At 39.9% G+C, this 129,796-nt stretch overlaps 5 protein-coding genes and 1 pseudogene across 11 annotated transcripts; 3 read left to right on the forward strand and 3 right to left on the reverse strand.

Moving 5' to 3' along the window:
- The first annotated feature begins 4,852 nt into the window (after nt 1-4,852).
- On the forward strand, nt 4,853-8,113 carry NXT1 (nuclear transport factor 2 like export factor 1). Of its 3 annotated transcripts, none has more exons than XM_016121974.2 (2): nt 4,853-5,222; nt 7,366-8,113. In XM_016121974.2, exon 2 carries the CDS (start codon nt 7,426-7,428, stop codon nt 7,846-7,848), a length of 423 nt encoding a protein of 140 aa, XP_015977460.1. In that variant the 5' UTR covers nt 4,853-5,222; nt 7,366-7,425; the 3' UTR covers nt 7,849-8,113. The 3 variants fall into 3 exon arrangements, with proteins under 3 accessions (XP_015977460.1, XP_015977459.1, XP_015977461.1); XM_016121973.2 differs by having other exon boundaries at nt 4,855-5,153; XM_016121975.2 differs by having other exon boundaries at nt 5,176-5,200.
- A 19,100-nt stretch (nt 8,114-27,213) lies between these two features.
- On the forward strand, nt 27,214-37,280 carry GZF1 (GDNF inducible zinc finger protein 1). 3 transcript variants are annotated; one of them, XM_016121955.2, is made up of 6 exons: nt 27,214-27,318; nt 29,505-30,880; nt 32,283-32,377; nt 33,667-33,834; nt 34,606-34,763; nt 35,120-37,280. In XM_016121955.2, exons 2-6 carry the CDS (start codon nt 29,523-29,525, stop codon nt 35,468-35,470), a joined length of 2,130 nt encoding a protein of 709 aa, XP_015977441.1. In that variant the 5' UTR covers nt 27,214-27,318; nt 29,505-29,522; the 3' UTR covers nt 35,471-37,280. The 3 variants fall into 3 exon arrangements, with proteins under 3 accessions (XP_015977441.1, XP_015977443.1, XP_015977442.1); XM_016121957.2 differs by lacking the exon at nt 27,214-27,318 and adding an exon at nt 27,340-27,496; XM_016121956.2 differs by lacking the exon at nt 27,214-27,318 and adding an exon at nt 27,516-27,710.
- Nucleotides 37,281-39,080: 1,800 nt separating this feature from the next.
- On the reverse strand, nt 39,081-73,398 carry NAPB (NSF attachment protein beta). Of its 3 annotated transcripts, XM_016121959.2 has the most exons (11): nt 73,244-73,397; nt 59,731-59,810; nt 58,006-58,122; nt 56,143-56,189; nt 55,906-55,983; nt 49,390-49,445; nt 49,139-49,223; nt 44,200-44,304; nt 43,328-43,396; nt 42,906-42,956; nt 39,081-42,029 (listed from the first exon to the last, which is right to left on the reverse strand). In XM_016121959.2, the coding sequence occupies exons 1-11, from the start codon at nt 73,339-73,341 to the stop codon at nt 41,919-41,921; spliced, it is 897 nt and encodes a 298-aa protein (XP_015977445.1). In that variant the 5' UTR covers nt 73,342-73,397; the 3' UTR covers nt 39,081-41,918. The 3 variants fall into 3 exon arrangements, with proteins under 3 accessions (XP_015977445.1, XP_015977446.1, XP_015977448.2); XM_016121960.2 differs by lacking the exon at nt 44,200-44,304 and having other exon boundaries at nt 73,244-73,398; XM_016121962.2 differs by lacking the exon at nt 56,143-56,189.
- Nucleotides 50,307-55,961, reverse strand: LOC107498628 (annotated as a pseudogene).
- Nucleotides 73,399-85,220: 11,822 nt separating the features above from the next.
- Nucleotides 85,221-89,831, forward strand: CSTL1 (cystatin like 1). The gene is made up of 3 exons (XM_016121943.1): nt 85,221-85,439; nt 88,930-89,043; nt 89,748-89,831. The coding sequence occupies exons 1-3, from the start codon at nt 85,221-85,223 to the stop codon at nt 89,829-89,831; spliced, it is 417 nt and encodes a 138-aa protein (XP_015977429.1).
- Nucleotides 89,832-108,953: 19,122 nt separating this feature from the next.
- Nucleotides 108,954-111,697, reverse strand: CST11 (cystatin 11). The gene is made up of 3 exons (XM_016121942.1): nt 111,479-111,697; nt 110,765-110,869; nt 108,954-109,037 (listed from the first exon to the last, which is right to left on the reverse strand). The coding sequence occupies exons 1-3, from the start codon at nt 111,695-111,697 to the stop codon at nt 108,954-108,956; spliced, it is 408 nt and encodes a 135-aa protein (XP_015977428.1).
- Between the last annotated feature and the right edge of the window lie 18,099 nt (nt 111,698-129,796).

Below are 129,796 nucleotides of genomic sequence, written 5' to 3' on the forward strand. Positions count from 1 at the left end.
TCAGTTTGTTCTTGTCTGTGCCCTGGAGCCACCCCTCCACCCGCCATGGTGCTATGGCTCTCACCTCACCTGCTCACACAGAGAGAATATGCTTGTTTTGCAAAGAGAAATGTTCCAGCCCCTGGAAAGCTGGTTCTGGTAGATGAACAAACTGACACCCCCCTCAAAAGCACAGTCTTGAGATTCATCCTCAGAGATCAGAAAGAAGTCAGTCTCAAGACTGAGTTGAATTCTTTGTGGTGGTATCATCTTATGAGGCCTTGGGGGGGGGGGGCTTTGATTTTAGGGTTCCTTTATTAGCAAGTGGCTGACCTAGTTCACACGGAGTTCATACAGTTCAAAGGGAGGTTTTGTTGACTGAAGGCTCTCTCCTGGAGCCTTGGGGCAGCTCTCAGTGGAGATTCCAAGGAAAGAGCTCTGGCTGGGCTGCTGCATGATCATCCACCATGAACCTTAGTGGCTTAACAGGGCAACAATCATTTATTTTGCTGATGAAAAGGCAGTTTTGGGCAGGGAATGCTCTAAGCCACACCAGCCCAGGCAGCCCAACCCAGAACTTCAGGGTCCATTTTTCCAAGGCAGCCCACTTGCATAACTGCTAAATTTCAGGATAGTTCAGCTGGTCCTTCTCCACGACGGCCTATCCAAGTGACCTGAGCTGTTCACAGCACAGTGGGGTGACCGGTTTCCAAGGACACAAGTACCAAGAGACCCCAGCAGAGGCTTTGTCACAGAAGTTACAGAGGATTGTTTCTTGTGAACTCTGTCATGGGCTGCTTCACATGATTACATAGATCTCCCTGAGCAGACAGAGGGGACCTTACACCATCTCCTCATGGGGGTGCAAGGCAAGGTTCTGGATGAGCATATGGGACTGAAATATTGTTGCGGTCATTTTTGGAAAATATAGTCTGCCATAACAAAGAATGAAAAACCACTAGGAATCAAGGCAGCCACTCTCCATAGCTTGTGTGAGTGTGTGTGTGTGTGTGTGTGTGTGTGTGTGTGTGTGTGTGTGTGTCTTACGCTAGCTGTCCCTTTCCTTCCCTCTCATTCCCTGGTCACAAGGCTTTTTGCCTCTGCTTCATTAACTGTGCTCATGGCCACATCTCAGCTTCTAAGCTTATGGGTCTCAGTTCTTCCTGCCTTCCCAGAATCTCCTCAAAAGTCAGGTCCTCAAGTGACCTCCCAAAAATGTAGCACTAGCTCACTCTGTTCCAGCTCCAGCTCAGATAATTCTTTAAGTCAGGGAAGAAAAACAATGTACATTTGTGTTTGGTTTCAATGCATTAGAGACACAATTGCTCAGCCATTGCTATAGATTGCCAGACTCCAAGCCACACAGCCTCTTGTGCCAAACAAATGCTGTTAGATCCTACACCAGAAAACTATGTTGAAAATGAGGAAAGCTCAGTCCTGTATTTACAGACTAAAACATCCAAAAGTCACCAGTCTTTAGAGCTGCTTGGCATGTGTATGACCAGATGTGGCCTTGGTCCCTGGATGGACTTCACACTGCAAATGAAGCCACTTGCTCCACTGCTGCTTAAGCCAGGCTCATCTTTCAGAAGATGCGATTTAGTGACAAATCCTACCAATCTGCCATTATGGGTGTCTCAAGTTTAAAAGTCAGTAGTTGAAGGAATTAATGGCAAATCAGGAAGTTGCTGTCGATGTAAAATGTCAAAGCATACTGACATTTTCTGGATACTTATTTTGTGCTCAGCCCTTTGTTACACAGTTGCCCCACATTGTTTTGTTTGCTTCTCAGTTCAACCCAAGGTGATGGATATTATTATAATTCCTATTCTATAGATGAGGCAGCCGAGCTTCAGGGAAGTTAACCCACTTGCCACAATCACTCTGCTAGCACACTAAGCCACAGTAGTTAACTTACAAGTACTTTTATGTTTTTGCCCAATTTTAAATAGTATTTTAAAAAGGAATGTACTGGCTCTGAAAACTGTAAAGTCCAAACTTCAGGGATTTCCTTCCCAACACAGTCATCAAAAGTTTGATTTGTCCTTACTTCTCCTGCCTGCCTCATTCCATAGGCACTCCCTCGTTAGGGGGCAAAATGGCTGCAGCAGCACCATCCACACATCACATGTCCAAGAAAAACAGAAAAGCATCTTTCCCAATATCCTCTAGCAAACTCCTTCTCCTGGCTCAGTGGCCAGAACTGGACTTCCCACCAACCCACAACTGTGATCAGAGCATACAGTGCCTGTGGTGTGCCCCTTAGAGGCAGTAGTGTCCCCAACTTTCCAAAATTAAGGACTGTAGGGGGGGTAAAAACCAGGTGTGCTTCCAAGGGTAGAGGTGTGACTGCTGGAAAGGAGTCATCACAACTAGAATGTTGTGGAGCAATGATTTGAATCCAGACCTGTCTGTTCATTCAAATAGTATTTATTGAGCCCTTGATATGGGTCAGGTACAATTTTAGATGATGGAGAGACAAACTTGAAAGGTTCCTGCCCTCCCACCCTCCTACTGTTGGCTATGCTTCCTCTCAGGATTAAAACCTTGGGTTTTTACAAGACCTTGGAGCTGGACAAATGTTCTTCTAACCAGCTTTTCTAAGTTTTAAGTGGGTCTATGACTCCAGGCTTATCACTTGTCTCTCAGCCTCCTCATCTATAACATCTATAACATCGGGAATAATGATACCTTTGCCAAAGTTTGAGAATAAAATTGTGGACCCTGAGAAGGAATATATCTGCCCAGAAAGGCTCCTCATGGGCTCAAATTCATAACGAGTCTGGCAGCCATTGCTGGTAGAGGCCCACATGCTGCATTTTAGGAAAAAGCCACAGACCAGGCTGCCAAGACTCCAACACTGTGTTCCTGACATCTGAGGCAACCCTTACAAAAAAGTTTCTGGAATCATATTTCAACGAATGAGCTGAGACCTGCCTTATTCAATCAGAACTGTGCAGCTATACTCTCATTTGCATCTTTACCAACCAGAGTGGCTCCATAATGACAAACCAAAACACACAATTCCAATCAGTCAGGAAAGTGCTATGCGGAGCAATTAAGCTGTGCAAATTTGGGTTCTTTATTTGCATAGAAATGGACAAATCAGAGACCATAGGGGTAACTTTCTCTATAAAAGCAGGCCTCCCCTTTGTGTGTGGGGAAGGAAGGTAAGGAAAGCAAACTTTATGTTTCCACTGGAGGCTTTGTTTCCTGGGTTTGCAAACTGTTCACCTAAATAAAGTCTCTCTTTTTACTGACCCCAGAATGAGGGCTCCTGTTGGCATTGGATTGGTGGCAGGAAACTTTAGTGACAAAACAAAAACAAAAACGGCTTACATGGGAAATATGAGGAAACAAAGCAGAACAATATCCAACCTAGTGGACCTTTAGTAAGTCAACTCTTATTTTCATTCCATCGACTTGGATTTTTGTACATTACATCCTAATTTCACTGCCTCAAGCTCTATAAAGACATTTTAGTGTGAATACTGCTCCATAGATGCTAGTTTCCTCTCTCTATGCAGCCTCCAACTTAATTTTTTCTAATCTAAATTTGTTGCCGATTTAAGTGAGGGGTTGCCTATATTAAAGAGCCCGCACAGTTTCTAAATCTGTCCTGAAATCTGAAAGCAAGGGTTCTCTTAGGAATGCAAGCAAAGGTATGCCATAAGGAGCTAAGGTATGAGATGAATGCACACTCTAAAGATGTGGCAACACCAGCAAACCTCACCAGGCCCAGAGGGCTTCCACAGATTTGCAAGGAATTAGTCAGTATCTCAGATTTGTGGACAGACCTGAGAATTTTGAGTTAAAGAAACCTGATTTTAAAATTTATGCTGTAAGCTTCCCAAGTTTCCCAAGTCACAAGCTAACTGGTTCCATTCTATTGAACCTGTTGTTTTAAACAAAAATTCGTTAAAAAAAAAAAAAAAAAAAGGCGGGGTTCCGGATAGGCCAAAATGTAGCTACTTGCAGGGCTGGAGAACAGAAGGTCTCACAATACCAACCAAGGTCTGAGCCAGAGCGGGAGTCAGGCAGTTTTTCTAGACGTTCAATTCAATGGGCACGAGAAGGTGTCTCTATTCAGCATACTTTTATCACTTCAAGCCTTACCCACACCCTCAACTCTTTCACTTTTAATTGAGTTTCCCACTTAACATAAATTGGTTTTCCTCTATGTATACTTTAGGATCAGCTCAGGTACTTGATCAGGTACAGTTCAAGAGAAGCTCTGCTGGCTTCCATCACCTCAGTGGAGTAATATTCCTGATGCCCTGGCAAAATATCCTGCCTCCCCAAATGCTACGCTACCTCTGACTGAAAGCCTTAGTTGGGTCACTGTCTGGTCACTGCCGCTCCTGGTTTCCCGTGATCTCATCAAGTCGTTAAGTTTCCCTAGTCTTTTAACTGGAATCACTCCAACTACCGGTGAATGGGGAACATGGGGAAGAGACCTCAGCGCGCCCCGCACATACCCCATCCTTTTCCTAAGCGACCTCCTTCAGCAGGAGAGCGGATCCATTCCCAGCTCCTGATACGCAACTTTGAGGTTTCATCCAATCAGGGAGCTCCCCTAGCCAGCTGGTCCAGATTCTATGATCCGGTTAGACCAATGAAAATTCCCTCGCGCGTTTGCAGTGGTCTTCTGGGAAAGCGCCTCTCCCGGAAGTCGCACATCCTTCCGCGACTCACCTGGCCGGAGCTAGCCTTCCGGTGCGCCGTCTCACTGGTTGGCACAGCTGCTTGTCACGGAAGGGATTGAGTAGGCGGGGCCGGGGCGCCCGCGTCTGCGCAGAGCACGGCCGGCCGCGCGCGGGAACCCGCGGAGGGCGGAGTCAGGTCCCAAGGCTCAGAGGTGCTGGCGACCGGGCGGAGCCTCTCGGGCGGAGGAGGAGGGAAAAGGAGGAGGGGCGGAGGGCCGCTCTCCCCGGCTCCCTCTGAGGCGAGCAGCGAAGGAGCGCGGAGCTCCGGCAGGCCCGCCCCGCGACCTTCAGGGGCTGGCCCTCCGTGGAACCGCGGCCGGGACTGGGGTGCCGTACTGAGGACGCCGTGACCCCCGCTAACCGAGGCTGCCACGGCCCGCACTGACCCACACGGCCTCCCGGCTGACCTAAGTCGCCGCTCTCGGTGACCCGAGGTCGCCCCATTGACCCAGGTCTTCACCGCCGCGGGTAGGTGACTCCTCCGCGTTACAGTCAAGATCACGGGGTAGGCCAAGGTACTCACAAGACATTTCCCAGGTGTGTCCTCCACGCCTTCCTTCCATTGTCAGGATTAAGCCGGGTTTTGTCCTTGTCCACGTGGCGGCGTTGCAGTTCAGTGTCAAGCTTTGGCCTCTGCGAAACGCTGGGCAGTAAATTCGCTTGGCGATTGAGTTCATGCACTGAAGCAGGTCTCAGAAGATGGCTGGGGGAGACCTTGCTTTACGTGTTTGCTTAAAAGCCACTCGCCACCAGAAATGAGGCCTGTTAACATCTTCTCTGGTCCCGCTCCGAAGACTGGACGGTGGCGATCTTAAAAGACAGCGGGCTTCACGGCTCCTGTTATTCCACCTCTTTTCACAGTCTCATTATTTTCCCTGACTTGATGGATACGGGCTGGCCGTAAATTCTGTAGGTGACTGAAACACAAGAGGTGGAGGTGGTCCTTTTATTGGGCATGGGTGCGGGGTAGGTTGTTAAACTGTGTGTGGAAAGACTGCTTTGGCAGAACCGGAAAACGTGGATCAGGAACTGAGGTGGAGAAGAAGGACGTTTCCTAGATTGAATTGAGATGGTAGAGGGACTGAAATATATCAGGGTGAGGAATGCTGTGGACCTTAGGTGGTTGGGAATTCCAGCAAGAGAGAAATGTGGGGCCTGAAAGGAAATTTTCAAATTAGCAGTTCTGGAATTGTGTTGTTATAGACTTGATTTCAAAGTGCAGTGACTTAAAAAATAAGCAAGTAAAAGGACAACATAGTCTTGACAACATTTTTAAGGGCCACACACATTCCTATAAATGATAAATAAGGAGTGTACTCACTGTCAAGCCCTTGATCCAGACCTAAGTTTCAATTTCTTATTAGTAAAGTTGTTATTATAGTAATATTCTCTCGTCCATTTGTGGTGACCATTAAATGAGTTAATGCATGTAAAGCACTTAGCAAATACCAACTCTGGTTGAGCCTTGATCTTAGGTCCATGGAGGGAGTGAAAAAACTAGCGTCTGCATCTGGCCCTGAAACTGCTCATTTCTAGGACCAAGCTCCCTCCCAGCTCCTTGCTGTTCTTTACAGGAGGCAGAGACTGCCACCTTTCTCAGCCCTTAAGAGTACTGACTCCTTCCCAATCCTGTGTAGAGTCTTTTATGTATTTCATAAGCTTTTCTTCTTTCTTTTTAAGTTCAGGTCTGCAAAATGAAAAAATTATTCAGTATTTAATTTTGTAAATTTAAACGTATCCATAATTTTAGGAATGTCTTCTAGGATATGTTTAGTGAGATATTTCAATTATGCAAAAAAGAACAAGAACCATAACGGTTTTACCATACCCTGAAAATAAGAATAAGAATAATATCTTTGTATGCTTTTGGACTCTTTTTTTTTTTTAAGGAAATGTGACATTTCAGCTAATTGAAATTCTTTTTTACCATCTCATAGAATTTCTTCAGTTTTAACTTGTCTTTCCGCTTACCTGGTAGGTATTTGTGCTCACAGATGCTAGGTGTTCTCCATTCTCGTTTCAAGTCAGCCACCAGATTTGCTTCTTATAGCTTATTATGAGGATTATGGCCACCATGTTGGTTCTATCCTTGCGGCATTTGTTCTCTTACCCTCTGAAGAAACCTGCCCCCCTTTTTTTTTTTTTGGCCATTCCATTCTTCATTGGATGAACTCATGGTAGGCTTTCCCAGACCATGACCAGCTAACTAGCAAATGCCATCTGATTGACCTTTATGGGGCACTATTCCCTTCAAAATGGTCCACTGTCTTTATCCTGGATAAACTGGTTTATCACTTCTCTAGGGACAGTCACACCTATTCTGTGCTTTCAGGAAAAAGTAGCCTTCCATAGTCAAATGTACTATATTTTATAAAAATGAGATGTTAAAATTCATAGTAATAGCTATCATTTTCTGAACATGTAGGTATCAGGCCTTCTAATTAAACATTTGGTATATATTGTCTTATTTAATTCTGACATTACAACAGTGGAAATATTCCCATTAAAATAAGCAAACTGAGGCTTAGTAAGATTAGGTGTTAGCAGCAGTTTGAGCCTAGAGTCATCTCTCTACAGCATGTAATTATTTTGCCAGCATCAGTAAAAGGATTGTTTCATTGTCAGGGTAGAACGAAGTTTGACATTCACATGGGTTCTCTTCCACCTTCCTGCCCCACAGCCCCAGCTCCCTTAGGTGCAAGAAGCACCTTGGCGGAGGCCTCCTTCAACAGAGCTGGAAATGGCATCAGTGGACTTCAAGACCTATGTGGATCAGGCCTGCAGGGCTGCTGAGGAGTTTGTCAATGTCTACTACACCACCATGGATAAGCGACGGCGTCTGCTGTCCCGCCTCTACATGGGCACAGCCACCCTGGTGTGGAATGGAAATGCTGTCTCAGGACAAGAGTCCTTGAGTGAGTTTTTTGAAATGTTGCCTTCCAGTGAATTCCAGATCAATGTAGTAGACTGCCAGCCTGTTCATGATGAAGCCACCCCAAGCCAGACCACAGTCCTTGTTGTGATCTGTGGAACAGTGAAGTTTGAAGGCAACAAACAACGGGACTTTAACCAGAACTTCCTCTTGACTGCCCAGGCCTCACCCAGCAACACGGTGTGGAAGATAGCAAGTGACTGCTTTCGGTTCCAGGACTGGGGCAGCTAATAGGGCAGGAAGGACCTCTCCTTCAGCCCCAGCTCTGGAGGGAAACTCAGACCTCAAAAAATGGGGAAACAAGTCCTTTCTATTGTTGCAGCTATACTTCCCAGGCTGAACTCCGCCTTTGCTCAAGTCCAGGGACCCCCTTTCTGCGTGTATACTGTTTGTCACAGTACCTTTTCAAAGTAGTAAAATTTTCTATTTTTCTACTTGCCTTGTAGAGACCCTGGTTCTGGAAATTCTGACAAATAAAACAATAGTACAAATGTTATTTCTTTCCCTTTGCCTGATGTGTTTGACTAAGTTCTAAAGAGAAGGAGGGTAAAAGGCAGTAAGATTAGTAGAAGACCCCTGCAGAGGTATGTGGTCCAGGGCTAAGTACCTGCCCTGGGCGCAGGTGTGCAAACAGCTGTACTAGAGCCAGGCTTCATAGGTGTCTCCACACTGGAGTTCCTTGGCACGCTTTGAAATTACCTTTGGTGAGGCCACAACTCCTAGACCAACTATACCTGAATATCAGGCTAGGCCTGGGCATTGGCATTTTCCAGAAGCACCCTAGGCGTTTTATAGTTCACTTTAGAATACATCAAAATCACCTAATGGAGGTGACTGAGCCCTACCTTAGAACCTTAGCTGAGAGTTAAATGAATGAGAATAGTGAAATACTCAAAAGCTAATAACTGCTTTTAAGTGAAACAGCTATATTAACTACTCTCTTATAAAGCAAGTGAAGAACTTTTTTAAGAGGAAGAAGTACTAAAGTTGGGGCAAGGGAGGCATCAGAATTAGCTGGTTTTTTTGACTCAAGACCAATTGTAATTGCATTTCTCCAATGTGAAAAAAGAATAGAAAACAAAGTTTGCTTTATCATTTGGACCAATAGGTGAGATCCCATGGCCATGTGGCTTCCCCAGTTAAAATTTCTTTTGACAAGTGTGCTAGTTTTGGAATGGGGTTGTGGTTTAAGATTCAGAAAGGGAGAATTTGAGAAGGAACAGTATACTGATGTGTATGGTGGCAGGGATGACAATTTCTTCTTAATATTCTTCCCCTTCTCTAGTTACTGAAGCCCAGTGTTTCATGGGACTAAGTATGTACCTGAAAGAGGACATTCCAGCTCAGTTCATAGCTAGGTTTGATAAATGATCAAGTCCCAGCCTATGACCTAGAAACAGAAGGGCTGGGCTTTTAGAATCTTGCTTCAAAAGGCCCTTCTTCCTTCCTCTGTCCTACTGCTTGGAAAGCAGCTATGATGGCTGGACCACTGGCTCTGGCTCAGTCTTGGGCAGTGAGGACAGCTCAGCTAAACCCTTGAGGTAGATTTGCCTTGAGCTGGAAGGAGCCTGGGTCTCTGGCTGCCATGTGAAACCACCAAAATAGACCCAGTTTGCCTACCCTTAGACTTCTTAAATGAGAGAAGTAAATCCTATCTTCAATCTTTTATTGGTTCAGGGCTCATGTTACCTACTGTAGCAAAACCTATTCCCAAGAGAGGTTTGCAACAGGGGCAGACATTGAGTGCTGTAAGGGAATGGCTCTGCCATGACACTCTGAGGAACCAAAGTAGGCCCAGGTGTATTCCTTGCTCTCGAGGGGTTTGTCATCTAATCAGGAGGCAAGATGTCGAAATAGTAAAAATTCAGTTTCGAAGTCACATGTAAAGAATAGTCCAACCGGTCATAGATGTGTGCATAGTAAGCCAAGACAAGCAGTTCAGCTGAGATGCTATTAAAATACATATGAGATACAAGAGTGAGGTTCCAAACCAAGATGTAGAATTATCTGAGACTGTGGAGCATTGTCCCTCAGGGAGGAGAGTGGGGTGGGGTGGAAGAATTAGTGCAGAGATTGACTTGGAATGAGATGCAGGACTTCAAATTCCAAAGGCCCCTCCTTAAGGTGTCAGGTGGAATGCTACCTTTGTTACCTCAGGCCTAGATAGAGGGCACAAGTCCCATCAGGCCCTCAGAGAGCTTGACATGAACTCCAGGATCCCAAATCACATTGGCCTGAGAAGCTTCAAGACAACAGCTGTTGTCTCCATTGAACAACAGGTTTGAGAAAAAGTACAGGTAGAATTCTGAAGAATGCTAAGGTAGGCCTCTAATGGCCTCCCAGTTTTCATTCTCCTGTCCTTCAGGAACAGGGAAAATGGGTTTTTGGTTGAGAAAGCACTCAGATGAAAGACCAGACCTCCCTAGATGACCCAGTTAGGGCAAGTGAGGTGTATGAGGACAGGTTGTGGGATAGTTTAGGGAATTCTTAACAGATTGGGGCAGCCAACTTTTCTTTCCTCTCCCTCTTTCTTTCCTCCTTCCCGACCGTTCTCTATCTTGCTGTTTGGAAAGGGGGTGTGAAGGTTGATGTTCTAGAAGCTCTAGGGGGCTATAAGACCCAATCCAGGCACATGAAAAGGATGAAGGAATGGAAATCAGGCCCTGGGGTACCGGTCAACCTCATGGAGCCCCCCACTAGCTTTGAATGCCCCCCATCTAGCTTCTCAGGGAAGCAAGAACTACACTTCCATCTTACTGAAGCCACTGTTTGGGGCCTTTTTATTCACAATCATCAGTGACAACCTGGAGAAGAAAGTGCAACAAAGGACAAGACATTTCTTTACTACATAAGAACTCTTACAAATTAGTTTTTTAAAAAGGAAGAAATAACAAGTAAAGAATTAGACAAATCACAAGAGAATTAGCTAAGGTCTGCAATGGACACTGGTAGTGTCCCCACATCTATCCCCTCCCCATTGTGTAGCAGCCACCTAAGTGGTGGCAGGTGGTCACCCCCTGCCCCCATCAGACTAACAACAGCCAGGAAACCCCCAACTCCTTGCCAGGATGGGACCTGGGGGTACCAGTGTCCATCGTTTCATAAGAAGGTGGGGAGAGTGGGGGGTGGAGTGTTTTGGGCAGAGATTTCCTAGGAGAAAACTTCCTCCCTGTTCTAAGACCCTTCTTCTCTCCCCCCGACAGGGAAGAATGGTGAGATGCCATCTCCCTTGTTTCTAGCACAAACAGAAAGGGCTTTTGACAGGACTTGCTGAGCTTGGCAGAAACAGGCTAAAAAATCTGAGACCCCACTGGACACAGCCTGAAGGGATGTCAAGCCCAGGGCCACCTGGGACAGCTGGGCTAGGGCGGGTGCTGCTGCCATGTTGGGAAGGACCTCACTCTAACAAAGAGCCAAGAGGCCCGAACCCTGGGAACTGGATGGAGAGCCTGCAGGACTAAGGGACAGGGTAGGAAGAGGGACAGTAATGGCTGCTTTGGGGTAAGCTTGTCCTCAGGAGCAACCCTGGGTTACTTTCCTGCCCTGAGATGGGCCTGAGCAGGAATCCCACCCAGGGGATGTTTCAGGTGTTGGGTGATTAGGCCCCTGGGAGAGGCCAAGAGGAAGGTGGAGGTGGTCCTCAGTGTTCCTCAGAGTCACTAGGGAAGCAAGAGGCCCACAGGATAGGGAGTACGTTTCCCAAGGCCAGAAGACCCCAGCAATTTTGGAGGCCTCAGAAAATCCACTCAAGTGCCCTAGGATAGAAAAAAATCCTAAGTTCAGAGAGAGCAAACTCCTCTTACCAGAGTACTCACCTCCCATCTGAGGGGTGATGGAGGTCGGTGCAGAGGGGTGCCTCTGCCTTTTGCAAGATGGTGGCTGGCACAGCTGAGAAAGGGACAAGGTACAAGGCCTCCTGTGAACGCTTGAGGCTTTGCAGGGAATTTAAGTGAATATGGGACTGTTTCATCCAAGATTGAGTACAAGGCGTCATCAAGGTGATGGGGAAAGTGCTCCCACTGAAGGGGGCACATCATCCCACAGCTCAGTCAGGTATCATTTGCTCTGTGGATCTCAGCTGGGTGCATGGACCACCCCAGTTTGCCCAACTGAGGGGGCTCCTGGACGTGAACAGGAGGGGAGTGGGGCAGGCCGTTAGTGCTGGGACCAGGGAGTACATCAGGCTGTCCAGTGAAGCTCTCAACAGTGGACATGTCCCACCAGCCATGTGGGACTCCTGAGCACTTGACATGTGGCTGTGTGATCAAGGAACTAGGTTCTTAAATTTTATTTTAACTAATTTAAATCTGAATTGCCACGTGTGGTTAGTTCCTACTGTATTGGTACATACCAAAAGCCAAATTGCTGGTCCTGAGATAGGCAGCTGGGAAACTGGGAAATGTCATGTCACCACCTTGGGGGCCTGAGTGTTCAGAGGGAACTGCAAGTTCCTTCTTAGCTGGACTGTCTCAGAACGAGATGGGGTTCCACAGTCCCTGCTGGGCACAGAACATGAAATGCAAACACCCTGCTACTGTCTCCTAAGGAGAGAATTTCTCCTGTCCTCATGGATCCACTGAAGCAAGGCTGGAAAGACCTTGTTCCTTGACTTCTCAAGAACATCAAGAGCCTTACCTGCTTCCTCCTTGAGGTGAGGCATAAGATGGGCTTGAAACTACTCTGGAAAAAGCTGCTTAATGTAAATGTAGATGTAATTTAGGTCTAGCTATGAAGACATCTGGCTGAGCTACCCTTGGTTAAAGCCAAGGCCACACCCCCTGCCAATGTTCTGGCACCACCTTGCTAAGTCTGTACAATTACTATTTAGTTGTCATCTCCCAGTTCAGCAAGGAAGGTGAGCCAGATAATCACTGACGAGCATGAAAGTGTATAAGGGGACCTTATTCCCATAACATGCTGTCTTGTAACAGGATCAAGTGGAGCAGAAAAGATAAAGCTTTGGCCTGAATCTCCTGCTTAAGGCTGAAGATGAGCTATTTAATTTTCTAAGGATGATGTGCATGTGTGTGAGTGTGCATGCATGTGTTTGCAGAACTTCTGTGCATGCGGGCTCCGTCAAAACAACTCAGCCCCTCCCATCCCCCACAGGTGTCTCTCCCCTCAAACACCCCTCCAACCACCCCTATGCCCAAACACACAAAGCTGGCAACATTTTGATTGCATTTTTATTTTTCAGATTTTCAGAACTTGGGCTTTTTATAGCGCAAGGAAAAAAATAGATCGGTAAAGGGAACTAAACATAACTTAAGTAGAAAAGCTGTTGGTATTCATGTTGTGAACCTCAGTACAGCATAGGTCCACAGCAGCCCCACCCACCACAAAGAAACATGGCCTCCATATTAGAGACCACAGGGAGGGCCTTCTGATGCCTACCACCCCCTCAATCTGGAGCAACTCTATGAAACCGCCTATCCATGTGGTCAGACTATGGAGCAATTTCAAAATGTCTGGTAGGAGTTGTGTTATGGGCGGACCTCAAACTTCACTGTCCCATAGACCACAACGAGGACCCTCATCTGGCCATCTATTTCTGGGTGCTTCACAGGCTGGCAGTGGACCGTGCTGACATGGAATGAGTTGGAAATCTGTAAGTTGAAAAACTCACCCAGCACCTTCTGCCTGGAACACAGGGCTTCCATCCTGGATCAGGGTGGCCTCCTCCACCTTAGGCAGGGACAACTACACCGGCTTATTCATGCCGGTGTATTACATTGACAAGCTCAGTGACCGCCTTGCACACTGGCTTGTGGCATTTCTTGAAATACAGTGAGGAGATCACAATCTTAGGCACTGGACAAGGCAGCCTCAGAAAAGCTTCCTTCTTGAGACATCAGAAGCAACAAGCCTGGAAGGACCACAAGGTGGTAGTCTTCAAAGCCTGGTCTCTATTTCCAGATGCACTCTAGATACCTTCTAGAGCAGTGCTTCTCTGGTCTATTACTTGGGCACTTGCTAAGGATGTAGGTTCTTGGGCCCTACCACCAACCATACAAACTATGCATGATGGTTCTGATGCTCACTAAGGCTAGAAGACCACTGATTTAGTGGAATATGCCTCCTTTTCTCTTACTGGTAAACTATGATCTGTCATAGAAGTGTGAAGTTTAAAAAATGAGCATCACAGAGACATGAACTGGGCTCAAATTTTAGCTGCTGCTCAGTATCTGCCATCCTCAGTTTCCTCACCTGAACAAGGGATAGTATTCATACCTGGCATAAATGAAAGTGGAGGCTCTTAGGATAGAGACTGCTACACGGATCATGGTCAACAAAAGTGACCAGGATGAGTGTGCACCCGATGGGCTTGGAACAGACAACATTAAGAAGTTTCTTGATTTCCTGGCTTTTCCTAAATATCTAACCTGAGTTAAAATGGTCCACCAGTGCCCCCTCAGCTTTGCTCACTGTTCATTTCACAACCCACCCCCCATTTCACTTCTACCACAATGCTCCAAGCCACTCTTCCCTTAACCTCCTCCCCTCCCGAGGCCCAACTCCTGTCCCTCCCACCTCTGCCCAGTCAGGGTCTCACCACTCCTCCCTCAGACCACTCGCCACTTCCCTCTGCTCCCCTTGCCCACCCCACTGCTCTGTCACTGTGCCCTTCTTTAACCCATTTCCCAAGAATACTCGCCAGCAGCACTTGGGGCTGCAGCAGTTACCCTGAGATAACTCCCGGATTATAATCCTCACCTTACCCCTGAAATTTGCCACGTACTATCTCACTTTTATTATTATTTTCATATTGCTCTAGTATATTGATAGTCTTTGAAAACAAATGATGTCATTCTATTTATAGCATTCTGTTTTTAGTAGTGGTATTTCCACTTACAAAACATATAATTCTTGATTGCTGAAAATGTCGAATCCTAGATAGAAAATGTAGCATTCCTATGTGAGATATTAAATTAACACTGGAAGCAGCAGCAGAGCTGCACTTTTTTTTTTGTTTCTAAGCAAAAAGTTAAACTAAAACCAGACTGCTCTGTCACAGTTTTTCAACTGCAGTTATTACCGTAGAGCCAACCTGCCTCTGTCACCTGGAAATAACCGTGAGCAGGAGAGGGTGAAATACAGAGAAAGTGGAATACCTTCCCTTCCCTTCCCTCTCCTCTCCTGTTCACCATAAAGTGTGTGGATTTGGGCCAGGAAAAAAAAAAAAAAACCCACACAAGGATTAACATCACTCTTCAGCACAGTTAATTTTTTAAACTTCAGTATTAGAATAATTTAAAATTTACAAGTAGTTGCAAAAATTAGATAAATAGTAACCTCTTCACCTGGATTTGCCTTATAATTAATTTTATAAACCAGATTTATAAAGTCGCGTCCCTATTCATCTGTTTTCACAATGAATATAATTTTCTTTGTTTATATATGTAAATATAAACATTTTAGACAGCATATGTTTCAAGGTTCCACTGCTGGGATGAAGACAATGGTTAGGGATGGGTGAAAAAACATTTAAAATTCAGACCTTCATTCCCAACTTTGTGAAAATTTTTGCCTGATTGTCCTATAATCTCAGGAATGATGGAGGTGGGACAGAACTGGGCCCCTAATTGTAAAAGTGGAAAATTCTCCAGTAAGCTAGTCACAAAGACAAGACAGGAAGTGATATCTTCAAGCGCCAGCTCCCAAAGAAAAAAAATATATATCACCGCCAGGATGCAGATAACGGAACTGTCTACCAGGCCTTGTTTGCTAGAAGATTTAAGAGTCCCCCCAAAACAACATATCTTTGTACCAGATGATAACAGCCAACTTCTGCATCTATAACCTGCTTGCTTGTTTAATATTTAACCAGGGTGTAGTTCTAGGAGATGTCCTGTTCAAAGATATACTAATGGCTAACTTCTGCTTCTGTAAACCTGCTTGTTTGATGTGGTTTTAGGCTTTATAAGCTGCTTCCTCTGGAAGCTCAGGGCTGATTCTCTGACCCTGCGTGGTGGAGAGAGTCGGTCGCCAGCCGGCTAATAAAGGCTCATAATTAATCTCAATTGGCTCCGTGGGTCTCAGATTTGAATGCGCCACAACATTAATCTGGGTTCCTTTCCCATCCCACCTGCCCTGCTCCCATCGTGAGATGAGGGAAGGCCTTCCCAGCCTCCCACCAGCTTCCTTCAAAACTCACTCCAGAAAGACTGTGAGGCAAGAGGCTCTGGTGAGACCAAAGGCTGGACCTTATGGGCAGAGCGCTGTGTGGATGGCACACACCAAAAGCCTCCTCCAGGTGGGCACCCTTGTCCAGCATTATCTGCTCCATCAGCCACTAGGTATTCTGTCTGGGTGCATCCGAGGACTGTGGGTAGAGTGGGCCCGGAGCAGTGTCTGTCCTGCCTGCTGGGTGGCTGGGGCTTGGCAAGGGCTGAGCATCCCGCTGCTGAGCATCCCGCTGCACCCTGCCTGCTTTTTGCATATCCGGCCAAGTGGGGAGCTGGGACCACCTGGGATGGCGTCTGAGTCAGACTCCCCTGTCCTTCCCCATCAGGCCTCTGCACCAATGTTCCCTCTGCTATGAGCTCCTCCCCCAGGCTCCTGGGGTTTTTGCTTCAAGTTGACCTCCTCAGGGTTGCCTCCCTGAGCTCTATTTAGAATACGCCCGAGGGCAGCCCCAGACTTCACAGGCATCACCTTGTAAAATAAAAATCTTAACTTTCAAGGTTGAAAGTCCTCTTAAAGCATTTATTGGGCCATTGCTAGCAAGAAAAACAATCAGGTCCTGGGCTATGATGTCCAAACCACCAGCAGCAGCACTAGGTGGAAAAAGTGACACGACATGTTCCCCATCCTGGAGCTGACAAATACTTTTATACATTCTGTTTTAGGGGAGAAATTTTAAATTGTTTTGAAAGAATTTACATTGGCTACAGGTAAGGGGTTGCGAAAAGTGGAGTGGGTGCAGTTCTGTGATAGAAGCACAGTCTGTGAGAGAAATATTTATCATTTTTGAAAAGTTACAGGCAACAATCCTGAATGTTCATGTATATGAAGGATGCAGTGACCATCTCATGGTCAGTTAATACAGTGATCCCAAACCTTTTTGGCACCAGGAACCAGTGCTCCTACGAGAATCTAATGCCTGATGACCTGAGGTGGAGCTGAGGCAGTGATGCTAATGCTAGAGAGCGCCTGCAAATGCAGATGAAGCTTTGCTTGCTCACTGGCTGCTTACCTCCTGCTGTGCGGCCCAGTTCCTAACAGGTCACTGACCCATACTGGTCCACTGCCTGGAGGTTGGGGACCCCTGAGTTAATAGACTCCAACATACAAACAGGCATGTGCGCAGTCTTTTATCAGCTGGCCCAGAGCTACTAACTGGTTAATTATTCCTGTCTCTTTCTCTCACTTTCTGGCCACTGTAATTTAATTTAGAATATCTCAGAATTTTTTTTTTCTTTTTGCCTTTCTAGCCTTGTCTACACACATTGTTGTATTCCTCATGCCGTAGTCACCAGGATCAGAAGGTGACCGTGAGGGCTAAGAACATGTCGAGTGTTTTGTTCTTGTGGCAGGCATCCGATAGGCCTATTGGGAGTTGTGGGTGCAGGAACTCTGCCCAGCAGATGCCAGGGGCTTTGAACTGTGCCCACTGTGTGTTCAGAGCCCAAGCTGAGAACACTGATCCCTGCTGCAGGCTACAAGTACCTCACACCACAACAGCAGTGACTGGATAGTGCCCACCCAAGTGCAGGTGGTCAGCCAAGCTCAGTGCCAGGTTCCGCAGGGACATAGCCAGGATAGAACCCAGCTTTTTGAGGAACCCTGCATTTGTTTTTAAGATTTTGTCCTGTGGATGGGAATTCTTGCGACAATCTGCCTCTGAGTATGGGGGAGGGGCATGCGAGCCCACTTGTGACCAGGGATTTGTCCCCAAATCCCTGCCTAGGTTCTTCCCAGGAAAGAAATCCCACCCAACATTGAGGTGGGGTGGGGTAGCAAGATGGGCCAGAGAGGGGTCCTTGGGTGTCCTGGGGGGTTCTAGAGGCCTGCATATGAGTCCACGTTTTTGTCCTTAATTTGTTCCCCGTCATTCCTGAGATTAAAGACCAGGCAAAGTATTAATTAGTTTTACTCTCACTATTAAAGGTAAACTTAATGTTTTTACCATTTTTTCAAAAAAGCAGCAGAGCTATAGTTTAAAATAGCTTTTGTTTGTGCTAAAGTAAAATACAGGTTACTGAGCAGAATAAACATTTGTGAATTTGGCTAAGATGATATCAGTACATTGTGCTAGATTTGAAAATACACATTTCTGTAAAGCAAGATCTGTGTGCTAGTAGTTTATTTTCTGAAGTTGGGGATCAACATGTAAATATAGATGGAAAGAAGACTGCACATGTTCCTGCAGGGTTTTAAGTGTGAGTTAACTATGGCTTCAATAATGTTGAGTAACAAATATTCCCCAAACCTCAGCAGCATATAGAAGATGCTTTTATTTAGCTTAAGTAACATAAGGCTGAGGCTTTCATTTGTGTTTGTAGGTTGCCTGAATGCCCTTCTAGCCTGGGTTGAGCTGGTTCACCTTAGCTGGTAAATCTCTGCTCCATATGCTGTCATCTTCCTTCTGGGATCAGTGGCTTCCCCGGGGTGGTCTTATGGTGATGGCAGAGGTGCAAGAATGTAAGCAGGAACAAGCCTGACCTCTTAAGGCCAAGGTTTGGAACTGGCACAATCACTTCTGCATGTTCCACTGATCCAATCAAGTCATATGGCTGAGTTCAGCGTTAATGGGTATGGAAATAGATGCTGTCCCTTACAGGAGAAGCTAAACTACATGGGAAAGAGAGTAGACACATATGGGTGAGGAATGGAGTCCATCAATCATCAATACAATCAATCCAAGCCCTAACGCAGCGAGTGCAAGATGGAGTTTTTTTCTTCAGGCCGCTGACCCTGCAGCTGAGACCCAACAGGGCAACAGGACTAAAGAATCCTAAACACCCCCAAATCACTTGTAAATGAGTTTACGCTCAGATAAGGAAGAAGAATCTGGTAGGAGCTGCTTTTAGAGCACATAGCCTTGAGGTCTTCGGGGGAATATCAGAGATTAGATGCCGCTTTGGTTGACCTTAAACACCAGCCCTATCTCTCTCACAACCTTGCCTAACTCAGGCAAAATTGAAAACTACAGAAGGTTGCTTTGTCCTTTAGACACGAGCTGGAGCTAGGTGAGACCATGAGCCAATTAAGGTGCAAAATTTAAGGAGGTGATGCTTTCAGGGCCATATAGGTGTAAGATCAGCACTTGAACAAGCCTGAGAGTGAGCCCTTCCTTTCTGTGTGCCTTAGGTACCCACTTGCCTCACCCTAGTCTCTGCCCAGTTTAGACATCCAACAGAAACAATCTCTTGGCCAACTTTTCTACTGCCATTTCCACATGATGAACAGGGGTCAAATTAGGGGTGGGAGTGATAGTAGAGGGAAGCTTGTGAAGAGATGTTCATAGCATCCTGAAGGATGCCAGTGAATTGGGGAAAATATTTGCTACATGAGACAAAGATAATTTACCATTTAAAGAGTTTCTATAAATCAGTAAACCTTAGCAAAATGAAAAATGTGGAAAAGGACTCATGCATGCAGATCACAGAAATACAGATGGCCTATTGATATCAGACAAAGTGCTCACTCAAACTCAATTTTTAAATGAACATTCTGAAAGAGGACTATAGCGATGTGGGCAATTTCCCTGGAATCCCACTTTGTAACAACTGAACCCTGATCATTTCTGAGTAGACCTCCTAATGGGTCTCAGGCAGAGTAATTCTATTGTCCTTGCAAGTGTGGTAGGTTCAGGGACCTGGGCCCAGCAAAGAGAAGTGAAGGCACAGTAAAAAGAAATTGGGTTATCGATAGCTTTTATCCACTGTGGGACTAATCCAACCCCAAAGCCCATGTGCTTCAGCTCTAGGTCTTTTGGGAGTCAATCTCTTTTAACCTGTTAAGACAATTTGAGGGGTCTTTCTGCAACTTGCAGTCAAAGTTGTCCAACTGATATGTATCATCACTTTTCATTCATCATAGTAATAATGGACCAAAACATTTTGCTGTACCCTATGTTGGCCAGGGTCTACAAAAAGGAGCATTCCTGCTCAGCTGGGGGTGTTGATTGGTGCAAGCTCTTCTGAGGGCAAGTGACATTTAAAACTCTCACACATATCCCTATAGTTCCATTCCTATGCATATGTATTTTACAAATGGAATTGCCCATACACACCCATCTTTATACAAGATAATTTGTATGGCAGTCTTTGTAATAATAGTGAAAGCATCCTAAATTCCCACCAATATGAGATTAAACAGGTTATACTATTTCCATAGGATGGATTATTATATGGCTTTGAAAACAAGAAGGAGACCTGACCATGATATGAGAGATATAAAACAATCTTTAAGATTTATTGGTAGTCAGAAAAGCAAAATTCAAACTCTTTTTAGAATACTAACAAGAGTTGTCACAGGCAGTAAGAACAACATTCCAAGAACTGTTCGAGGTATTCTGCACACTTTCAACCACACTTTACAGATGAGGAAATTGATTTGTGTTTTTTTAAAAAGGGAGGGATATGATTTCATATATTATGGGCTTGCTCTGTATGCTTGGACTTTCTGGAAAAACTGGCAGAAACTTAATAATGGCCAAACTTATGGATTGGATTTTAGGGTTTTAATGTGGGGATAAGGCATTTGATACTGTATGTCCACTCAGATTCTTCATTTTGTATACAGTGTGCATGTCTTGCTTTTTAAATTATTCAAGAATTAAGGAGGGAGACTGGGCAAAATGGCACAGATGATAGAAGCTTCGCTCTAGTGACTACATCAAAGTTGAGACAGAAACATGGAGCAAACAGCAAACAAAGTTGCCTGAGGGTCTAGGGAGAGAAATCAGAAATCACCCTGCAATGGGTAGAAGGTAGGATAGGGCGAAAATATGAGGCTGCCCAGTCTGGAACGGCTGAGTGGGACAGAGGCTATGGCAGCAGCAGCCAGCAGATACAGACATATCTTAAAGGGGCCGTGTCCACAACTGGACTTCTGTGGTGACAGACCTGCTCACTCTGAGTACCAGTGCCTGGTTGGCTGCCCAGGCACCAGAAGCTTATAGGGGGACACTGAGTTGTAGGAGCGAGGGCCAGAGGTGAGGTTTTCTCCCAGGCAGAAGTGCATTATTCCTCTGAGGAGCCCTCCTCACCTCCCAGTGTGCGGACACAGTGCCGCCATAGCTGAGATGTCACTAAACTGGATAACAGCTGTCTCTCTGCCCAAAGGATTCCCTGAAACTCCATCTCCCTCAACTCAGGCCCTACCCGAGCCACATCCAGTTGTGTCTTTGGCAAGTCCTGTGCCACCTACTGAGCAGCGCCAAGACTCACACTGGTGGCAGCTGATTTCGGTTTCTGGCACGGCTTCTTGAGGCAACTATAAGAACGTCTATGGATTACTTGCTGAATCTTAACAGGTGGCCCTTGAGGGTCACAGGCTGGGGCTAAATTTGTCCTGCAGCTGAACCCCTCTCAGGACTGTGCCACTGGATGCCTACTAAAAGCCATGCTAATAAGACGGGAAGACTTAGGAGCTTTGCTTAGTACGTAAAAACAGACAGAGAAAGGCAGCCAAAATGGGAAGACAAAGAAATAGAAACCATGTGAGAGAACAGAACAGAGATCTAGGAATAATGGAGTCAAGTAATCTAACAGATGCAGAGTTCTAAAAGACTGTCTATAAAGATGCTCAATGAAATTGAGGTAATATATAGCTGAACTCAGTGAGAACTTTAACAAAGAGATAACAAACTTAAAAATGGAAATGGAAATTTAAAAAGGGAATGAGTCAGAAAGGGAAAACACATTATCTGAGATGAATATATTAGAGGGAATCAATCAAGTGGATAAAGAGGATTAATCAGTGATATAGAGGATGGGGAAGCCAAGGACAACATCTGCTGGATACAGCCTCTGCCTGTAGCATCTGGCCAAGGCCTCCCTCTCCTCCCTCCCTGGGAGAGTGCACAGCCTCTCTGGAAAAGCCAAGGTTATCAAGAATCTAGAAAGGAGTTACAAAGTAACAGCTCATTTGCAAGGGAAAAGTGAGGGGCCTCAGCTCAAGACTGAAAGATGGTACAGTAGATGAAATATGGCTTGAAAATCTTTGTTAGTCCCTTCATTGAAAATGGAATCTAACTCTCTCTTCCTGAGTGTGGGCTGGCTTTGCTGGGGCTGTCAACCAGAAAGCTTATCCAGAAAGCTCACACTGGAGAGGTCACCTGTAAGAGCTGTGGTGGACAGACCCAGCTGAGCTCAGCCTTGCAGATTCTCTCTAGGCCTCTAAGAGCACTCTGGGGTAAGTCAGCTGGGGGTACTAGATGTATGAGTGACGCATCTTAGACATTCCAGTGCAACACTTTCACCTGAGGACTACTGAGTGGCTTTAATCAATATATAAGGAGCAACAGGATCATCTAGCTGAGCCCTGTCCAAATTCCTGACCCGTGAAATTGTGATATAATAATAATAAATAAAAAAATTAAGGAGTGCATTTTCACAGCCAGAAGTGAAGGGCATTCAAGTTGTGGATATATGCAAGGAGTGGTCTCCCTTCTTCCCATAAAATAGAGCAACCGGAGCCTAACCTGAGCAAGTCTCCAAAGATATTTCATTGAAACACTAGAGGTCTCTCAAATATATATATATACATTCTAAATATTTAAAAATCACAACTAACCTCTTGAAAAATAAAGTTCTGCCCAAATTTAACGCACATGAAAACGTGCTAAAACGCAAACAAGATCTTGATTGACCCCCCTCCCCTCAAACTTCCATAAATACACTTAATTTGATCTACTGGGCTAAAACTTAATGTGTAGCATTTTAGTCTTGGAATCTGCACATTAGGAAAATTACCGACTAGGAGGCGACGTCCCTCTGCCATTTTAGAGTGAACACTACGCCAGGGATACAGGTGACCACGACCTTGGCCCCCCAGAAAGTATGTTCTCCCCTCGAGGATGCACGGAAGCCACGCACTACCCAGATGTCGTGCCCGTGGTGGCCCTGTGTACCCACGGCACCGCGCCCACCGGCTCCCTGCGTCTCCGCCTAACAGTGGCAGACGGTGGTGCTGCTTGGCCAACAGGAAACATCTGTGACTGAGGGCAGCTCTCCGGGGGAGAAAACTGGTCCAGAACCCTAGAACCGCCGGCCATAAACTCAAGGTCATGAGGCCGAAGCTTTTCCCGCCCGCGCCTGCAGGCTCCTAACTTTACTTGGGGTCTCACGGATGACTGCTACCTCATCACTCTGCAGTGTAACCACTTGGAATGTTGCCCGACAGCCGATAGGCAGCGAGTGCCGCGTAGTCTGAGCCGCCTTCAACGGCCCTATTTGCGATGGTCTCGCGAGCCCATGAGGGGAGTGGCCCAGCCTGCTGGCCCAATGGTGGCAGAGCAGAAAGAGCGGTGGGATGGGGTCGCAGTGGGCGGGGCGGGTGCAGGCCGGCGGGGCAGCGGAGCTGGAAAGGTTTCTTTTGCACTCGCCTTAGTGCACTTTAGAATTTGGAATAGTTCCTTCCAGTCCACTTCTATAGATTTGTTTTTAAATTAGATCATTCCCTATGTAAAATAGTGTAGCCTGCATTACTCATTATAATATGGTGAGAAGTTCCCCAAATCATGAAACATTTTTTCCAGGTTTAGTGAAATTGACAAAATGGTATCTTTAAAATGTGTAATTTGATAAACATTGTGAAATGATTGTTTCAAGTTACACTGAACATTTTTTAAACGTTATGTTAGTGACCACATAATAAATCAGTGCATGGATGTATAATCAATTGATCTCCTTGTGGATGAGTAGGTTGTTTCCAAATTTTCACTAGTATTAAGTACACTGCAGTGAATGGCCTTACCGGAAAATCATTCATGCCCACTTACATTTTCGGTATGGCTTAAAGATAGTTTCATATATATATTGAATTCATATATAAACTTTCTCCCTAAACTGACCGTTAGCTAGCATTTCCCACGCAAACTTCTGCTGCATCAAACATTATGTTTAGCTTTAGGTTTACTAGTTTTAATAGTACAGGCACACCTTTTATTGTGCTTCATGTGCTTTTTCATTTTATTGGGCTTCATGTGCTTTTTATAAATTGAAGGCAACACCCTCTACCGGCAAATATTGTGATTTGCTTTATTACAATACTTGATTTCAGTGGTCTGGAACCAAACATAAACTATCTGTGAGATATGTATTCTATTTTCTCTGTCACGTGTACTCTTACATGAATTGTCTGTTTGTATTCTTTGCTAGTTTTGTATTGGCTTTGGTGTTTTTTTTTTTCCTTATTGATTTCCAAAGGTTCTCTGAATATGCTTGATGTAATTTCTACCTTGGAACCTGAGCATGTAATATTTCTAAAGGAAACTGAATATAAAATATATAATAATCACATCTGGTTTCTTCACTTGGTCAGGCACTAAAGCTATTATGACACTAAACTAAAAAAGTCCTTTTAACACTGAATAGTACCTTGGTCCACAGAAGTATGGCTTTTTTCCATTTATCTTGCTTTTATGTCTAATTATACTTCTAACACATTCTAAATACTTTATATGCTCTTTTAAACATTTAGATACAATTCTTGATACTGAAAAAGATTGCAGCAGTGTTGCAAAAAAATTTTATATGAAGTTGTTCTATAAAATCTGGTACATCAGCTATTTTGACATTCTGTATTAAAGCAAAATTGATTTAAAAGCATTTGCGGCTGGACTAAATTTATCCAACTTCAATGCTCACAATGGGAGGATATGTGTATTTTTAAGTTTTAATGGAATCTGAACTATTTCCTAAATAAGGTATCATTTGTTCGTATGTTTCCCACTTCCTATAAACTGTCATATAGGCTTTTCTTAGAGACATTTTATTTGGGCTCAAATCCTGAAGACTAAGGACTTTTTGAAACTACGGAGAGTTTGGATAAATATGCTGAAGACACTGTGTATTTGTAAAAAATCCCTTGCTTAAATATTACTCAGTACTGGCGAGGATGTGGAGAAATTGGAACCCTTGTGCAATAGGAATGTAATATGGTGCAGCCACTGTAGAAATTTTGGTGGTTCCTCAAAATGTTAAGCATAAAATTGCTGTATGATCCAGCAATTCTACTTCTAGATATATACTCAAAAGAAGTGAGAGCAGGGACTCAGATACTTGTACACCAGTATTCACAGCAGGATCAATAGCAAAAAGATGAAACAACTCAAATGTTCAATAGATAAATTAATAAACAAGATGTGGTATACACATACAATGGAATATCAGACTTAAAAAAGAATAAATTCTGTTATTTAATGAACCATGAATGAACCCTGAAAGCATGCTAAGTGAAGTAAGTTAGACACAAAAGGCCAGAGTTTGTGTAATTCCACTTATGTAAGGTATCCAGAGTAGTCAGATTCATAGATACAGAAAATATAATGGTGGCTGCCAGGGGCTGAGTGGAACAGGGAATGAAAGTTATTGTTTAATGGGTAGAGTTTCTGTTTAGAATGAAAAAGTTATGGAGATGGATAGTGGTGAAGGTTGTAGAACAGTGTATGTACTTAATGCCACTGAATTATACACTTAAAAAGTTAAACTAGTAAGTTTTGTTATTTATATTTTATCACAATAAAAAAGATTCAGTCCATAAATATTGCCAGATTTAAAAAAATCTTTAAGGAACTGTCTGTAGTTTTTAAACAATTTTTAAAAGGCAAATGACCTTTTCCCAACTCTTTCATCTTTAGTGCTTAGAGCTCTTGTCACCTATTTCCTAAACGCTTCTAGTTACATGGAAGTCATGCAGTTATTGAAGGCAAAACTGAAAATATCTGTGAGCTTATGCTATTGAGCTCTGTCTGTCCTGGTCAGGGAGCTGGGGTTCACTTTTTCCAGGAGGAGACAATAGCATGGGAACTGAGGTGCTGTGTAGGAATAAGCTGGGGGAAGAGAGAAGACAGAACATTATGTGCAAATGGCATGTGTTGAGGGGCTCATAGTCATTGCCAGACTTGTGCCAAGGCCCGTGTGGCTAGGAGAGTGAGGGTGTGAGAGATGGAGGTAATGTAGTTAAGCAGGTAAGGGCTGGGTCCTTTGGGCTTTTCCAAGGAGCTGCCATTGACCCCCCCACCTCAGTATCTTACAAACCACACTTCTCAGTGTTCACTTTTGGATTCATGCAAACCAGGGAAATGGAACTATTAGGATATTATTTAATCATACCCTCTCTAATTCCTTTCAGGAAGGATAAACTACAGTCATACACCAGTTACCCACCAGGATATAGTCTGCAAAATGCTAGTTACGCAATTTCCATCATTTTTTTTTTTTTGAGGTTCTTCTAACATCATAGAGTGAACTCATACAAACTTAGATGGTAGAGTCTGCTACACATCTAGGCTACATGGTATACCACTGTCCTATGTATGGTCCATTCAACCTTCATTATTCAGCACGATTGTATTTATAATGACCATTTTTCTAAAGTACACGCTCAAAGAAAAAAAAGAGGAAAATGTCTTTCCTTATTTTCAACAGGAGCATTAAGCCTCTTAGTTTTAATGTTTGCCTTAACACTCCCAACCATTACCAACACAACCCGTAGATAAAATAAAGCTAAGTGCAAGGCTAGCAACAGTAAGAGAGAACATGACTTGGCAAAGCTTTAGCAATGGTTGGGGGTGGGGCGCCAAGGTCAGAATTAACTTAATAGTTTGATTCCAGCAGAGTCTCATAAAGCGGGGTTTTGACTAGAGCTGCATAAGGATAGGTGGAAGCGGCATGGTTATTAGCAGAAGAATTCAAAGACTCCTAGGACATAAGATGTTTTCCACTGAGGAGCTGATGGGTCTCTAGGGGAAAAGTTCCATAATGACCCATTAAGCCATTTGCATGGCTGGGAATTCCCGAAACAATCACCATGCAATGGAAGGTAAGAGGATGCCTACTGCCAGGTAGGCATCTGCCCGAACACCGGATCTGGCCGGCTAGCGTCCTGTAGCACGTGGAAACTCTTCGTTCGCCGCCCTCCAGCCAGAGGACGTCCCCGGGGCTCTAATCTCTTCCCAGTACCTTGCCCAGGTGTTACCGTTACAGCAATTGGATTTCCAGTAACACCGATACGGAGGCAGCGACCTGCAACGCAGACCAACCGCACCTCTAGTGGTGGACCCCGGCTTAAAACGTGTGCAGCGCGCAGGTCGCCGGCGCCGAAGGAGAGCAGCTGCGATAGACGCGAACGTGTTCACGAGCGCCTCCGCTCACGTGACCTTCTGAGGCTGCTAGCCCCACTTGAGCCGCGCCACGGATCGTCGCAGTGCGGCCGTCGCAGCCTCCTGCGCATGCGCATACTGTGGCTCGCGGCCCGTGACGCAATCTTGCACCGCCGACCAGACGCGTGGACCCTGTTTACGTGAGACCACGTAACTCTGGCTGAACGGTCTCCGCAGCCGGACGTGCGCGCGTAGTTCCTTCCGCACCCCAGCTAGGGGGCGGGGCCAGATGGGGGCGGGGCGGGGCGCAGGCGGCCAATCGTCAGTGCCCGCGCTGGTGCCGCGCCTCGCCCAGCGGGCCGGCCAACCCCACGGCCCTGGTCCAGCGGACGCTCGGCGGCAGCGGCGGCGGCTGCGGCTGGGAGGTGAGTGAGTGTTCGGCTCACGGCCCGGCCGCTTTCCCCGGGCGCTGCCTCCCGGCTGTCCGCACAGGCCCGTCCCGGAAGCGCGACTGGCCTCAGTGGTGCGGGAGCCGGGGTTCGGGCGCGGCCAGGCCGGAGAGCCAGGCCCGATCACGTGGGCGCCGTGGATCCTCGCGGCAAGGCAGGTACCCGGTTCCGCCTGCAGCGGGGACCGTGTGTCCTTGGTGATTGTGTGGGTTAGAAGGGCCGAGGCCTGTTGTCCCCGGGCGGTGAGCTCGCATTGGGGGTTCAGGGGCGGGGGCTGTTGCCGTCGGGCGCGATGCATACTTAGGCTCAGACTCGGCAGAAGCGCCGCACCCTCCCCACTGTGGAGAGACGACGGAGAGAGGCTGAAGGTAGGGCGATGATCGGGGACCGAGGTCCTGCCAAGGTGCTAGCCATTTACAGTGAGAGATGCCACTGTCACCCAGGCCGGAATATTCCAGTTGCCGCGATCACTCCTTCCCCTACCGTGCTCGGAAAAATGGGAAATCGTGTTCAGAAACCACTTTATTGACTCAAAAGTCACTATCAGGCCGCCCTGTAAGTTCGAACGCCTGCCCAAGGGCCGGGTCAGCCGAAGCTTGGGGAAGTGCAAGGCCGCTTGAGTATGGAATCGGGCTAAGAGCCATCCTCAGCCATTTCTCCCAAGGCTGAGGCTGGAATCAGTAGCAGTTCTTGGACCAGTATTCCGGTGCTCCTTCACACCCCCATAGCCTTGACTTACGTTTGGTCAATATTTTCAGTTTACTGTGGAGTCTCCTTTAGGTGACACTGCACAGGCCTTGTAGATGTCGTTTTTAAAGTTAATTCTCAAAAGGCCGTCGTTTCTCATGTTGGGGGTGGGGTGGTTGTGGAGAGCCAGTTGTAGCCTCAGGTATCCTGGATGAGGACTGGAGAAATGAGAAGAAGTGAGACTGGTTTTCAAGGAAGATGAAGAAAGTTCTCTAGACAGTTGAGTCTGAGGTGACATCTAAGATCTGGGTAACGGATGTTGTAAGGAAGGTGGGCACTTTGGATGGATGAGTGGAGATTTAGGAAGAGGAAGGGAGATTTCAAGAGTAGAAGCTCTGTGTCGAATCTTAGGAGAAAGCACATATTCAGGGAGTCTGAGGTGAGAGGAGAGCCAGCAAAGTAGAAGAAATGACCCAAGATGGTATGGGGTACCATGGAAAACAAGGAGAGGAGAACTTAAGGTGGGGTGAGGGTGAAATCTGCAGTGGCCACCAGCTATGGACAGATTTAGGGAGTAAAAGCAGCTCTTTGCCTTTGGCAAGGCTGAGGTAAGAGGTGTGCTGAGCATTTTCAGTGTAAGTCCAGAGCCCCATCATGCCCAGGTTCAAGTCCTAGCTCAACCACTTACAGTTACCTTGTTTGTTCCTTTCTCATCTGTGAAATGAGTTAATAACAGCACCCAGTTGCATGAGAAGCTGATAACAATTAGCTAACAAGTCTCAGGTATGGCTGTAAGCCTTTATTATGTTTATAGTCACTGAAGCCTCACAACAGCCTTCCAGCCTTCTACAAAGGAGCAAAACTAAGGTTCAAAGAAGTTACTTGCTCAAGGTAACACAGGTTTTAAAAGCTGTAGAACTTGCATTACTTCAATAGATTAACAGTAATTCAAATTATGAGGTATTTAGGGGTTTGGAAATGGCCATGTATTTTAAACTACTTTTCCATGAAGTTTTTTCTATGGTAAGTAGTTACTTATTATTTGGTTTTCAAAGGCAGACATGATTCTCTAAGGTTTGCTTCCAGATAGTGGTGGCCATGTGTTTTAATTATTTTGTTTCTGGATCAAAAACTAGACGTTACAGCCATAAATTATTATAGTTTGGGTCTATATCTATAAGCAAATTAGAAAATGACCTAGATAAATAAATTACTGCTTTAATGTATTTCATTAATCATAATTTTAATCATTTATGTTTATCCTTGGGGAAAATCTTAGCAAGGCTATTTTTCATGCAAATATTTTCTAATTAATGTACATCAAGACTTCAGAAAACTGCTAATAAGTGACATGTGATTTGAATCTTTATGTAAGAAAAGTTAGGTTTAGGTTGTTAATCAGTAATCCTCATACTTTTTAAGTCTTTTACTTTATTAGTTGCTCATGCACAAAATAATTCTTTTTGTTTTCAAAGCTTCTGGAAAGAAGAAACATGGAAAGTGGTGCAGTTCTGCTGGAATCTAAATCCTCACCAGTTAACCTTTTGCATGAAATGCATCAACTGCGCCTTCTGGGTCACTTGTGTGATGTGACTGTCAGTGTGGAATACCAGGGTGTCCGTGAAGAATTTATGGCCCATAAGGCAGTGCTGGCAGCCACCAGCAAGTTTTTTAAGGAAATGTTCCTTAATGAGAAGACTATGGATGGTACTAGGACTAATGTCTACTTAAATGAAGTGCAAGTTGTTGACTTTGCTTCATTTCTTGAGTTTGTCTACACTGCAAAGGTACAGGTGGAAGAAGATCGGGTGCAGCGAATGCTGGAAATGGCTGAAAAGCTAAAATGTTTGGACTTATCGGAAACTTGTTTTCAATTAAAGAAACAGATGTTAGAGTCAGTACTTTTGGAGTTGCAAAATTTCTCTGAATCTCAGGAGGCAGAAGGGAGCAATGATTCTCCAGTAGGGGTTGCTCCTGATGCTAGGGCAAGTACAGCTGTGGACTGTCCTCTCACCAATGGCCTTAGGGGCTCCTCAGATCCCCCAGTGCGGAGAATCAGCAATGGCACATTGCCAGGTATGCCCTCAAGGAAGTCCAAGGAGAAATCAGACAAAAAGAAAGATGTAGTGAAGGCTCCCTACCCTAAAATCAGAAGAGCTAGTGGAAGACTGGCTGGCAGAAAGGTATTTGTGGAAATTCCTAAAAAGAAATACACAAGAAGACTCCGAGAGCAGCAGAAAAGTGCTGAGGATGATGCGGGGGACTACAGGTGTCTCCAGGATCCCAGCCGGGGCACTGTGGGAACAGAGATGGAGCCAGTGACAAAAAATGAGGATTGCAGTGCTGAGGTGGAGGTGGAGGAGGTGCTGCAGAAGTCAGGGCTGGGCGAGGACGAGGATGAAGAGGATGAGGAGGGGGAGAAGAGGAAGAGCAACTTTAAGTGCACTACCTGTGAAAAGGCCTTTCTGTATGAGAAGAGCTTCCTGAAGCACATCAGGCACCACCACGGAGTGGCCACTGAGGTGGTTCACCGCTGTGACACCTGCGGACAGACCTTCGCTAACCGTTGCAACTTAAAGAGCCACCAGCGCCACGTGCACAGTAGCGAGCGCCACTTCCCATGTGAGCTTTGTGGGAAGAAGTTCAAGAGGAAGAAGGATGTCAAGCGGCATGTGGTGCAGGTCCATGAAGGGGGTGGTGAGCGGCACCAGTGCCAGCAATGTGGCAAGGGTCTGAGCTCCAAGACAGCCCTGCGGCTCCACGAGCGGACACACACAGGCCATAAGCCCTACGGCTGCACCGAGTGTGAAGCCAAGTTCTCACAACCCTCGGCACTGAAGACCCATATGAGGTATGTGTACTTGTCTCCAGCTTACTGGTGTGGGAAACAGCAGAGACCTTCTGAAAATATTTTTTCAAGGATGTGGCTTATTAATTTTCTTGAAATGCATGTCAGAAATTGAGGTAGTTCTAGGATTTGGATTAGTATAGCTACATCTCTAGATATTTCACTTCATAACTTGTTCTAAAAGTTGGGGACCTATTTTGAGACATCTTGAATTCTTTCCGGGTAGAGATGCTATGAGATGGTCTTGTTCTATACTACAGAAATCCTTTAGTGTTGCTACAGGCCTCAATCCAATGAAGACCTCCTAGCTCCTGCTGTCCACAGTTGCAGCACCCAAGCCTGGATACAGAACCAGGGCGGTAGAGGGCTGCTGAACATGCCAGGTCCCACAGGTCTTATCTGAGGTGGACTACAGGTCAGGTCTCTCCTACTACCAGAGAAGCCTTTGGTGCATACACTTCCTGCCACACCTGAAGCTTATTACCTTTATTTTTCCTTTTCTGACTTTGTTTAGCTCCTGGGCCCATTACCCTCTAAATCCCACAGAATCATTAAAGACCTCAATGAGATGTCATTTAGGGCTTTAGGACACTTCTCTGGTCATCTTTTCATTTTCTGGGCTTGGAAACTGTGTCATTGGTTAGTCTATACTCTAGCATTAGCATGGACACTGTTTTAAGTAGGTGGGTGACATTGTTTTTAAATGTTTCCTTATAGTGCTCAGTATTTATGCTTCAAATCCAGACAGTTTTCTACCCTATTCTAGATCTGCACTCAAACTTGGACCAGTCTTTGGGGTGGTAGCTTGATATTCATCTTTTTACCCTATATAACAAGTTTGAAAACTTGGCTTAGAAAGTGCTTAGTAAATCACTGTTGGTAGCTACTTCATACTAGTTGTGAAATTAAAATGCTTATGCCTTTTATGCATTTTCAGAAACCAGGTTTCTTCAGCATTTTGAGAGCAGTTCTTTCTAGACTGGTTATGTCATACGTATTAGGAAATGACAGTAAAATATTTCTTCATGTGGCTTTTCATCAGTAATAGTTCCTAAGGTGTTTGTGGTTGATCAGTCTGAATAAGGAAACTTTACAGATATTACACAGTGCTGTTTAGTGTTTTAAAAAATATGTAAGTGTGGTCTCTGGCTGCACAGGCCATACAGCATAAACCCTGTGGCAAGTGTGGGTGGACATTGAGTCTAAATGGGGAAATCTAATAGTCTGTTGGCCTTGTACAGACACAGATTTGAGGATGGAGATTATGTGCCTCTTCACCTTTCACTCCAGTCATTCTCATTAAGTCTCATGGAATAAATTATCTTTGCAGCCTAGAGTGGAAATTGTATTGCAAAGTGAGGTTTGAAATACATCCTAAGTTATCATCTGAATGTTGTACTTTCAGAATTCATACAGGGGAAAAACCTTTTGTCTGTGATGAATGTGGTGCAAGATTCACTCAGAACCACATGCTGATTTATCATAAAAGGTGTCACACAGGTAAATACTGCTGCTGTTGTGATTCAATGTCTTTCCTAGCTGTGAAAGGAAACTGCAATTTATTAATTTAGAAGTTGGCATCTACCAAAGTGGTGCAGGTTAAGCCATGACTTACCTTTCCCATCTAGAAGGTGAGCAGAAATGAATAAATAAAATCTGCCCACTGCTTCCAGTACCGATGTGCTTGGGGTGATAGCCTCTTGCATGCTAGGGAGTAGGAACTGGCACGTGGGCTTTATGTATGAAAAGGTATGAAACAGTTCCTATTGCTTTAGCCTCAAATTCAATTTTCAGGAATCTGTCCTAAATTATTCAGAATATGGGAAAAGCTATGTTCTATTTTCCTTCTTGCTATTTCTAACAACACACAAGAACACGTGATTGTCTAACAATAACCATTCGGTAAACTGGAAATTCTTCTTGGCTTACTCCTTGGCCATTTGGGATGAGGGCTCTGAATGTTATGAGAAACACCTGTTCTTGGATATTGACTTGAAAAGTGCACAGTTAAACTTACAGATAATCCCAACTATACTGAACACCTGCACAGAAGGCTAGAAAATAAATTGTCATGTGATGTATTAAGGTGGTAGAATTCTCATGTTTTCCAAAATTGTTGCGATATTATATGAGAGAGAAAATTTAAGTTCGCTTTATTCTGATACAACACAGTAACAGAAAACCCTGTTGTTTATGACAGGTATAGAGAATTCATATACTGTAGTTATGCTAAGCCAGTTCCTTATTTGCTTGTACTTTTAAATTTTTGCTTCTGAGTAGTCATATGATCCTCAAGTTCACATTTAATGATGTGAATTACCAGATTACAAAATGAACAGAATTGGTGTCTAATGGATGCTTGGGGGTGTAGGTGAAGTCAGGTCACACTAAAGGAGTAAGTTAGAATCCATCATTTGATGAAATAGTAATCTATTCAGATTTTGTTAAAGCTAGTATTTTAATTTTGATGTTTGTAAAATCAGAGGTACACCTAATAAATAATCAGATGAGTCTTGATTTGTGAAATTGAAAGGTTCAAACTACACAATATGAAGGTGTTATTTAAACATTTTTTTCTTGTCCTGTAATCCAATCCAAATTGCAGGTGTTGCCACTTTAGAATAGCTATGCACATATAGCCAATGTAAACGTCTTCTTTCAAAAATGTAATATGCTACTCACCAAGGCACTTTTGAGTTCGTATGGATGAGTTTTAGCGTGTGGACCCCCTCTTTGTGTGTTCTAGTGCTTGTATCATTTTTAACTTTTTGTTTCATCTTTTTATGTAGGTGAAAGACCTTTTATGTGTGAAACATGTGGCAAGAGTTTTGCTTCTAAGGAGTATTTAAAACATCACAATAGAATCCATACTGGATCCAAACCCTTTAAATGCGAAGTTTGTTTTAGGACTTTTGCCCAGCGGAATTCACTTTACCAGCATATTAAAGTCCATACAGGTATGGCTGGAATGTCACCAGAGAAAGGAGTTCAGTGTGGCAAGAAAAATATCCCAAAGGTTTTTGACTTATTGGAAAATTTGGATTTTAGCTTTAAGAAAAACCTTTAGCCAAACTTTGTATGTCTTAATAGCGTTAAAAAAAATTTTGAGTTTCTAGTTTCTGGCTCTGAGAAACTTTCTAAATAGGTATGGATGAGTGAACATTTTATCATTTTCAGATTAGCATTAGGGATTATCTATACATATTAGCGTATATACACATTGATGCAAATTCAGTTGTGATACTTGGAATTTTCTATTACTATGGAAAATAGGTGAAACTTCTATAGATGTAATACCAGCTGCAGGTATAGATTTTGGCTTTTTTTTTTTTGGTGTAAGCCATGAGCTCTTAGTATTAGTGTATTCCTGCTTTCTAAAAATTCATGTTAAGCCAGTTCAGTTTTATGAGATACCTACATGAGTACCTGTCTTCACTAACTGAAAAAAGCATAACATGAACTTTTCAGAAAGTGGTGGGGACATTCTTCACTTCATGCCATTTTGGCTTATGAAGGGTTTCATGGGAACACTCTTAGATCAGGAAAACCTGTATAGAGATAGTAGATTTGTACCTATCAGTTGACCCTTGACTCATTCCCAGCAAAAACCTCCCTATGGTGGGATGCTGACACTTTCCAGTGGTTTACAAATAGCATTATTCCAGATTGTATTCAGAAATAAATACAGCAGGCTAAAGAGATCAACCAGTTCTCTCCTCTTGTCTCAGGAGAACGTCCCTATTGTTGTGACCAGTGTGGCAAGCAGTTCACCCAGCTCAACGCTCTCCAGCGCCACCATCGGATCCACACGGGAGAGAAGCCGTTCATGTGTAATGCATGTGGACGGACATTTACTGACAAGTCCACTCTCCGGCGGCATACCTCAGTAAGCAACAGTATGGCATAAGAATGACAAATTGCTGGTCTCTACGTATGCATAACCCTAGACAGTCAGAAATGCCTGTCATTCTATAAGGTGGTTATAGAAGACAAATAACAGGTATTTCTTTGGGTTTTCTATGCAGTGAGCACATTCATTGTGAATGAAGTGAAGAACCAATCCCTGATAAACATAGCAACAGTGGTGATAGAAAGATGATTGACAATTAGTGAAAGGAGTTGCTACAGTAGAAATTTAAGTTGAAGAGAGACTATTGTTAATAAGTAGCTGTGAACTGGAAAATTTACAGATGTTTGTTCAGAGACGCATTCAGTTACTTTTGTTTTGTGTTTGATTTGTAGATACATGATAAGAATACTCCATGGAAGTCTTTCCTTGTTATTGTAGATGGCTCACCCAAGAATGATGAAGGACACAAGACTGAACAGCCTGATGAAGAATATGCACCATCTAAACTTTCAGAAAAATTGCTGTCTTTTGCAGAAAATGGCCATTTTCACAACCTGGCCACAGTCCAAGGCAGCGTACCTAATGTTCATGAGAACAGTTCCGCAGACACAGCCTGCAAGTCGGATAATTCTATAGTGTCCCAGGATGCTCTGCTGGCTACCACCATCACTGAGCTTAGCGAGCTGACCCCACAGACAGACTCGATGCCCACACAACTTCATTCTTTGGCCAGCATGGAATAAGAACTTCAAGTCATTTGCCAAGCAGGTCCCATCCTATGTCATATGTTAGCTGTATGCAAGATAATGCAGACAGAGATGGGCAAGAATGGCTTCTGCAGATTTTTCTAAATTTCTGGTAACGTGCACGTTTTTATCAAAGCATTTTTAAAGCTTTCCCTTGAAATTCCTGATCTGCATGACCTTAGCTACACTTTATCAACAAAACAAGGCAATTAACATAACCTCACTTAATTCTAGTGTAGGCTGCCTTATGCATTGATCATTCTAATGCTTGATTATCTATCTTGATGTTTATGAAGTTTGGACAACTGTTTACCTTGATAGTAGAGTATACAGCATTGCTCCAGCTCGTGAAATTGCTATTAATGGTCTCCCAGGTCTCTTGGCTTGCCTTATACTTCCATGTGGGTTTATTTCTCTGGTACTTTTAAGGTATTTTTCTACTGAGCTGAAATAAAACTGGGGCTGTGTATTTTCAGCTGTTTCTTCCCTGTCAATTGAAGCAAATCAGATTTGCTCTACGGACCCTTGAATCGGACTGAAGAAATGAATTACTGCATCACCCTCCACTGCCCCACCCCCCAACTAAAAAAGGAATGACAAACACTTGCATAATAGCTTAGTATAACATCTACTCACAAGCACATATGCAGCTAGGAAATTTGTCATAAAATAGCTTTTGAAATGAAATGTGGCTATTTAGTTTTCATTCCTAAAAATCTGATAAGGTAAAAGCTGTCCTACCAAAGATTTTAGCAGTAAACAGTATAGTATTTTTTTTTTTTTTTTTGCAAAAGTGTGAAAAATTAAGCAAGAGGCTTAAGAACACTTCAAACATTGTGTAGTCATTCACAAGTAGCAATGAGGTGATTGTGACATATCTTAGAGCACAGAGTATTAGTATTTTTGCCTGGTTTTTCTAACTTAATTTCTATAACTTCGAAACCCAAACTTTATCATTTCTCCATTAAGAGCTAGAAACAGGTAATTGCTGCACATTTGTTTTCTTGGGAGCATATGAGAATATGGAAGGGACCAAAAGCCTCGGCACACTCGTTGTTGATTATGCCTTAAAAGTAGATTGTGAAGAACCAGTAACTTTTGTCTTAAATGTACCTTTGGCTGTCTCATGCTGGAAATATTACTCAGAATGAATTTGCAATGAATGAAAAGATAATTCTGCTGTATTTGCTAAGCCTGATTCTTGGTTTCAGTGGCTTTTGTATGTTGTGTGCTTATGAAATGCTTTGACTCACATGTAATCCGTAACATATTAATTTAAAAAGAACCTTGAATTGTTTTGTTCACCAGTTGTTTTTCCTATATCTTAATTTATTGAACTTGCTGTGAAAACACTTTCATTTTCTAAGGAAAAGGTACTTTACCCATAAGTTCTAAGATGAAGACATAGCTACATTATATCAGAAACTGAGGGAAGACTTTCTTTTTAAGTGCTTATTTTAGTTTTTAACATGTTACATTCTAAAGCCACTATAAGATGTTTTAGGTGTGCTGATAACGTGTTTCACACCTGCTCTTGAAGACAGCAGTACTGAACTACAAATTCAGTTATAGTTATGTTTACAGAACAACAAAAAAAAAAACAGTGACTGTCACGCCATTTTATTTTTGGTTAGAGAATGAACTTGACAGCTGATTTACTGTTTCATGGAGTAAAGTCATCTTAATGAGAAGGAATTTAAATAGATTATTTTGTTACTTATTGGAAGAATTTTTGTCTTGAATTTGTTTTAGAAATTCTACAAAAAATTGTTTAATCTGTTAATAAATGTTTGCTTTGTAAAAGTTTTATAAGTCTAAGTTTATTTCTATTAATTTACATTGAAACAAGCATAATTTCCTTAATTTCATGGATAATGAAGTTTAAAATCAAGGTCTACAGTCCTAGGATTATTCTATTTTGATATAACTATATGGATTGCACATGTATTCTTCAGAAGTGAAAGGCCTGGTGATACGTAAGGGACCTCTGCTTATGTAGAAGTAACCTGTGTAGCTGGTGCTGTGTGTAAGTAGACTGATTTCTTCAATGTCATGTTAAAGTCTGCATCACACAGACTTCTCTAATATATCTATTTCTCTGCTTCCTGGGAAGTAAGACTGCTCCTGAGAACAGAAATCTGAAAACTCTATATAGAAGGGTTTTGTGGGATATCTCCCCCTGTCTCAATCCAGGTACTCCCAGAGTGAAATCAAGGCTACCCTCTCGCTATGTCAGTCCTAAATTCATGACTAGGAAGTACCGTTTGTTGCTGGCACTGCTTCTAGAGCATCAACAAAGGGATTGAGGAGGTAATTTAGTGCCTTCCAATCGTTTTGTGGGAGATAGTCTCAACCTGAACTCCAAAGAGCGCTGTCTTTGGTTGTACCAAAACTATGTTTCATAGTTTGAAAACAAAAAACAAAAAAACCCCAAAACAATAGGCCATGTGGTGGGGAAAGACTAATAAAAGTGATTTTAAGAGAAATGGAGTTTTGCTATAGATGATAATCCAAACCAACAAATTTGAGTATGAGTTATAACAATTCTATTAAATTTTATACCTTGTCAGTGTCACACGGATTTTTTGAGACCAAATGAGTGCTTGTCCCTTTAAACTTTACAGTGTGAAATCTGAAGTGACAATATTATTTCAGTGGGTGTGAGAATACTCATGTGAAGGGCCATTTGTCCATATGTATATCTAGATGAGGGCAGATGTGACTAAGGCTACAAACACGGGTCAGAGGGCCACCTAGCATGTTGGTCAGGCCAAGCCCCAGAAACCACCCACTTACCTTTGCTAATCCGTACAGGGGCTCTTAACCAAGGCTGGCAAAACCAAGTTTTTAGGTCAACATAGTGGCTTCTTTCTGTTAGGAAACGATGATTGTGAGGTAAACTAACCCTGAATGATCAAGAACTTCCCAGAATTCCTAGGTTGGGATGGGTCTACCGTTCATTTTTCAAAATTTTGTTTTGAATTATCTTTAAGTTGTGAAGGCGCTCTCAGACCTGAATACTCTTCTCTGACACGATGAGCCAGCCTGCACTACCACACATGGCACCCTCTTCCTCCACAGAACTTGTAGCCTCAGTGGGCATTGGGGTTGACCCTCACCAGGGGCACATGCCAACCCTGTACGGACATCTGCAAAGTTAAATAAATGCTCACACTGCCAAGAGAGTTGAGTGGCTTCAGGGCTTGCTTCTCAACCTACCCCGCCTGCCAAATACCCAACGGTCTTCTCGGAACCAATCCTTCCTCAACTTTGCAAGTGACTGTAGCCTGAAGGATGCAAGCAACATTCCTTAAAAAGGCAGAAGGAAGGGATGAAAATGTGAGGTTTGCAGAATCATGGTGCAAACTTAGTGCACTGCGTCAACAGAGTATAACCAGGGCTTCTTTCATAAACCCTCAGCTTGCAAAACCATTATAGTGCTCTGAATTTCCACCCGGTAATAGTGATTTTAACAGTCGAACTCATGTTTGGATGGATATTGCAAGAGCCTAGAGAATATTAATGCCCGTTGCCTTAATAGGAACAACTTCAAGAAAAGGAAGCTACTCTTGATCTGTGTAAATTTAGCTGGGAAGACCCATCAAAATATTACTCATAATTTCCACTTTATTTACTGAACAGGTTCACATAAAACATACTCTTTTCTGCTAAGGTGGATTTATCATCACATGGTTAGTTTTCATAATACAATCTGCCTGAGAGCGTGAGAAAGGGGAACACCATAGTGACTGACTCAGAACTTCACAGGCAGGAACCTGTGCACACACCACAGGTGGTGGGTAACATGCTGTTGTGCCAAACCCTCCAAAGCCATAAAGGTTTGCATTTGGATATTCTAAATACACAGTATCAGAGGAAACAATAAATGCACACACTTTGGTTACAGTGACACCATCACGCATGATCATGACTGCAAAAATACCGTTTTCAAATAAAAAAGGAACTCACACAAGCTATAAAAATGTTGCCACAAAAAGCAAAGTTTTCCTGTAAGAAATTTTAACTGACTTTGACTATTAACTAACTCTAGATTTGTTAAAATACAATAACTAACATAAACGGTCATTATATTTTGTTCATAAATAACCTTCTATAAATCCTGAGAATCTAGCTTAGGCTTCTGAGTCATGGTTCTACCCTATGTTCACTGATGGGACATTTCAAGGAAGTAAGTTTGGATCCTGCTAATGGGACATTTTCCCTCTCATTTTCTTTTTATATTCTGGTAGGTCTGTTCTAGCCATTACAGTTATTTTTACTCTTTTGTGTGAAATATTAACATTCTTAACACAGTGTTTATTTCAATACAAACAAGTCTCTGATGGACATAAAATACTGCCAATACTATTTTTAAAAATCATAATTCTTTTTCAGACACGGGTTTCTTAGGGGATAATGAGAAAAGCTAAATGGAATTGCCTTATAAGAAATCATTTGGTTTTTAAGTGGTCAGACTAGCAGATTCTTTTAACCAGTAGAAACAAACTTTCTAGACTAGTGATGAAAGAAGCATGCAGACTGGCTAGGATTTAAATGCTCTTCAGAAGGGACAGACTATGGCTAGAGGACACTGGCTACAAAATCACTTCCTATGCCTCAGTTTCACAAAAGTGCATTTGTGAAAAACTTTTCATTAAAGTGCATTTGGCTGGTTGTGGAATAGATTAGGTTAAGCAATAAAAACCCACTTTTCTTTCTGTAATATTTGCATAAGAGATTCCAACAGGAAATAAAAGTATCAAATGGGTTCCATTCCAAATTGTACTGTAAATGACAGCCAGCTTTCTTTTAAGAACCTCTGATATTTGAAAGAAGAAAGAAATCCTCATCAGATTCCAAGGCCCAACACTAGAGTGTCCATGTCTTCTTATCCATTCCTTCTACCCTCAACCAACACTGTGATACCACTAACCTTCCTCTCCATCAGTCCACTTTCCACAAATTACTCCAAACTGGCCAGGGAATCCTCACAGCCACCTGAGAAAGGACCTCCACAATGAGGCCTCAGCTGATCCTTTTCAGCTTCCTTTTTTGCTACTTTATCCTCCTTGCTGAGCCCTTGGTCTGGGCATGCACACTCTACTTCTGCCCAACCAAAGCCACCAAACCCAGGTGAAGGGCATCCAAAAATGAAAACACCATTTAAATTTAAGTTACTATCATATATAACATGGGAAAATTCATCACCTGTCATTAATGACAGCAGCACGATTTAGAAAGAAACCCAAGCTATGTCTGGCAACAAATGCAAATCAAGCATAAATCATTTAAGCCTAAAAATATGCATACAGGAGATTCAAGACCCTGTCTAAAGTACAATGTCAGCATATAATATAATGGATAAAGGTCAAGTTCATAAATCAATAGAACACATATTATGTAAACCAAAATAAAAGAACAGAATTCAAACACACAAGCTAAAATAATTCCATCAGCTAAGAGGAAAGCTAGTTGGAACTCTTTGCTACTTGGAGGCATACAGTAAAAACCTCTACCATATTTACCCTTCCTGACCCATTATGTTCAATAAATAATTTAGATCTCTCAGCCCTGATGATGATTTATATGAGTGGAGCATAAAGGGTATCATCTCAATGTGGGAAAGTGCATAACCATCAAAGTAAAAAAACAGGGATGTACCAGTTAAAACTGTGAATATAAAGAAAGGAATTTTCACCCCAACTAAAAGTGAAAACCATGTCCAAGAAAAAAAAAGATCTGTTTCTCATAGATCTTATAAGTGTAAGTACAAAGCAGTCAAACCCACCTTTAACGTTCATCTATATACATAAGCAAGCATTGCCAGGAAGCTCTCTTTTTTCACAATGAAGTTTTCACATGCATGTTAGCATACAGAACAATATCAAAAGCAAAAAACAACAACAACAACAACAACAACAACAAAAAACTGGTCACCAGAACCACCAAAAGAATCACAAGATAACAAAAAATTTTCAATAAAGTAAGTCATAAACTCACTCCTAATGATACCATCCTAAACTAAACATATATAGTTAGAGAATACTTTCAGATGCATATTTCCAGAGAATATGCAAAACACTGATTAGAACAATTAGGATGGGTATTCAAATCCAAGAAAAAAAAAACATAAAAATATGTGGCAAAATTAAACATGGGCTCTGCAAATATCAAAAAATGGATTAAAACTGTAAAGTAGTTTTCAGAAAACTCTGGGAACTCTGACAAGCACGAAAATTGCCCGTCGCACCCACAATATGCACAGGAGCTTCTCATCCACCTGCTTAACAGTGACACAAACATAGCAAGCCTAAACAACACACACATCATTTTGCTCATGTGCAACAAAATTAAGCCATTAAATAGGCATCCCCATAAAGATCACTTGGCCTTAAGACAAAACTAAAGAGGAATTAGCTGCATGCCACAAAGACTTATAAATGTTTCATTTTAGGTCTCCGTCTCCCTCTCCATCCCCTTGGATGGACTTTTTGATACGCAGCAACATGGTAGTAAGCCACTGATCCAGGCGAGATATTGAGTCAAATTCCTTCACCTAGTTTAAGGGAAGAGGAAGAGGAATTAGTCCATGCAAAGACAATCGAAACATAAAACAATGGTGCCCCAAGTTGTTTAAACATATACAGTGACAGTCCATCAACTTTCTTCATTTAAAACTATTCATTCCAGTTCACAACGTTCTTCATTAACTCCAAATAGCTTTATGATTGGAAGATCACATTTAATGTGGCAAAAGAAATTAGGCCTTGTATAAAAATTAGAAGGGAACATAGAAAATTAATACTATTCCAATATTCATTGAACGTGAAAAAAGTACTTGCGGAGGCAGGGTGTGTGGAAGCAGAATTCCTTTAACTCACTGTAACATATCACCAAAGAATGACATTTTGTTAGGATGAAAATGGGTTTTGTGGCAAAAGTGAAATAGGAAAACATTCCATACCACTATTGCTTCAAAGCCATGATGAATATATTAACAGAAGATACTGAGAAATCTGCTTGATTCTAAGCATAAGATGGGAAAGGATGAGAAAAAAGAAGAATGATGAATATAAAGAAAAAAAAATCTTCCACTGCTTTGTTTTTATATTTTAAATTGCATTTAACTGATTTCACTTTACACTTATGTACGAAGCAGATTATTTTCAAAAGAAAACATTCAAATAGCAAATTTAACAGTATGTGATTTTTTTCTCTTGAATTTGCCTGACAGCTAAATTCACCATGGCTGATAGAACTGTCTAATTGTATAGGTCTGTGGGATATATAAGATATGACCTTTGGAAAATACAACTTTGGTATATTGGAAGAATGTTTAAATAAATTTCAGCATTTCCACAATGAAAAGAAAAATAAGTTCCTGTAATGTAAGCCTCCAACAAATATACTATATCACAAAGACATAACTTACTGCTTCAGTGTAAGCTTCACTGTTCTGTTCTTCATGAGCTTCTAGAAGTTTCTAGTAACAAATATAAAAAAATTAGTCTGGTAGGCTAAAAAGTTCCATCTATGAATAGAGACACTTTAAATACAGAAATGTCCTTAGTATCAAATTAACTGATGTTGCTAAATACTTTACAAAATTGAAGAAATATTCAAATACAAGTAAAAAATTACCCCAAGTCATGGATCCAGTTTTATGCTAACATTTCTCAATTGCCTGCTTCAGAACTCAATGCTATGCTTTGACTCTAAGTGGCATTTGAGGCCTATTACACAAAAGCAAGAAAGTACTAAAGTTCTTCAGTAGACCTTAAAGAATTAAAACTTCACTTTACATCTAATCCTACCTGACAACAAAGGCTTTTTCAAATTTTTAATATTACTTACTTTCAATAATTTACATTCTCTTGAATCAGTAAATGCTGGAAACATTTCCTCATATTTCTCAAGAGCAAGCTGAGAGAGAGAAAAAAACACTTGTTAATGTCTGACTCACTAAACCAGGAAACAAAATGTCAAATGTTCTATTAAGTTCAGTAAGATTCATCTAAATATGTCATTAAACTGAACATCAAAATCAACACAGGACTCTTACTCATTTTGATTTTCAATTTCAGTTAAGAATAAATGTGTAAAATAATTTTTCTTAATTAGATTGTGGTAGAGAAGACATCATGAACCAAATCTAATTCTTAAAAATTCAAAGACCAGGTATTTGTTTTCATCCATTAAATGTACTCCTTAACACTGTCCAGATTCCAGTTAGACCATTGCTCAAGGATGGAGGGAAAGCTGCTCTTCCTCTTAGTGGCTTTAATTATGTTCTTCCAACTCCAGACATTGACAACAACAAGGCAACCCAAGTATCTGTCTCTTGTCCTACCACTTTCACTTCACTTTTCACTTTCTCCCCAATCTCATTCCAATTCTATTTCTGAGGTTTGTTTGTTTGTTTGTTTTTTTAAAGGGAAGCTATTCTACTTTTACTGTCCCCACTCTTGGCCCCCTAATTTCTTTAAGGCAAAACTACTGCAGGAAACATGGCTACCAAGGAACTTTAAGAGAACAGCTTTGGCAGTTGTTACACAATTATAGCTGGGACACATACCAAGTATTATTATTTTTAATGTACTCAGTTTAGTCTTGCTATTAAAGAATATCACCCAAATGAAGTGACAGCAAGAACAACAGGGAGTCTGAGTGAGGCCTGCTCTCATGGGTAATATATATCAGAAAACTAGTGCTGAAGGACTCCTTACCTTGGCATTTAACTCATCGACTATGAAATGACAGAGGGCTGCTTTAAAGAAGTAATCCTTTGCACTGTACTTCAACAGAGGATTATCCATAGTGTTTGCCCCAACCTAGGCACAGAAAGCGAATTAGGTTTAAAAGGTTTGCCTTCTTATATTAGGCAACCTAATTCTTTTTCTTTCCTACCTCCCTGACTTAGAACAGAAAAAGCCAGCAACCTATAGAAGCTAGTGGATGCAGCAGAAAAAAAAAAAAAAAAAAAAAAACCACACACAGACTACAAAAGCTGGCTGTCTCTAGTCAAAGGACTAGCAGAAAGGCAGCCTAGCAAGACAGAAAATGTTCAAGTAATAACTGTTCTATTCTAGCCAAACACCACTGGAAAACTGTGGCCCTGCCCTGACTCGGATCATCAAAAGCCAAAGAGGAAACCAAGACATCCATTCTCTCAAGTATGCAAAGAGGAACCCAACATTTCGGCCAAGGTGGCTTGCTTCAGAGAAGGCCAAGGAGGGAGCTAAGCCTTCATCCCTGCCAGTTTGTAACGGACCCACCCTCTACCCCTGCCACTGAGGCAGTGGAGACCACAGGGGTTCCACCTCTTTGAAGCAGAAACCAGTTCTCATTTCCCAGCAGGTATGGTTTCAGAAGAGGCCTAGTGGAGGGTTTAGACTTTCACCATCATCTGGTGGTACAAGGACAACTCCGGCACAGCATTGATGGAGAGCAAGCAGGAGCTAGAATGGAATAAAGGACTCTCCACAGACATCAATGAAGGCCAAGTAGGGAGTCTGAATTTCTACTTCCACCTAGAAGTAATGAGGCAACATACCCCTTACCTGGCCAGAGCACTGTCACAAACTCAGATGACAGAGAAGGTTTAAGTAAGATCCAATGTCATAATGTAATGTGAAAATGTCCAATATTCAGTTGAAACTCACTTGCCATACCCAAAATGGGGACGATCTCAAGCTGAATGAAAAAAGACAACTAACAGATGGCAGCTCTGAGATGGCAGAAATGTTAGAATTATCTAACAAAGATTCTGAAGGAGCCCTCATAAAAATGCTTCAATGAGCAATACAAAAATATCTGAAAGTAAAAACTGAAGTTATCAACAAAGAAAAAGGAATTCACAGCAAAAAATCCCAGAAGACATAGAGACAAATGAAAATTTAAGAACTGAAATATACGAAAACACATAAAAAGTAGATGGGCTGAACAACAAAATGGATGAGATAGAGGAAAGAATCAATGAACAGATGCTAGAACATAGAACATTAGAAATTATTCAGTCTGAACAACAGAGAGAAGAGAAACTGAAAAAAAAAAAAAAAAAAAGGGAAACCCAGCAAAGCTATATTTAGAGTCGAAGGACAGATAGAGAGCTTCCCAGACAAAAATAAGCTAAAGGAATTCATCAACACCAAGGCACTATTACAGAAAATGTTGGAGGGACTTTAAAGAAGAAAAAACCATGTATCAAAATCATGAATAAAAATGATAATAACTACATATCTATCAATGACTACCCCAAATGGAAAAGAATAAGTGCTCCAACCAAAGGATAGGTAACTGACTGGATAAGAAAACAAGGTCCCTACATATGCTGCCTACAAGAGACTCACTTTAAATAAAAAAACACACAGAGACTAAAAGGAAGGGGATGGAAAAAGATATTGCCTTGATGGACCTAGAGAGTATTGCGCTAAATGAAGTAAATCAGATAAAGACAAATACCACATGATTTCACGTACATGCATAATCTAAAGAATAGAATCAACAGTAACAACAAAAATGGAAACGCTCATAGATATAGAGAATATTTTGAGGGCTACTAGAAAGGAGAGGGGTTGGGGAATGGTGAAAAAGGGTGAAGGGATTAAGAAATACAAATTTATTTATAGTTATAAAATAGTCATGGAGATAAGGAAAATAGTCAACAATGTTGTAATAAATATGTAAGGGGAAGAAGGGTACTAGACTTCATGGGGTGATCACTTTGTGAGTTATACAGATCTCTAATCACAATGCTGTACAACTGAAACTAATATATTATTGAATTTCAACTATAATTGAAAAAAACCTCATTGAATTATACAATGTAAATATAAGCATCTGTCTATTATATTTCAATAAAGCTGAAGAAAAAAAGAACAAATATGATTGAAGAATCAGGGACCTATGTGACTATGAAAATAAAGTCTAACCCTGGGGTCTTCAGAGTTTTGGAAGGGGAGAAGAAAAAGAGAAGGGCTGAATATGTACTTGAATAAATAATGGCTAAAATCCCCCTGAATTTGGCAAGAAACATAAACCTACAGAGTCAAGTTTAGTGAAACTCAAACAGGATAAAAGCAAAGATATCCATGGCAATCTACATAAACTTCTAAAAGAATGGCAAAAGGACATTCACTAAATAGAAAGAAAACAACAAAAGAAGGACTCTTAGAACATCAAGAAGGAAGAACACAGCAAAGAAAATATGAGTGAATACAATAAGCTCTTTTTTTGAGTTTTCTAAATTATGTTTGATGGTTGAAGCAAAAATTATAATACTGACTGATGTGGTTCTAAAAGTATATAAAGAAAATATTTAAGATGATTACATATTGAATAGGGAGGGTTAAGGAGATAAGACAGTAAGGTAAGCTTTCTATAGTTCACTGGAACTGATAAAAGTCACCCACCAGAAGGCAGGGAAAAGAACAATGAAAAATAGCATAAACATAAAACAAAAAAATTGCAAACATAATCCCTAACACTTCAATAATTACAATAAATGTGCTCTAAATATGCCATAAAAGATAGATTGGTAGTGAATTAAAAAGCATAACCTAACTATATGCCATAAGCAACTCATTCAATTATAATGATACAAGCAGGTTGAAAGAAAAAGGATGCACAATGATATATAAACATTAATCAAATGAAAGCAGGAGAGGCTATATTAATATAAAATAAAATGGACTTCAGAGCAAAGAAAATTACCAGAGAGTGACATTATATAATGATAAGGGGGTCAACCCACCAAGAAGACAAAACAATTCTAAATATGTATGCAGCAAAAAACAGAACTGCAAAATATGTGAAACAAAGACTGAGAGATGTGAAAGGAGAGAAAGACAAACGCACAATTATAGTTGGAGACCTCCCAACTCTTTCTATGAGACCAGTATTACCTTGCTACCAAAACCAGACAAAAACATCACAAGAAAAGAAAATTAAAGGTCAATATACCTTATGAATATAGATGCAAAATCCTTAACAAAACATGAGCAAACTAATTCTGGCAACTTACAAAAAGGATTATATACCATGACTATCCAGTAAAGGATTAATTTTGTACATAGAAAATAATAAGGAATCCACAAAACAAGTTCAGCAAGGCAACAGTATTTAAACTAGCAGTTAACAATCTGAAAAAGACATTAAGAAAACAATTCTGTTTACAATAGCGAAAAGAATAAAATACTTAGGAGTACATTTAACCAAAGAAGTATAAGACTTGCATGCTGAAAACTATGAAATATTGCTGGACAAAATTAAAATCTAAATAAATGGAAAGGCACCCTGTGTTCAGACTATAAGACTTTTTGTTAAGATGGTAATGATTTCCAAATTGGTCTACAGAGTCAGTGCAATTCCAATTAAAATCCCAGCTGGTTTCTTAGCAGAGGCTGACAAGCTCATCTTAAAATTCATATGGAAATACAAGGAACTGCAAATAGCCAAAACAGTCTGGAAAAAGAACAAAGTTAGAGGACTCACACTTTCCAATTTCAAAACTTACTATGAAGCTACAGTAATTAAACTGTGTGATACTGGGATAAACACATACAGGTCAATGAAAAATCAGAGAAATAAACCTTTGCACATTGGTCACATAGTTTTCAACAGGGTGCCAAGGCCATTCAAAGAACAGTATACTCAACAAACAGTGGTGGGAACACTGGAAATCCAAAAGCTAAAAGAATGCAGAGGAATCCTTAACTACCATCACATACAAAAGTTAACTCAAAATAGATCAAAGACCTAAACCTAAGAGCTAAAACTATAAATAAAACTCTAAATATAAACTATAAAACTCTTAGAAACTCAATACTAAACAACAAACAACCTAATTCAAAATTGAGCAAAGAAAGTGAATGGACATTTCTCCAAGGAAGATATATGAATGGCCAACAAACACATAAAAAGATACTCAACATCACTAATCATTAAGGAAATGAAAATCAAAAACTATTTCACACTCATTAAAGTGGTTATTATTATTAAAAAAAGAAAAGAATAAATATTGGTGAGGATGTGGAAGAACTGGAACCCTTGCACACTGCTGGTGAGATGGTATAATGGTGTGGCTACTGTAGAAAACAATTTGGCAGTTAAAAAATGGACTTGCCACCTGACCTGGCAATCCAAATCCTATGTATGTAACCAAGAGAACTGCAAATACACCCCCACAAAAACTTGAACACAACAATCATGATAGCCCCCAAAGTGAAAACAACCTAAATGTTCATCGATTGATAACATTTTTTGAATAAGCTGGAATATCACTCAGCTATGAAGTATCAATACATGATACAATATAAATGGACCTTGAAAAAATGCTATGTGAAAGAAGCCAGTCACAAAAGGCCACATATTGTATGACTCCACATATATTAAAGGCCTAGAATAAGGAAATCCCTTCAGACAGATAATAGATGGTGGTTTATACAGACTGGGAGGAGCGGAGAACGGGGCCTCTTTTTGAGATGATAAAAATGTTTTAGAATTAGGTAATGGTGACAATTACACAACTTTATGAATGTACTAAATACCACTGACATGGTACTCCTTAAAAGAATTACATAATGTATGAACAACATCTTGATAGAAAGAAAATTTAAATAACAAGTTTTTAAGAGTAACTTCTACCAGAGACAACACTGGCCTCACCTGCTCGTAGATCTCAATGGCTTTCTGGTACTGCTCAAGCTGGGCAGCATATGCTGCCACCTTCAGCAGACACTTGTTAGCTGAACTGAAATGAAGAACCAGAGAGAGCAAAGTTAAGTAACGAATTGATAGAAAAACAAAAGATACTTTCATTTGGTACAGTCCAATACACTCATAGAGTATAGTGAAGGTCTGTCTTTTATGACACGTAACAAAATTCATTTAATTATAAAAAGGAAAATAATACTTGCCTGTTGGATTCTTCTCCTTTGTAATAATCAGCTGATTGTTCATAATGTGCGATAGCCTGAAAATACACGTTTCATTCAAACTACTTGTTTGGAGAATTGCATTTAAACATTACATTTGTATAGGTATTTTCTTCTAAATAAACCTATCCCAACGTCAAAATCTTTTACAACTTGGCCTACTTTATTTAGGGAACACAAAAATCCATGTACCTCTGGAAGCCTGGTGGTAGGCTTGCTAACCATCAAAACTTAGTTCTTCCCTTCCTCTGTGGCAAATATCCACCTACACCATTTCCCTAGCCTACGCCGAGGTAGGGTAGCCATGAGACCTATTATTTCCAATGAAATGTAAACAGACATGCTGTGAATTACATCCAGACTTGGTTTATACATTGCCTTTGCATCCTTCTCCAGGCTTTCCTTTCCCTTTCTCATGAGCTAGAATGACAATGGCCAAGTCTAGAGTGACACTGGAATCCACAAATGGAAGATGGCAGAACTTTTGCCAGCCTGGTTCCTAAATAATTACAAAGGACAGAACGTACCCCAACCCCCATGCTCCCACCACTGCCAAAGTCAGGACAATTACACTCAATTGTTATTTTACAGAAATATGAAGCCTTATTACATTTTAGGTTAATGGTTTGCTACAACAGGACAGACTATCCTCACTAATATCATAAGCGTCATCTAAGATGTAGTGCTGAATTAACAGTCAAATGGAGAGAAAAGAGGGTATAGGCTGGAAAGCCATAAGCCCTGGTCCTGCTGTGGCATTGAGTTGTCACATACTTGATTTAGTGAAATCAAGTATGTGACAACTCAAAAGGCAAAACACATGGTGTTTTGCTGGAAACTCCATGGAAACGTCTGTGGAAAGAATAAGATGATAGTGTGTACTGTTGTTTTCAGCAAGGTTTTCTAAAAAAAAAAAAAAAAAAAATAGAACTCTGGAAAGAATTAACCAATTTGTATGTAATTATGAACAAAAACAAAGTCCAGAGATATGGCCTCATAAGATTGTTAAGGCTAATGGTTTCTGTACCCTAATGACAAGAGGTAAGTCTGAACATTTTAAATTATGGATCTGGCAAACTTTTCTCTAAAAGGCTAGATAATAAATACTTCTGGCTTTGTGAGCTATATAATCTGCTATCACTACTAAATTTTCCTGTGGTAGCACAAAAGCAGCCACGGATGAGGCATAAGTGAATGAATAAACTTTATTTATGGACAATGAAATTTCAACTTCATGCAATTTTTATGTGTCATGAGTGCTCTCGGCTCCAATGATTAAAAAATGTGAAAAATATTCTTAGTTTGCAGGCATCAATAAACAGCTGGCGTTATTTGCAGACTCCTGCTTTATATTTCAAGGTTTTTCCAGTAAACCTAAAAGAGGGAGCTAGCATTATGCAAAAATCAGATTACAAGTGCTGCCCATCAGTTCAATGGGTTTGAGGCAGCCCTAATGAGTTAAGGGAGAGGCCCAGGGACAATGAATAAAATATAACAGCTTAGGAAATGGTATTAGGAAACCATTTTGGTGTGGTTATGGGTACCAGGTGCTGACTGGAAGCAAACAAATCTGGCCCATAAAACCTTCGGTCCCCCTTCCTGAAGGTGATAAGGGTGATGACCAAGAATGCAGAGCCATCTCTGAAGCCATAGACTAAAGGGGACAGAGTCAACATTAGCCTTGTATGGACTGCAGTTCTGTGACAAAAATGGACGGTTCATGAAAAATAAGATATTTCTGTGTTTGAATAATTATGTTTTGGATCTATTTATTTCAGCTACTTAGCCTACCCAACTAATATGTGCCCCGCTCCAATAAATTTTCTCAGCCTTATTTATACTAGGAAAAAAAATTAAGTGGTTCAAAATGGCTACTGTGCTATGATTAAAAGTAATGAATAAAAAGTTCAATATGCAAAATTCTTCATGAAATACTAAAGCCATTAAAGAACAAATACACTATAGTCCTCTTTTTACAAATATATAAACACACTCCGAAAATATCTACTGGAATATATTTCTCTGGAGTACGTCTCAGAGCTACCACCTACACACACATGGGATTATGTGATGAATGCACATCTTCTCCCACTAAAATGTATGCCCTGTGAAGGAAGGTCTCATGATGACTTTGCTCATCATTGTGTTCCTGGGCCGAACATAATGCCTATCATACAGTAGGTGCTCCATAAATAGATGCTAAGTGAATGAATGCAAACTGCATTTCGAATGAAGGTCCCCTATTAAACTACTGCCAATATCTTGATTAGTTTGGAATAGCCAGGAAGGAAAAGTTTTTCACTGAATTTATGATTAAAAATAACCTTCTTTAAACTGTTCTCATTCTCTCAAGTTTTTAGCTCTAGTTTTCATCATAATATATGTATAAGAAACATAACCAAATCTTTTTGTAAAGAATATCAGATTATATAACCTCTTTCCAGGGAGAAAATGCAGCTAGCTACTTTCTTCCTAGTTTTTACAGAACCAGAATTCAATGAATAAGGTTGGGTTGAACCATATGTAACTGCTATTTCGGAGGTTAAAAAAAAAAAAGGCTGAATATTGACAGGTTGGTTTAACCTAATACTTACTAAATAATGGTACTGGTTGATCAAAATATTATAACTATAGACGACAGCTAGATTTATCACAGTAAAAGAAAAAATTTAAATTTAAAAATTTAAAAATTTAAATTTAGTTTGAATAGTGCTAATTAAACCGATAATCAAAAATCACAGTTTTTTTGACAGAGACTAAAGTTGAGGAAAGCTTATCTACTGGCTTAGAGTTTCAGAAAAAAGAGGTTGGCCACAGGTTATCTTTGATGTTCACACCTACTTCAGAATTTTAACACGTAGTGAAATTTATCAGACCCTTACATACAGAAATCAGCCTGCTGTATCTTATAGTTCCAAGGACAATAATAAATATGAAAAGTAGAACACAGCACCCAATTACAAAAGCACACATAATAATAAATCCAGACAGGAAAACCAGCTGATTATCCTATTATTTAAGAGGTGGGTCACAATATTCCTTTTTGGGAAGCCTGAGTAAGTGGCACAATGCCGGAGAATAGGTGGACCCTGAAAAGAGACAAGGCTCTCTAGGACTGCATCCATCATTAAAGCAAATACAATTTCCAGGGTTCAAACTTAAGAGTCCACTTTGTAGGTAAAATATCCTTAAATAGCCTTAAGATGGGATCAATTTTTTTAGAACGTATACCTGGAGAAAGGACCTAACAGGAACCTGCCATAGACACCTATCCTACATTGTAACAAATAGTATTAAACTATGTTCTCTAGGAACTGAAAACAGAAATGAGTCATAGTTCCTCTGGGTCATTTAAAAAGGAATCATTTATTATTTGGCTCAGTGTTTTTTTCCCCCATGAAATCAAAGAATATAAGTTTATTAAACTTCACATTTTACTGATCACTAGATAAAATCTGCAAATGAATCAGAGAACATACAGTGGCTAGCATTAAAAAGAAATTCACTTATAATAAATCAGATATAAAGAGTACCTTGGAGTAACTCATTTTTTCAAATTTAAATTTCACACACTAAAATCTCCTGAGTACCACCAGGAATGTAAAGGCAGTGACGTTTCTAATAGGAAATGATTTTTCTAACATAGGAAGCCAAACATCAGTGAACATGACAAGCTAACCTTGTGTGTGTTGAGTAATATTCTTAAACTGCTTTTGAAAGAACACATCACACAAATGAGAAAAGATGCTACCCACTGGCCAACTCACAGAATGGCAGCAACACCAGCAGTAGAGAGTATTGGGGGCGATTTTAGAAGCTGCCATGACAAATTGATTTTTTATTTTTTTGGAAGCCTGTGTTTTATTCGTGGCCTGTCGGACTCCCTCCTGCCCCATGGGGAGGTAGGGGGCATGGGGTAGAGGGGGAGGGAAGAGGGGCTAGGATGGGGCTGACTGCAGCTGTCCTTTGTAGATGTATTCCAGGGCAGTGGCAATGGTGCGCATGTCCAGCTCAATGCTCCGAGCCCATTTTTCCACATCCCTGATTTCCTTAGTGCCTGGTTGAAGTTCTCCACCATTCCGATCCATTGGCCTGCCTATCTGCTTGGAAAACTGGGTAGCCTGAAACTGCAAGGTCTTCACTTCATGGTCCAGCTTTCTCTGGTTCATGTAGGCCTGGGCCATACCCACATTGAGGTGATTCACCAAAGCTTTGGTCAGGCAGGTTGCTGCAGTGATAGCCTCTTGCCTTCTTTTTTCTTGCAGCTCCTTGCAGTCATTCTGCTTGGCCTGGTGTTCCTTCAGCAAGCGAGACAGCATGATCGCTAAGGGCTGGGGCCTGGTTGCTGGGGCCTGGGCAAGCCGGGCCCCCTCTGATTCCCATCATAGATTTTTTAAAAAGGAAAACAAGAGTATGCCATAGATCATTTTATCCACCCTTTATTTTAAGGAGACCCATGTGATAAAGTGATCACCTGAGGCCATGCCCTGGCAGCAGAGATGGCACAGCAGAGGATACTCTTCTGACCACATGGATAAGGGGCTGATGCAGTAGCATCAGCTGGAAAGATGCTCTGTACACAAATGCTCATCCGCCCAAGACTGAGTCCACCTCAATAATGACAGTGAGAAGTGCCGAGACTCAAGAACTCTGAGGGCAATGATCATAGAAATTGCTCACAGGTTGGATGTGGAGAAAGAGAAAAGGCAAGAATGACTGTGGTTTGGAGGGGAACATCACGGTGGGAGGGAGGGCAAGATCAGAAGTCAGTTTCAAACATGCTGGGTTTGAGATGATTACTGGGTATAACTATAGAGGTTGGCAGACATGGGGACACAGGAATCTGTAGCTCAGAAAGAGGTCTGGGCTGCAGACAGATTTGCAAGTCACTGGGATACAGATACTGAGAGAGTGCAAAAAGAGGTACCAAGAGAGTGAGTGCAGGCTGAGAGAAGACAGGGACCCAACTCCAGTGTACCCTACACTAGAGGGTGAGAAGAGAAGGAACCAATTAAGGAGTTAGGAAGAGATTACGCAGAAGATGGCCAGAGAACCAGGTGGGTGCTGTGTTTAGAAGCCAAGGGGAGAAGTAAAACAGAGAGGAAGAGTGACGACTGTTCAATGCTGCAACAAGAACAGAAAGTGCCCACAACTATTCAGATAAGATGCAGCTGTAATCTCTCAAAGCATGCTTAGCAGTCATTAGTCTGACAGTAATTAGCAATGATCTCCTTCACTAATGTTTCCCTTTCTGATTCATATCTGTTATCTTCCACAGTACTCAGGACAGTTTTATATTACATTTGTCTCCTGTCCGAACTGAGCCTCTAAAGTCTGGCAAATGTGTTTTCCTCTCACCAAGATACACTCCAGCCCTGCTGGTGATTCCCTGACTGAGAAGACAGCAGGAGACAGGAGAAATCTCAGTACCGGAGCCAGCTTTGCATCAGCTCCACTGACTGATTCTAGGTAGTGGTTGTTCTGCGTCCTAGTTGCCATATCCATAAAGACTCTCAGTATTATAAAGCTGAAATGTGCTAAACTTCATGGCATGCCACCAAAGACAGAACCTGGAAAATAGTAAATGCTCAGTGTTTCTTCCTTCCTCTTTTCTTTTGCTACTAGAGGCATTCCTCTTTTATTGCATTTCATTGATACTGCATTTCATCAACATCGAAGCAACATCCTTCCCCAGCAAAGATAATGATTCACTGAAGGCTCAGGTGATGGTTAGCATTTTTTAGTAATAAAATGTTTAATTAAGGTATGTACATTTATTTTATAGACATTGTGTTTAATAGACTACAGTCAGTCCTCAATGTTGACAATAGGTCTGTCACCTTAAGTGAAATGACACAACAAAACGAATTTTACCATAGCCCAATTGATATACACAAGAGTTGTTCCGACATTACCTCATCAACGTTATAATGAAATGACTTTGAACAAATGATGTTATTCTAGGATGTGCTGTATAAACATAGCTTTTACATGTTCTGGGAAACCAAAAAATCTGTGACTCACTTTTTTGCAATATTCATCTTATTGTGGTGGTCTAGAACTAAAACTGCAATATATCTGAGGTATGCCTATATAAACCAGATTAGAAAGCCAGACTTGAGTGAATCAGATGTGTGGCATGTTGGTGTTCACCTACCTTCTTCCCCAGGGTCAAGGCCTGAAGATAAAGGTGTGCAAATGCCCACAGTACTTAAGCTTCCATCACAGGGCCGCAGAGGCCTCAGCAAAAGAGATGAAGATTCTCCTGACATGAATCACACAGAGCGGAAACAGCGAGTAAATCTTAACTAGCTCTTGTCTCAGACACTCAACTATAGGAAAACAGCCCATCTTACTCCTTAGCTGTCAGGCCCCTAAAACCTCCACGTGAAGCCATGTATAATCACTCAACTCAACTCCGCTGGAAGAAGAGAGGGCTCCTTCTCTTCAACTATCTGCTTCACATCAAGTGTATGAAAAACTGAATCCACTGCTTACCTTCTCAATGTCTACAAGTTCAGTTTCATAAATCTCAGCAATGGTAATGTGGTGCTTGGCTGCGATTGTAAACCTGCCCTGAGGGATAACAAAAAATAGAGTCACATTCCTGTTTTACTTATTTTAACATCAACGAGTTTGGGAACAAGATAAAAAAAAAATATATATATATATATATAACTCTAAGCCATGTTAAGGAGTCCACCCCACAGCCGCTCAAGCAAGGCAGTGTCTTACCATGTCTGTGTAAATGTCGATGGCTGCATTTAAGCAGTTGATAGCCTCTGAAGCGTAGGCATTTAAGAAAAACAATGAAAAATCCGTTCAGTCAAAGAGAGTTCAGGTGAGCTGATCTTCCTGGCTGCTACCAAAATGTTAAGAAGGTCCCATTTGAGGGTGGGTGGGTTAAGTTAATGAGGATCAAACATAAATCACACCCAAGTCCAGATCCCTCAGCGTGCTCTGTCCATAGCAGTCAGTGCAACTTAAGGAACTGGAGCTGGAGTGGTATTGGCTCAGTTACTCTTAACCTGACAGTGAGGACTTCATCCAGGAAAAAGATTAAATTGTAAAGACGAAAAATGGGGGCTGACATCAACACTGATCAATTACATTTGCTAAAACACAAATGTAAATGCATTTTTCAGTAATATCGTGTGTGTGTGTGTGTGTGTGTGTGTATTTTTTCATTTTGGAAGACAGTACTTTACAAGAAAGATGACTTCAAGAGACTCAAGGAGCTAAAATCAAAAGCACTTGAAATCCCTGTTCAGACAACTCCTAAGAAAAGTCAACATTCTGTATAATGTTAAAGATGCTAACTTTAGGTGTACTAACATATATACAAAAGGAAGAAAAAATCTAATAAATAACAGTGCTAATAAAATATATTAATTTCCTAAAACAGTGAGCCAACACATTTCTTATCACAAAATGGTAGTGTTTATAAATCTGGCATATGTGCGACAGCTCCATGTATATTGCTTTTGGTTTAAAAGAGGCAGCAGAGTAAAAAGGCCTCGCTAAAGAATTAGAAAGCAGATAACAAAAATTATTTAAAAGCAATTTCTTCCTAAGCTATATAAGAAATGTGGATTCACTGTTACAGTTTTAAAAATGCTGCTTATAATCTGACTTAAACCTACTCTTAGTATTTGATATGCTTTTCATTCCAGTGGTTTCTAGTTGCATTCGTATGTGGATATTTTTAAAAAATTAATCTGAGATCTCAATGCTCCTGTGTTTCTTTACTTACCATGTGAACATTTATCAGGTCACTGAAGAGTCTCTAAAACCGGGAAAAAATACAATGTCTCTATCATAGTCTAAAATATCGATATATTTACAACTTTACTATTCTCATCTTATTGCTCATTTAGGCTGTGTTAAGTCTTTTACTTTTGGAAATAAACCGTGATTAATCTCTATACAAAAGCCTTTGAAATATCTTATCTCTGTATAATACAGTCATAAAATCCGGGATTTCTATGTTAAAATGGACTGCTAAAAGAAAAAAAGACTCCATTGATACCAGTGCAAATATGGGAAGGAAGAAATTAATGCTTTTAATCACTAAGTGTACATTTTTCTAAATAAAAAAGAAATAATATCTGCAAAATACTCAAGTTCATTCTTTCCTCATAACAAATTTTGAAAAACCATTTTAAAAATCAGAAGAATACTGTGTGAATAAGTTGTTTTTAATTAGTAAATATTACAATCTCCCATAAATTAGGTCTTAAAATACACCAGATATTTAGAAATGAGGGAACAGTGGCGTTTCCTTTAATAAGCAACATACATATTCATAAAACTAGGACACAAAAGTCTTAGATAAAATTAAAGCTAATTTCCAAAAAATTCTCCAAACTGCAATAATTGCAATATAAATGGAGTTTAAGAAAACTGTGTTGACTAACTAAATAGTAAGGATAAATTTAATATATGTTCTCCTCATTAAAGCTCCAAATGATTAAAGAAAAATTCCTAAAGTTATCGAAATTTCTGTTATCTCAAATTATGAAAAATTTTTACCAGGACTCAAAAGGTCCAGCAGTGAAACCTATGAAAAAGGTATGCCTAGACAGAGGTGCATCTTACCTTGAGGGTCTGCCTTTTTGTAAGCATTCCCAGCATCCACAAAGCTGGTAGCAGAATCATGTTTGCTCTGAAGTTGCATGTGGAGCTTGGCTGCCTGACAAAATGCATTTCCTGCAGCTGAGGAAGATAAATTACTACAATTAAACACAGAAGAACAAGTATCCTCAAAGAAAGGCCCATGCCCTAAATGCTAGACCTGCTCCTAGAAATTCCCATTCCAATAAAAAGCATTCTAGTCAGAAACACATGTAAATGTGATCAAGTGCATCTCAGGTGTACATAAAAACATCTAGAATCAAGTCAAACAGTGATAAAAGCTTCTCTCTATCACAGGAGACCTCCCAAGTGGCCCCTGAGCAATAAGCCTCATTCGATAGCAACAGACTAGTCCCAGGCTGTTCAATTATGTTCCCCAGTGTATACTAAACATTAGCTGGCAGATCCAAGTTACTAATGTTTTAAGAAAAGTAAAACATTGAGGTCAAGGATATGTATTTGCCCATCTGTTTTACAGTGTCCACTGGACTTAGCTGTGACCGTTGAAGAAATTGCCAATGAATGCTTTGCGGACAAAATAAGTTTCTCAAAGAGTGAAAATTAGGCCTATAATTTCAAAATTCAAAGTTTTTTCTTAAGTTTATGACAAAATCTGACTGAAATTTTTATGAGGTTTAATTTGTCTGTATCCCACTTAGCCAAATTCATACACTTCCCTGCAGAATCACAGATGGGTTTGGTTATGGAGTGCTGCCCAGGTCTCTATTGGGACACGGCACAACATGAAAGATTTTTGCAGAAAATTTTTTCAGAAAAGTTTTTGGAGTGGGGACCATGAATTACGGAGTAGCAAAAAAGAATGAGGGAAAGAATCCCTAGCAGAGGAGTTCCTAGCATGACAAACGAACAAATGCTTGAAGGGTTGGAACTAGGCCAATGACAAGCCCATGCTGCCCAGGAGAGGAATGAAAGTGCAGGTGCAGTAGACTTCAAGACTGAAGATGCTGTCAGGCCAGTTCAGGGAAGGCTTTAAATGTTAACATGAGGAACCTGGACGAGGAGGAATCTACTTCATAATGGGGTACTCAGTTCAGAGAGAGTACTGTGGCAAGGCCTCGAAAACTGAGCACAATAGACTGGAGAGCACAAAGGCCTCTGCAAACACAGCTCAGGAAGATCTGAATTAGGGAAGTCAATATGAACAAGAAAGGAGGGCAAGAATTTGTTCTACTAGAAAAAGCACAATTAAGAATATCACAAAACCTTTGGTATTAAAAAAAACTTTTCACAATTGGGTAGAAGTTCTCAACCAATTTTAGGAAAACAGGCATTTCTATTTATCCTACTTGTTTTCATTGTGTTTTACTGCAACTTTCGTTTTTTATGGCAATGAATTTACTTGAGCACATTAGGAAGAAGCAAAAATTACTCTTCTTAATTGCAAGTAATTTTAACTTTTTAATTACTTTGCACCTACTGTATGAGGCGGTTTATAGAAACTAGAACAAATCCAGTCTCTATGTTTAAATTTTATGTAATGATTTCCACTTCATTTACTAAATCAAGGTCTTTTATTCTCAGTCCACAGTAGCCACCATTTATTCAATGCTTACATCTGTCTCGGGGGCAATAGTCTTATTCTCTAAGGGGACAACGGACAGCCATTTCCCCCTTCAAAATAATTTTAAAGTTATCTGCCTGAAAAGCAAACAAAAACTGTATACATACCACTCCAATTTTTAGCCATCTTGAACATATTTGCAGCTCTAGTATACATTTCACAAGCCTCTTCTATTCTTGTGTTTCCTCTGAGAAAAATTCAAAAATAAGATTAAATTTTACTATAACAACCATACACGTCCCTAAGCCTCCCTCCCTCAAATACATATTTAACGAGGATGTACACTATGTGCCAGATAAGCAGTACAGAATCTAGACAGCTGCTCTCGTTTTCCAGATGAAGAAACTAAGGCATACAAAAGTAAAGTAACTAGCCCAAGGTCACACAGCAAGGATGCTACAGAATTGAAACTCAAATACAGATGTGGCTGACCTCAGAAGCTTCACAGTCTGAGAAATCAGAAGTACATTTTTCAAAAGATTAAAACTGGAAGGATAAGACATCTTTACCCTGTTAATTTCCAAGAGATTAGCACTATGTTTATTCGGACTTAAAAATAAGAACAAAACCTGAAGAGCGAGCATATAAAAAAGCACCACACCATTCTATGGCTATATTATCTGTCGGGTCTGGCAGGAACAAGCCTTCCTCAGTGTGGAAGGAGCAGAGAAAAAACAGTTGATTTTTACTGGCCCGGTGGCAAAACTGAGGATGAGCTGCAACCCAAACCCTCAACCGAGAGGGTCCCTCCCCCTCATATACTCTGAGACTGAACACTGGAGATTGCCAGGGGGTTCTGCACAAACGCTACTGACACGGTTGCTAACACTGACAGGGACTGAAACTGAGGAAAGCGAGCATGATAAAACATCTACAAGGGAAAAAAAGGCATTATTAAGGCTTTATATAAAGTAGGGATCCAAGAAGCTTAAACGCCATCTACTGGAAACCAAAAGAAAGGTGACTTCTTTGCACCAGGTTAAAGACATTTATATAATAAATCTTTCCTGGAAAAATGCAGAATACATTTCCATTAACGCCCAGGTGCAGAAATAGTCCACTAAACACCACAAACAACTAAGGTGACAGGGCAGCTCTGAAAGAAAGAGAAAAATCTCCAGAAAATAGGCTTCCACACATAGAACTATGCAATTTAAATGACAGAGAATTCAGAATGGTACTTCGAAACACCTAGATGAGCAGAGAAAGGAGACTGAAACCTTCAAAAGGAACCAGTGATAACTTCTGGAGATGAAGAACAAACTGCAAGAGTTGAAAAATGAAATAGCAAGCTTGGGAAATTGAGTTGACCAAATGGAGGAAAGGATCAGTGATATCGAAGACAGAAATCTAGAAAGAACCAGAATGAAGAAGAGAGAAACCGAAAAATGAAAAATAATGAAAGAGAAATTCAAAAACTAGCTGATACCACCAGGAGAGAAAATATAAGAAAAATGAGCATGATCAAACGTAAGAAAGAGGAGCAGGGACTAGAAAGCATTTTCAGACAAACAGCTGATGAGAATTTTCCAAATCTAAGGATTGAGCTGAAGCTTGGAATTCAAGAAGCCAACAGAACACCCAATTATCTCAACCCCAAAAGGCCTTCACCAAGATACACTGCATTCAAATGATCAAAAATCAATGAAGAAGAAAGAAGACATACAAAAATTGAGGAAATTCTCCTCTATGAGGCCTGCACTACAGGAAATACTGAAAGAGGTCAGCTCATCTAAAACAAAATGACAGAAAAAAAAACCATAATTAGGAGTAAAGTGACTATCAGGCAAATAAAAGCAGAGTGCAACCCTTACTAAAAACAGGGCCTTATAAGCTTAAATAATAAGAGAATTGCCATATCAAGATAGTAATGAATGTTCAATGCATAGGGACAAATTGAGATAACAATGACTGAAAAGAGGATTCAAAGATCCAAATTTGCAAAGGGAAATGGAGATACGGCACGTGCAGAAGAAAATGGAAAACTGTATATATATAATTATCCTTTACATAATCGTAATGGTAACCACACACATCAAAGATTCAGAATCGAAGCATATAACATAAAACAAGAAGAACCAAAGGGAAAACCCATAAAAGCCAACCAGAATCAAGGAAATAGAAACAGAAGAACAAGAAAGCAATGGAAACACCAAGCTATCAGAAAGCAAAAGATAAAATGGCTATAAGAAGACCTCATATTCGCCCTAAATGTAATTGGACTGAACTCACCAATAAAATGGCACAGAGTTGCAGAATAGATCAAAAAACAAAACTCAACCATATGCTGTCTCCAGGAGACACATCTCAGCTCCAAAGACAAATATAGACTCGAAGTGAAAGAGTAGAAAATGATATTTCAAGAAAATGGCATTTGGAGAGAAGCGGGAATAGTGGTACTAATATGACAAAACAGACATCAAATAAAAAAGGTAAAGAAAGATACTGAGGGACACTTTATAATGATAAAGGAAATCATGTACCAAGAAGACAAAACACTTATTAATATCTATGCTCCCAATCAGGAAGCCCCAAAATATGTAAAGAAAGTACTAAAAGAACTAAAGAAACAGACCAAAATACTATCGTAGCAGCGGACCTAAATACCACATTATTGGATATGGACAGATCATCCAAACAGAAAATCAATAAGAAAATAACATCCTAAATAACACATTAGACCAACTGGACATAATTGACATTTACAGAGCCTTTCGGCCCAAAACAGCTACTTATACATTCTTCTCTAGTGCACATGAAACATTCTCAAGAATCGACCACATACTGAGACACAGAGATAGCTTCAAAAAATATAACACAGTTGATACCATTCCAACCATATTCTCTGATCATAATGCTTTGAAACTTGAGATCAACTGCAAAAGTAAAGCAGCAAGAACCACAAATACATGAAGATTAAACAACATGCTATTGAGGAATAACTACCTCAGGGAAGAAATAAAAAGATCGAGAGATACAAAGAAATGAACAATAATGATAGTACAACATATCAAAACTTTTGGGACATGGCAAAAGTAGTCATAAGAGGAAAGTTCATATTATTACAGGCCTACTCCAAAAACAAGAATGAGCCCAAATAAACAACCTAACAACACTTCATCTTAAAAAACAGGTGAAAGAAGAACAAATGAATCTTAAAGTCAGCAATGGAAAGAAATAATCAAAATTAGAGCCAAAATAAATGATAGTGAAAACAAACAAACAACAACAACAAAAAAACAAAGAAAAAATAAATGCAACAAAAAGCTGGTTCTTTGAGATAGTTAATAAATATGCAACTCCCTGGCTAGACTCACTAAAGAAAAAAGAGAAAGGACACAGATAAACAAAATCAGGGATGAAAGAGGGGAAATTACAACTGACACTGCAGAAATACAAAGGATCATGCAAGAATACTATGAAAGAGTATATAGTAACAAATTTAATAACCTAAAAATTGACCAGTACTTAGAAAAATACAACCTTCCTAGACTGAATCAAGAAGAACTGGAAAATCTAAATAGACCAATCGGCAGTATGTAAATAGGAACAATCGTTAAAATACTACCAAAAAGTATAAGTCCAGGACCAGATGGCTTCACTAGTGAATTCTATCAAACATTCAAAGAAGATTTAATACCTCTCCTCCTCAAACTCTTCCAAAAAATCGAAGAGGAGGCAATACTTCCCAACTCATTTTATGAGGCCAATACTACTCTGATACCAAAATCTGGTAAAGATAACACAAAAAAGAAAACTATAGACAGATATCTCTTACGAACACAGATGCAAGAACCCTAAATAAGATACTAGCAAATCGAATACAGCAACATATTAAAAAGATTATACACCACGATCAAGTGGGCTTCATCCCAGAGGCACAGGGAAGGTTCAAACATACACAAATTGATTCATGTGATACACTACATAAACAAATTTAAAAAAAATTAATCATATGATCATATCAATAGATGCAGGAAAAGCCTTCAACAAGATACAGCACCCATTTATGATCAAAATACTTGATAAAATCAGTATAGAAGGAAAGTACCTTAACATAATAAAGGCCATCTATGACAAACCCTCAGCCAACATTATACTTAATGGTGAAAAACTAAAAACCTTCCCTATAAAATCAGGAACAAGACAAGGCTGTCTACAATCACCACTCTTATTCGATATAGCATTGGAGGTCCTAGCAAGTACAATCAGACAAGAGAAAGATATAAAAGACATCCAAATAGGAAATGAAGAAGTCAAACTGTCACTATTTGTGATTGACATGATTCTCTATATAGAAAACCCTAAAGATTCCCCAAGAACACTACTAGAAACAATAAGCAAATACAGTAAAGTCTCTGGATACAAAATCAACCTTCAAAAATCCATAATAATGAAGTATCAGAGAAAGAAGTGGAAAAAATAATTCCTTTTGCAACTGCAACGAAAAGAATAAAATACCTAGGAATAAATTTAATGAAACCTGTGAAGGACCTTTATAATGAAAACTACAAGACCCTAATAAAAGAAATTGAAGAAGATACAAAGAAATGGAAATATATTCCATGTTCTTGGATTGGAAGAATCCACATAGTTAAAATTACCTTATTACCTAAAGCATAATACACATTTAATGCAATCCCATCAAAATCCCATCAGCATTTTTTAAAGAAATAGAACACAAAATCGTCATATTTGTAGGGAAGCACCAAAGACCCCGGATTGCCTAAGCCATCCTGAAAAAAAAAAATAATAAAAGAAGGAGGCTGGAGGCATCACTCTGCCCAACTTCAAATTATTCTACAAAGTGACAGTAATCTAAATGGCATGGTATTGGCAGCAAAACAGACACATGGACCAGTGGAACAGAATCGAGAGGCCAGAAGTAAACCTATATTTATATGGGCAAATGATTTTTGACAAAAAAAAAAAGCCAAAAACATACAGTGGAGAAAGGAAAGTCTCTTCAATAAATGGTGCTGGGAAAACTAAAACAGCTACATGCAAAAGAATGAAATTAAACTGTTGTCTATCACCACACACCAAAATTGACTCAAAATGGATTTTAAAAACCTGAATATAAGACCTGAAACAATAAAATGCATAGAAGAAAACACAGGAACAAAACTCAAGAACCTTAGACTTAAAGGGGATTTTATGAATTTGACCTCAAAGGGACTACATCAAACTAAAAAGCTTCTCTTCAGCAAAAGGTAAAGAGACAACCATCCAAATGGGAAAATATATTTGCAAACAACGCCTCAGATAAGGGCCTAGTATCCAAAATATACAAAGAACTCATACAACTCAATAACAACAACAACAACAAAAAACAAATGATTCAGTCAAAAAATGGGCAGAAGACCTGAACAGACACTTCTCCCCAGAGGACATCAAATAGCCAAGAGATATTTGAAAAGATGCTCAACATTGCTAGCTGTTAGGGAAATGCAAATCAAAACCACAATGAGATACCATCTCACACCTGTCAGAATAGCTATAATCAACAGGACAAGAAAGAACAAATGTTGGAGAGGATGCAGAGAGAAAGGAACCCTCACACACTGCTGGTGGGACTGCAAATTGGTACAGCCACTCTGGAAAATAGTATGGAGGTTCCTCAAAAAACTAAGATTTGATGTACCATATGATTCAGCAATCCCTCTATAGGGTATTTTCCTCAAGACTTGAAAACCCATATTTGAAAAGATATTTGCACACCGATGTTCATAGCAGCATTATTCACAGTGGCTAGGACATGGAAGCAAACAAAGTGTCCGAAGATAGATGAATGAATAAAGAAACGGTGGTACAGATATACAATGGAATATTACTGACACATCAGAAGAAAGGAAATACTGCCATTTACAACAACCTGGATGGACCTCAAGATAATCATGCTAAGCGAAATAAGTCAGATTAAAAAAGTTGTATATCACTTGATATCACTTATATGTGGGATATTAACCTAAAAGCAACATATGAACAGAGATTCATGGATATGGACTATAAGAGAGTAGGGAGTGGGGGAAGGGGGTAAAGAGGATCAAACATATAGTAACTGAAGGAAACTGGATTTTGGGTGGTAAACTCACAATAGAATATACAGATGTCAAATTATAATGTACACTTGAAAATTACATAATTGTATTAACCAATGTTACCCAAATAAACTTAATAAAAAAGGGAAAAAAATAAAAGGCACTTAAATTTACGAAAAGAGAGAAAAAAAGGAAATAATCCACATATAGTTGCCATAGTGGGGCTTGATCCAGAGTATGTACTCAAACAAGATGATTGTTATAATTACCTTCATGTATTGAAGGAATAAAATGCTTTAGCAGTATTTGTGCATCATGCTTAACAAGGGATCTGTATCCAGAATATATAACGAACTTGTACACCTCAATAATAAAAAGACTAATAACCCAATGAAAAATAAGTAAAGGATCTAAGTAGACATTTCTCCAAAGAATATATACAAATAAGCAATAAGCACGAGAAAATGCTCAACATCATTAGCCATCAGGAAAATACAAATCAAAACCACATATGAGACATTACTTCATTCCCACTGGGATGACTAGAATCAAAAACAGATAAGAACAAGTGTTAACAAGGAAAAGGAGAAATTTCAAACCTCATTTATCACTTGTATGAATATAAAATAGTGTAGTCACTTTGGAAAAGTTCTGCAGTTACTCAAAAGGTTAAACTTAAGAGTTACAATGTGACCCAGCAATTCCACTCCTAGGTATACACCCAAGAGAAATGAAACATAATGTCCACAAAAAAATTTGTATAAAAATGTTCACAAGCAGCATTATTCATTAATAGCCTAAAAATAGAAACAACTCAAATGTCTATCAACTGATAAACTGATAAATAAAATGTGGTATATACACACAATAAAATATTATTAGACAATAAAAAGGAATGAAGTCTTGATACATGATACAACATGGATGAGCCCCGAAAACATTAAGTGAAGGAAGCCAATCACAAGACAGCATATAATGTGTGATTCCATTTACATATAAGTATAGAATAGGCATATCCATAGAGACGGAAAACAGATTAGTGGTTGCCTAGAGTGAGATTGTTGGGGAACGGACAAACAAACAAACAAACAAACAGGAATGTAAGAGGATAGTTTCTTTTAGGGGTATTATGTTGTAAAATTGATTGTTGTAATGGCTGCCCAGTTCTGTGACTACGCTAAAAGTAAGTGAATTCTACACTTTAAATGGGTAAATTTTATGGTATGTGAAATTGTTTATATATGTGGGTATATATTATATACACACATAAAAAAACAAACAAAATAACCGTTGGGGGCTATGTCACAAAGCGAATGACAGAATGGCAACAAGCCACCTCAAAAACGAAGTGTCAGAATAAGCAAAGCCTTCTCTCACACCTTCATGTTCCTTTTCCTCCACTTCAAATCAACATATTTTAAAAAATTAGCTAACTTCTACAATGAAAAATTTCTAACATGAGAAAGTTTTCAATCTTAATCATAGCTCCTTGGAGCTAATAACGGCTTACCACTTTGAGTATTGTTTTTCAAAAGTGTAACAGGAAGCTATAACTGAAATTATAGTGCAACCATTCTTAAGAGTTTCTAAAAAAACTAGCTTAATTAAATTGTACTTTATCCTATTATTTTCCAAGACAGATTTAGCTAGAAATGGCAGAATGCCTACATTATGCCAGGTTTTATGCTGGGTATTTCCAGATGTTATGTCATTTTCCTCATTACAACAACCATGAAAGACACTATATCCACTATACGGAAGAGAAATCTGTATCTGGAGGTCAATGGTTTGCCCAAGGTCATCCAGCCAAGGTCAGTGGTGGAGCAGACACCTCACTTCAAGTTTAGTGATCTTTATTAAAATATTAAATGAACCATGCTAGACTCAAGACTCTCACCTCTCCTAACACAGAAGTATTCTTATTTCAAAAGTACTAGAGAAACTCACTTATCATAAACAGAACATAATTTAAAACTTATGAAAATTATTCCAAATGCCTACTATATTTTATATAAATGAAAGTTAATTTTTATGTTTTAACCCATTTCCTGTTGGCCTCAAGAATACTTGCAGGTGGCGCTTGTGGCTGCAGCATTTACCCTGAGATAACCCACGGGATTACAGTCCTAATCCTACCCCCAAAGTTTGCACAAATTATCTCCTTTTATTATTTTTGCATCACTCTAGTATAGCATAGTCTTTGAAAACAAATGACATCATTCTATTTATAGCATTGTTTTTAGTATGGCATTTCTATTTATAAAATACAGTAATCCTCCATCACTGAAAATGTCAAATCCTAGAAAACACAGAGTTACTACACATGATGTTAAATTAATGCTGGCAGCGAGCTGCCCTTTTCTTTTTATGAAAAGGAAATGAGTTAAGGACTAATATTCAGAATTCACATTCAAATAATTCAATTGATTGCTATCCAGAGATCCCATAGTGAGGTAGAAGATCCTAGAAAACAGAAACAAGTTTCTGTGAGGAAATCTACATTATAAAGTGATATATGTACATACACGACACTAACCTAACATTAAGAAAACTAAGTTGAGCCAAATTGACTGTTTTTTTGGTATTATGGTATCCTGACCTTGAAGAAAACCTTTCTTCTAAAGAAAGGTTTCCTTCCTTCCTTTCCTTCTTTTCCTTCCTTTCCTTCCTTCTTCCTTTCTTTCTTCTAAAAGAAAACTATTAAACTCCAGGTCTAGAAAAAATGTGAGTGTCTGATTTTCCACCCCAACCTCATGTTATACTGAGGAAGCTGGGTCAGGGTCACATGTTCCACCAGACACCAGTGAATAGTGGAGCTGCGTCTTGTGTCCAGCCTGCAAGTCCCTCCCTGTATTCACTATTTCATCTTGTTTATTTCCATTTAGATGTTTGGGGGCCGGGGTGGCGGGGCAGGGGAGAGGCGGTATCAGCCCGGGAAGAGTATAGCTTATTATTTCAAAGAGCTCAGATAACAGCTACATGCAGACAAGTCATTTTTCTTTTAAAAACCTATTAATCCTCAAATAATCTAAAATCTTGGTTTTTCCTTGTGAAAATACAGAAAAGCTCATTTAAAATGGAGTCAGGAAGCCCTGAAGGGGGAACATCTCACCCACCTACCACTCTTTACAGCCTGAATAACCAGAAGAAAGAAATAATTATTTTGACAAGGAAGGACATTAATCACATGGGAATTTGTCTCCTGCTTTTTTAAGAAAGAGGAAGATCCCTCCTATCCCAGGAACGAAATACTAATCACTATCTGCAGTCAATAAAAAACCACCAAAAAGCTCAATCTTATTCTTCTCCAGTGAACTTCTGTTTGGAACGATCCCCCACAATTTCCTCCTAAAATCTAATCAAAGCAAGCTCTTCTTTGTTCTCCAGCTTGGTCTACGGTTTTGCCATAGCCTGCTTGTCTGAAACTGCAATTCTCTGATATTTCTGAATAAACCAATTTTGCTGGTAAAATAACTAGTTGTTTTATATTTAACATTACCACCACCCAGCATAAGGATAAAAACTCTGCCACTAACAAAACTATGTTCCCCAATGTCTCGTTGGAGCACAATTTAGGTTGCTACCTGAATCTGTGTCTCCAGGACTGTAGCTCCTTTTGCTCAAATAAATGCTTTTTATTCTTTAGTACGCTCTAAAAATTAATTTTAGTACTTAAACCTTCAAAGACCAGAGCACAGGAAAAAAAAAAAAAACTTTCATATTCTTTTTATGAAACACTTGTAACATCAATAGTTCAATATGATAGTCTATACACAAAAGAATTGTAAACAGAAGAATCAGAAATAAAATATTTAAAAGAAATACGTTATAATCCAGAGGGTTTATTCAAGGAATGCAAGGACAGTTCAGTATGAGGATATTCATTAATTAACATATTAATAACATATTAATAACCCAGGAGAAAAATCAGGTTTAACTCCATAGATATTGAAAAGGCCTTCAAAATACAACTCTTCATTCAACCCTTAATTAAAACAGGAATTGACAGATACTTCCTGACAATGAAAAAATACAAACTTGAATCTAAGCAAGTACTGGTCTATTAATTTGTTAGCTTTTAATTAAATTACTATTACTTGTAATAAGCTGTATTTAAATATGGATATGGCTAATGTTCTGAAAGTCTTCTTACCAAGTTTCTTTATTGTGAACTCTAAGTATCGGTCACTGAAAATTCTGTGAAGGTACAAAAGCTTTATTGATTTTATCATCTAATCAAATGAATACAAAGTTGAAAGCATAAGATTATAAAGTATCCTATAACTAGGATGACCCTGCACACTGGCTGCACCGACACGTTTGGTTTATATTCATTTTCTTGGCATCTCAAAAATGTCCCAGTTTGAACAATATATTCATAGCCACTCTATAACCCACAGAAATAGGGAAATATTTGAAAAAAATTTAAAGGAAGAGTTACAAGTTTAAATGTTATTTACATAAAAGGGCATTATTTAGAAATTGAGAATTAACCAAACCAGGAAGAAAAAAATGCAAGGTCATATAAGCTATGCTAAATTATTCATTTTTAGCAGAATCTATAGATATTGTCTAAAATTAGTAAGTTAGGAAACAGCAGTATTCTAAAATTATTCAGAATTATAGTGGTAACCATTAGAAGAATTAAAAAGAAAGTTACAAATAGTTATTTCTAAGGAGTAGTATTTAGGCGAGGGAAAACTCAGGGAAAATTCTGCTTTTCATTTGAAACCCTCTGTACTCTGCATTTTTCTACCATGTGTAGCTACTATATTTATAACAAACAGATATTTAAGTAAAATAAAGAAGAAAATGATATGACCTCCCCTTCGTGTTGCTGCCTTTGCTCTACAAAACTAGACAAGAGCAAAAATAAGTAAATACATACATACATACATACATACATAAATAAATAATTGATCAGTATTCGCATTCACACATTAATTCTATCTACCAATATTCACTAAGTGTTTCCTGCATGCCACATGCTGGGTGAGGTACTGTTTCACAATATAAGACAGACTCCCCAGGAGCTTACATTCTAGAGTCATATACCACCACTGGGTTCTCCCTACCTCTTCTACAAAAGTTTGTACCTCACAGGGCTCCCATGAATAAGAGAATGTATGGTGAACACCGCAAAATGAAAACAGAAAAACTCAATCTGGTAATAGTGTATTATTTGATATACATACTGTAACATGACACTGCAAATTGAAAACCAAATGGTTATAATTAAGAGTAATGTAGCTCTGTGCAGTCTAATAAGCATTCTGACATCTCATTCAATTCTTACAATTCTGAAAAGTAGATTCTTTACCTCTGCCCATTTAAAAGCTGAAAAAACAGAAGCTCCAGGTATGATTTACTTGGCCAGTCACCATATTAGTAAATGAGAGAACTAGAGCTATATTTATTATCACAGTTCATATGTAATGTTACATAATGTACAAAATAACTATCCAATATATAGGTTATTCTATTTCTTGTATTAGTACATAAGAAATACACAAGAAACACACACACATACATACGTGTGTGTGTGTATATATATATATATTTTTTTAAGCCAAGGCAAACCTTGGTTGACCTCACAGATTGCAAGGACCTAGCCATTTTACAATCCTTTATTTATTTATTCATTCATTCATTCATTCATTTATATAAATGCCTACAGCACTTGGTCTTCCAAGGTGGTCTCCCATCCGCATACTCACCAGGCCCGACTCTGCTTAGCTTCTGAGATCAGACAGGATCAGACTTGTTCAGGGTAGCATGGCCAGAGACCACATATATTTCTTATACTACAATACTATACTACCTGTCTCTAAATCTGAGCTTAAAAACTTTTTTTAAAGTTCAATCTGGGTTTTAATATCTACTGAAACTGAGGAAGACCTAAATGTTTTACAAATGGTATCTTCCTATGTAGCCTGTCAATGAAATAGGTGATCAACAGTCAAAGTGAGAAAAGATATGTCTTTAAAAACAAAAAAAACTTCTCAAAATCCTTTTTAGATTACTGGCTCAAGATTTGGCCCAATTTCACAAAAACAATAGTGCAACACCTCTTCACAAAAAGCAGCGTGTTCCCCTGAAACAACATCAAATGCTATAACGCTTTTATCTTCTGCCTATTACAAATTCTTTTCCAGGGAAGGACATCCTGCTTGACTTGAAATATGCTGACATTAAATCATCTCCTGGCATGAGACGCTATGACATTAAATTTTATCTGAATAAATTTTAAATACTTTCTGAATCAGAAAAAGGAAGCATTGTTTAGTGTTAGCATCAAGTAAGTATTAGGCAATGCTCCTTATGTACTGTAGTAACTTTTAAAGGGGAACAAATGTACACATTCATTGCTATATTTCAAACTACATGTCACATAAAAAATTTACAACCCAGCTGGGATAAACGCCCTCTGAGAGGTTCTCGAAGACAGGAACCCATACCTTCATGCATCTTTGCATCCCATACTATTACAAGGCATTGCATTAAAACCTGCATTTAAGCACTTCCTGGAAATATGTCAACGACAAAACATTCTAACCAAAAAATGAAAGTGCCAAAACAAGCAGATTCCAAACTGAATTTGTACAGAAATAAAACCACGTCTAATAATGCAATGGTTAAGTATGGGTTACTTGTCCTTCTCAAGAATCAAAAAAAAGCTCTTGGTGTCGGTAGAGGATCTTTTATTTTCAAAAGGAAAAACCACCACTACGAAATTTCTGCTTCTCTCATCCTAAACAGCTGAATCATTCATATTCAACCGCCCATAATTATTCCAATAACTGTCAGTGCAGGGTCTGCTTTTTGGGAAGCCCAAATTTAAGACCTTCCCTAGGAGACATTGAAAGAATTACAGGAAATTAAAGGGATTCCCCAAAGACGCTGATTTACTCGTAATCAAACAAGAGGCCCTGCTATTATTACATCAATCTCTAGAGAAGGAAAAATATCATGCTGAGAAAAGGTATTCGTTTACCCAACGAATATTTATTCAACGTCCGCTTGGCGCAAGGCAAATGGACGTACGGAAGACGGAATTCCGGCGCCGCGGCCGACGGCTCCTCCGCGGGGCGCAACGCCCAGCCGGACGCGCCCCAGACACGCGAGCCAGGGGTCGCAGACCCACCTCCCGGTCCTTTCGCGGCTACTCCGCCGCCTCGCGCCGGCCCGACACAGACCTCTCGAGCTACGCGGGTTCAGCCAGGGCGAAATAAGCAGATTAGTGTCGCCACTGCTGTGGGGACCCACGCCCAGCCCGGGTGGCGGCCGACCGGTGAGGCCGGAGGACCCCCGCACCGACACGAGGCAGCGCCGCGCCCGAGGGGGCGGGCGCGGGAGGGCGGTGTGTGAGGGGCACAGTCTGGCGGCCCTGGAGGGCGCGTGGGCAATGAGGCCCCTTGGGGCGCTCTGGGGTTTTAGAAATCGCACTGGGGGCAGGTCTGGGGTCCCCAGGGGACCTCTGGGGAGCTTTGGAAGGCCCCGAGGGAAGAGTGGGGACAGCCGGCCGGGAAGGGTACGCGGGACGGAGACTCCCTCAGGGCGCGCGCGGGCTGACGCTTACCCGAACAGCCCTCGGAGGAAGGAGTGGGAGGCCTTGACTCGCTTCTCGGCCTCCGCCATCAGCTGCACTGCCTCACGCTCCTTCCCCGCGTTGTCCATGTCTCCAGCCGCCGCCGCCACAGCCTCCTCAACAGTGGACGCGCGCCTTCTGCGCCTTCGCCCTCCCCTCGCGAGGCGGGGAGTGCGGGAGCGGCGCGCGCGGCCTGCCGGGATTGGTAGTGCTGGGCTCGGCCCGGGCGGCGGTACTGCACAGCGCGCCAACTACAGTTCCCAGCAGGGCTCAGAGCCGGGCGGGATGGGGACCCAGCTGGCCGACTGCCAGAGCCCGGGGTTTCAGGGTGGGCGCCCTAGGCCAAGGTGAACTTTAAACGTTTAAGTGTGCGAGAAACGCTAAATGGTTCGTGGCTTCCAGTAAAGATAACTTTAAACACTCAGCATCACGTTGGTTCAGGAATTCCTGCTCAGCACGATTGACACATTGCAATGGGTTGGATGAGGAAACGGGCTAACGGAATGGAATGCTCAACCTACAGGCGAATTCCGCAAGAGGGAATCTAATACAGCCACAGAAAACAACTTCATGAACTGTGTAATACCCATCCACGCACCCACCTACCAGCAACACCAGAAAGAAAGAGCCATTTTTATCCCCAGAGCAAGAAGTTTAAGAATGTATAATTTTCCCAAATATAATTCAGTTATTTTTTAGTTTCCCCATTTTGCAACCTTCTATTGGTCCTCTTTTCCTTGGTTATAAATAATATGCATAATCCACTTTTTATTGATAGAATTCTTTTCAATGAATGTTAGCCATTGAGCTTTCTTATCCTTTACATGATACTGGCCGTAGGGGGTCAGTCTCCTGGGACACAATTCCTGCCTGCCAGGAAATCTAATTTCCTAGGAGAAGTATCCATAGACAGATGCTACCCTGTGCCAAAGGTTTCCCGACTGTCCCAGAGGGAGTTATTTTTTAATATAAAGTCTGGACCATTCACGTTGGGCAATGCTAAAGCAGAGGTGGTGAAGCAAATATAAAAATCATTGCCAAATGAGAGCTTGTGACAATTTTAAACTATTAATAAGTACATTGTGGGTATTGGCGCACAAAATGTATCTTAGAAAATGTAGTCTGCCTTTACAGAACAAGGCAAGAAGGGCCAAACTCCTAGAAGGAAAGATGACAAGCAAATGTCAGTGTTCATGCATCGTAGGACACTCTAGAGATAGAAGGAAATTTCAGCTTTCCAGGTAGAGTTTATTTACTATTACTATATGCATTATTCTAATTTGATTGCTTTTGGAGCAGGATGGGGAAGGGGAGCAGGAATTGGAGGTGGTTGTAAATGCAGGAGTAAAGAGGAAAACTGAAAAGTGGACATAAGCATTTGAAAAGCAGAGTAGTATATGGGGATATAATGAAAAGAGCCAACTCAAACTCTGAAGTGCAGCATCAGTTAATTAAAGCAGTTCCCAAACCTGGCTCAATGCTGAAACTAAAGGATGTTCAAGAAACACTGATTCCTAAGCCACTAGCTTTTTGTATCAGTATCTCCTAGAATTGGGAAGTGTACATTTTAAAAAGATTCTCCACGACTATTCTAAAGCTTACAATTCTCGATTCTCAAATCTGTAGTTGGCTGTAAAGGAAGTAGAATGGACTGCCTCCTCTAAACTAGTACTTGCCATTAGAAATTGTGAATAGAAAATTTGAGGAATTTACATCAAAAAGCTAATCAGCCCTTTGTTCTGCTTCTGTAAATATGCTTGCTGAATGCAGGAGCTCATGCAAGAGCTCACTTGCACTTTACTCGACTTGTAAATGTAACTGCCCCTGCCTTTTATAGCACCTTGTACCTTGGCAGGTCTCCCTTCCTGTAACGAGTTGTATTTGCTGGTTACCCATAGCAACTCTCACCCTTCTCCAATGTTACTACTTGCAATCTTCATAGCAACTCCCGCCATTTTAACGGTTTGAGTTCAAACTGACCAATCAGCTTGTGTAAAATCCTTGTATATAAGGAATGTTGCCACTGAGCACACCACCCAGATCTTCAGAGCACTAGTTCCTCTGGGACCCTGTGTAATAAATCCGAGTTCTCCTATCTCTCTGGGTTACTGCTTGGTTTTTTGCTGGACTGGTTTTGGGAGTTTTCCACAACAGTTGTAGGAGTTTAATGTTTCTGGGTGTTACCACCATTCTCTTTTTTCTCACAGAGCACCTACGGGCATTCCTACCCTTCTCCTAATCCACATCCAAGTGGGAGAAAAGCTCCAAACCTTAATTGTTGTCTAGAATGAGTGTTTCCTTCTCCCAGAGGCTAGGTGAGTGGAGGTGGCAGGTCAGAGATACAGACCTTTCAGAGAATTGACTAGAGAAACAGAAGAGCAATCCATGAAGGAGGAGACTTGCTCAGGTTGTCTGAATAAGGAAATGAAAATGAAATGAAGCCAGATCATAGAATCTCCCTTTCTCAATCCTTAAAAGAAATGGACAAAAAAGTGAAAAACTAGCAACTCTTTTCAGAGAATTAAGACAGAGGGAAATCTCCCTATGCTGGAAGGATCACTCATTCAGCCCCTCCTCTCCCCAGCTCCACTTAATGTAGGGAGGAGGAAAGAGAATTAAAATGTTAATCAAACCACAATCAGAGACTGCAGTAAGCTGATCAGCCCTGCAGCCAGGCCAGGACACCTTTAGAACAAAGGAAGATTTCTGCTGGATTACTAACAACTCATTCTCCATACCTGTGAAGGGGAAACAGGAACCAAGAGTCTTTCCCTATGGAGAACCTGTGGATTAAAGCCTGGGAACTGCCAACAGGCCTTTCGTTCTGCACATCCTTACCTTTTCATGCTACTTAACTCTTTCCTTTCTCACTGTATGTCCATATCAAAGGAAATGGGTTAACAAAGTCTTTTAAACAATAACTCACAGAAACTAAAAAACGATATATAAACTGAATTTCCTGAACACTTGGCCTCCTGCTCACTGTCTTTCCACGTCTCTCTGGGTCCCTCTCACTCTCTGCTTCTGAGAGGAGATGACACTCTCTGTCTGTGGAGTGTTACCTCTTTTATAATAAACTCTCCTTTTGACTCTAACTTTGGGGAATGGGTGTCGAATTCTTTCTACACTCTCTGCCAAAGGACCCTCTTCTCTTGGAGCAGGGCTTGGTCTCCCCCACCAACTCGGGGAAATTTGCCCTGTACTGCATCACACTCACACTCTTCTCTGTGCGCCCCAGAACACTGGCCTGTGTGAACTCCATCTGTGAATCTCCCATGCCCTCTGACTTCCTGCTGCATTTCGCTAACAGGTTTCCCACAGTGAGGTGAAGGGCAAATACTGTAATCACAGTATTTGTTCCCCATTCCTCCACAAGGGGGCGGGCCGTAGCTCCCTGACTCCTAGATGGCTCCTCTCATACCTTCTGGCCTGGGCGTGTGCTGGCATGAGGGCTTCTAGCTGCAGATGATGGTCCTTCGCCAGGGGTTCCTTTGCTCTTGCAGCACTGTAAATATCCCCTGTAAGTGTGCCTTTGTTTACTGGGAGAACCCTGACTGAAATGTTCTCCAGCTCATTGTTTGAGCCTGATATAACCCTGAACCCCAAACCAGAAACGGCTGGTATGATAAAGCACAATTTTGGGCCTGTCTCACTCATGAACATGGGCACAAAAATTCTGAACAAAACTTTAGCAAATATACCATGAACAAAAATTTAGATGGTTATGGACATAAATGTGAAATGCTAAACTTAAAAACTTTTAGAAGGTTTAAATGAAAACATAGGACATTAGTTTTATGATCTTGATTTACTAAATTAGATAACAAAACTGCAAGTTATAACAAAAAAAAAGAGATACATCCACTCTGTTAAGATTAAAGACGTTTGCCAACATAGCATAATTCAAATGAAAAGACAAAATCACAACCCAGAAAAATATATTTGCAGCACATATACCCCATAATAGTGATGATTAAGGATAAAGAGATCCTACAATTCAGTGAAAGACAATCGAATAGAAAAAAGAGCAAAAGACTTGAGAACTTGAAGTTCACAACAAAGTCTTGGCCCTCTCTCTTCAGCTTTTACTCTTGATGCTTCTGGAGAGTGTCTGCTCACAGAAAAAAAAAAAAGAGAGAGAGAGAGAGAGGAAGGATACAAGGTAAATAGATGTAGGAGAGCAGCAGCCTGAATAACCCTTTTGCTTTTTATTTGCTTTCAAAATGGGACCTGAGGGTTTTTTAAAGGAAATAGCCTGTTGAGGAGCTGGCAAACTAATCAGGTATCCTTGCTTTCCCAAAGTTTTCATTACAGCCACTTTACTTTTTAGAAAGACCTACTTTCATACCCATTTTCACTAGCAGAAAGAAATCCAAAGAGAATTTTAGTTTTTATGAAAAAAAGCAAAAAGCTTTAGTTTTTGTTTTGCATGAGCCATTATTATAGAGGCAATGTGCACAGCAAGCAGTGAGAGTGACCTCACAAAGTTCCTTCCCCAAGAACTACACTCAGCATCTCAACATCAAGCGTTTGAACTGTCTGTGAGCATCTGTACTTCATCTAGATTTATTTTGTGCATCTGTTAGCAAGTTGTGTTCTAAAGTATCAAAAGCCTAAGAGCTCTTTAGGGTGTTACACTTAGTGTAAAACTACATCATTAAATATTTCAATCGTAGTGGATGAAATAAGGACATTGTTTGGACGTTGAACTTGACTACATCCATCATTCATACTATTTACACACAGAAAGAATCTTGAAAGCTGCTGCTTACTATTGGTTATGCTAGTTCAAAGTGATCTCTTTTAGATGGTATCCAGTAAAAGATAAAGTGGAAAGTCTATTGCTTGAGTGGATTGATGGGTGAAAAGCATGGTGTGTATTTATTATATCATTCCTGCTTTTATTATATGTTAGTGTTATTTTAGGTTTTATGTGTTGTTTGGTATGACTAGGTTATTTTGTGGTCTGGGAATGCTCCCAAATTTTTCCATATAAATTAATGGTAATTGCTTCTTTGCTTTAGGCATTTTGGCTTATGAAAGGTTTCATGGGAACACTAATTTCAGATAGCCAGAGGAAACCCGTATTGTATTATGGAAAACATCTGCAGAAAGGAGACCAAAGGCTGCTTGAGGGCGATGGCCTGCCAACAAACCCCTCCATTTTCAGTGTCCTTATCCATTTCCAATCTCCAGGTGGGAGTCTTACACAGACAGTGAAAATGTTCGGACTCTTTGCCATCTCTGACTTTCTGAGCTTTATGATTTCTCAGGTTCCTTAGTCTGGAAATAAAAAATGTACGCTTAGCTTTTTGGGGCTATGCCAGTCCAAGCCATCTGTAGCACCACCTTGTCATTGTTGACATTCTGTGCCTGCTTCTGGCCTGCTCCCTGGGACCAGCAGGCATTTCCAGCCAAGATCAGCCATACCTTTCTGCTGCAGCCCTGGGGATGGGAGCTCAGGGCTGTAGTGAGGGCTGCTGTTAGTGGCCTGCGCAATGCACCCCTGTACCTCCCTTGGGAGAGTACTCAGGCAGGTTCCCAGAATGCAGATTGCTTCTTGCTGGGCCAGCTTTGAAGGGTTTCTGGAAGCAGGCTGGGTCTCAGATAAATTTGCTTTCTGCCTGGCCAGCAGCTAGTTCAGAGCAGAACTATTTAGAGGACAAAGAAGAGCTTATCAAATAGTGCTACCAAAAAAAAAAAAAAAAAAAAATAGAGGTTGCAGAGAATAACCCAATTGAGATCAGGTCTGCTGTTCGCAAGGACTTATTTTTTCTTGTAGAATGAGGAGAAATGCATAATAGTATATGTAGACTCATGAAAAGAGGGTCACACACTGACTCTTCTCTCAGCCCCTATGTGATACTGTCAGTGGTAATGCAAGTGGAGAGAAGGCAGGAGAGGGTAGTTTACAGGAAGTAGTCTGAAACCCCAGAACAGTTGCACCTGCTTCACCTCCATGGCAACTGGAGGAGGTTTCCCTTCTTGAAAGAGCTGACACCACTGAGCACTGTACATAAGATACTCTGTTGGGATCTTCTGTAACTTTTGTAATTTAATCCTCACAATCCTCTGAGGTCTTTACTAGTATATTGATTTTACAGATGAGGAAACTGAGACTCAGAAGGTGAAGCAACTGCCAAGCAACAGTGGAGAGGTTGCTTTACATCTAGCCCTGCTGTTCAGCCCTCCCACCCTCATGGCAGCTCCAGGTTCCACAGCAAGACCAGGACTGACCAGACTAGATGTCTGGGCTCAGTCTGTCTGGGCAGGGGATGCTCTAACTAGCTATCTATCCTGGTACTTGCCTGGCATCCTAGGGCATGGAGTTCCACCTGCTGGGTGACCTTCAGGCCTTTTTCCGTTTTGTTTCCTGCTTATTTTTCTCTGGGAGCAGTTTGGCTGGCTAGCAATAAGCAAAACCAGGAAGGTGTGCAGCTTCTTGGGCACCCACTACCCAACTCACATACCACAAAGCCTTGGGCTGACCTAAGACAGATCCTATCCACTTGCCACAGTGACTGGTTCAGCAGTGGCCTTGCTACCAGGTTGAACCTATGAGTCAGGCCAGGTTTGCTGGGCTCTTGGGAAAGATGCTTCCTCTTTCTTAAGAAACAAACTACCAGCAAGACTGACTCTTTCTCTGGGTGATATCACTGCAGGTGAGAAGGTGGTCTGGGCGATAGTATAGGTCTCACTCTCCTCAGACTTACCTCTGTGGGGCTCTGGCCAAGGGCAGTCCTTTCTTACTCAGTGCCCCAAGAACCAGTCATGAAAATCCACAGTGGCAGCAAGAAGGGGACACCAGGCCAAGTGTCTGTTCCACAGGAAGCACTGTGCTTATTCCTGCAAACCCTTCATCTGTCCATCTGTCTACCCGTTTATCCATCCACCACTCCACCCACCCATCCATCCATCCATCCATCCATCCATCCATCCATCCATCCATCCATCCACCCATCCATCTGTCCATCCATCCACCCACCCACCTACCCAAACTGCTTTATTGAGACATAATTGCACACGTTTAAAGTGAACAATTTGATGAGTTTTGACAAATGTGTCATTGCGAAATCATCACTACAATCTGTATAATGAACACATCTATAACCTGTCCTTTTGCATTCCTTTCCTCCCACTGCTCCTTATTCCATGGTCTACACAGGCCCCATATTTCTGACAATTTTATGCTATAACCAGGGCCCCTGTTCTCCCCTTTTTTTACTGACAAGAACAGGGCTCCTATTTTTCACTTTTCCCATGAACATAACCAACGTTCCTAATTTATTCTTATTCCATGGAAAAAATTAGGTTCCCTGTTTTCCTCTTAGCCCATGACTGTAATGGGGCAACATATTTTTCTATCATTTCATGGTAATAAATAGGTCTTCTATTTTCCCTTCTTGTGTGGACATTGCCAGGCCATAGATAGTGTTCCCTGTTATATCATGGACATAATAAAATGTCTGAGTTTCCCCTTTTCTATGGACATGTCCAGAGACCCTACTTACCCTAATTCCATGGACATGACCAGGCTTCCTGTTTTTCCTATTAAATGAATGTGATTAGGTCCCCTATTTCTTTCTTCTTTCATGGATTTAACCAGGCCATATGTTTTCCCTTTATTCCATGGACATGTTCATGCTTTTAATTTTCTTCTTATTCCTGGACATCTAGGCTTCTATTTCTCTTTTATTCCATGAAATCCCTCAGACCTCATACTTTTCCTTATTCCATGGATGTTGTTAGGCTCAGTATTTTCCTCTTTGTGCATAGACACAGCCGGTTTCTATTTCTCCTCTTTCATGTGCACAACTAGGGCTTTTCTCATGTTCCATGGGCATGGCTAGGGTGCCCGTTTCCCCTTATTGCATGAATATAGCCACAATCTCTGTTTTTCTCCTCTTTCATAGACATACCAAAGCCTCCTATTTTCCTTTTATTCTATGGACATAACCAGGTCTCCTAGTTTCCTTTTGTTACCTAGATGCCAGCACACTATTTTCTTTTTATTGCACTAAAATAATCAGGCCTAATATTTTCCCTTTCCATGGATTTTATTAGGCTTCATATTTTCTCCTAATTCACTGACTTTTTCCAGGCCCCTTATTTTTACCATATTCTATGGACATGAAGGGCTGCCTAGTTCCTCTTATTTTATGGATATTAAATTGCTGGATTTTCACTCAGTTTATTTTATGGGTATAACCAGGCCAGTTATTTCCACTTCATCCCATGATCTTAATCAAGCTCCTTGTTCTTCTTTATACCATGGACACTACTAGAATCCCATTTCCTCCTCAGTCCATGGACATGACCACGCCCTATTTTCCACTGCAGGTGAGAAGGTGGCCTGGGCGATAGTATAGGTCTCACTCTCCTCAGACTTACTCCTGTGGGGCTCTGGCCAAAGGCAGTCCTTTCTTACTCAGTGCCCCAGGAACCAGTCATGAAAATATGCATTGACAGCAAGAGACATGACCAAACCCCCCCTTTTCTCCTTAGCCTATGGAAATAATCTGTCCTCCTATATTTTTCCTTTGATTCATGGATATTATGCTGTTCCCTTTTTTTTTTATTGTTCTATGGAAATAACTAGACCCCACATTTCTCCTTATTCCATGGACATGACCAGGACTTTTATTTTCTCCTTAGTCTACGAACATGCTCCCATTTTATTCTTATTCCTAGACATAACCAGAGCCCTATTTTTGCCTTATTCCATGTATATGACCAAGACACCTATTTTTTTCTTAAGCATAGAAATGATGGGAGCACCTATTGCCCCCATTTTTCTGGTTGTGTCTACTTCCCTTTTCCTTTTTTCAGAGACATGGCCAGAGCCTTTGTTACCTCTTTATTCCATGACAATAATGAATTTCCATATCTTTCCTTAACCCACGGTTATTACCATGTCCCGTTTTCATTATATCCTGTTAACATAACCAGGTCCCCTGACTGAGTTTGTGGTAATTTGTTATGGTAACCATAGGAAACTAATACGCGCAGGCATATCATGCCTAATTTCTTTTTATTCCATGGACATTTAGTGAGTTGAATTGTATTTCACAAAAATATATGTCCAAGTCCTAACTTAGTACTTATGAATGTGCATTTATTGGAATATAAAGTCTTTACAGATCTAGTTAGGTTAAGAATCTTAGGATGAGATCGTACTGATTTTAGAGTAGGTCCTAAATCCAATGACTCATGTTCTCAACAGAGAAAAAGATAGAGAGAGATTCGAGACAAATAGACATGGGGGTAGGGAGGGAAGGCCATGTGAAGACAGAGGCAGATTAGAGTTAATATTGCTACAAGCCAAAGAATGCCAGGAATGCCATAAGGCCCCGTTTCTGGTTTTACTGTAAAGATCTATATTTTCTTCTTATTTCATAGAAATTACCAGGGACTCAATTTTCTCTTACTTTATGGACATAGCAAAGGTTCATATTTCCTGAGAAGATTTGTTTTTTAAAATGTACTTTTATGTATGTACATAGATTTTCTAATGTGGCCCACTGAATGTTACTTTTTCTTCCTCGGGTCCACAGTGTGAAGGCATGTCTCAGATCTCCAGGGTGGGCTGACCTTGTGCAGGTATGAGCACTCTCACATATGACTCAGAATCTTTATATATCCACTTTACAGTGACACTCCTGCAACTCAGGCTCAGGGAATTCCAAAGCTGCCACTTCCATTGGCTGGAGAAGTCCTTCAAGACAGGCTTGGAGGGCCAAGAAAGATGTTGTGACTTGTCCTAACAGAATTTTCACATCGAGGGTGGTCTGGGTCCCAGGAAATTTGGGGCCTGAAAGACCACAGGCTTCAGTGTATGGGCTCAGAGTGGAAGCAGAGTCATGCAGAGGATGTTCTTGGGTGCCTACTGATGCCTGACTGGGAATAGATTCTTTGCTTACATTCATTTAGTCTCCATGACAATCCAAGATTAGTAGTTTTTTCTATTCTTATATTATAGATGAAGAAACTGAGACTCTCAGGGAGATTAACTCTCCCAGAGTCACCTGACAAAGGATTTTAATGTGGGACAGTGGGATTGCAAAGCCCACGCTTCCCCCACTGTTTCATGCTGTTTCTCACAGACCAATATTTTATTTATTTTTGAACATTTTTTACCTTTATTCTGAAATAATTTTAGACCTACAAAAAGGTTACAGGAATAGCATAAATGTTTTAATATACCCTTTACCCCCCTTCCCCAAATGTTAACATTTTACATAATTATAATACAATGGTAAAAACTAGGAAATTAACATTTGTACAACACTATTAACTAATCTGCAGACTTTATTCACATTTCATCAATTGTCTCATTAGCATTTTTTTTTCTGGAGCAGGACCCTGTTTAAGATCCTACCTTAATGACTGTTTTAAAAATAGGGAGCTCTTTTGGGCTTCTGGGTATAAGTGATAGGGTTTAGGATCAGCTACCCCAAAATATGACACCTTAAGACACCTTCAGCAGAAGGAGTTTGAGAAAATGGCAGAAGCAGAAAGGACACTCTGACCTCCCAACCCTTGTCCCTTGAAAACAGGAGACAAATCTCCCTGTGAAAAAAAAAAAAGGAGACATTCTTATCACTAGAGATAGAGAATTTAGGGCCAAGAAGCCTATATAAACAGACCCTGCTACTTCTTCACCATTTACTACCCATAACCCAAATCCCTTTATCTTGTCAATGCTTCACAAATTTATCATTTTCTACAAAATATAACAGCTTCCTACTCTGATCACTTCTTTGGGTGGCCATTCTCTTGTGAGGGCTCCTATGTACATGTAACAATTCCATAAAATTTATGTGCTTTTCTCCTGTTACTATGCCTTACATCAGTTTAATTCTTAGGCCAAGCCAGAGTCCCCAGGATGGGAGAAGAGGATTTCCTTCTTTACACAAGGTAACACCCAACCTCCAGGGGTCTGGATGATTAACTTCCTTTTAAAATAATTTTTAAAAGTTTTCAATTACAGTTGACATACAATATTATATTAGTTTCAAGTATACAATATAGTTATTAGATATTTATATAATGTGCAAAGTGATCACTCTAATACATTAATTTCCATCTGACACTATACATAGTTATTCTAATATTATTAACTATTCCCTATGCTGTACTTACATCTCAGTGACTGTTTTTATAACTGGCAATTTTTACTAATTAATCCCTTCCCCTTTTCGCCCATTTTCTAACCTTCTTCCCATTTGGCAACCTTCAAAACCACATGATTAACTTCTGAATAAGGTTCACAGTGTATTCCTCCCTCACAGGGTGACTGGAATTACCTCACAAAGCTCTGCTAGGGTCATACCAAGATAGCAAGAACTGGTGCCAGGGCCTGCAGGCACAGTGGGATCCAGGAGGCAGAAATCTGTGGTGAGTAGGTAGCAGGTGAATAAAGAGAATCTATAGAGAAGCACAGAGAATAGTTGATGGCAGGATTAGATAGTTGGAACCCAAGGTAAGTAAGCAGAATGTGCCACACCCTGTTCTATTCCCCTGATTTCTTATATTCCAGTTCAGATATTATGTTCTCCATAAGCCTTTCCCCATTCCCACAAACGGCACTCATCTGTCCAACACACAAGCTCTTATTGCACAGTATTGTAAAGGTCTGTTCTGGGGGATTTCTTCCTTGCTAGGTGTGAAGGCGGGTATTTAGAAATTATGCTTGTCTGAATCACTAAAGAACTAAATGGAAGTGGAAAACGACCTGACCTGGGAGTGGATTGGGCTGCCACACAGAGATATTTCCTTGGCTGGTCCTTTGGTCAAATTGTGGGCAGGGCCTTGGAAGAAAAAGGTTCAGATCTCAGTCTCTGTTTAAATGCAGGCAGTCATTTCCTGGGAAAACTTGTGTTGGTGAAGGCTCCCGAGGGGCAGCGAGTGATCCTGAGCCTGGCACCCTGGAAGGTGCAGTGGATAAGAGGTTTCTGAGGCTGCAGAGATGGGAGTTGGATTCTGGAGAAACCATCTGCTGCTGCTAGCTGTCCTGGTCTTGGTGGCCAAATTGGGTCACTTTCATAGGTGGGGAGGCTTCCAGAAGAAGTCAACGAGCAAGAAAAACATGAATTCAACACTCAAATTCTTCATTGAAAACTACAACAACGTGAGCAATGACACCTACTTATTTCGAGTAGACAAGCTACTTCAAAGTCATATGCAGGTTTGTGCCTCAGTTTCTCTGGGTGTTGGCATTCTCGCCCATCCAGATATGCAGATATATGGTGGGGCTTCCACAAAGTACCAAACAATCATTTCACCACGTTGAAAATGGCTTCACTTGGAAGGGGTGAGCTCTAGAGTGGTTCAGAACCCAGAGTTGCATTAGTTGCACTTCCAAAATGCTAGTCTAAGGACTGGAGTGGATCCCTCACTGTCAATCTTAGTCTGAAGCAAAAATGTCCTCTGAGGTTCTCGACTATTCTCCCTTGGAAGGAAGTATCTTTCATTCTGAAATGAGGTCCTACAGGAGTGCAAGCAAATGAGGATAACTTTGCTTTCTTTAATGGCCTCATTTGGCAAAATATAAATGTTCTCTGCAGGTTCCCCTCAGCATTAACATTTCAATGTCCAGGGTTGTAAAATCAAGTCTGGACTTCCTAGCTGTGTTCTACAGAAACCTGGAATTACACAGAGGTTTGTTTTTGTTTTTGTTTTTGTTTTGCCAGGAGGAGAGCAGGGGGAGTGAGGACTATGCTTCAAGCAGATATGGTTTTATGTATAAAGTTTTCTGATATCAATTGAAGAGTGATAAAGGAAAGAAAAGTTGTTTGAAAACCACTTATATTGGTCCAACCTCCTCTCAAGTTCAGATAGTAATATGAAACAAAAAATTTAACCTCCATAGCAGAAAATTTTTAAGAAAGGTTTTACCAACTCAAAAAATGCCTGTCAGAAAACCAGTCTTGGGGCATGAAGTGCAAATCACTAGCAGTTGGCTAGGTGGAAGAGACATACATGTCCACTATCTTGGAGTTTATAAGCATTTTTGTACATTAAGTAGGGGGTAGGGAAAAGAAAGATGTAAGCTGTCTAAAAGAATTTACATTAGCTATAGATAAAGGGGTGGTAGAAAATGAATCAGGGCCAGCTCTGGGATAGGCACAGAGTCTGCAAAAAGAAATGTCTGCTCCTGTGGATTGGCGATCGGCAGCAGTCTCTAAAATCCTCATGTAAACAAGAAGCAGAGGCTCCTGGAGTCCAATGGGGCCTGGCTAGAATAATCTGCGAAAACGGCCACCTAGAAATTAATCCGAAATTCCAACAGATATAGAAAAATGTGAGAAGTCTTGTTAGTTGGCCCATAGCCCTTAACAGACTGACAGTTCTATCTCTTTCTCTTTCTTTCTCTCAATTATCTCTTTCTCTCTTTAATAATTTTCTCCTTGTCAGTAGACTATGTAAGGTAAGGCAGAGGCAATACTACATCTTACTTCAATTAACTGTATTAAAAAAAATAATCGACTAGAAGAAAAGGGCTCTGATTGGAGAGGGTCAATGGGGACAAGAGAAACCAGCCAGGGCATGGGGCAGAAAGGGGCAGGTAGTGTTAATGTGACGCAAGTGGGTCTCACTTGGCAGTGTATAGACATCAGCCATTCCTATCTCAGTAACACACATTTGCTGGTGCTAGTCAGGGCCAAGAACATTAAGTAACTTAGCCACAAGGTGGTGGCCCTTGACCAAAGTTCTCGCAGATGTTTGTGTTTTCCCCATCAGTCCTCCCAAAGATAAACCTGAGAATCTGAGGAGTCCTGTCTTGTGGAAACAAACCATTGCCATTAACAGTTAACTCTGAAAGAATTGTTTGTGAGCAAACTTTTGATGTCATTCAAATAGATGAATTGACAAGAGTTGTGCCCCCTAGGTAGCTGGGTGACCTGGGACAAGGATCCCTGGGTATCCCTACACCTGTTACCAGATGATTGTGTTCATCCTAATACCTCACAAAGGGATGTAGGAGGTGGGCACCTTCTGGGTTTAACAACCATATCTTTCTAATTGTGGGATCTTGGTCAAGTGCCATCCATACTCTGCAGGCCTCAGTTTCCTCACTGCAAAGTAGACAGAATAAGAAAGACTGAAGCAGCACTTGTAAAACTATTTGTGTCATTATGATTATTTCTATTGTTATTTAAAAGTCAAGTCTAATAATAAGAAAACACTTTGTACTAGAATGTTAGTTAAATTTATGGCCAGTGTTTCAGTTTCTTCATATGTGCAGAGGATGCTGAAGGCCAGTGTGATAGTGCTTGGTACAAGCCCTGAAAGATACCAATGGCTGGATGGAACTGTCCTCTGATGAAGAGCTTAGAAGCCCTATCTTGAGGTCCTCCCATTGGAAGTAGGGACCAGGATGGTGGTACTGCCCTCAGGCCCCCTCCCCTGCCACACTGCACATCTTGTGATTTTCTAGGGGTGCTTTCCTCCCAAGGCCAGTATGATCACTCTCTCCTTCTATGGCCACTCCGCAAAGTGCAAGCCTTCTTCTTTGGTTTGGCCACTGCATTTGGACAAGGAAGCAGAAAGTTTCAGGAGCTTTTCCCCTCACCAGATAGAACTCTAGTCTACACAGTTATTGAGGAATCTAGCCCAGTTTCCAATATAAACCATTTGTTAGTTTCACTTCTGGGTGTGAGGCTTACCTGCCCCCAAAGGCTTTCCCAGCCTTTTTGCCCTCATGTCTTCAGACCTCACACTTGAACATGAGTACAAGAAGATATATCTCAACAACAGTAAGTGGCCATGGCGTGCGTTCTCCATAGTCTATGTATTCACCATTCACATACACCACAGGAAGAAATTGGCACTGTTCTCCCCATTTTCTAGATGAGAAAACTGAGACTCAGGGAAGTGGAAGGACTTTGGCCAGGATGTTAGACTTGGCAAGGGTAAATCCAGAACTCAAGCACAATTCTGTTCTGACACTCTCCCAACTCCATTGCTGCTTCAGAGTAATGTTCCCAACACTTGCTAAAACATTTAATTATTTTGTAATTATCAAGTTACTTTAAAATGTGTTTTGTGCATTCAGTGAAAGCATGCTTCTCTTTAGCCCATGTAATAACTCCTTGAGCAGGCATAGTTATTATCTGTACTCTGTAAATGAGGAAACCAATGCTTCTAGGTGCTTGCTCAAGGTCACAGTGTTAGTAGGTGGGAAACAAATGCTCCAAGTCTGCTTGATTCCTAAGCCTGTGTTGCTGGACTCCCATTGGGTTGATTGGGAAAGAGAGTAGGGAGGGAAGACATGGCTGAAGGGACAGGGAGAGCTGAGGAATAAGGTGTAGCCAGCCCTATGCATTCTGAAGGCCATGTGCACAGGCCTGGGAGAGCTCTGGGGCTGCCAGGAAACCAAGCTCAGATTGTTATCTCCCTCAAAGGGGACAGGTGAGACCCATCTGTGACTGCAACAGTGAAGTCAGTGCAGAGCAAAGGAGTGGGCTGCACATATAGTGGGTGCTGACAAAGGACCATGGTACCACTGTGCATCCTCTAGCCTGATGGGAGGGGGGAACCATGATTTGGTGGGTGAGCCACACACAGGGACTGTGGCTCCTGGGGCTTCACTCTCCGCTGAGCATTTTCTGGAGAGAGTCAGCAACTGGATGCTTTGAGTCAAAACTAACAACAGTGACATTGTTTCTTGATAGCTGACGTCGGGAGTGGAGTATCTGGTTACTGTGAAGATTAGTCGGACCAAGTGCAAAAGGAACAGCACAAAAAGTCACTCGTGCCCCATTCAAGGCAAGAAGAATTTAAAAAAGGTGTGTGGTGGCAGTCATCTGAGAAGGGACTCTTGATTAAGAGTGAGAAAGTAAAAAATTTTTAAATTAACATGAATTGGACATTGACAGCTTTTTCAGCTGTGCGGACTGGGGCAGAGTGGGGGCCACAGCCCTAAGGCTGCTTAGAGTGGGAGGAAGGCTCTCTAGTTGGGCAGTCCTCCACCCCAGGGCTGGCATAGGCCTGGTGCCAGGCCTCCAGAGCACCTGGCTCACTCTAGGCCCTCAATGGAAACAGCATGTTTTTTCCTTGGGGATCTTGTTCTGGGGTCAGCTCGCACTCTCTAGGTCCCTGAAGTTTATCAAGTTGTCTCCTTGTCTTCTAGCCTCTGCCCACCCTTTTCCTGGTCCCTCCTGGTGGCACCACCTATTGACAGATACGAGGGTCTCCCTGTACCTGGGCGTAGATGCAAGACTGGGGTTGGAAGGAGGACTTTTGAGGCATGTCTCTCCAGGTCCCACATGACTGGGCATGGAGAGCCCTGGGCAATATTTCTGTTCTGAGCCTGGCATTCCCTCTTCCCCTACCTCATGATTGTGAGCAGAACCTGCCCACTTATGTGGTCGGTGCATAGCCTCGATGATGGATTCAGACTCCCTGGTAAGAGCCTGAGAGGCAGGAGCTTTTTGTTTGTCTTCAAAAAATATTTTCCTGAAAGCTGATTGTGGTCTTTCTCTTTTCACAGAGTTTGATTTGCAATTTTTTGATGTACACTGTGCCCTGGATGAACTATTACCAGCTTTGGAACAACTCTTGTCTGGAGGCCTAAATGAGTTTGTGCAAAGATTCTTGATGAAAACTTAGATGTTCGCACTGTGCACTTTCTGTTACAGACTTCTGTTACAGACTTCTGGACAGACCTCATTGCCCTCAGCAGGGCCTTGCTACACACCCACTTGCACTCACATACACTTGCATTTACACTCTCACACACATATTCACAATAAACACACCCACTCACGCACACACACACATGAACTAACTCATACTCTTGCATCTTTACATAGTACAGTCACATATACACAATCACACACAGCATACATATATCCGCACTCACATAAATGCAAATATGCATTCTCACACTCACTTTTGTACATATTCAGTGGTCTTTAGGGCATTGGTGCAACTTGAGCAGAAGTTTGTTAACACTTTACAGGAATCTCAGCCCATATATCTGAGGCATTTCATTATTTAGGCACATCCTGACTTCTGGCCCAAGCTTGCAGGAGCTCTGTTTCTTCCCTATGCATGTACAACTCTGTGACTGATACATGTCCTGTGTGTGTGTTAGAGATCCCCGAGATCAAACCCCAGGATCAATGATTCACTAGAAGGACTCCCAGAATTCAGCATAGAGTCACATTCACAGCTGATTCCTTACAGTGCAAGGACACAGAGCAAAATCAGCAAAGGGAAAAGACAAATGAGAAAAAGTCCCAGGAAATCAGGCACAGGCTTCCAAAATCCTCTCCCAAAGTAGTTACACAGGAGTTGCTTATGGCCACACATGTGAAATATTGTCTACTAGGGAAGCTCTTTAGAAACTCAGTGCCATGGGCTTTCACTGGAACTGGTCACATAGAAAGCCTTTGCCTAACATGCATCCAAATTTCAGACTCCTACAGGAAAAGTGGATGTTCAGCTCAGATCACACTGTACAATGTAAACCTTCTATTATTTAAGGGGTTTTATATCAGTGTAGGGAAACTGTTTACCATTCAAATTCCCAGACTCCAGCCAAAGCCAACTTTGCAAGCAGACCTTTCCAAGGACAGCAGCCTCAGACTGACTGAGGGGACTTTTCTTCAGAGAGTTCAGGAAACTTCCATGTGTTCATTGCTGGTGGGATGAGACCTATGATGTCTTTCCTCGTGTGACGCATTGTCAAGCAGAGAAGGTATATGCGGGATCAGAAATGAGGAGCGGATATGGGATATTGGACTAGTTGGTCTCCACCCCAGGGATAAGTCCCACCAACGTAGTCATAATAGAAACCTGGGAGAGGATTTCCAAAGGGCAAGAATAAACATACAAGCAAAAACCTCAAATATACCCTAGAGGCCAGAGGGAGATGGGGGGGAAGGAATGGAAGGGTTAAAGGTGTTAAAATTGTTACACTAAAAAGAGGGAAGCTAGAAGTATTTGGTTTTGCAAATCTAACATCACTGACTACTGACTGAGTGCCTGGCACTGGCTTGCTGCACTATTTATCTCATTTGGTCATCATAACACCCCTATTAAACCAGCAACTCTTATCTCCATGATATTAGTGAGGAGCCCCTAAAGGCAACCTCTGTCCAGATCCTAAGATCCTAGATGAGTTTGGCCTATTGGTTGGTTTTCAGGAATCATACAGTATATATTGTTTTGTTACTGCTCCTTTCACTCAATATTCCTGAATTCATGTTGTGTGTACTAATAGTTCACTTTTATTATTGTGTAGAACTCCATTGTGTAAATATACCACAATTTATCCATTCTACTAATAATGGACTTTTGGATAGTTTCTAGCTATTAAGAATAAACACATGTACATGTCGAATGTTGGACATATACACATGTTTCTGTTGGGTACATACTTAAGAGTGGAATAATTGGATAATAGGATGTGTATATGTCCAAGCTTTAGCTAATTTACTCAAAATCTTTTAACATTTAAAAATTTTTACTTAATTTACCTCTCTAATGTTAATTATTGACTTGAATCTTGTTTAATCTCTAAGTTCTTATTTTTATATCACTTTTATTTATGTGGCCCAATTGTTTTATTTATATATATTTTATAATATTTTACTAAACTTTATGATTTTGCTTTAAATTTTTCAAAAAATGTTAAATTTTTTTTTATATTTAATTAGAGTTGACATTCAATATTATTTATAATAGTTTCAGGTGTACAGCATACTAGTTACACATTTATATAATTTACGAAGTGATCTCCCCGATTACTTTGGTACTCACCTGGCACTATACATAGCTATTACAATATTATTGGCTATATTCTATTTGCTGTATTTTACATTGTGAGACTATTTGGTAACTACCAATTTGTAATTTTTAATCCCTTCACCTTTCTCACCTAGGCCCCCAAGCTCCCTCCTATCTGGCAATCACTAGTTTGTTCTCTGTATATATGAGTCTGTTTCTGTTTTGTTTATTCAATTATTTTGTTCTTTAGATTCCACATACAAGTGAAATCATATGGTATTTATCTTTCTCTATCTGAGTTTTTCACTTACCATAATACCCTCTAGGTCCATCCATGTCATTGCAAATTGTAAGATTTAATTTTTTTTTATTATGGCTGAGAAATATTCCATTTTATATAACTATCACATCATCTTTATCCAATTGTTTATTGATAAGCACTTAGATTGATTCCATATCTTGGCTATTGTAAATACAGCTACAATGAACGTAGGGAGGCATATATCTTTTAGAATTAGTGTTTTGAACTTCTTTAGATAAATACTCAGAAGTGCAATTGCTGTGTTATAAGGTAGTTCTATTTTTGATATTTTCAGAAACTTCCAAACTGTTTTCCATAGTGGCTCTACCAATTTACAATTTCACCAACAGTGCACAAGAGTTCCCTTTTCTTCACATCCTCATCAGCATGTTGTTTTTGATTTACTGATAACCCGATCTGACGTTATATCTCATTTTGGTTTTAATTTGCATTTCTTTGATGATTAGTAACGTTGAACATCTTTTCATATGTCTATTGGCCATCTCTATGTCTTCTTTGGAGGAATGCCTATCCAGGTTTTCTACCCATTTTTGAACTGGATTGTTTGTGTTTTTTTGGTTTTGAGCTGTATGAGTTCTTAACAGATTTTGGATATTAACTTCTTATCAGATGTATCATTCAGTAAGTTGTCTTTACATTTTGTTGATGCTTTCTTTTGCTGTGTAAAACCCTTTTAGTTTGATGTAGTCCCATTTGCTTATATTTTCTTTTGTTTCCCTTGCCAGAGGAGATATATCAGAAAAATTTTACCAAGGACAATATCAGAGAGTTTACTGCCTGTTTTCTTTTGGGAGTTCTATGGTTTCAGGTCTTATATTTAAGTTTTTCATTCATTTTGAATTTATTCTTGAATATGGTGTAAGAAGGTGGTCCAGTTTCATTTTTTCTGCATGTATTTGTCTAGTTTTCTCAATATTATTCATTGAGTAGACTGTCTTTACCCCATTACATATTCTTGCCTGCTTTGTCATAGATTAAATGACCTTACAGGTGTGGGTTTATTTCAGGGCTCTCTATTCTCTTACATTGATCTATATGTCTGTTTTTATGCCAGTACCATGCTATTCTGATTACTATAGCCTTGTAGTATAGTTTGATATCAGGTAATGTAATACCTCCAACTTTGTTCTTCTTTCTCAATATTGCCATGGCTATTCAGGATAGTTCATGGTTCTATATAAATTTTTGGATTATTTGTTCTAGTTCTGTGAAAAATGCCAATGAACCTATAGATTGCTTTGGATAGCATGGACATTTTAAAGATGTTAATTCTTTCTATGCATGAGTATGAAATGTGCTTCCATTTATTTATCTTCTTCAATTTCTTTCTTCAGTGATATAACTTTCTGAATACAAGTCTTTTACCTCCTTGGCTAAATTTATTCATAGGTATTTTTTGATGCAATTATAAATGGGATTGTTTTCCTAATTTCTCTTTCTGATAGTTCATTTTTGGTGTATAAAAATGCAACCAATTCCTAAATGTTAGTTTTGTATTTTGCTACTTTACTGAATTCATTTATCAGTTTAAATAATTTTTTGGTGGAATCTTTAGGGTTCTTGATATACTTCATGTCATCTGCAAATAATGACAGTTTTACTTCTTCTTTTCCAATTTGGATGCTTTTTATTTCTTTTTCTAGTCTAATTGCTGTGACTAAGACTTCCAGTACTATGTTGAATAAAAATGGTAAAAGTGGACAGTGTTGTCTTTTTTCTGATCTTAAATAAAATGCTTTTAGCTTTTCCTCGTTGAGCATGATGTTAACTGTGGATTTGTCCTATATGGCCTTTATTGTGTTGAGGTATGTTTCTTCTGTTTCCACTTTGCTGAGAGTTTTTGTCATAATTTGATGCTGAATCTCTTTAAATATTTTTTCTACATCTATTGATATGATCATATGATTTTTATTGTTCATTTTGTTTATGTGGCATATCACAACAATTGATTTGCAAATATTGAATCAACCTTGGATCCCAGGAATAAATTCCATTTGATCATGATACATAATCTTTTAAAAGTATTGCTGAATTCATTTTGCTGATATTTTGAGGATTTTTGCATCTATATTCATCAAGGCTATTGGCCTATAGTTTTCTTTTTTCTTAATTTCTTTGGTTTTGGAATGAGGGTAATGGTGGCCTTGTAAAAAGAGTTAAGAAGTCTTCTCACCTTTTGAATTTTTTGAAATAGTTTAAGAAGAATAGGTATAAATTCTTTTTTGAATGTTTGATAAAATTCACCCATGAAGCCATCCAGTCCAGAGCTTTTGTTTTTTGGGAGTTTTTTGATGACTGATTCGATTTCATTGGTGGTAATTGGTCGGTTCGGATTTTCTGTTTCTTCTTGACTTAGTCTTGGGAGACATATATATATATTTCTAGGAATGCATCCATTTCTTCCAGATTGTCTAATTATTGGCATATAATTGCTTGTGGTATTTTCTTATAATTGTCTGTATTTCTGTGAGTCAATAGTTACTCCTCTTCCATTTCTGATTTTATTTATTTGGGTCCTTTCTCTTTTTTTCTTGATGCATGTGGTTAAAAGTTTCATTCATTCATTCATTCATTCATTCATCTATCTATGTATGTATCTATTTAATTCTTTATTCATTTTTTAAGTGAATTGTGGTAACATTGGTTAATACAATTGTATAATTTTTGAGTGTACATTATAATTTGACATCTATATATATATTATTGTGTGATTACCACCCAGAGTCCAGTTTCCTAAGCTACCATAAATTTGACCCCCTTTACCCACTTCACCGTCCCCCAAACCTCTGATATTTGGCTCCTTTACCCTATGTTCCTCTTCCCTCCTCCCAACAACTCCTTACCCTCTGGTAACAACTAGTTCATTGTCCATGTCCATGAGTCTCTGTCCATGTTCGTTTGCTGCTTTTAGGGTTATATCCCACATATAAATGATATTATGTGATTTTCAACTTTCTCAGAGTGGCTCATTTCACTTAGCATAATTATCTTGAGGTCCAACCATGTTGTCTCAAATGGCAGTATTTCATCTCTTCTTATGGCTGAGTAATATTCCATTGTATATATGTACCAGAGCTTCTTTATCCAATCATCTGTTGTAGGACACTTCAGTTGCTTCCATGTCCTGGCCACTGTGAATAATGCTGCTATGAACATCGGTGTGCAAATATCTTTTCAAATATGGGTTTTCAAGTCTTTGAGGTAAATACCCAGTAGAGGAATTGCTGGATCATATGGAAGATCGATTCTTAGTTTTTTGAGGAACCTCCATATTGATTTCCAAAGTGGCTGTACCAGTTTGCAGTCCCACAAGCAGGGTATGAGGGTTCCTTTTTCTCTGCATCCTCTCCAACATTTGTTATTAATTATCCTGTTGATTATAGCTATTCTAAGAGGTGTGAGATGGTATCTCATTGTGGTTTTGATTTGCATTTCCCTAATAGCTAGCGATGTTGAGCATCTTTTCAAATATCTGTTGGCCATTTGTATGTCCTCTGGGGAGAAGTGTCTGTTCAGGTCCTCTGCCCATTTTTGATTGAATCATTTTGTTGTTGTTGTTGTTATTGGTTGTATGAGTTCTTTGTATATTTTAGATATTAGGCCCTTATTGGAGTTGTTGCTTGCAAATATATTTTGCCATTCGGATGGTTGTCTCTTTACCTTGTGATGATTTTTTTGCTGAGCAGAAGCTCTTTAGTTTGATACGGTCTTGTTCACTTATTTTAGTGTTTACTTCCCTTGCCTTTGAGGTCAAATTCATAAAATCTCCTTTAAGTTTAGGTCCTTGAGTTTTGTTTCTATGTTTTTTTCTATGCGTTTTATTGTTTCAGGTCTTATATTCAGGTTCTTAATCCATTTTGAGTTAATTTTGAGGTGTGATGATAGACAACAGTTGAGTATCATTTTTTTTTTTTTTTTTGCAGGTGGGCTTCCAGTTTTCCCAGCACCATTCATTGAAGAGGCTTTGCTTTCTCCACTGTATGTTTTTGGCTTTTTTTGTCAAAAATTATTTGCCCATGTAAATATGGGTTTACTTCTGGCCTCTCGATTCTGTTCCACTGGTCCGTGTGTCTGTTGTGCTGCCAATGCCATGCCATTAAGATTACTGTCGTTTTAGAATAATTTGAAGTTGGGCAGAGTTTTTTTTTTCAGGATGGCTTAGGCAATCCGGGGTCTTTGGTGCTTCCCTACAAATATGACGATTTTGTGTTCTATTTCTTTAAAAAATGCTGATGGGATTTTGATGGGATTGCATTAAATGTGTATTATGCTTTAGGTAATAAGGTAATTTTAACTATGTGGATTCTTCCAATCCAAGAACATGGAATATATTTCCATTTCTTTGTATCTTCTTCAATTTCTTTTATTAGGGTCTTGTAGTTTTCATTATAAAGGTCCTTCACAGGTTTCATTAAATTTATTCCTAGGTATTTTATTCTTTTCGTTGCAGTTGCAAAAGGAATTATTTTTTCCACTTCTTTCTCTGATACTTCATTATTATGGATTTTTGAAGGTTGATTTTGTATCCAGAGACTTTACTGTATTTGCTTATTGTTTCTAGTAGTGTTCTTGTGGAATCTTTAGGGTTTTCTATATAGAGAATCACGTCATTCACAAATAGTGACAGTTCGACTTCTTTGTTTCCTATTTGGATGCCTTTTATATCTTTCTCTTGTCTGATTGTACTTGCTAGGACCTCCAATGCTATACTGAATAAGAGTGGTGATTGTAGACAGCCTTGCCTTGTTCCTGATTTTAGAGGGAAGGTTTTTCGTTTTTCACCATTAAGTATAATGTTGGCTGAGGGTTTGTCATAGATGGCCTTTATTATGTTAAGGTACTTTCCTTCTATACTGATTTTATCAAGTATTTTGATCATAAATGGGTGCTGTATTTTGTTGAAGGCTTTTTCTGCATTTATTGATATGATCATATGTTTCTTATTATTTAATTTGTTTATGTGACGTATCACATTAGTTGATTTTCATATGTCGAACCATTCCTGTCTCTCTGTGATGAAGCCCACTTGATCATGGTGTATAATCTTTTTAATATGTTGCTGTATTCAGTTTGCTAGAATCTTATTTAGGATCTTGCATCTATGTTCATGAGAGATATTGGTCTGTAGTTTTCTTTTTTTGTGTTATCTTTACCAGGTTTGGTATCAGAGTAATATTGGCCTCATAAAATGAGTTGGGAAGTATTGCCTCCTCTTCGATTTTTGGAAGATTTTGAGGAGGATAGGTATTAAATCCTCCTGGAATGTTTGGTAGAATTCACTGGTGAAGCCTTCTGGTCTGGACTTTTACTTTCTGGTAGGTTTTTGATGATTGTTTCAATTTCCATACTGCTTATTGGTTTATTTAGATTTTCCAATCTTCTTGATTCAGTCTAGGAAGGTTATATTTTTCTATGTACTAGTCCATTTATTCTATGTTATTAAATTTGTTATTATATACTTTTTCATAGTATTCTTGTCTTATCCTTTGTATTCTGCAATGTCTGTTGTAATTTTCTCTCTTTCATCCCTTATTTTGTTTATTTGTGTTCTGTCTCTTTTTTCTGTCGTGAGTCTAACCAGGAGTTTGTCAATTTTATTAACCTTCTCAAAGAATCAACTTCTTGTTACACTTATATTTTCTTTTCTTTTTTTATTTTCAATTTCATTTATTTCCGCTTTACTTTTTGATGATTTCTTTTCTTCTGCTGACTTTAGGCCTCATTTGTTACCCTTTTCTAGTTTTTTAAGATGAAGCATTAGGTTGTTTGTTTGGGCTTGTTCTTGTTTTTGGAGATAGGCCTGTAATGATATGAACTTTCCTCTTGTTATCACTTTTGCCATGTACCAAAAGTTTTGATATGTTGTACTATCATTATCATTCATTTCTATGTATCTCTTGATCTCTCTTTTATTTTTCCCCTGACCCAGTTATTCTTCAGTATCGTGTTGTTTAATCTCCACGTATTTGTGGTTCTTCCCGATTTCTTTTTGCAGTTGATCTCTAGTTTCAGAGCATTATGGTCAGAGAATATGGTTGGTATAATTTCAACCCTCTAATATTTGTTGAGGGTTTGTATTGAATCAACCAGTATGTGGTTGATTCTTGAGAATGTTCCATGTGCCCTAGAGAAGAATGTATAAGCAGCTGTCTGGAGATGGAAGGCTCTGTAAATGTCAATCATCTACAGTTGGTCTAAAGTGTCATTTAAGGATGTTATTTCCTTATTGATTTTCTGTTTGGATGATCTTTCCATATCTGACAGTGGGGTATTTAGGTCCCCTACTATGATGGTGTTTTGGTCTGTTTCTTTCTTTAGTTCTTTTAGTACTTTCTTTACATATTTTGGGGGTCCCTGACTTGGAGCATAGATATTGTTGCATGATTGTCGCATGATTCCCTTTATCATTATGAAGTGTCCCTCAGTATCTTTCTTTACCTGTTTTATTTTCAATTCTATTTTGCCTGATATTAGTACTGCTACTCCCCCGCTTTTCTCTGAATGCCATTTGCTTGAAATATCATTTTCCACCCTTTCACTTGGAGTCTATATTTGTCTTTGGAGCTGAGATGTGTCACCTGGAGGCAGCATATGGCTGAGTTTTGTTTTTGGATCTATTCTGCAACTCTGTGCCTTTTTGTTGGTGAGTTCAGTCCATTTACATTTAGGGTGATTATTGAAATATGAGGTCTTCTTATAGCCATTTTATCTTTTGCTTTCTCGTAGCTTGGTGTTTCCATTGCTTCCTTGTCCTTCTGTTTCTGTTTCCTTGATTTTGTTTGGTTTTGTGGGTTTTGCCTCTCTTTCTTCTTGTTTTATGTTTTATACTTCAGTTCTGAATCTTTGGTGTGTGGTTACCATTATGAATATGTAAAGGATAGTTATATGTATACAGTCATTCATTTTCTTCTGCGCGTGACTTATCTCCATTCCCCTTTGTGAATTTGGATCTTTGAATCCTCCCCTTTTCAGTCATTTTGATCTCAAATTGTCCCTATGTATGCTGAATGTTCATTACTATCTTGCTATAGCAATTCTCTTATTATTTAAGCTTATAATGCCTTTGTCTTAGTAAGGGTTGCACTCTTCTGCTTCTATTTGCCTGATAGTCATTTTACTCCTAATTATGTATTTTTTTTTGTTTTAGCATTTCTTTTTAAATGAGCTGATCCCTTTCAGTATTTCCTCTAGTGCAGGCCTCATAGTGGAGAATATCCTCAATTTTTGTATGTCTGGCAAGGTCTTAATTTCTTTTTCATATCTAAAGGAGAGCTTAGCTGGAGACATTATTCTAGGCTGGTAGTTCCTTTCACTTAATAGTTTAAATAGTTGATTTCATTCCTTTCTGGCTTGGAAGGTCTCTGCTGAGACAGCCAATGAAAATCTAATGGATTTTCCTTTATATGTTACCATCTTCTTTTCCACGTCTGCCCTGAGAATTCTGTCTTTGTCTTTGGTTTTTGATAACTTTAATACGATGTGTCTTAGTGAAGATCTTTTTGGGTTGAGGTAATTGGGTGTTGTGTTGACTTCTTGAATTTCAAGCTCAAGCTTATTTCTTAGATGTGGGAAATTCTTGTCTGTTATTTGTCTGAAAATGCTTTCTAGTGCCCGCTCCTTTTTTTTTTGCCCATTATTCTTATGTTTTCTCTCTTGATTGTATCAGCTAGTTCTTGAATTTCTCTTTCATTATTTTTCATTTTTCGGTTTCTCTCTTCTTCCTTCTGGTTCTTTCTAGATGTCTGTCTTCGATATCACTGATCCTTTCCTCCATTTGGTCAACTCAATTTCCTAAGCTTGCTATTTCATTTTTCAAGTCTTACAGTGTGTTCTTCATCTCCATAAATTCTATTTGGTTCCTTTTTAGGGTTACACTATCCTTGCTCTGATCATCTAGTTGTTTTTTCAATTCCTGAAATTGTTGATTTGAGTTTTTTGGCATCTCATTGAGTTTTTCAGAAGTGCCATCCTGATTTCTATTATTTAAATTGCATATTTCTGTGTCTGTAAGCTTATTTTCTGGATCTTTTTCTCTTTCTTTCTGAGATGCCTTGTCACCTTGGTTGTTCATAGTGTTAGCAGACTATTTTTGTGCTGGGTTTAATGGAAGTGTATTCTGTTGTTTTTCTACAAAGAGGATTTATTATTAAAAGGTCTCTCTTTAGCCTACAGTAAAGAAGGCTTTTTTCTTTTGGTTTCCAGTAGGTATCCTCTTGGATCCCTGTTTTACATAAAACCTAAATGTCTTTTTTATTTTATTGTAGATATTTAAGCACACCTGCTACTCGCAGTTTCAGTCCCTGTCAGTGTTAGTTAGCAACAGTTTGGGTAGCGTTTGCTCAGATTCCCCTGGGGCTCCATGGTGTTCAGTCTCAGATGGTATGGGGAGAGGGACCCCCTGGGTTGGGAGTCGGAGGCTGAGGCTCAGCCTCGGTTTTGTAACCTGGGCCAGTAAAAATCAACTGTTGTTCCTCTGTGGTCTCGTACTCTTTCTCTGCTTTCTTCCCTGATGACTGAGCCTGGCTGCCGGATGCTAGAAGTTCTGGCACTTCCAGGCAGGCTGATCAGAGAAGTTGCCGCACCTTCACTCCTCCCCATCATCCTTCAAGGATCTCCAGAGGCTGCTAGAGGCAGCTTATTTCTCCAAGTCCACCTTCCAACACCCAGTGTTCTGACCTGTGGTAGGTCTTATGTGCAGATTCCATGCTCAGACATGCTGGTGTGCAGTTTCGGTGTTTTTTGTTAAGTTTTAGGTGTTCAGCTTATTGTTATTTCCTCAGATCTCTCTCACTCTGCCATGTTTCCTCACGGTCTCCTGGTTAAAAGTTTTAAATCAAATTTGTTTATCCTTTCAAAGAACAAACTCTTGGTTTTATTGATCTTTTGTATTGTTTTTCTAGACTCTACTATGTTTATTTCCAAGGAATCAAAATATGTTTATCTGATCTTTATTATTTCCTCTTTCTTCTCACTTTGGCCTTTGCTCTTCTTTTTCTAGTGCATTTAAGTGTAAGGTTAGATTGCTCATTTGATTTTTTTGTTTGTTTGTTTCTTCGGATAGGCTTGTATTACTATGAATTTTCCTCTTAGGACTGTTTTTGCTGTGTCCCATAGATTTTGAGTCATTGTGTTTTCATTTTTATCTGTTTCAAGATATCTTTTGATTTCTTTCTTGATCTCATTGTTAACCCATTTATTGTTTAGTAGCATGGTATTTAGCCTCCATGTGTTTGTGTACTTTTCAGTTTTTTCTGTAATTGATTTCTAGTTTTATATATCGTGGTCAGAAAAGTTGCTTGATATGATTTTAATCTTTTAAAATTTATTGTGACTAACATGTGCTCTATCCTGGAAAATGTTTCATGTGCACTTGAGAAAAATGTATCTATGCTTTGGGGTGATATATCCTGAAAATATCAGTTAAATCCATCTGGTCTAGTGTGTCATTTAAAAATTCTGTTTCCTTGTTGAATTTTTGTCTGAAAGATCTACCCATTGCTGTCAATGGGATGTTAAAATCCCCTACTATGACTGTTTTACTGTTGATCTTTCCCTTTATATTAGTCGATATTTGCTTTATATATTTAGATGTTCCTATGTTGGTTGCATAAATGTTTACTATGATTATGTGTTATGTAATATCCTTCTTTGTCTTTTATTATAGTCTTAAAGTATTTCGTCTAATATAAGTATTGTTACCTCAGCTTATTATTTTTTTACATTTTTTTTTTTACATATCTTTTTCTATTCCTTTACTTTCAGTCTCTGTGTACTTTTGGAAATGAAGTGGGTCATCTCTTGTAGATATCATATGTGTGGGTCTTATTTTCTTATCCTTTCATCTACTCTATGTCTTTTGAGTGGAGCGTTTATTCCATTTACATTTAAAGTGATTATTGATAGGTACATAGTTATTGCAATTTTAATATTTATATTTATGTACTCCCTTCTTCTTCTTAAAGAAGTCCCTTTAACATTTCTTGTAATATTGGCTTGATAGTGATGAATTCCTTTAGCTTTTTCCTGTCTGGGAAGCTCTTTATCTCACCTTCATTTTTAATTGTTAGCCTTTCTGGGTAGATTAGTCTTGGTTGTAGGTCCTTGTTTTTCATCACTTTGAATATTTTGTACCAATCCCTTCTGGCCTGAAAAGCTTCTGTTGAAAAATCTGCTGGTAGTCTCGTGGGAGATCTCTTGTAAATAACTAGTTATCTTTCTCGTGCTGCTTTTCAGATTCTCTCTGTGTCTTTAACATTAGCCGTTTTAATTATAATGTGTCTTTGTGTGGGCCTCTTTGGGGTCCTCTCATTTGGGACTTTGTGCTCCTTGGACTTGTATGGCTATTTCCTTTACCAGGTTAGGGAAGATTTCTGTCATTATTTCCTCAAATAGCTTCTCTATACCTTACTGTCTCTCTTCTTTTTCTGATCCCATTATGGTGCGAATGTTGTTACTCTTAATGTTGTCTCAGAGGAACTTTAAAATTTTCTCATTTTTTTGATTCTTTTCTTTTTGCTGTTCTGATTGATTGTTTTCTGCTACCTTACCTTCCAAATCTGTGATTAGATTCTCTGCTTCATCTAATCTACTGTTGATTCCATCTACTGTATTCTTTATTTCACTTAATGTATTCCTTATTTCTGACTGGTTCTTTTATGTAGTTTCTTCGTGCTTACCATCTCCTTGTTGAAGTTCTCACTGAGATCATCTATTCTCCTGAGTTCACTGAGCATTCTTATAACCAGTGTTCTGAACTCTGTACCTGGTAGGTTGCTTGCTTCCATTTCTTTAGCTCTTTTTCTGGAGTTTTCTCTTGTTCTTCAGTAGAGACATATTTCTTTGTTTTAACATTTTGGCTACCTCTCTCTGTATTTGCTTCTATGTATTAGATAGATTTGCTATGTCTCCTATTGTTGGCCAGATGGCCTTATGTAGTAAGTGCCTTGTGTGGCCCAGTGGTGCAATCTCTTTGATTGCTCATGCTGGATGCTCCAGTAGTGTCCCTAGTGTGGGTCGTGTGTACTTTCCTATTGTAGTTAGGCTGTGATTTCTGTTGGCATGTCTATGGGTGGGATTGACTCTCAGGTTTACAGGTAGTGAAGATTTGCCATGCCCACAGTGCTATATGGGGGCTCAATCCTTGGAGTGGGATCTGCCTCAGCAAGCTCATGTGCCTATTGAAACCACCCTTAGGTGCAATTCAGGTGGTGCTCTGTTGTGGTCTGACCCCAGCCTCTGGATGTGTTGATTCCGGGGCTCCTTGGGAGGGGCTCTTATGCAGGCCAAGGTCAGCCATTGCTTATGACCTGCCCAGGGCTACCTGGTAGGAATAACAAAGTGATCTGCAGTTGGTCTCTTCCCGTGCTAGACCTGGAGGCACATGAGAAAGTCCGTGCTGTAAACCAAGGTCAGCTCCCACACGTACTAGGCCTATGGCAGCTTAGCTGAAGGCTCGGGGCACCTTAAGACCTGAAGTTGCATGTTGGCTACCTGTAAGTTTCTGCACCTGAGAATGCCTCAGGTGGTATATGAGTCTGGTCAGATGGGGTCCCAGGAAGTCACGAAGTTGTGGCTGGTCATGTTCCCCAAGTTAATGCAAATTCGGATTTCACGCCAGTGTTGAGCCCGTGGCCATTCATAAAAGTCTCAGACCACCAGCAAAGCAGCCTCCTTAGGCCTGTAGATCCCCCAAGATTTGTTTAAGAAATACTGGAGATCAGATCAAGACTGGTTGCCTGCCACCAGAGCCCTGCTAATTGTTGTTGAAAGAGCCTCCTGCTGAGAGGGCAGGGTGGCGCTGGTTGCCTAGTCATGAAAATGCCTCCAGCAATTTCCTTTATATATCTTGGGCTTGGGATGAGATGCTGATAACCTGGAAATGTTAACTAATATGTACCTATAAAAATTCCTCAATAAAAGCTTGCTCTTTCTAGGCCAGGGGCCAGGAAAGGGACAGCCCAATAAGGACAGAAAACATTTAGGCAACAATGCTGTGCTTTAGCCAAACACCACAAGAAAAAAATGAATCTCCACAATACCCAGCAAAGATTAAGTAGGGAACCTAGACTTTCACCCTCTTGAGGCTATAATGAGGAGTGTGATACCTACTTTGAGATGGTGTCAGAGAAGGCCGAGTATGGAGTTAGGACTTTCATCCCCATTAGGTGGCAACAAGCCCCACACCCCTGTAATGATAGTAAGGACCCATGGAAAGCCTGGACTTTTATTTATCTCTACTAAAGAAGTATCAGAGGGCACATGCAGTGATGATCTCTCTCAACCAGAGTGGTATCAGCAGATGCCTAATGGGGAGCTTGAACTACTCCCTCAGTCCCCCACCCCCATCCAGCTCTGGTGAGTCCTCTCCTCATCTCTGTCAACAGAGGCCAACTGGGGAAACTGGGCTTCTGTCCTCACCTGGCACTAATAAGGTGGTGCCCTGTTTCTCCATCAGGGCACTGACAGAGGAGACCTGCTAAAAGAGATATAAATAAGACTCAGAGTCCCAATATGAAAATATCCAGGTTTTAATAGAAAATCACTTGTCCTATTAAGAATCAGAAAAATTGTAGCTTAATTGAGATAAGACAATAAACAGATATTAACATAGAGATGAAACATGTTAAAATCATTTCATAGGAATTTTAAAGCAGTCATTATAAAACTGCTGCAATGAGCAATTATAAACATGCTTCAAATGGTCAAATAGAAAGTCAAAGCAAAGATATAGAAAATCTCAACACAGAGAAGATATAAAGAAGAAACACAAATGGAAATTTTAGAAATGAAAAATACAATAACTAAAATACAAAGCTCAATGGATGGGCTCACCAGTGGAATGGAGGGAATAGAGGAAAGAATCAATGAACTGGAAGAGAAAACAAAAGAGAAAACAATAGAAACAGAGAATCTCAACAACAGAGAGAAAGTTGACTGAATAGAAGTGAACAGAGCCTTACAGAAGATTTAACATATTGGGGTCCCAGGAGGAGAGTAGAGAGAGAGGCTGAAATAGTAAATATACAATATCTGTGAACTCCTCAAATTTGGCAAAATACCTAAACTTACAGACTCAAAAAAACTGAGTGAATCCTAAAGAGGATAAACCCAAAGAAATCCACACTAATACACATCAGAGTCAAACTTTTGAAAATTAAAGACAAAGTAAAAATTTTGAAAGTGGTGAAAGAGAAAACACACTTTACTTTTAGGGAAAAAAATGTGAATGACAGCTGTTTTCTCATCATAAGCCATGGAGGCCAGAATTGATGCAACATTTTCAGGTGCTGAAGGGGGAAAAAAGTTTCAACCTGTAATCTTATAACTACCAAAAATATCACTCAGGAATGAAAGGGAAAATCAAGTCATTCTGAGATGAAAAGAAACTAAGAGAATTTGCACCAGAAAACTTACCCTAAAAAATAACTAAAAGAAGTTCTCTAAATAGAAAGAAAATTATAAAAGAAGGAATTTTGGAACATCAGAAATAAAGAACATAAAAAGTAAAAATATTGGTAAATACAATAGGTTTTTGTTATCTTGAGTTTTTGAAATTATGTTTCATGGTCAAAACTAAAATTATACATACCATTGTCTGATGTGGTCCTCAATGTATTTAGAAGAAAGATTAAAGACACCTGTACATGAGGAATGATAAAGGGATGTAAATGTTGATAAACTTTCTGCAGTTCATTTAAAGTGGTAAAATATCAGCACAAATAGCCTGATAAGTTATGCATGATAATATCTAGAGCACCACTAAAAAGGCTATGCAAACAAATACACTCAAAAACAGTATGGATAAATAAAAATGGAATTCTTTAAAAAATGTTCAAGTAACTCATGGGAAGGAAAAATTTTTAAAAAATCAAAAACAAGGAGAGAACAAACAGGGCAAAAAGTAAATGACAGACTAAAGCCCTAACATATCAATTACATTAAATGATATGTGCAAAGTATATATAAATGGTCTAAACAAGCCAATAAAAAAAGAAATTGGTAAACTAAATTAAAAAAAAAAACATGCCTGAACTATATGCCATATACAAGAAACTTCTAATATGATAATATGGGTAGGTTGAAATTAAAAGGGCAAAAAGTTATATTATGTAAACACTAATGAAAGAAAGTAGTGGAGGCTATATTAATATCAGGTAAAATAGACTTCAGAGCAAAAAAAAAAATTACCAGGGATGGAGGGGGATGTTTCATAATGATACATCTACTATGAGAAATAGTTTGGCAGTTTCTTTAAAAAAAAAAAATCCCTAAAATATATCTTACCATATGATGCAACAATTGCATTCCTGAGCATTTAACTCAGAGAAATGGATATTTGTGTCCACAGAAAAACCTGTACACAATTGTTCATAGAAACTGTATTTGTAATAGCCTCAAACTTGAAAACAACAAACACATCCTAATATAGGTAATTAGTTAAACTTGTGCCATAGTGTACCATAAAATAATACTCATCAATTAAAAGGAACAAACTATTGAAACATGGAACAACTTGGATGGATCCCAAGGGCATTATGACCAATTTCAAAAGGTCACATACTGTATGATTGGCATAATTACAGAGATGGAAAATAAATTAGTAATTGTCAGGAGTTTGAGATGGTGGGGGAAAGGAAGATTTGACTATGAGGGGTAGTACAGAGTATCTTTGCAATGATGGAATACTTCTATATCTTAGTGGTACTGGTCACACATATGACAAAATGACATACATATTGTACCAGTGTCAGTTTCCTGATTGTGATATTTTTCTATAATTACCAAAAAAAAAAAAAAAAAGTAACCATAGAGGGAAACTAGATGAAGGATACAAGAGATGTCTTTGTACAATCTTTGCAACTTCTTGTGAATCTACAATTATTTTAAAATAAAAACGATTCATTTTTTTTGTGCAATCTAAAAGATCAGTGGGCATAAATGTTCTACCTTTGCTTTAATCCTCCCTCAGGATAATAATCCCTGCTTTCTGACAACATAGCCAAAATACCAGAAGAGAGTTGAATGGATGATGAATATTAGGTTAATATTACATATACTGCTATTGTCAGTATTTTTACTAATTGTTAACATTTATGTTAATATCTGCTTTGTGTTAAGCACTGTGTTAAGCAATTTATATGCATTATTATAATTAAACCTCATAACTACCCCAAGAAATTGGTACTGTTATTCTCAGTTAAAGATGAGGAAATGGTAGGTTAGCATTTTCCCAGATAGTTGGTGGAGGGGACTTTCACCTGGATCCCACTGAAACAGTGTCCTGAGTACTCCAGAATTTTGATATGGAGAATAAAAGGTGAAAAAGAAAAGTTCTTTCAAAGCTCCCAGCCATCTATAACTGGTGGAGACTTGGTATGACTACTGTACATCTCAGTTCACAGTTCACATGTGTGAAGAACATTCTATTGGTGCTCTGCCTAAATCCTCTCATGTCTTATACTCTGTTTATAAAAACTTGAGTTCAAAATGCCAACACTTGTATTTCTTTATCTCTGGCTGCTTACTCTGTCCTGGAGCCATTCCAGGCCAGAGGTTCTAGGGAATTAATGTGCCCCTAAAGAGTTGCCCTGCAGCCAGTTGTGTGTGTGTGTGTGTGTGTGTGTGTGTGTGTGTGTGTGTGTGTCCCACATTGTCCCAAGTTTCTCAGTGACATTAAGCTCCAAGGCTTTTGCCTGCCTTCTTGGGGATGAGCTCTTCATCTCCCCTACGAATATGCCTGAGAACAAATGTGACCCAATGAGCTGCTAGCAGCCTTCTTGAGACCACAGGAAGTGGAGTGGAGAGATGAGCCTGGTGACATTGCTTAAGATCCTGAATCACAATGTTGGGTACAGGATGCTTATTCTTCACTGCTAATGTGCCATCCACGGAAGAGAAGCCCCCTAACATGGTGTTCCTGGTTTCTCTGTCCTCAATCGGTCCTCTCTTGGAGGAATAATCTGATTGGTGAGGGCACACAGTTTTTTTGGCAACGCTGGGAGAGAAATCCCTCTGTGAAGATACCTGCTCTAATCAAATGTTGCCGATGCTGGGGGTGTAAGTCAAAATCTAGACTTTGATATTAGAATTGCCTGTAAAAATAAGGCACATCTCTCAACCCAGTTCTTATCAGCAGCAAAGACCCTTATCTTTTTTAGTTACTAGTATTATTTTTCCTTGTTTTGCACTTTAGACAAGAAAGAAGATGCTCCTCATTGGACCCCCTCAGGCTGTCATAGGCCATACTTGACAATATCTATTGGTTGTTCAGTTAAATAACTTAGAGCTTCTTCCTTCCTCTCGCTCCTTCTTTCCCTTTTCTCCTTTTTGTTTTAAAATCTAAAGAATCCTACTTAAGAAGATGGGTACAAAGTTCTGCTGTCATACAGGTTACATAAGCTATAAGGTGAGAAATTATTCATGTCACCTTATTTGGACTCCAAAACTGCCCTGGCCCAGAGGACTTTCAGATTATATTATTATGAACTGAAGAATTTTGGGGGGAAAAAAGTGGAATTATACACACTAAGGACACTAAGAGAATAGGTAGGCACACATTTATTTTCTATAATGAGACTTCCTGATTATTGCAGGATACATTCACATATTTATTATATATATCCACAGGTGTGTGCTAAACATCTAGCCATTGGTGCAGTTTTTGTTCAGAATTTTGTACTTTTCAAACCAAGGAACAACAAATACTGAATAGAAGCACTCAATTTGCTGAAAAAACAAAAACAAAAACAATATTTTAAAAAGATCAACATGCAAGGTGAAAATTTTAAAAAGGGAAAGACGAGGATATAATAGGATGAGGACTATGACACCACCTAACCACACCTCCAATTTAGATATGGTTTGATCTTTATTTTAATTTTAATTACTTGATAATACTATGGCTAAGATCATTTCAGAAAATGTCCTTCTATTTATAGTTAGAATTGGAGACTAGAAATAAAGTGTCCAGCCAGCACATATTCGCCGATTCTGTTTTCCTTTTTGTTTTTATTCATGTGTTGTTTACTTAACACTTTTCCTTATGTTGCCTATAGTGGCTTCAGCCAGCAATCCATTCAGTCATCCAGCCACTCATCCATTTATCCTTCCTTTCCTTCACCTTCTTTTCACCCAATCCATCCATATTTCTTTATTTCTTTCCTTCCTTTCCATCTTTCATTGGTCCATCCATATACTCATTCATCACATCCTTTTTCTCCTTCCCTTGTCCTTATTCTCTCTCAAGATTTTTCTTTCTTTTTCACTTTCCTCTTCTCCCATAAACAAATTTTGCATATTATCATCATTTCTTTGTGCAATTTTGGTTTCCTGCTCTTCACTGGAAAGTGCAGGGTTGGGTGTAAAGGAGGAGGAATAAATATTTACATTTCTCCTAAAATTGAAATCAGAATATTAACTCTACCAATTAAATATATTGCATCAATAAGATCCTCTAACTTTATTGTTACCTTCAATTATTTTTTATTAATTCTATGATCTTTTCCAGGGGAGAAACAAAAAAATATATATACTTTGCTAGACTGAGAAGAATTTTTTGAGTAGAAAGTGAGAAGGGAGCTCATGAATTAACACATCTCTGTGTTGAGAACATCCAAGGCATTATACCCAGAGCCACCATATAATTTATGAACCAGACATGTTGTAAGTAAATATGAATGCCATTAATTATTACACTAAGGAGCTAGGTGTAAATTAGGACTATCTCAGACAAGGTAGGACATGAATATTCTCATTTTTACTTATTTAGGTGAAGAGTGGTAATTTTCAGGGCTTGAAGGGGTTCACGTGGGTCCATCCTGACTATGCACACCACAGTGATGATGGTCTGGCCAGCCTCCTTGGATGTGACAATATTGGGTAGGAATGAGCATGTAGGGGACTAAACCAGTGTTGGGATAGGTGGCTCCTGAGTAGATCATACTCATAGAAGTGCATCCTCCCCCACCCTATTCGCTTCTACCACCAGTTAAACTATCTCTGAACTCATTTTCCTATTTCCTTCGCCTTCTTGGCCCAACACTGCTAGATGAAAGAAACAGAGACCATGGTTGTGTGTTCATTTCAGGCTAATGTTTGGATATTCAGCTGGGTGTACAAGCACATTGGCTGCTAAAATATTGCTAATAATTAACTACTTCCTTTAGCCCTAGAGTGTCCTCCTGCAGTTCAGCCAATTACTTCTTCCCTCTGAACCCCTCATTCTTCCCATAATTCTTCCAGCAACAAAGGATCAATGCCTGTCAGGCATGATCCAGGTCACTTGCACCTTTGCTGTTCCGTTTTGAGAAATCTGGTGTTATACTGCATTCTTTTTGAGCAACCTTAAATATATCCATAATAAATTTAAGCTTGCTTAAAAAGAATGCCTAAAACCACAGGAAAACTCCACTGAAAATGATTTCTTTCTGAGTCAATGTGCTTTCACCCAGTACCTTATAAAGCTCCCCTTCCTGAAAAGTGCAGTTTTCAGTCTCCAGCCTTTGACAGGTGGTGCGCCGCATCTCTAAGTTCATGTGATACTCCATGTGGTCTGTAACCTGTGGGAAGCAAGTGGCAAGGAGATAAAAGAATTCCTTCTCCTTCTCCATAGCTTCTGGGGCCAGGAACTCCTTCACATGGTGCCCAAGGTCAAGGATTCCATGCTGAACAGAGTAGTGGGCTCCTCTCTCCCTTAACCATTTGACTCCCATGCCTCCTTTCATCATTTGAGAATTCACCAGAAATCACTCTATGGGAAGAGTCGTCCCTTGGAGAGCACAGGGTCTGTAAACTTTGTTTTCAAAGAGCCAGAAAGCACACATTTAGACTTTGAAGGCCATGCAGCCTCAGTTGCAAGTACTCAATTATGCAGTTGTAGTGTGAAAGCAGCTCTGCATGACACGACATGAATGATGTGGTTGGGAGCCAATAAAACAACTTACAGAAGTAGGCAGCAGACAGATTGGGCCTTAGGCCACAATGAACTGACCCCTGGTCTTGGACATCATTTAAGTGACTTAACTTCAGCCCCTTCAGTGAATTTATGTTTCTCTTAAAATGCCCACTTTAGACTGAGGCTGAATTTCACTTGAGTGGACTTGCCCCACAGTGCCTGTGGTCCCCTGGCATAGGGGCATGGTAAGGAGAGAGGAGAAGAGCACACTGACCAGTTTCTTGACCTTCAGGACTCGCACGATCCGGAAGCTATACTTGTCATCACTTTCCTTGTTGAACTCATTGGTCACGAACTGCATGGTGGCTATTACGTAGGTTCCTGATGCAGGTACTTCTTGGACACTTATAAAGGTTTTTCTCCTTGCTTGGTAGGTGAGGGTCACTAGAGCCACCAGAATGGGCAGCAGAAGCTGTGGGGCCTGCCAGGCCATGGTCCCTCAGTTTGGGAGGAATAGCAAGAGCACACTCAACGTTCTTCCAGGAGACAGTTGGTTCTCACTGACCCTGTCTGGTCTGGCCAGATTTAAGCCCACCTGTGGTGGACGCCTACAGCTCTCCCCGCCTCCCTCTTCATTGGCAGCTTAACCTGAAGAGCAGAGGAATTTTGCAATGGTTGGTGAGCTCAATCCCACTTCCTCTCATTCCGTTCATATATGTTTGTGTCTCACACACATACACTCATGAAAACACCCATTTCTTCTCTTTTGGGGGCTGCTCTCTCAGCACCCTGCCTTTCCTACTGTTTGCCCCAGCATTACTTGGGTGGAAGCCAGGTCAGGGGCCTCTGTTCACTGAACTCACCTTAATGAGGCTGTGGGAGGTCTGGAGTGACTGACAGGAAGCAATGGAGACACAAGGGATGCCAGATTCCAGAGCAGTGGGGCATGAACAGGTGAGCTGGATGACTATTACATCCTCCTTGTCCTCTTGAGATTCCCTCTGTAATCTCTCCCAAATTCCCTGACTGGACAGGATACAAGCTCTCTCTTAAGCTCAAACCTTGTCTTTTTTTCTGTGTTAATAATTCTTAACCTTGGAGAAGCTGGTTCTTCCCAGAAAATGCAGGATGTGACCTGTATGGGGAGCAGCTTCCACTTGTGGGTATAATCATGCCATGGCTTTATTTTCACATTCCACTGTCCTTTTGGATAGAGTCAACCATGCTGTTTGTCCCCTGCAACATTCCATGTCACTCTCATGCAGTATAGACAGCCTCAGTCCAGTAATTAGGATGCCAGTCTCTCCATTTGGTCAATGCTTTGAATGTGGCTTAAAGCTGTGCTTCTCTCTCCTGGAGGCCTGCATGTGGGAAGGAGAGATTGCTTCTTTTTTTTCTCCCATCCTCTCCAGCTACTCTACCTCTCCCATCTCACAACCATGGGTTTGAAGAGCTTTCTGGTGCTAGTATTAGTAGAAGAAAAGGGGGCATAGGGACTGGAAAATTCCTACTGACTCTGGCATCAGTGCTTCCCGAACATGTTGAAATTTTAAAACTGACCATTCTTCTGGTCCCTTTCTGGCTCCTTCCCAGTCTCCACTGCTAACTACACCTTTTCTCAGCTCTCTTTGCAACTGTTAGTTTTTTCTGACTGCTGTTAATAACTTACCATCAACAGTGGGGGTAAAACAGCACTCAGTTCTGGAGCTCATCTTCTTGAACTCTGCTCCAAGGTCATCTCCTGCAGGAAATTTCTTCTGATTGCTTGGGCTCCTCACTGACCAGGCTGCTAAGGAGGCCACTCATTCAGGTGTAATTCCATAAGAGCATGCAAGGCTGTTCTCCCTCTCTGGCTTTTCCTGACTGCCTCTGGCACCTGACTTTAAGCCCCTCAGAGCAGGGAAGCCAGACTGTCTATCTAGGCCAATGTCTGGCCTCGTCATTTACCAGTTAAGTGACTGTAGGCAACTTACTTATATTTGATGTGCCTCAGTCTTCTCATCTGGAAAATGGGCAAAAAATAATTCCTATCTATGCAACTCTTCTGATAATTAAATGAGATGATTCAGGCAAAGAGCTTAGAACAGTACTGAAGAGATGTCAGCTATTATTTTTATGGTTATTTTTTACACTTAGTGCAGTTCCTGATGTTGAATATATGGCTCACAGTATTCACACATAAATACACAGGGATTAAGCCTTGGTTCTGTCCTCTTGTTCATCCTTTGTGCCCAGTCACCAGGTCCCCTTGGGTCATTCTTCAGAATACCTTTCAAAAATCCCTAACATGGAAATGACACATAACAGGACTTTGTTTTATTCCTGGCTTCATCCCTAGGGCCTGGCACAAAGTCATTACTCAAAAATATATTGAATGAAAGAATGCATGAACACATGAATGAATGAATTAAATGCTTTTCCTTCAAATTGCATTCCCACAGCCACCTCCCAGCTCATTCTTCATTGCGTCCATGTGAACTCATGCAATACCCTACTCCTTTGTGCGGCCTCCACTCTGGGCTCTCTTGCACACCACAGCCAGCTTTATCATGACTCTCAAGTCTTCACTGGCCCTCTGTAGCCTAGCGAAGAAGACAAGCGGTGTTTACAGCATCACTTCTGTTACTTCCTCGGTTTACACTTATGCCAGCGGTTATATGATAATGTCCCTTCCATAAACCCAGCTCATCTTCCCAAATTCCCCTTAAACACCTCAATGCATTTATGCAAACCTGGGGAAAATATGACAAAGTCTTGGTTCACAGCTTGGAAGACAACTGGAAGCTCCCTACTGGAATAGTAGAGCCCCTCGAATGCCCACATTAACACGAGTTCGGTTCCCTCTCCCAACAGAGTCAAGCTTACTCCAGTGATCATGAGGGCTTGCTCTGCCTTCTTGTGCAAGAACGGCCATCAATGCCAGGAAATTAATGCCCCTGGAACATCTGAAGAGTTGGTATATAACTGCAGCTCCCTTAAGCCTCCTGGGGGCTGACACAGAGCTATGTATCCTGTAGTTTCCCAGTGGTCCCTGGCAGGACTGAGCCCCAGGTGCCCACTGTGGTCACCTGCTCATTAACACACCTGTACTGCCTGCTTTCTTGTCCTATCTTGTTCCCCACTCTCCTTCCTGTGCTTGCTGGCATCACCTCCCAAGTAATTCACATACACTCAAGTTCTGCTTCAGGGAAACCAAAGCAAAGATAGCAAGTATGTCAGTAATCATGTTCACTTATTTTTTAAAACAGGAAAACACACTGGGCAGCTTAAATGTATACCAATAAGGGAATGCTTAAATACATTATGGTATTGTAGGGGAGGAAAAAGTATTTCCTCCACCTATCCTAGATTCATTAGTTGGGCCTTGCAACTTGGACTGACAAAAGATAGATTAACAAGAGAAAAACAAATGGAAGTTTATTAGCATGTGCATCACACATACACATGGGAACAGCCAGTGATGAGTAACTCAAAAGAGTGGTTAGAACTTGAACATTTGTAACATCTCAATAAAAGAATGATAGATTTGTAGAGAAGTGACAAGACAAAGGAAAAGGACTTTGAGCTTCTGGGGTGGAAAATTATGAGAAGGTAAATGCATGAGGGAAACTAATAGAAGATAAGGGCTAGTTGGTAAGGTTGTTATATAGGTTCCTCTGGTGATGTCTCTGGACTGATCAGGGTCTAGAGTTGTGTCTGTCCTTACTGATAGATAATGGAGGGGGTAGACGTTGACAAATTTATCCATTGATTTTAGGCAAATAGGAGACAGGCAGATAACTTTTGCTGTACCTGTTTCTTTTTAATTGTCTTCAGTTCAAAATAATAATTTATTTATTAATTAATTTATTTTTTAGGTGACATTGGTTAACAAATCCAATAAGTTTCAGCTGTATACTTTAACAATAAACCATACACACACACACACACACACATACACACACACACACACACATATTTACATTGAGTGATCACCTCCCATAGTTAGATCTCTTTCTGTCACCACATATTTGACCACCTTTACACCAACAACTTCCCTCATTCCCAAAAACTCCTACCTTCTGGTAACCTAGTCTATAGTCCATGTCCATGAGTCTCTGTTTGTTTGTCCTATTAATTTGTTGCTTTAAAGTTTATACCCCATATGTAAGTGATATTATGCGATTTTCAACTTTTTCAGTCTGACTTATTTCTCTTAGCATGATTATCTCGAGATCCATCCATGTTGTCTCAAATGGCAGTATTTCATCTCTTCTTATGGCTGAGTAATATTCCATTGTATATATGTACCAGAGCTTCTTTATCCAATTATCTGTTGTAGGACACTTCAGTTGCTTCCATGTCCTGGCCACTGTGAATAATGCTGCTATGAACATCGATGTGCAAATATCTTTTCAAATATGGGTTTTCAAGTCTTTGAGGTAAATACCCAGTAGAGGAATTGCTGGATCATATGGAAGATCGATTCTTAGTTTTTTGAGGAACCTCCGTACTGTTTTCCAAAGTGGCTGTACCAGTTTGCAGTCCCACAAGCAGGGTATGAGGGTTCCTTTTTCTCTGCATCCTCTCCAACATTTGTTATTAATTATCCTGTTGATTATAGCTATTCTAAGAGGTGTGAGATGGTATCTCATTGTGGTTTTGATTTGCATTTCCCTAATAGCTAGCGACGTTGAGCATCTTTTCAAATATCTGTTGGCCATTTGTATGTCCTCTGGGGAGAAGTGTCTGTTCAGGTCCTCTGCCCATTTTTGATTGAATCATTTTGTTGTTGTTGTTGTTGTTATTGGTTGTATGAGTTCTTTGTATATTTTAGATATTAGGCCCTTATTGGAGTTGTTGCTTGCAAATATATTTTGCCATTCGGATGGTTGTCTCTTTACCTTGTGATGATTTCTTTTGCTGAGCAGAAGCTCTTTAGTTTGATACGGTCTTGTTCACTTATTTTAGTGTTTACTTCCCTTGCCTTTGAGGTCAAATTCATAAAATCTCCTTTAAGTTTAGGTCCTTGAGTTTTGTTTCTATGTTTTTTTCTATGCGTTTTATTGTTTCAGGTCTTATATTCAGGTTCTTAATCCATTTTGAGTTAATTTTGAGGTGTGATGATAGACAACAGTTGAGTATCATTTTTTTTTTTTTTTTGCAGGTGGGCTTCCAGTTTTCCCAGCACCATTCATTGAAGAGGCTTTGCTTTCTCCACTGTATGTTTTTGGCTTTTTTTGTCAAAAATTATTTGCCCATGTAAATATGGGTTTACTTCTGGCCTCTCGATTCTGTTCCACTGGTCCGTGTGTCTGTTGTGCTGCCAATGCCATGCCATTAAGATTACTGTCGTTTTAGAATAATTTGAAGTTGGGCAGAGTTTTTTTTTTCAGGATGGCTTAGGCAATCCGGGGTCTTTGGTGCTTCCCTACAAATATGACGATTTTGTGTTCTATTTCTTTAAAAAATGCTGATGGGATTTTGATGGGATTGCATTAAATGTGTATTATGCTTTAGGTAATAAGGTAATTTTAACTATGTGGATTCTTCCAATCCAAGAACATGGAATATATTTCCATTTCTTTGTATCTTCTTCAATTTCTTTTATTAGGGTCTTGTAGTTTTCATTATAAAGGTCCTTCACAGGTTTCATTAAATTTATTCCTAGGTATTTTATTCTTTTCGTTGCAGTTGCAAAAGGAATTATTTTTTCCACTTCTTTCTCTGATACTTCATTATTATGGATTTTTGAAGGTTGATTTTGTATCCAGAGACTTTACTGTATTTGCTTATTGTTTCTAGTAGTGTTCTTGTGGAATCTTTAGGGTTTTCTATATAGAGAATCACGTCATTCACAAATAGTGACAGTTCGACTTCTTTGTTTCCTATTTGGATGCCTTTTATATCTTTCTCTTGTCTGATTGTACTTGCTAGGACCTCCAATGCTATACTGAATAAGAGTGGTGATTGTAGACAGCCTTGCCTTGTTCCTGATTTTAGAGGGAAGGTTTTTCATTTTTCACCATTAAGTATAATGTTGGCTGAGGGTTTGTCATAGATGGCCTTTATTATGTTAAGGTACTTTCCTTCTATACTGATTTTATCAAGTATTTTGATCATAAATGGGTGCTGTATTTTGTTGAAGGCTTTTTCTGCATTTATTGATATGATCATATGTTTCTTATTATTTAATTTGTTTATGTGACGTATCACATTAGTTGATTTTCATATGTCGAACCATTCCTGTCTCTCTGTGATGAAGCCCACTTGATCATGGTGTATAATCTTTTTAATATGTTGCTGTATTCAGTTTGCTAGAATCTTATTTAGGATCTTGCATCTATGTTCATGAGAGATATTGGTCTGTAGTTTTCTTTTTTTGTGTTATCTTTACCAGGTTTGGTATCAGAGTAATATTGGCCTCATAAAATGAGTTGGGAAGTATTGCCTCCTCTTCGATTTTTGGAAGATTTTGAGGAGGATAGGTATTAAATCCTCCTGGAATATTTGGTAGAATTCACTGGTGAAGCCTTCTGGTCTGGACTTTTACTTTCTGGTAGGTTTTTGATGATTGTTTCAATTTCCATACTGCTTATTGGTTTATTTAGATTTTCCAATCTTCTTGATTCAGTCTAGGAAGGTTATATTTTTCTATGTACTAGTCCATTTATTCTATGTTATTAAATTTGTTATTATATACTTTTTCATAGTATTCTTGTCTTATCCTTTGTATTCTGCAATGTCTGTTGTAATTTTCTCTCTTTCATCCCTTATTTTGTTTATTTGTGTTCTGTCTCTTTTTTCTGTCGTGAGTCTAACCAGGAGTTTGTCAATTTTATTAACCTTCTCAAAGAATCAACTTCTTATTACACTTATATTTTCTTTTCTTTTTTTATTTTCAATTTCATTTATTTCCGCTTTACTTTTTGATGATTTCTTTTCTTCTGCTGACTTTAGGCCTCATTTGTTACCCTTTTCTAGTTTTTTAAGATGAAGCATTAGGTTGTTTGTTTGGGCTTGTTCTTGTTTTTGGAGATAGGCCTGTAATGATATGAACTTTCCTCTTGTTATCACTTTTGCCATGTACCAAAAGTTTTGATATGTTGTACTATCATTATCATTCATTTCTATGTATCTCTTGATCTCTCTTTTATTTTTCCCCTGACCCAGTTATTCTTCAGTATCGTGTTGTTTAATCTCCACGTATTTGTGGTTCTTCCCGATTTCTTTTTGCAGTTGATCTCTAGTTTCAGAGCATTATGGTCAGAGAATATGGTTGGTATAATTTCAACCCTCTAATATTTGTTGAGGGTTTGTATTGAATCAACCAGTATGTGGTTGATTCTTGAGAATGTTCCATGTGCACTAGAGGAGAATGTATAAGCAGCTGTTTTGTGATGGAAGGCTCTGAAAATGTTAATTATGTTCAGTTGGACTGCAGTGTCATTTAAGGATGTTATTTCCTTATTGATTTTCTGTTTGGATAATTTGTTTATATCTGACAATGGGGTATTTAGGTCCCCTACTATGACAGTGTTTTGGTCTGTTTCTTTCTTTAGTTCTTTTAGTACTTTCTTTACATATTTTGGGGGGTCCCTGACTTGGAGCATAGATATTGTTGCATGATTGTCGCATGATTCCCTTTATCATTATGAAGTGTCCCTCAGTATCTTTCTTTACCTGTTTTATTTTCAATTCTATTTTGCCTGATATTAGTACTGCTACTCCCCCGCTTTTCTCTGAATGCCATTTGCTTGAAATATCATTTTCCACCCTTTCACTTGGAGTCTATATTTGTCTTTGGAGCTGAGATGTGTCACCTGGAGGCAGCATATGGCTGAGTTTTGTTTTTGGATCTATTCTGCAACTCTGTGCCTTTTTGTTGGTGAGTTCAGTCCATTTACATTTAGGGTGATTATTGAAATATGAGGTCTTCTTATAGCCATTTTATCTTTTGCTTTCTCGTAGCTTGGTGTTTCCATTGCTTCCTTGTCCTTCTGTTTCTGTTTCCTTGATTTTGTTTGGTTTTGTGGGTTTTGCCTCTCTTTCTTCTTGTTTTATGTTTTATACTTCAGTTCTGAATCTTTGGTGTGTGGTTACCATTATGAATATGTAAAGGATAGTTATATGTATACAGTCATTCATTTTCTTCTGCGCGTGACTTATCTCCATTCCCCTTTGTGAATTTGGATCTTTGAATCCTCCCCTTTTCAGTCATTTTGATCTCAAATTGTCCCTATGTATGCTGAATGTTCATTACTATCTTGCTATAGCAATTCTCTTATTATTTAAGCTTATAATGCCTTTGTCTTAGTAAGGGTTGCACTCTTCTGCTTCTATTTGCCTGATAGTCATTTTACTCCTAATTATGTATTTTTTTTTGTTTTAGCATTTCTTTTTAAATGAGCTGATCCCTTTCAGTATTTCCTCTAGTGCAGGCCTCATAGTGGAGAATATCCTCAATTTTTGTATGTCTGGCAAGGTCTTAATTTCTTTTTCATATCTAAAGGAGAGCTTAGCTGGAGACATTATTCTAGGCTGGTAGTTCCTTTCACTTAATAGTTTAAATAGTTGATTTCATTCCTTTCTGGCTTGGAAGGTCTCTGCTGAGACAGCCAATGAAAATCTAATGGATTTTCCTTTATATGTTACCATCTTCTTTTCCACGTCTGCCCTGAGAATTCTGTCTTTGTCTTTGGTTTTTGATAACTTTAATACGATGTGTCTTAGTGAAGATCTTTTTGGGTTGGGGTAATTGGGTGTTGTGTTGACTTCTTGAATTTCAAGCTCAAGCTTATTTCTTAGATGTGGGAAATTCTTGTCTGTTATTTGTCTGAAAATGCTTTCTAGTGCCCGCTCCTTTTTTTTTTGCCCATTATTCTTATGTTTTCTCTCTTGATTGTATCAGCTAGTTCTTGAATTTCTCTTTCATTATTTTTCATTTTTCGGTTTCTCTCTTCTTCCTTCTGGTGTATTTTAGATGTCTGTCTTCGATATCACTGATCCTTTCCTCCATTTGGTCAACTCAATTTCCCAAGCTTGCTATTTCATTATTCAAATCTTGCAGTTTGCTTTTTATCTCCTGTGGATACATTCTGTTCTTTTTGAGGGTTTCAATCTCTTTTCTCTACTCATCTAGTTGTTTTTCAATTACTGTAAATGTTGATAGGACTCGTGGAACTCAGTGATATTTTTCAGAAGTACCGTCATGAATTCTCCATCATTTAAGTCACACATTCCTATATTTGTAAGTTTATTTTCTAGAGATTTTTCTCTTTCTTTCTGTAATGACTTGTCTTCTTGGTTGTTCATGGTGTTTCATGGACAATATCTCTGCTCTGACATTAATGGAACTGTATCCTCTTGTTTTTCCAGAAAGATGTATTGCATAAAGGTCTCTCTTCAGCTTGTTGCAAAAAAGGTGCTCTTTTCATTTGTTTTCCAGTAGATGGCATCTAAGTCTCTTGGATCCCTGCTTTATATAAAGCCTTAATAATGCCTTTATTTTCTTGTCAGTTTCAGTCCCTGTCCCAGTGTTAGTAACAGTTTTGTTAGCATTTGCTCAGATTCCCATAGGGCTCCATGGTGTTTAGTTTTGAAGGGTATGGGAGAGGGGTATTTTGGGTTGAGGAGTGGAGGCTACGGCTTAACCTCTGTTTTACAACCATGGCTAGTAAAAATCAACTGTTGTTCTCTGCTATCTACTTCTCTACTTTCTGCCCTGATTACTGTGCCCTGCTGCTGGCTCTTTTGAACTCACAAACTCTCTCAGGCAGGGCTATTCAGGGATATTACCGCACCTTCTCCTCTCCCACTCCGCTACAGGGAATCCCACTGGCTGTGAAAGACAGCTTTTTAATTTCTCCCAGTCCACTGCCTGACACTTGGGGTTCTGACCTTGGAGGCTCTTATATGTAGATCCCATGCTCAGACATGCTGGTGTGCAGTTTAGGTGTTTTCATTGATATTTACATGTTCAGCTTATTGTTGTTTCAAGGGGAAAGAGCTGGGGATGTCTCTCATTCTGCCTGCCATGTTTCCTCACCACTTTTTTTTTTTTTACTGGCTTCTTTTACTTTTATCAATGTTGTTAAGGTCTATTCATGTTGTAGCATATATTAATATTTAATCCCTTTTAATCATCAAATAACATTCCATAATATAGATATATCACATCTGTTTATTCATTCTTCAATTGATGGGCATTTGGGTTGTTTCCTCTTTTTAGCTATTATGAATGAACTCATATGTCCAAGTTCTTAGGTGGATATATGTTTTTGTTTCCTTTAAAAATATAACTAAGAATGGAATGGCTGGATCAAATCGTAATCTTATGTTTAAACTTTCAACATGCAATTTCTTTCTAAGCTTCTCGGAATTAAGTTTACCTACAGGAGAATTGTAGGAAGAAGTTGCTTTTATTTGGGAAATTGAAGAGTAAATTTTTTAAAAAATTAGTATCTAACAAAATTGACATTTCATGTACAATTCTATGAATTTTGACACATTTACAGATTCATGTTACTACTGCTATAATGAGGAGACAGTACAGTTTTATTGCTACAAAGGAACTCCTTTCTCACATTCCTTTGTAGTCATTTGCTCTCCCTATTCCTAGTCTCTTGCATCCACTGACTTATCCTCTGTCACTATAGCTTTTCCTTTTCCAAAATGTTATTTAAATGGATTCGTTTGGTATGTAAAATTTTGAGATTGGCTTCTTTCCCTCAACATAATAATGCCTTTTAGATTCACCCATCTTGCTGTAGAAAAAATTAGGTGGCTGTAAATGATTTTATTTTTTGACTATTCTGTTCCATATATCTATGTGTCTATCGCTTTGCAAATACCACATTCTATCTCTATAGAATTTTGGGTAGATCCTTGGCATTTTCACAGCATGATACATAAAATTATGCAATGTTTCTATGTATACCCACAATCATGCTGTGTGTGGATAGAGGAAGCATATATTTGGGCCATACGTTTCTTCATTTTGACAATCTTTTTGATAATAATTTTGATTTTAGATCACTGACATATAATAAATTATTGACATGTTTGGATTTAGCCTACTATTTTTAAATTTGTTTTTCTTTTGTTACCCATGTTTTCATTCTCTGATTTTGCTTTCCTGCCTTCTTTTGGGTTGCTTAAACTTTTTGTGGGTATTTCTTTTTAATTTATCTATTGTGATTTTGCCTATAGAGCTTTTGTGTAGTTTTTCACTGATTGCTCTATGGATCGTAATACACATTTCTAATATTTAAAGGACATCTTAGGATCATTATTTCACTACTGTAGGTGGAATATAGAAATCTTACCACAGTATATATCCCCGCATCCTCCCTGCTTTATGTTAGAATTCTCTTATTTATTACATTATATGCACTGAAATGCCATAAAAATATTTAATATTTGCTTTCAACTGTCAAATAATTTAAAACTACTCAAGAGGAGAATAATTGTTTATTAGGTTATCCAAATATTTACATTTATATATATATTTTTGCAGCATTCTTGGTTTTCCAAGTTAATTTTTGATATCATTTTCTGTCCATTGAAAAACTTCCTTGCCCTTCTTTTATACTTTACATCCAAGGGGCCTATGTATTCCTGAAATATAATTTCATTATATATGCAATTCTAGTTTGGCAGTTCTTATCTTTTAACATTCAAAATTTTGTTCTACTTCCTTGTAGCCTCTATGATTTCTGAAGAGAAATTTGCTTTCATTTAAATTTTTGTTATTCTATAAATAATGTCTTTTCTCTAGTGGCTTTCAAGGTTTTTTCTTTGTCTACTTTTGATATTGTCCCACATACCCCTGAAGCTCTGTTTCTGCTTTCGAATTTTTTCTTCCTCTTTATTGTTCATAATTGATAATTTCTATTGTTCTTTAAGTTCATGGATGCTTTCCTCTGACATATTTAATCTGCTATTGAGTTCATCTAATAAGATCTACCTTTTTTTTTTAAATTGGCTTTCATATTTACCAGGCAAAGAGTAAAATTTCCATTTGATTTTATTTATAATTTCTATTTCTTGCTGAAATTTTACTTTTCCATTTATTTCAAGAGTGCTCATACTTACACCTTGAAACTTTTTGATAATAGCTGCTTTAAAGTCTTTTTCATGTATTTCCAACATTTAAGTTACTTCAACATTTTTTTTCTCATGAGAGCTGAAAATTTCTTGGTTCTTAATATGCTGAGTAATTTTGGATTGTATCCTAGACATTTTGAAATGTATGCCCTGAAACTCTGTATTTTGTTTAAAGTCTGTGGAGAATGTTGATAGACTTGTTTCAGCAGGCAATTGACCCATTGGGTTCATGCCGCGTATTCTGACTAGGTTTCTGTGGGTCGTGGTTTCAATATCAATTCTATGTCAAAGTCTCTGCAATGCTGTTTATATCTGCGTTAAGGGTGAGTTGTTAGTACGCTGTTTGGGATTAGATCCATGTTTGTTCAATTTAGGGTTCCCTTTCTTGAGCTGCTCACTAGTACTTTCTGGTTCCCGAGACCTTCTCCTCCCTGTTCTGCTGGGCTGTGCAGATTCATATCTACCCTCAATTCTAAGGCCATTGAGCAGGAGGATAGAAATAGGGTAAAAGCAACGAGGATTTGCCCCACCCACTTGAACCCACAGCTTCTCTGATCAGAGAGGAAGCCTCCCCTTCCACAACATCTTATATGCCTATAGGCTCCACTGCCACTGCTGTTGCTACCACTGCTGCTCTCACTGTTGTTTGGGGGTCAGGGAATGAGAGAACTGAAAAAAGAAAAAATAGGGACTGTTTTTATCTTATGAGTCTCTTCCTGCTCCTCGAACAGGACTAGGGGCTTTTGCCAGAACGCCCTTTCCTCACCAAGTGCCCACTTCTAGTGTCTGGCTTTTTGAGTCCAAATTGGAGCAACCAAAGGAAAAGGAATGGTGAAATTTCCTGGTTCCATATTTTTCGTATTTTGATCTCCTTTTCAGTCTGTTTGCTGTTAGTTATGTCTCAGACTCTGTTTCATGTGTTCCGTCCAGGTTCCAGGGTTGATTCTTTGAGAAAGTTAGGGTGTCATGTGTTGATCCTACCTTACCTGGAACCAAAACATCCCCCTCTCATTTCTGTTTAAAGCCACTTTTCTGCTAAACACTCTACATCCCAGAGACCTCTGTTCTGAGGCTTCAGTTTGGTCTTCTTTCCTCTAAATACTGACTACCCTGAAAAGAGTGCAGAGGACTTCTTTCCTCTCCTTCCCTTCACCTTCCGTCCCATTCCTTCCTTTTCCATCGAACACCTTCAAGAAAAAGCAGAATCCTAACTTTCACTGGGGACTCCCCATTTCTTTGTCTCTAGCTATGTATGTAGAAGGGACCGAGCCCGCCTCCACCAGGGATGGTCTCTGATTGAACAAGGCTGATAGGTGTGAGACCACAGCCTTATCTGCATACATGCAGGGACAGACATACCTTCACCAACCCCAGACAATGATGGAGCATCCTCACAGAATAAGGAATCTCTTTTCCCTCTTCCACAGGGACTTCCAGACAAGCCCTCATTTTCCTTTCGTATGTGATTCTGTCAATGCAGCCATTCAGAGCATTGCCAGCCTTAGGCTAGGGCCAACCCTTGGAAAACAGAGTGGTGAGGACCTGGGCAAGTCTTCCAGTGGAATGAACCAGACTCATTCTCTCTTGCTCACGCTTTCCATTCAGGGAAGTGTGCCAGAGCCTCAGTGTTCTACAGGCCTCCTACTGTACCCCTGTGGCTTTGCCTGAGTCTTCCTCTAGCCACAGGGCATGTTTGTGAAAGAGTGGAATAATCCCAAACTGGCAGCAATTAAGGCACTTAGGAGCAGGCTTTATACATGACAAACAGGAGCTGGTGACTCAATATCCAAGCTTATTTGCCCTTCAGAAGGGCCACGACTGAGACACATGCTCTGTATTGTTTTCCAGATGTCCCCAATGGAATGGAGCCCTAGTTTCCCACAGTAGCCACTTGCTCATTGGCACCCCCTAAACTGGCTTCTTTCCCTGCCTCTCTCACAATGCTTCCTGGGCACCAACAGCACCTGTTATGCAGCTGTCCCATAGACAGGTATGACAGACCACAGAGTTTTCAAATGCCTGAGAAAGGACAGCTTGAAGCTCTGCTTAAGTCTCCCTTTCCTTATCATGTCCCTAGGAGACTTTGGCTAGTAAAATGGCCCTGTGGAGCAATGTCAGACAGGAACCCAGCTCTGGAACTTGGGAAAGATGCTCAGCATCTCAGTTTTCTAATTTTTATAGAGGTGGCATTTGTCTGTATTTAAGACACCTTCAACTGCAATAACATGTGATTCTTTGTCAGAAGCAACAAGATATTTTCCTGTTGCTGAATCCATAGAGATAGGTCACAATACTACACTGAGATACACCCATCACTGTAGGTTTTGTCCCTCAGTTCTGGGATGATGCCCTGTCCTGCTGGGCTCATCTCCTCATTTTGCTCACACATCTCCATGGCTTGAGAAGACAGCTGTGCTTCATTTTAAAAATAAGTTTTATTTTAAAAGAATCTTAGACTTACAGAAATGTAATTGCAATGCAAAAAAGTTTTCCCCCTGAAACTTTTGAGAGGAAGTTGACAACACGATGTCTCATCACCCTGAATATATTAGTGAGTGATTCCTACAAGCAGGTACACTTTCCTTCCTGACCACAACGCTACCATAGGATCCAGGGCATGAACACAGACTTGGTCAGATATTAAGGGATAGCCCATCTCCCCCAGCCTCAGCCAATAACAGAGCATCAGGATAGTGTGTGTGGGGGTGGGGTGGGGTGGGGTGGGGTAGGGATGGGGTTGAGGGAAGTAGGGGCTTCCTAGAAGAAGGAGCTTCTTCTCCCAAGTGCTGGAATAGTTCCTTAGCCTTTCCTTGACTTTTGCGACTTGACACTTTTGAAAGGTCATAATATTAGAGAATTTTCCTAAATTTGTATTTGTCTAATGTGTACACTAGCATGTCATCCTGGTCAGTTTTCTCCCAGTGCAGAAATCTATTCATAGATCTGTCCTAGTCTGTGGCTATTGTCTGCCTCTATGACAGCCTGCCAGCTGTCTAGGTTCTTCCTGACATCTGAAATAGTAACAATCAGATTCATTGAGAGATAAGGAATAGAAATGTCCCCATAGCAAGTATGTTTATGGTCTGGTCTATTATCTCAGGGATGAGATCAGAGGTGTGGATGAGGCAGGAGAGCAGAGGCCTATTGGCCTTGGTCTGGGTTCCTCAGGCATTTGAACAGTATTAGCCAGTATCTCTGTCTTTTCCAGCATCCACATTCTCTTCCATCAGGTTTCCTTAAAACACCATTAAAAGTGCTTTGCCAGATATTAGGAAGAAAATTGCTCATTTCTTAAATGGTGAAATAACTTCAGTGATGCTTGATCCTAGTTCTGACCTACTGCTGAATGGAGCAAAGGCTTTTTCTTTCCATCATTTAAAAAAATTTTGCTATCTAGACCTACTTTTCAGAGCTCTCAAGAAATTATGCTGCCAACAGGAGGTAACTTTGCTGTGTTCTGCTGAGTTTTGATGGTTCTTTAGTAATGGACTATCTCAAATGTGATGTAAGAATTGGACATTTGGGCATGTATTAGATATTCTGAGACAAGTGACACAGCTTTGAGAGTAGCCATCATTAGCCCATGGTGCTTTTGGACAACACTAATGCTTTAGAAAGAGGCAGCAGCCCTAAGTCTAGCTGGGGAACTAGAGGAGGCAGAGAAGATAGAAGTTATGGTTGTGTTTGGGGAAGTGCTCTTCCTTTCTGCTCCCGTGCTGACAGATGGCTCCCGAGTGGTGCCAATGGGCATTATAGGCATTATCCTTCAAAACTATATGCTTCTCTCTTTGTGATGCTAAATTCTTCTGAGCCTCTGGGTTTTTTTTATTGTGGTAAAATATGCATGACATTGTAATGCTTACCATTTTAATCATTTTATTTGTTGTTGTTATTTTGTTCTTTAGATTCCACGTGTACGTAAAATCATGAGATATTTGATTTTCTCTATCTGACCTATTTCATTCAGTGCAACATCCTCTAGGTCTATAAGACAATATTTTTTTTCCATCTCCTGCCTTTAAGTCTGTGTGTGTCTTTTAATCTGAAATGAGTATCTTGTAGATAGCATATGTAGGAATCTTGTTTTCTTATTCTTTCAGCCACTCTTTCTTTTGGTTGGAGCACTTAATTCTTTGTTGATAGGAACGTAGTTATTACCAATCTTTACTTCTGTTTTTGATACATGTTTTTTCTTCTTAAAGAAGCCCCTCCAACATTTCCTGTAATACTGACTTAGTGATGATAAATTCCTTTAGCTTATTTTTGTCTGGGAATCTCTTTTTTTGTCCTTTGACTCTAAATGATAGCTTTGGTGGATAAAGTATTCTTGGTTGTAGATCCTGGATTTTCATCACATTAAATATTTTTTGCCAAACTCTTCTGTCCTGCATAGTTTCTTTTGGGAAATCAGCTGCCAATCTTATGGGTACTTCCTTGTAGATAGCTTGCTGCTTTTAATATTCTCTCTTTGTATTTAACCTTTGGCATTTTAATTATGACTTGTCTTGGTGTGTGCTTCTTTGGGTTCATCTTTTTTGGAACTCTCAGAGCTTCCTGGGGTTGTATGTCTATATCCTTCACCACGTTAGAGAAGTTTTCCATCATTATTTCTTCAAATAGCTCTTCAATGTCTCGTTTTCCTTTAGGTACCCCTATGACAAGAACGGTTTTGCATTTAATTTTGTCTCATAGGCTCTCTAAATTATTATTATAGTATTGGCTTCTTTTTTCCTGCCATTATGATTGAGTGTCCTTGGCTTCCCCGTTCCCTATATTGGTCATTCAATCCTCTTATCTACTCCATTGATTCCCTCTAATATGCTCTTCATCTCAGATACTGTGTTCTTCATTTCTGACTGGTTCCCTTTTAGAATTTCCATGTTCATTTTATGTTTTTTATGTCTTTGTTAATGTTTTCATTTAATTCATCTATACTTCTTAAATTCATTGAGCATCCTTATAACCAGTATTTTGAACTCTACATCTGTTAGATTGCTTGACTCCATTCTTCTTGGATCTCTGTTCTGTTCTCTCATATGGTTTCAGTTTCTTTATCTTCCTATTTTGGTTGCCTTCGTGTCTGTTTCTATGAACTAAGCAAAGCTCTTATGTCTCCTGGTCTTATTAGTGCGGCTTTGTGAAGTAGATGTCCAGTGGTACAGTCCTGAGAAGAGTTTAGCTGCAGGCCAAGTTTAGGCCCAGCCTGTGTCCCTCCGGGGCCACCTGTTGAGATTCAGAAAGCAATCCACAGATGCTGTGCTTATAGTTGCCTCAAGAAACCATACCAGAAAGCAAGGCCAGCTGCCACCAGTGTGAGTCTTGGGGCTACTCAGCAAGGAGCACCTGACCCTCCAAGAACACACCTGGATGTGGCTTTGGTGGGGCCATGAGTTGGGGGAGGTGGAGTTTCAGGGAATCCTCTGGGCAGAGCAACCTCTGTTATTCAGTTTGATGACCTCTCAGGTATGGCTGCGCTGCATCCACACATTGTGACTCAAAAGAGCGAATCCCAAAAGGGAGGGCTCAACAGAGGGACAATGGATACTGCCGGCACTTCTGTCTGAGAGAGATCCTCACTGTTATCTCTCACTCCAACAACTCAATGTCCCTCTGTAAGTCACTGGTGCCCCCCTAAGCAGCCAACCTGGTGCTGGTGCTCAGAGTGAGCAGGTCTGTCACAGCAACAGCCTGCTCACAGACATGGCCCCTTTAAGAGGTGTCTGCACCTGCTGCTGCTGCTGCCACAGACTCTGCCCACTCAGCTGCCCTGGGCAGCCTTGTGTCCTTGCCCCATCCTACATCCTCCAGTTGCAGGATTATTTCACATTTCTTTCCCTAGTTGTAGAGGGCTTGCTCATCTAGGTTCCAGGTGACTTTCCTTGCTGTTTGCTCTAAGTTTCTATCACAACTTTAATTTGGTCACAAGAGGGATGAACAAAGCCTCTATAATCTACACCAATTTTTTCTCAATCTCATTTTAATCATTTTTAAGTGAACAGTTCTATGGCATTAAGTACATTCATATTATTGTGCAAATCTCATTACTATCCATCTCCAGAATTTTCTCATCTTCCCAAACTGGAACTCTGCACCCATTAAGCAGTAACACCTCAGTCTCTCTACCCCAGTCCCTGACAACCATCATTTTGCTTTTTTTTCCTTTTATTTTGTCTTAACCAACTACTTCGACCCCTATATTGCTTCAAAGGACCTGCTCTGCATATGGTAAAATCCTCTACATAAGTTTTCTTTTTGTCAAATAGAGATCACGGTGTTTTCTACATAGGATTTTTTTTTTTTGCAATATTACACAAAGTAGATGCTTAATTTAAAAATCTGCAAGTATTGATTATGGGCATGGTCTCTTTTTAAAAAATGCATGAAATGTTTAACAAAATTTATTCCTATAATTTATGCAGATACATGAGCTCGGAAAATAATTATTGATGTCAGTTCTGTTCCCCCCACCCCATCTCTCCACTCTTCCCCCTTTGGCAACCATCAG

This window comes from Rousettus aegyptiacus, unplaced genomic scaffold (assembly GCF_014176215.1).
Source record: "Rousettus aegyptiacus isolate mRouAeg1 unplaced genomic scaffold, mRouAeg1.p scaffold_m13_p_12, whole genome shotgun sequence".
NCBI classification, from domain to species: Eukaryota; Metazoa; Chordata; class Mammalia; order Chiroptera; family Pteropodidae; genus Rousettus; species Rousettus aegyptiacus.

Excerpts from the sequence above, each read along its gene's own strand:
- NXT1 (XM_016121974.2), top strand. The coding sequence starts at position 7,426 with ATGGCATCAGTGGACTTCAAGACCTATGTGGATCAGGCCTGCAGGGCT.
- GZF1 (XM_016121955.2), top strand. The coding sequence starts at position 29,523 with ATGGAAAGTGGTGCAGTTCTGCTGGAATCTAAATCCTCACCAGTTAAC. Across the intron at positions 30,881-32,282 it reads GCACTGAAGACCCATATGAG|AATTCATACAGGGGAAAAAC; the intron begins GTATGTGTACTT and ends TTGTACTTTCAG. Across the intron at positions 34,764-35,119 it reads CTCTCCGGCGGCATACCTCA|ATACATGATAAGAATACTCC; the intron begins GTAAGCAACAGT and ends TTTGATTTGTAG.
- NAPB (XM_016121959.2), bottom strand. The coding sequence starts at position 73,341 with ATGGACAACGCGGGGAAGGAGCGTGAGGCAGTGCAGCTGATGGCGGAG. Across the intron at positions 58,123-59,730 it reads GATGGCTAAAAATTGGAGTG|CTGCAGGAAATGCATTTTGT; the intron begins GTATGTATACAG and ends TATCTTCCTCAG. Across the intron at positions 56,190-58,005 it reads CAAAAAGGCAGACCCTCAAG|AGGCTATCAACTGCTTAAAT; the intron begins GTAAGATGCACC and ends CCTACGCTTCAG.
- CSTL1 (XM_016121943.1), top strand. The coding sequence starts at position 85,221 with ATGGGAGTTGGATTCTGGAGAAACCATCTGCTGCTGCTAGCTGTCCTG. Across the intron at positions 85,440-88,929 it reads TACTTCAAAGTCATATGCAG|CTGACGTCGGGAGTGGAGTA; the intron begins GTTTGTGCCTCA and ends GTTTCTTGATAG. Across the intron at positions 89,044-89,747 it reads GCAAGAAGAATTTAAAAAAG|AGTTTGATTTGCAATTTTTT; the intron begins GTGTGTGGTGGC and ends CTCTTTTCACAG.
- CST11 (XM_016121942.1), bottom strand. The coding sequence starts at position 111,697 with ATGGCCTGGCAGGCCCCACAGCTTCTGCTGCCCATTCTGGTGGCTCTA. Across the intron at positions 110,870-111,478 it reads TCCTGAAGGTCAAGAAACTG|GTTACAGACCACATGGAGTA; the intron begins GTCAGTGTGCTC and ends TGCTTCCCACAG. Across the intron at positions 109,038-110,764 it reads AGGAAGGGGAGCTTTATAAG|CAAATTGAGTGCTTCTATTC; the intron begins GTACTGGGTGAA and ends TTGTTTTTTCAG.